General features: G+C 41.5%; 3 protein-coding genes and 13 long non-coding RNA genes across 21 annotated transcripts in view; 12 read left to right on the top strand and 4 right to left on the bottom strand.

The window, feature by feature from the left end:
• LOC148673323 (uncharacterized) overlaps window positions 1–2503 on the top strand; it is a 3096-nt gene extending 593 nt beyond the window's left edge. The window contains exon 2 of the long non-coding RNA XR_015936200.1: window positions 2408–2503. This is a non-coding gene — a long non-coding RNA (uncharacterized LOC148673323). The remainder of the gene's footprint in view (window positions 1–2407) is intronic.
• A 923-nt stretch (window positions 2504–3426) lies between these two features.
• LOC148673322 (uncharacterized) lies at window positions 3427–5094 on the top strand. The gene is made up of 3 exons (XR_015935999.1): window positions 3427–3520; window positions 3935–4035; window positions 4410–5094. It is a non-coding gene; the product is annotated as an uncharacterized LOC148673322 (long non-coding RNA).
• A 5-nt stretch (window positions 5095–5099) lies between these two features.
• On the top strand, window positions 5100–10965 carry LOC148673321 (TOG array regulator of axonemal microtubules protein 1-like). Its single transcript, XM_088627244.1, has 7 exons — window positions 5100–5850; window positions 6107–6204; window positions 6771–6871; window positions 7247–7345; window positions 7981–8069; window positions 10489–10633; window positions 10862–10965. The coding sequence occupies exons 1-7, from the start codon at window positions 5584–5586 to the stop codon at window positions 10963–10965; spliced, it is 903 nt and encodes a 300-aa protein (XP_088483370.1). The 5' UTR covers window positions 5100–5583.
• Window positions 10966–11473: 508 nt separating this feature from the next.
• Window positions 11474–14035, top strand: LOC148673320 (uncharacterized). Its single transcript, XR_015936199.1, has 4 exons — window positions 11474–11607; window positions 12204–12353; window positions 12462–12514; window positions 13774–14035. It is a non-coding gene; the product is annotated as an uncharacterized LOC148673320 (long non-coding RNA).
• A 14910-nt stretch (window positions 14036–28945) lies between these two features.
• Window positions 28946–31639, bottom strand: LOC148673319 (uncharacterized). The gene is made up of 2 exons (XR_015935997.1): window positions 30532–31639; window positions 28946–29207 (listed from the first exon to the last, which is right to left on the bottom strand). It is a non-coding gene; the product is annotated as an uncharacterized LOC148673319 (long non-coding RNA).
• A 3226-nt stretch (window positions 31640–34865) lies between these two features.
• LOC148673318 (uncharacterized) lies at window positions 34866–45078 on the bottom strand. Of its 2 annotated transcripts, XR_015936198.1 has the most exons (4): window positions 45034–45078; window positions 37105–37216; window positions 35441–35543; window positions 34866–35038 (listed from the first exon to the last, which is right to left on the bottom strand). It is a non-coding gene; the product is annotated as an uncharacterized LOC148673318 (long non-coding RNA). The 2 variants fall into 2 exon arrangements; XR_015936197.1 differs by lacking the exon at window positions 34866–35038 and having other exon boundaries at window positions 35369–35543.
• Window positions 45079–54634: 9556 nt separating this feature from the next.
• On the top strand, window positions 54635–57039 carry LOC148673317 (uncharacterized). Of its 2 annotated transcripts, XR_015935995.1 has the most exons (4): window positions 54635–55294; window positions 55443–55641; window positions 56185–56237; window positions 56884–57039. It is a non-coding gene; the product is annotated as an uncharacterized LOC148673317 (long non-coding RNA). The 2 variants fall into 2 exon arrangements; XR_015935996.1 differs by lacking the exons at window positions 54635–55294; window positions 55443–55641 and adding an exon at window positions 55679–56076.
• A 4734-nt stretch (window positions 57040–61773) lies between these two features.
• LOC148673316 (ribosome-releasing factor 2, mitochondrial-like) lies at window positions 61774–64475 on the top strand. Of its 2 annotated transcripts, none has more exons than XR_015936196.1 (4): window positions 61774–61923; window positions 62331–62516; window positions 63557–63681; window positions 64315–64475. XR_015936196.1 is itself a non-coding variant. In XM_088630842.1 (4 exons), the coding sequence occupies exons 1-4, from the start codon at window positions 61800–61802 to the stop codon at window positions 64441–64443; spliced, it is 555 nt and encodes a 184-aa protein (XP_088486968.1). In that variant the 5' UTR covers window positions 61774–61799; the 3' UTR covers window positions 64444–64475. The 2 variants fall into 2 exon arrangements, 1 of the variants encoding a protein (XP_088486968.1); XM_088630842.1 differs by having other exon boundaries at window positions 63566–63681.
• A 1135-nt stretch (window positions 64476–65610) lies between these two features.
• LOC148673315 (uncharacterized) lies at window positions 65611–69704 on the top strand. Its single transcript, XR_015936195.1, has 3 exons — window positions 65611–65736; window positions 68597–68708; window positions 69607–69704. It is a non-coding gene; the product is annotated as an uncharacterized LOC148673315 (long non-coding RNA).
• Window positions 69705–78689: 8985 nt separating this feature from the next.
• Window positions 78690–80227, top strand: LOC148673314 (uncharacterized). Of its 2 annotated transcripts, none has more exons than XR_015935993.1 (2): window positions 78690–78706; window positions 79966–80227. It is a non-coding gene; the product is annotated as an uncharacterized LOC148673314 (long non-coding RNA). The 2 variants fall into 2 exon arrangements; XR_015935994.1 differs by lacking the exon at window positions 78690–78706 and adding an exon at window positions 79378–79582.
• Window positions 80228–83046: 2819 nt separating this feature from the next.
• On the bottom strand, window positions 83047–86374 carry LOC148673313 (uncharacterized). The gene is made up of 2 exons (XR_015935992.1): window positions 83598–86374; window positions 83047–83545 (listed from the first exon to the last, which is right to left on the bottom strand). It is a non-coding gene; the product is annotated as an uncharacterized LOC148673313 (long non-coding RNA).
• A 1210-nt stretch (window positions 86375–87584) lies between these two features.
• Window positions 87585–97237, bottom strand: LOC148673312 (uncharacterized). Its single transcript, XR_015935991.1, has 3 exons — window positions 97100–97237; window positions 95218–95320; window positions 87585–94118 (listed from the first exon to the last, which is right to left on the bottom strand). It is a non-coding gene; the product is annotated as an uncharacterized LOC148673312 (long non-coding RNA).
• Window positions 97238–108955: 11718 nt separating this feature from the next.
• LOC148673311 (uncharacterized) lies at window positions 108956–111730 on the top strand. Its single transcript, XR_015936194.1, has 2 exons — window positions 108956–110039; window positions 111660–111730. It is a non-coding gene; the product is annotated as an uncharacterized LOC148673311 (long non-coding RNA).
• Window positions 111731–119276: 7546 nt separating this feature from the next.
• On the top strand, window positions 119277–122134 carry LOC148673310 (uncharacterized). 2 transcript variants are annotated; one of them, XR_015935989.1, is made up of 4 exons: window positions 119277–120390; window positions 120538–120736; window positions 121280–121332; window positions 121979–122134. It is a non-coding gene; the product is annotated as an uncharacterized LOC148673310 (long non-coding RNA). The 2 variants fall into 2 exon arrangements; XR_015935988.1 differs by having other exon boundaries at window positions 119277–120736.
• Window positions 122135–126601: 4467 nt separating this feature from the next.
• LOC148673309 (uncharacterized) lies at window positions 126602–128447 on the top strand. Its single transcript, XR_015935990.1, has 3 exons — window positions 126602–126779; window positions 127176–127361; window positions 128411–128447. It is a non-coding gene; the product is annotated as an uncharacterized LOC148673309 (long non-coding RNA).
• Window positions 128448–139253: 10806 nt separating this feature from the next.
• Window positions 139254–143855, top strand: part of LOC148673308 (TOG array regulator of axonemal microtubules protein 1-like) — a 6352-nt gene continuing 1750 nt past the window's right edge. Inside the window, exons 1-4 of the mRNA XM_088629694.1 lie at window positions 139254–139627; window positions 142059–142794; window positions 142942–143177; window positions 143774–143855. The exon at window positions 143774–143855 is cut by the window's right edge and continues 68 nt beyond it. Coding sequence (XP_088485820.1) covers window positions 142660–142794; window positions 142942–143177; window positions 143774–143855 — 453 coding nt within the window. The 5' untranslated portion in view covers window positions 139254–139627; window positions 142059–142659. The remainder of the gene's footprint in view (window positions 139628–142058; window positions 142795–142941; window positions 143178–143773) is intronic.

Raw genomic sequence — 143855 nt, 5'->3', positions numbered from 1 at the left:
AGGAAGAAGCATGAGAGCACCAGAATGAGCTCCCGTTTAACTATCCTGAAAGCAGCTAATTCGTTTGATAAAAATCGATGTGTATATCAATGAAGATGTAAATTTGTACAGTTCAAGATTTGTAAAAACTTGTGGGAGGGCATGGGGGTGTAGCGACGCTTTCCAGCACCTGGTGAACCGATGCGACCGCCTGTAAGAGATGGAAGTCGCAAACGCATCATTGTCCGAGGATCGGAGCAACAGAAACGTTTTTTTCAAGACATGCAGTATCTTCATTCATATTTTTATCAATAAGAAATACAAACATATCCAAAAACGATAAAAAAAAACAGTGGGGTGTGAATTCGAGCACTGGTCTTGTTACTTTTGAATGTGTGCTTACTTCATTCACCAACTGTAAGACGTTTTTTTTACACCAGAACCACACATCGTATTAAGAAAATAAATCTTTCCCGTTAAACATCTAGTAGCCAGTTCTGTCTAGTTCTTCTTGTGCCAGTTCTTCTACAAAACGTCACCCATGTCATGAAATACAGTACATACTCTGTATGCACAATCCGTATCTCTACTGAATTTCTTTCAGACTTCAAAGTACCTTTTTTTCTTATGTTTTATGGTCCCAATAAATTAATTCCCTGATCACACTGTCTTTTCTTCTGATATTGCCAAGTTTTTGTCCTTTCTACCAGATTATGAACAGTGCATGATAAGGCTTTCTAGTAGTCTCACCTTGTAGTCTGTTTTCAGATCTGACCTTAAGACCCTGGCAGTCACATAGATCTTATGATGTATTCTGCATGTTGTCTTCTGTATATTGATTTATTTGGTACAATGATCTCTCCTGAATGTGCACTTTCCTAAGAAACAATGTTTTCTGAAAACTGCTATGTAAAATAAAGATTAATAATCGGTATACATATCACATAGGTAATATCAATCGCCAGACAGGATTGTACTATAGGCATCAGGGTGTTTATGATGATTTTTTCATGTTAATTAGAACAATAAAATTACAAACAAAATGTTTGGGTATAAAACAAGAAGTGTGTAGCTTACTCCCTTCAGCATTGAAGCAATACATAAGGTTTGCAACAGTAGTAAAATCTCATTTATAATACTGCATTCATTTGTATTCACCATAGCTCTAAACTTACATTAGGTAATTAAATGTTCAGACTTTTATAGTTCAGTCGATTGGTGAATCCATAAAAATGAAAGATGTGAGAGATATTCTAGTTTTTAAAAATCCAAGGAGTGTAGATAGATAGGGTCAAGCAGTTTTTGTAGCAAAAGAGCCACAACTTGAAACTAAAAGAGAATTAATTCTTGAAACATGCTGTGGTATTGATGCTTCAATAAAATGGCTGGGCTGCTTGTTACTTTGGAGAGCTGTGGGTGCTTTTAACAGGATTCCTAGTTAGGTGTCTTAAGGCCCAATCTGGGCTCCTTGAAGTAGCAGCTAGAAATGGGATCTATATACAGTTAGGGGTGGCTTCTCTTTGTTCTTCAGATTACAATCTGTATGTCTAATATTTTTTTTAAATCATCAAGGAGCTGAGTTGCATTAACATTCATCTTTTATAAACATGCTGCTTATAAACTCTGCAAGTACAAATCAGCAAATAGATAATATTAGCAGTAAGTACAGCCCCCTATTACTGTTTCTCCAGTTGTAAATTATAGAATAGAACTGCCTGCTTAGAGTTTGCTGCATTTTGGTTTATGAAATCATTAAGAAGAGATTTAGGACAGTCTATACAGGTCTGAATGTTTGTAATCCCATATTTTTCGTGTTTGATTTATACATTCCATTACATCTGTCAATATGCGATGTTACTATTGTAATGCTTGAGTTGAGTACAGATAACACATCACAACTCTTTGAGGAGTTTTGCTTGAGTGTCAGTTTTAATACTTGTCATTTTTAAAGTAGCAAATCAGAATAGTTTGTAATGAAAACTGTGTTAAGTAAGTAGACTGGATCCAGTGATATCACTGTCCAAATTTGGACATTTTATTGAAGCAAACAGGATTTTACTGTTTGGACTCCTTGGAAGAGAAGGAGATTACATAAGCTACTACTGTTCTTGAGTCCTCAGGTTCATGTTCTCAAAAGAAATGAAAGTAGAGATGATGAGCTGAGAACTGTACTTAAATTGAATACAAATTGTCACTATATCAGCTGTCTGTCAACATGGTAGCTAAAACTGATCTACATGTTTTAAATGTCTCTTGCACTCTTTCTACATCAAATATTAAAGGATATTCAGATTCAATTACAGTACATGGAAATGATAAAATATGTAAATTAGTAAAACATGCATTTGCTACAAAAACTGCTGTTTTTCTGGAAATCAGACATTGAGGATTAACAAGCACTAAGAACTTCATTGTTCCTGCCTCTCAGATGGACAGAGATCCCTGGTCTCCCCACCTGAGTGGCTCCTCTGAGAAAGACCTGCAGTTCACTAGAACAATGAATATAAGTCAGAAAAATGCCAAACGTGCCAAACGCATTGGTAAGTACCTGATTTATACTTTCTAGACTATTAATTTCAGGCTGAGTAATGAGTTGAGAACTGTAGTTATCAGTGTGTATACAGTCTATTTTGAATTCTTTAGCTAATTCTGAATCCAGAGAAAAAGGAGTAATTTAGGCTTGCATTAACTCCACCAAAATCATTCCAAACATTTCTGTCCATGGTGTGGTAAAAGAAAGTGAAGTACATTTCCCTCCTTGTGTGAGGAAAAAGACATGTGCTCCTGGTAGGGAGTAGTCTGTGTCAGTAACATGCAGTATGTTGGCAGGGCTGGAGGAGGTGAAGTGGGTTGTGCGTGTGCAGTGCTATATGCATGAAACACCAGGCACATTGAGAGGTCTTGCATGATTAGCAGTTGCTGAACAAAAATATTTTCTGCTGTCCCTGTCAGAGCTGAGGATGTGATCAAGATAAATTGAAATTAAGACTAAATTAACAGAGCTTTGATGGGATTAACCTGCTTTGCCAATGTGCACTGATTCCCATTATTGGTGTTTGTGTGGTCACTTGTTTTGTTGATTCCTGGCTTTTCAATGCATCTGCCCTCTGCTGCCTCTATTTCTTCTCCCCTGTCCCAAACTCTGTCATGGCAAAATACAGTAGCAGCTTGTTCTGAACTTGGCAGCAAGCTAGGGAGTAAGATTATTCCTCTTCAGAGACTGATATTTGTAACTGATCAGTATTAAAGCAATGTTTCTCAACCCTGCTTCTGGAGTATCTTTTAGTTTTCCTTCCAGCTGGTGGTACAGTGGTGAGCACTGGCTCACTTCCTGGCGTGCTATCTGCAACACTAAATTAAATAAAGTGGTTAGAAAATAAATGTGATCTAGTTGCTTTTTTTATTTTTCATGAATGCCTTTCCTACTGTGTCCTTCAGGTGAAGCCCGTGAGAATTGCCCTGTGCTAACTAAAGCCACGCTTGTGCGTTCTCGCTGCTTCTCCAATGGAATCAAGCCTGTGCCGCCGAACGCCCAACCCAGGTCTGTCCATGACACATGGCCCTCAGAAATGTACACATTGCAGACACATTCAGAGCAATTAAAATGCTGCCTTTACAACTCAAGACGGTTGTGGCTTTCATAAACAGTGCACTGAAGCTCGTTTTCCAAACTTGTTACTCAGTTTTTGCTTACTGCCACACAGGTAGCCTACTACTTTTAGAAACATCTTTTCTGTTTTTTTGTGGGGGCTGGAGTGAAGAGTGTTGATAAAATTAGCTTGTTGTTGTCCAAGCTTGCATCTTTTGTGGTTTTATGTGCTTCAAAGCAGGACTGTGAACTTGGCAAGGGAGTGAACACAGTTGACAACACTGCTCGAACTCTGTAAAGATGACAGAGCAGTGTTTATCATTTTTTCACTTTTCTCCACTGTCTCCATTTGTGTCTTGCCTGCAGGTCCGATAACTCCCCTTCATCAGTAGCAAGGCCTCGCTTGGCTGGAGTCCCCTCCAGAAGGCTGATGGCTGCTTCGAGAGTGGAGTACAGCCCCAACCAAGGTGCTGACAGCTGGAGCTGCTGGCCTGTCATTTGTTTGAATGTGTTTGGTTGTGTGTATGAGTGTGTGCTGAGTAACCATCTGTGGGACTGGGCAAAATGGAAAGTAACCTAATCAGTACAGCTCTAGGTTTGAGCAATACAGGACAGTAGAGGTTGAAACTTCCTGTCTGCTGGGACTCATTTAGAGTTAAAGAGATAAAGAAATAAAGAACTTGCCTATTTTCCTTCTTGGTCGGTTCTTGCATTTGCCCTCCTTGTGTTGAGGGTGGTGCGAGTGTCAGTGTGTCTGCTACTGTGGGCTGTGGTGTTGTGAGATTGGTGAAAAGGGTGACATTTCTGAAGGGTGTTGAGAAATTTTGACCTTGTTTTGCAGGGGTGACCTCAGATGTGAGTGAAGTGGGACAGCAACTGATCTATTCTAACGGGCCTGCTGAGCCTGAGGAGGACAGGCAGATAGTGGTGTCCCCTCCTGCTGCCAGACCCCCGGGCCGAGTGCCCCGCAGAGTGTCCAGAATCCCCACATGTGAGTCGGCAGCACCATTGGTTAAGATGTCACTAATGATAACAGGGACTGGTACCAGAGTTACATACTGTACAAAAGCTCACTGGTAACAAAAACTCTCTCATGGCCTGTAAAGAGGGATTTATTACAGACTTGATACTATTTCTTTCTGACATCCGACCTTCGTAACTGTATATAAAAAAAACTTACCTTTTTATCCCTGATCCAGGATTCTCCAGCAGCATTGAAAAGAAATGTTATTATAACTAATAACAACTAATCTGTTTCAAAGACCTTTAGAACTCTCAAGGACTTGTGAACTGATCTGTAGACAATGGGCACAAATCAAGCCGCGCTAGAGATAACAGCACAACCCAGGATTTATTGAACTCTGAGGTGTGGCCATGCCAGTTCACATTACTGTACACATTACAGTTCCAGCTGTACCAACACACCAACAGATGGCGTGACAGAGTTTTGAGTATTGGGTGTGAAGTTTTGGTTCTGTAAGGCAGTAGATCATCAGGTGACAAAAGCTCACAAGGTGATGATATCTCCAGATTTACAGAGAAAACCCCAAGGAGCTCCTTCAGAGTAAGCAAACTCATTTGCAGTAGATTCTGGCCAGAATACAGGTGGGTTTTGTTTTTGTTAACCCCAGCAACTCTGCTTCCCCCACCCAGTTATCCCAGAGCCTTGCCAGCCCCAGGTTTCAGGGAAGAAAGGGCTCCTGAGGATGTCACAGAACAGTGGTGGAGAGGACTCGGACATGCAGTTCCTGAGCCCCACCAACCCTTCTGACAGAGAGAGAGGTGGAAGACTGGTAGTGGTTACAGTCAGGTTGATTTGCACAACTTGACTTCCATGTGGTGAAAGAGCAGGGGACTTGATGTAGTGTTTTAGCAACAATGGCAACTTGTTAGGAAGACTGCCATCCTGACTAACCACTACAGCCTTCACAGTAGACAAGCAGTCCTCACCCTTTATTCTTCTTAAAGGTGAAGTGGAAATATAGTTTCCTCTCAGAACGTTATGTTCAGACAGTATGTGTAAGCCCTGTCTGTGTTCTTCAGGTGAAGCCCAGGGAAGGACCTTCCCAGAGCTCCTCAGAGCCTCTCAGATGTGCTCCACAACCTGCCGCTGTGTATTCAGTGGGATTAAACCCGTGCCCCCGATCTCTAGAGGCACAAAGCCCTTGCCCGACAGGGACCAGGGCATGCCCAGGGACTCCGGAAAGGCCGGCCAGACAGGGCGCCCAACGGAAAATAACCTGCAGGTTTATGGAGAAGAGGAGGCAGTGGACTACGAGGAGGTCAGAACACACCAGGGCCTTTCTAACCCACATATCATCATTTAAATGTGCAGAAAAAGGAAGGGATAAGAGCTTGCTTGTGTAGTTTTATTTGGTTATGTTCTTCAGGAGGTTTCAAGGTTTCATTCCCAAGTCTTTTCTATTTTGCTTTGCACAAAAAGTACAATAAGCTGTGCGAATGCACTGGCAGTGAGAGCCCAGCTGGGTTAGGAACTGAGAAGGAATGTTAAAGGCTTGTGTCTTTTGTGTTCTTCAGAGGCCGAACTCCCTCAGGTTCCTGCAGTACACTGTGGCAGAGGAGCAAGACTTGCTCAGCTCACCCCCACACAACTTCCTCGATGGCATCAAAGCCGGGTCAGTCCACAACAGCTCATGGCCCACAGACACACGCCACCTTTACAAATAACAACGCCTACAAAAAAAGCTGAGACAAAAAAACCCAAAATATACTAAAAGCAACAGTTAACATAGTTCAGCTGCGTCAGCATGCGTAGGCTTCAAAGGAACAACTAATAGATTTATTCCATGCTGAAAAGAGAAGAAAGAAAACACAAAGTTTCGGCTGTGGAGCCTTCTTCAGGTTTGAGTTAGTTAACATATTCAGAATGATGAAGTTGTCTGCTTGTGGATCATGCTGGCATCTTTTTCTTTAGTGGCTTTTACATGCTCCATAGCAGGGCTGTGAACATGGTGATCTTTTAATGTCTCACTGACAGAGAGTGTCCTATATTTACAATGTTTTTTGTACAGATAAAACTTTGTGGAGGGCGCGGTGGACATCACAACATTCTTGCCTGTGGGGTTGGGGATCACAAAATTGACAGCTCTGTTCCAGCTCTGTAAAGATAACTGTCAGAGCAGTGCTGATCGTTATTATTTTTTTCACTTTTCTCCTCTATGTCTCTGTGTCTTCCCTGCAGGTCCGATAACTCCCCTCCTTTAGCAGCAAGGCCTCGCTTGGCTGGAATCCCCTCCAGAAAGCTGATGGCTGCTTCCAGAGTGGAGGACAGCCCCAACCAAGGTGCTGACAGCTGGAGCTGCTGGCCTGTCATTTGTTTGAATGTGTTTGCTTGTGTGTTTGATTGTGTGCTGAGAAACCAGCCGTGAGACTGGGCAAAACTGAACAGTAATTAAACATTACAGCTTAGGTTTTGAATGGGGCAGTCTGTTTCAGTTTTTTCTTTTCTAGACTAGATTACTGCATTTCCTACACAGTAGCTGTTCATTATTGCTGCCTACTGGGTCTTATTTAGAGATAAAGAAATAAAGAATAACACCTGCCCACATTTTTCTCAGTTGATTTTGGCATTTGTACTTCGGCATGAGTGTCAGTGTATCTGCTGATGTGGGTTTTGACAGGTGAAGGGTGTTGAGAAATGCGGACTTTGTTTTGCAGGGCCTGGTGAGCCTGAGGAGGACAGGCTGATAGTGGTGTCCCCTCCTGCTGCCAAACCCCCGGCCCGAGTGCCCTGCAGAGTGTCCAGAATCCCCAGACGTGAGTCGGCTGCACCATTGGTTAAGATGTCACTAATGATAACAAGGACTGGCTCCGAAGGATAATTTTCAAACACAGACATCCCATTCCAATTGGTCAAATTCCCATGCATGAACACAACCTACTGTACGTGATTTCTTCTCCTATTATTATTTTCTGAGGAAAACAGAGGAAAATTAACTATTAAGCTTTGATTCTTTGTTAAATTATGCGTTATGTGATGCATTATGTGATAGTTAGCCCACAGAGGAATGATAATATCAGATGGGAATGCAAGCTTTAACTAATCTAATGTAGTCAATGTGACTCTGGATCATGATGATAGACTGTGATAGACTCTGTGTCAACAAATGTGTAACTTTGGGAGAGATGTGATGTTTTTTAAGTCATAACAATTTGTTGGTATAATTTCTGAGCCTCAATTTGGTGTGTTGCTTTAAGTCTAATCTGGCTATTATCACATTATTACTTTAATATTGTTGTGTCCATTTCAGTGATGCCTATCAGACCATGTAATTAAATCATATATTCCAACTCACTAAAACATTGCTTTGGTCACTTTTCCTCTATAGGAGTGTTGGGGAGCTCCACTCGTGTTGCTTCTCATCAGAGCCTGATGTCGTGCCCTGGGCAAGGTATCAGCACTGGCAACACAAGTGTCGAGCCCCTGGCGCGAGTCTATGGGCAGGCAGTCCAACAGAACAGTTACCCCCAGGTCCAGGAGGTTAGTAAGAGGCCTTTATTTCTCTTTGCTTTTGTTTTGAGTTTTTTACAAACAAAACTTTTGAGTTTCAAAAAATGCTCTGTAGGTCTTTCATTTTTGTGTTTCACCAATGTCCTAGTTTTTTATAATACCTTCTACAGTATATTTATTTATAAACACTTCACATCAAGACATCAAAAACAATTTAGACATCAAAAACAATCAAGATTAGTAATAATGTCTCCATCAGCATATGTACTCTGTATACTGTAATGCCATAGCACACAAGTGTAACTACAATATATTTTGATCAAGTCCTGTCTACGTACTGACCTAATATTCACAACAACAGTATTTGAAGCCCTATATAGACAGTATTCTGGAATAGAATATTAGAGTATTTAGATATAAAAAATACAGCCTGGAAATGAATTGACCCAATAATAACAAACAGCAAAAATGTCTTCAGGGGTTCACTATATAGGAAATAATAATGATACAGGACTAATATGTTTCTTTTTCCATCTATAGTATATTTGGTATTTGAGGGATTTGATCATTTTGGGACCGGCCAGATTGCTTACAATGATCAGACGCAGTTATTTATCTCAGAAATTAAAACATTTTTACATTTTTGTAGACTCTGGTGGATAACTTGTGAAAGCCTTTAGCTTGCTTTTAGAAAACACCTATCAAATCCCTTGCATGGCACTTTCATCTATGTACTGTACTTAATTATATCAGCAGCATTATAGAGTTGCCGTCATATGGCTGTAAGTTATGTTACGGCAGCAAAATATAGAGGAAACTCAAAATAAAATGCAAAAAGGCTTGCCAGATATAATAATAAAAATAATAATAATAATAATAATAATAATTGCTTACACTTATATAGCGCTTTTCTGGACACTCCACTCAAAGCTCTTTACAGGTAATGGGGTCTCCCCTCCACCACCACCAATGTGCAGCATCCACCTGGATGATGCGACGGCAGCCATAGTGCGCCAGAACGCTCACCACACATCAGCTATCAGTGGGGAGAAGAGCAGAGAGTAATGAAGGCAATTCATAGATGGTGATTATTAGGAGGCCATGATTGGTATGGGCCAATGGGAAATTTGGCCAGGACGCCGGGGTTACACCCTTACTCTTTTCGAGAAACGCCCTGGGATTTTTAATGACCACAGAGAGTCAGGACCTCGGTTTTACGTCTCATCCGAGGGACGACGCCTGTTTACAGTATAGTGTCCCCATCACTATACTGGGGCATTAGGACCCACTTGGACCACAGGGTGAGTGCCCCCTGCTGGCCCCACTAACACCTCTTCCAGCAGCAACCTTAGTTTTAGCAAACTATGGAAGATATTAACAGACGTTCGGGAGGGATAACAATGACAAGTCAATCTCACACAGCTGTTCCTAATCACCAGCATTATAAAACTAGCTACATACAGTATACTGAACTCCAACACCTCCCTTCGCATTTATCTCAAACATTCCTCCTACACCCCATCTCCACCTTGCAGCTACCCCTCGGTTCACTCAAATGACTGGGGTTCGAGACTGCTTGTCTTATGGCCAGGAGGCTGCCTATTAACCAGATGGGTTAAACCAAATTTTTCTAGGTAGGTATTGCTAGCATTCACAAAACATTCAGTTCTTGGATGTTGTTGTCCCTAGTGAAATAAATGTTATGAACACAACTCTACTGGCATCCAATAATAATATTTATAAGACGCAGTAGAAAAATATATATAGAATTTATGGAAATGTCTTTAAATTGTGTTTGTGTCTTTAATGATTGGGATTAGACTCTGAATATACTGTATGCGTATGTATAATAATTTTTTTTTATAGTAGAATTTTTTTTTATACTGTACTCCCCCAAAAATACACACAACAGCAACCAAGTCCTGAGGGTGACAAGTAGTTACAAAAATGTTTTGTTCTTCTCTTTTTAGAAAACGTAAGTAAATTAAATCATATCTGTTCTGTCAATTTGTATGATTTTTTTTTTACAATCCAAGTTGTTTATGCTACAGATGATATATTCTTGTGCAATTTAGTTTTAGCTGAGATCTGAGCAGTTGATTACTCTAAACACTATCCTTTCCTTTCCTTTCACTATCCTGTTCCCAGGGTGATTTTATTGCTGGCTACACAATTGCAATTTCTTTTTCTAATTTGCTAATACTGGCACTGACACTGATACTGACAATACATCAGTACTGTTTTTTTAGGTGGAGCAAGTACAAGTAAATGTATATGAATACTATGAATCACAATTCAGTGCTGTGAAACAATTTATGTCATGGGGTCCAACAGTAAATATTTCAGAGGACTCAAAGTAAAAAAGTTTACCAGGATTAGTCCAGCTGGTCTCAAAACTGAGCCGGGCCAGGATTCCCCAGGGTTAACTTGTGCTTTTCTGTTATTACAGACACACAAGATGGGGCACGTCCAGGACCGGTGGAGGAGCGTGGGGAGTCTTAAAAAACGCCTGCGCATGATAGGGGGGGATGGATCTGCAGAGGAGAGGGATAACATCTCTTTTCCCCCTCTGAAGAGTACCCCCCATATCGCAGGTCAGATCAGCATCTCCCACACATCTGCACTGATTTTCTTTCTCACTTTCTTCCACCACTTTCTTTCAAGGTCAGGTTTTTTTCCTTCTTCTAGAGCTTTTTTACTGATGCCCCGAGGCAGAAGCCTTTCACGATCTGCTTTTGTCAAATCAGTGGTGACCAAACTGATCACAGAACGTTTCCCCACTCTGTTGTGACCTTTAGATGAGCTGTCCCCTGCCCTTAAAGGGAAGACTAGAGATGGTCCAGAGCACCCTGGGCTGCAATCCTTCTCTAGGCCCGAGCTGGCCCTCACCCAGAGCCTTCAGTTTCTGGCCTCTGACGACTGGTAGGCATAAAGCAGTACAATCAGCATCCACCTATTCCGTTTTCTATGAATACAGTTCTGACTAGTGAAAATACAGACCTTGTTGCCCATAGCTCTATACAGTTAGACCTCTTTCCTTGTCCTGGTTGATGTATTTCTTTCCGTTCACTGAATTCAGGGAGAGGAAGGTTGATGGACTGAGCTTTATAAGGCGTCTGTCCCAGCACCACCCTGCCATCCTGATCAGCAGACTGCACGATGTCTCCCTGGCGCTCGTGCAGGAGGTGTGTTCTCTCCAAAATATTAATTGTTCATTTTTATGATTGCTTTTCACTGTTTTTGTATCCATTCTGAACCATTCATATAGAATGGTTCAAGAGAGGGGCACAGACGAGGCTCTGCAGTGCTGACGGTGGTTTGCCTTTCCCCAGGTGAAGAACTTGCGATCAGCTGTGTCTAGGATGGCAGTGGTGTGTCTGGGAGACGTGTTCACCTTCCTGCAGAGAGGGATGGACCCGGAACTGGGGAACACAGTGAAGGTGCTGCTAGAGAAAGCCGGAGAATCAAACACATTCATCCGACAAAGTGTAGACAGCACACTGGACTGCATGGTGCAGAGCTGTACCCCTGCTCGTGCAGTCAACGCGCTGCTGAATGGAGGTCTGAGGTGAGGGCAGAAATATACAGAATAGAATAATACCCAGAATCTTAGGGTCTGACTTCAGGAGCTGTGAAGGGTCATTTACGTTTCATGGAGCTTGAAATCAAAGCATGTAATAAAGAATGTTTACTACAATGTTAATATCCATTCGTTTTCTAACCACTTTCTCCAATTTAGGGTCATAGGGTAGCTGGAGCCTATTTCTGCAAACAGCGGGTGTAAATCAGCCCAAACCTTGGACTTGTCACCAGTCCGTCACAGGACAGACACACAGACACAGACACGTGCACACTCACACCAGAAACACATGAGAACACACAAGCAGATAGCACCCCAGGTCCGAAATTGAACCCATTGGACACTGCGTGGCAGCAATGCTAACCACTGCGCCACCATGCTGCCATACAATGCTAACATACAGTACTTAAAAAAATATAAAAACAACATTAGACGGTTAAATATAATTTTTTATCATTTTAAAAGAAATCTGGTTAAGCATTGGAAAATGAGGTCCACATTGCCAATGGTTAGGTGACAGGTTGATATGGTTTCAATCAAAGTAACAGCTCAGTAATATACAATACAATGTTCTGTGTGCACAGTCACCTGAACTCCAGAGTGAGGGCGTGTATGGCTCATCACCTGGCAGACCTGGTGGAGAGGATGGGTGCACATAACCTCCCCAGGGATATCACCAACCGCATCCTGCCTGCTGCCACTCGGCTGGCACAAGACGCCTCCCAGGAAACCAGGTACAAGCTTGCTCTTTTCCTAGACGGGTAAGATGGTGATATGCTTCAAGGAGCCAGCTTTGCAACTCCGTGGTGCAATGAGTCTCATGCAAAGATTTGTCATTTCAGACACTTTGGACAGCGGTTGCTGTCTTCCCTGAAGCACCGACTTTGAGCAAAAGGTACTGTCTGTGTTCTGCGGTCCTGTATTTTACAGTACAGCTCTAATTTTAAAACAGAAACATTTCATTTCCTTTTAATTGAAAATGTAGGTCTAAAATGTATAAAATCACAATCTACATTCACAAACACTTAATAGGGGACAATATACATCATTAATAGTCAGACTGTTTATTTTATTAAAATGAATATTACATTTAGTATGTGCTTTAGAAAGTTATAGAGTATTAAATATTGTAATACATTTCTACCAATGCATTTTTTAGGTTATCCTTTTACATTCATAGTACTAATCTGGAATATGTTTAGCTTCCAATGTATTTAAAGGTATCGCTCACTAATTAAAAACTACTTTATTTTTTTAAATGTCTGTTATTCATAATCAGTGAATGAATTAAAGCAATAACTGAATTGTGTGAAAGATGAAAAATGAAAGTACTGTGGCAGGCCTGTTCTGGTACACCCTTAATTAAATGTAGATGGGCTGGAGCTTGAGGCTCCCAGTGATGTTGCTTGACTGATTGATGGACGTATTGTATTCCGTATGCTTCATGTACATGATCACCCAGCCATTGTCTATCCTGGTGCCAACTTCCACCTTTACCAACTCTCCCACTTTTGTGTCTATTAGACTTCCACAGAGAATAAAATCAGAAAGTTCACAAAAAGCTGGATGTGAGCTGTTGACTAAGTGCACTGGAAGCAAGCGCCCTTGATGGAAGGCTGATTTCTAGAAAGTAGTCCCCAAAATGAATAAACCGATATAAGAAAACATAAGAGAAATATATGTAGAAAGAAAAGTCATTGCTTATTTCAAGACAGAAGTTAAAGATGCAATTGTTAAATATTCTGAGCAGCACAGGGCACAATACATAGAGGTTAGAAGAAGTGTTGTGCTGTTTTTTACAATTGGCTTTGTTAAACCAATATGCTAACAACAAAATCAGTTTGGTTTCTTTCAATTTGATTTAAAAATACTACTCAAATATCAAATGCTATATTAAATGTTTATTGCTGTATTTAGTCTTAATCTATTCAAATTTATCGAAAAATAGATGGGGCAAAAGACAGGGTTTTTAGTGACAGAATAAATATTTTTTATAGAACATTTAAGCTTGTCTGTCCTTCAGGTTTCATTACAATATGGGCTTTGTTGTTTAAAAACATGTTTAACAAAATATTCATCAGGAAACAATGGAGTGTGATGGGAGTGAGCATTTCTTTACAAAAATGATTTTTCTTTTGTTCATCTTTCTCACAGGGTTACTCCACCATCCTTCGCTCTTTGCCATCTAGCACTGCCACCGTCACACTGGAACTGTCCAGCTACAAAGCCACGACTGCCCATGATCAGAACACCCTTCTCAGCCGAATGACAGGAGTGGCATGAAGCCTTCAGCCAAACTTGTTTGAACCAAGAAGTACAAGAAACTGTTTCACTCTTGAAAGCACCAGGCTCAAACAAAATACAAAATGGGCTTTGTCTTTTAAGAAGGTGTTGAATAAACCTGCATTTCCTTTCATGTGTTGTCATCCATTTTGCTGCAGGATATAACCTTGGAAGCACACTAAACAAAACCTATGTACAAAACCTCTGACTAAGAGTAGGATAGGTGATTGTTATGGATAAGTTAAGATGTACTGAACAAAGTAACATTTTACACACATCAATAAAAATTTAAAATTCAGAAGCATTAAAAATTACCCCAAGAAAGCTAGCGCCTTTTTCTTTCAGTCTTACTTCCACCGTGGAGTCTTAGATCATGGTTGAACTGAATTTAACGGGACATATTTTAACATGGAGTGTTGCTAGGGCTGCAAACATCAGTACCTCTTCCAACAGGAGACACTTTTATGTTCAAATGCGGAACTTTGTGGGTCACAAGGGTCAGCTTGCAACCGTTCTCACCTCAAAAGCTGAGGGGTCCTCACGCGTCATTCTGTTGTGGTGGGAGACATGAGTGAGCACAGTGTCGTGTGTTGATGAGAAGTTGCTCAAACCTAACATTTCCGAAGCGGGGGAATGGGCAGTACGGGAATAAATATGATGGTGGAGCGTTGATAGTGCTACGCCGAAATAACAGATTTGCAATTTTTTTTAGTCAAGAAGCAATACAAAAAAAAAAATCTCCCACTCCTCCTCACTGAAACATTCATCGCAGTGGCAGCTCCTCCACCTTCTTCTAAATTAAATAAAGTGAACTAGCGCTTCATCAGTAAATCCCCGTAAATGCCCAAACCCTACAGAACTGGTGCCTTCAGAGAGCACACTACATCTGTAAAGATGACAAAGCAGTGTTTATCATTTTTTTCACTTTTCTCCACTGTCTCCATTAGTACCTCTAGGTTTGAACAGTAAAGCACAGTAGAGATTGAAACTTTCTGTCTGCTGGGACTCATTTAGAGTTAAAAAGATAAAGAAGATAAAGACCTTGCCTATGTCACGATTATAGTCCCCCCTCCTTAAGGGTGCTCCAGCCCTTTCACTTGTGACTTTATTCTATGCACCTGCTCCCTATTCCCAGCCCACCTTAAAAGCCAGGCGCTGACGCTCATCCGGGCTCTGCATCTGATTTCCATATCGTGCGAGTCCGGGACCTGGAAGCGCCTGGTCCCGTTAAGGTTTTAATCTCGGGTCCCGTTCCTGTTCCCTGTCCGCCGGTTCCGACCCGGCCTTCGTGGTTTTAATTCCCTTCTTTTGATGGATCTCCTGGTTTTGGACTTACTCCTGTGTTTTTGGATACTCTAAGGATTACTCTCTGGGATTGTTCGCCTCGGCCACACCTCCCCCGTGCACCAGCGCACCTTGGACACGCCCCGCTGTCTTCAGCCCCGTTTTCCTGCATGACGTTTCCCCAGTGTTTCCCCACTCCGTCGGACTGTGTCGTCCGCATAGGGTCCGGAAAGAACTGTTCGTTACAGAATGCAGAGCCAACACCTGGACCCCGCAGACGGCACCCTGGCAGCCTGGACTCCATCGTTTTTTTTTTCTCCCCTTTTTTTTCTTAGGGCTTCTGAGCAGCCCTGAAAAGGAGGGGGGTACTGTCACGAAATTAGTTCCCCCTCCTTAAGGGTGCTCCAGCCCCTTTACTTAAGACTTTATTCTCTGCACCTGTTCCCTATTCCCAGCCCACCTTAAAAGCCAGGCGCTGACGCTCATCCGGACTCTGCATCTGATTTCCATATCGTGCGAGTCCGGGACCTGGAAGCGCCTGGTCCCGTTAAGGTTTTAATCTGTTCCCATTCCTGTTCCCCGTCCGCCGGTTCCGACCCGGCCTTCGTGGTTTTTATTCCTTGTTCTGATGGATCTCCTGGTTTTGGACTTTCTCGTGTGTTTTTGGATATTCCCTAAGGACTTCTCTTTTGGATTGTTCGCCTCGGCCACACCTCCCCCGTGCACCAGCGCACCTTGGACACGCCCCCCTGTCTTCAGCCCCATTTTCCTGCATGACGTTTCCCTAGTGTTTCCCCACTCCGTCGGACTGTCGTCCGCATAGGGTCCGGAAAGAACTGTTCGTTACAGCCTATTTTCCTTCTCAGTCAGTTCTTGCATTTGCCCTCATTGTGTTAAGGTTGGTGCGTGTGTCAGTGCGTATGCTGCTGTGGGTTTTGATAAGTGAAGGGTGTTGAGAAATGTTAACCTTGTTTTGCAGGGGTGACCTCAGATGTGAGTGTAGTGAGACAGCAACTGACCTATTGTAACGGGCCTGCTGAGCCTGAGGAGGACAGGCTGATAGTGGTGTCCCCTTCTGCTGCCAGACCCCCGCAGAGTGTCCAGAATCCCCACATGTGAGTCGGCTGCACCATTGGTTAAGATGTCACTACTGATAACAAGGACTGGCTCTGAAGAATAATTTAAAAACACAGACATCCCATACCAATTGGTCAAATTTCCATGCATCAACACAACCTTATGCATTATGTGATAGTTAGCCCACAGAGGAATGATAATATCAGATGGGAATGCAGGTTTTAACTAATCTAATGTAATCAGTGGGACTCTGGATCATGATGATAGAGTGTTTGTAGACTCTGTGTCAACAAATGTGTAACCTAGGCAGAGATGTGATGTTTTTAAAGTCATAACAATTTGTTGGTGTAATTTCTGAGCCTCAATTTGGTGAGTTGCTTTCAGTCTAATCTGGCTATTACCATATTATTATTTTAATTTTTGTTGCGTCCATTTCAGTGATGCCTGTCAGACCATGCTTTTAAATCATATTTTCCAACTCACTTACACTTTAAAAATAAAACAGGTGATGCAGTTATTAATATTGTTTTTGAAATGTTGAGCATTTCTTATGTTGGGTACATAGAGGGTATCTTCTAAGAAACAAATTTGTAGAGAATGTTTAAACCAAAACATTTACATTAGTTCTTGTTATTGCTTATGACATGACTTGCTTCTACTGTGTTGCTTTTTATTTACTCAAACATTCCACTTTCATTTCTTTAATTCAAGTATCTCCTTTGCCCACAGAGGTAGAGTGTTTTTCTTAAAAAGGCTCCTATGTATTTTCTCCATGAGATTTGTTTGAAATTGGGACAGAAAATCTGTATTTGTAAGGTTCAGTATGTAGCGATTAAGATTTAGAGTCTGTCAGTGTTGCAACTTGTAAATCAGTGTGATGGGCTGTGCTGCAGTTGTCTTTGAATAGGATGGAGTTCACCAACTGAACCAAAGGAGAGAAATGGCAGCTAGATGGAAGTGCATTTAAAACCAAGAACAGGAGGCCCATCTTTATGCAAAAGGTTGTAGGAGTCTGGATCAAGCTAACCAGCTATGTTGTCAGATCCAATCCAATACCCTGGTTTCAAATGAGCCACTAATTACCAAATAGGCTAAATTACCTGTGGGCAGGCAGTCCAACACAACAGTCAACCCTACATTGAGGACGTGAGTAAGAGGCTGTAGTGTCAAACAAATGACAAAGTTCAGGTGTCTGTGAAGCAGAAGTCTCTTTATTCATATGCATATGGAAGTCCGGCTTGCAACCACCAGACTTAAAAAATAAGTAGCTGAAGATGGTCCTTTATACCTTAAAACACAAAGAGTTACTATGACATATTCTAAACAAATGATGAAACAGCAACACCTGCCAATTAATTATATCTAAGTTGCGGACTAGACAACAGTTAGTTCTTTTCATATTCTGGGCGTACAGACAGCTTACCAAAATCTTACTGACCAAGGACAGGCAGCATCTTTATATACATTTGAGCACAAAGCCTACGTCAAGCCACTAGACTGCATAGTTTGCAAAAACATACAAAATCAAGAAAATGATATTATTATCTCACGTCCTGGGCATCTCTCATCTCTTCATTCTTCAGTCCTTTATAGCAATACAAACCCAACATGAGCTCTGATTATTATTTGTGGCTGATTGATAAAGTATTGATTCAATATCCCCATTTATCAAAGTAAAACTCCTTACACTTAACAGGCACACTGTCGGCCCCCCTCAGGAAGCCCATCAAACACAGAAACAGTAACAGCATAATAATTAATGTTCATTCAGTCTCTGGTGCAGTGGCTTGGTGGCAGTGCGAAGCGTAGATCCAGCGATCTCATCCTGTCACTCAGATGGCAGAGTCAGTTGTCAGTTGCACTTGATTTGGTCCCTCCCCAGCTGGGATGCAACATCTGGCAGGGTACATCTTCCTCACCCACAACCACTCGCGAGGTATCAGGTCGTGTCTTCCCTCTACTGGAGGTCTCCAAACGTCCAGCACCTGTTCACCAGCCTCATGCACTGCTTCAATTAACAATCTACAATACTACAATAGAGAATTAGCAAATTCAGTGATCCATTAGCCAGATTTGGCCCTCCAGGAAGGTTCGTTGGTTGGCCCGTGATGAATTCAAACAGGCTCTGTTACACAGTTCTGTTTGATCCAGCCCGCAGGCTACACAGAACCGCAGGCAGAACATCTACCCAAGGTGCTCCTTCAGTCTGATGTTTCGACGATCGTTCAGAGTTCTGTTCCTTTGTTCCTCTGTTCCAGCAGACTGAGGGTGATCTCAGTCCATCTCACCCCAAACAATGCAGCCACAGCCTGACACTTTCCCTGTGAAGTGCGTCCCTTCATCATAATACAAGCGGCAGGGCACTGCCCAACGGGAAAACAGATTATAAGAGCCCAGGTTTCCCTTTACAATTGTCAACTTGCCAGTGCATGAAAGGTTCCTCAGGAGCAGGCCTTTTGAGCTGTTGCACCCGCACCTGAACTGTAGTTGAGTTCCTTTGATAAGCATCACATCGAGATATCACAGAAGTGGCTACTGCTTCAAATCAGGTCCCCACCCAGTTTTGGGTAACCAGCACACCATTTGTCTCACACCCGGGTGTCCGACAGAGTGCCTTTGTCGGGCTACAAAGGGCATTAGGCTGTGAGGGCATGCAGGGCGTCCAGTGTGCTGGCAGCACCATACCCAATCATCCTGCAGCCCCACATTCTTTTCTAACCATGTCCATTTCTCTGCTTTAGAGGCCTCAGCCTGAATGTCCTGTAGCTGTCCCCTTTTCACCAGCAGAGGTTTCACAGAGGTCTCAGACTCCTGCTCTACCAGGACTGCTCACCTGACAGCTGCATCTGCAAAGTTGTTCCCTCGAGTTACTGGAAACATTTCTTTATGATGTGATTTACACTTTACCACAGCTACTTCAGTCAATAGCTGCAAAGCGTCTAACAGTTCAGAGACAAACCCAACATTCTTAACTGGAGTCCCTGCCGTGTTGAGGAAATCCCTATTCCTCCACCACCATCCAAAATTGTGGCATACACCAAATGTATATATAGAGTCTATATAAAGCGCTACAATTTTCCATTTAGCATATTTACAAGTTTCAATTTACAGTTTATACAGGCACAACACATAAACATGGCCCCTTGGCCACCGCATCGAGGGGTCCTGAATAATAACCCACCAGACGCTACCTCCATGCTCCTGCGCCAGCACAGCAGCTCACAACCCATTTCTTTCACTCACACACAGATTACATACAGATGATCCGTCTGAGGGAATCCAGTCCAGGGCCAGTGCCTGCAAGAAAGCTTGTTTCAAAACATTAAAAACAGTTTCTACTGCAGGGGTCAAGGCAATTTTGTCTTTAGACTGCACTACCCCACTTAAGCCAGTTCGTCACCAGGCGAGCTCGCTCAGAGAAGGCATTCACCCTGGCTTTATCATGTAGTTGGTTTTATACCCTTTTTTCCGTCCGAAGATCTAATACTTGGAGTAGCCCGGCCTTATGGATTCCCTCATTAGGTAAAACAATCACAATATCACATAACTCTTTTGAGGTAGTTCACATAAATGCTATTTCATACAGAAATTCCTTATAAATGCTGCAGGGCATCCTAGCCCAATAGGTCTGGGGTGTCCCCCACCCACATCAGTAGTTGAAACTGTACATCTTTTCCCAAGCATACTGTGACAGCTTGTATCTGCTTTAAACACAACCCGTGCCCCCCTACTCCTGTAGCCTCCTGTTACCAGTTAGAAAACTTTATATCACATCTTTATGCTGTTTTAGTCGAAGAACAGGACAAATGTGCTCCTGTGTCCCGCCGTTACTGCACACTGTAAGATTATTTCACTTTTATTTAAATCCTGAGATAAACTTAGGAAGGCTACAAAGGGGCTTATTAGTTTAAATCTATTATTTCACGCAAGGCTCTCGTTTCAGCTTCTGACATGTTCTTTAATTGAGATATCAGCCCCTTCTGACCCTCACTATCAGTAGGGTTATGAGGGGGACCCCTTCCCCCTCTGTCACTCTGTCTTTTTGCTTTTAACAATTGTCTACAGGCTTTATAAAAATGGCCCGGTCTATTACAATAGCGACACACTGGCTGTTCCTTTTTCTCCTCTTTGGGAGCTTCCATATCTCCCATTTGCAGTGCTCGCACTTTAGCATACATGCTTTGCTCTATCTTCCTAGCTTCGCGAGTTATTAAATCAAATCTGTCTTCGCTCTCCGCAATGTCAGGAGAACGTAGCTGCACATGCTTGGCAACATCAGGTTTTACTGTAGCAGTCTTGGAGTATAATAAATGTATCTAATGTGAATCTGTTTTAAATTTGCACTATTTCTTCTTTTTGTAACCTGCATCAGAAATAAAGTATACAATAGGCATATATTGTTCCATGTAAAGGTTCGTATTACAATTGCCACTAAATCTTACCGCAAGACATCATTTTATATAGACTGAAATGCAAAAATAAGTGAGATCATCATGCAGAAAGTGTATTTGCAAACTTTGGATTTTTGACCATTTTTGATTGTCAGGTACAGTAACCTACTCAAGCAAATTTGTTTTATTACTGTGGAAGTATCTTCATTCACTTCCTTTTCATCTGCTAACCCGGAGTATTCTATCCATAGAATTATAAACCTTTCTGTAAAATCTGAAACATCCTCACTTTCCTTCTGCTGACATGCTGTTACTTTTCTCCAATCAGTTTTCGGTGGGTAATGTTCTTTCAAAAATCTCCACACTAATTCCCACCCTTCTCCCAGGTTCTTTCTTTCACACACCTGTTTTAACTGCCCTGCCTTTCTTTCACCAACTCTTCTCAAAATCATTGCCGCTTCTATAGGTCTAATCCCATATGTATCCTTTCAGTCTTGAAGTGCACTCCAGGTTTGCTGCATGCCTGACTTAGGGTGAGGCACTTCTTTAGCCCATCGGTCTATATCCTCAGGTTTGGATTTGTACCCGTCTTTGTCTTCTGATCTTTCACTACTAGATCTCTCAGCCCTGCTTATACCCCTAACTGGGCTCGGAGACTCTTGTCTTTTCCCTGTAAAAACGTTATGACCTGGGGGTTGCCAGGACCCGTCTCTATCTCTATCATATGAAGTGTCTTCCCAATCCGACCCCCCTTCTGGATACGGCCAGTCGGGATATCTGTCCCAGTCCTCATTTTTGCCTTTTAAAGGTCTCAGATCTGGATATAATTTAGGTGTTACATTCACATTACTGCATTTCCCTAATTCGTTCTTGAGACGTTCTATTTCTTCTTTTGCTTTTGCTTTTTCACTGTATAGAACTTCATTTCGTTCTGCCAAAGCTTTTAGCTTCACATCAAGACATCAAAAACAATTTAGACATCAAGAACCATCAAACATAATTAGTAATTGTCTTCATCAGCATATGTACTCTGTATACAGTATATAACTGTATTTTATATTAATTTAACTTTTATTCCAAGCATCTTATTCTGTTCTAATGCTGTATTAGGCAGTTTTCACAGGCAGTGACTGTAAAATGTATTTAATTGTTCAAGGATTTTCCAAAGAACTTGTTAAAACCTCCACCTTGCAGCTACCCCTCAGTTCACTCAAATGACTGGGGTTCGAGACTGCTTGTCTTTTGGCCAGGAGGCTGGCTGCCTACTAACCAAATGGGTTAAACCAAATGTTTCTAGGTAGTGTTTTAACAGAAAGAATACGGTTCTGGATCCCGAGATGAAGTTAAACAGAAGAGTTTACTGCATGCAAGGAACAATAAAGCCGAAGTCTTGTTTCCCGCAAGAAACAACAAAACAGAAGTATTGTTCCAAGTGTCGGTACAAACTTTTAGTTTATATAGCCCTTCCTTGCCACTTCTGATGTCACTCGTTATTATAGTAAAGGGGGGAGGTCATGTGTTTGGCCAGTTTACAGCCTTTTGGCCAAATGTTCAGGGATTAAGTCCCCAGGGAGTTTCCTAGCTCGCATCTGGAATCCTTATCAGTTAACCCCCTTCCTGCCATAAACTCCAGCCTTAGAAGTCTAATCTTCATGCAGAAAGGACTTAAAATAAACCTCGTCTTCACATCTTGTTTTTTACTTCATTCCCCCCTTATAAAATATGGCATACGTCAGTACTGCCTATTTTTTACACATACAATGTCAGGGCAGATCTTTCCTTTCTAGATGTACGGGCATGCATTACCATGACATTGTGCGTTCCACGGTTACAACAAGATGTGATTGATGTTTTTGTACAAGTGATAGTTACAATTATACATTTAAAACAATCCTAATCCTACAAATAAATAAAGTCCTATCCCAGGACCCAAACGCAGACCTCAGCCATGTGGAGATCTATCGTCAGGATCTTGGAATAGCAATATTGACCCAACTCTGATTATCATTTTTGGCTGATAGATATGACAACACCAGGAATGTATTGATACATATTCCCCAGTAATGCTCCTCAGGCCTAACAAGCACACTGTTGGTTCACCTTACGAAGCATCAGACACAGAAACAGTAACAACATTATTCTTTCTGTTCACTCAGTCTCTGGTGCAGTGGCTCGGTGACAGTGCAATGCGTGGATCCAGCGATCTCATCCTGTCGCTCAGATGGCAGAGTCAGTAGTTAGTGGCACTTGTTATGGTCCCTCCCAGCAGGGTTGCAACGTCTGGCAGGGTATCTCTTCTTCACCCACACCCACTCGCCAGGTATCCGGTCATGTCTTCCCTGTACTGGAGGTCCCCAAGCGTCCGGCACCTGTTCACGAGCCCTGTGCAATGCTTCAATTAACAAACCTACAATACTGTAATAGAGAGTCAGTAAATTCAACAGTCCGTTAGCCAAACTTGGCCCTCCAGGGAGTTTCTTTGGCTGCCCGTGATGATCTCAAATGGGATCTCAGTCTCACAATTCCATTTGCTTCAGCCCTCAAACTGCACAGGACCACAGGTAGAGCATCTACTCACGGTGTTCCTTCGGTTGATATTTCCCTAGTTGGTCTTTCAGACTGTGGGTGATGGGGGCAATGTAACTTCCACCTCACCCCTAGTGATGCGATTACAACCTGGCACACCTTCCCAGTGTAGTATGCCCCTAGATCAGTATCCAAGGGGCAGGGCAGTCCGCACCACGGGATCATCTTTGTCATACACCTGGGTATCCGCCAGCATGAATTTCTGGCTACAAAATGGCATTAGGCTGTGAGGGCATGCAGGGCATCTGGTGTGCTGACGGCCCCACATCCCATCATCATGCAACCCCACATTCTTTTCACATTTTTTCTAACCACATCTATTAGAGGCCTCAACCTGAATTCTCCCTTTTCCCCAATAGAGGTTTCACAGGGGTCTCAGACTCAGACCCAGGATTATTTATTGTGTCATTTACACCTTACTACAGCTACTTCAGTTGGCAGCTGTAAAACTACAAATGAGATCAGAGACAAACCCAGTATTCTTAACTGGAGTCCCTGCCGTGGTGAGAGAATCCTATTTTTCCATAGCCATCCAGAATTGTGGCCTACATGCAACAAATACATAGATTATATACATATACAGTAACCCTTTAACATCTTTCTTTTTACAATCTTCCATCAGTGCTCTAAACTGGCTTGCTGCGCAGAGGCAGTGGAGGGGCATTTTCCGGTCGTTAGCACCTCGAATTCTGTTGCAACAGCTCAGCCTGTTCTCTGTTCTCCCTCATGCGCCAGACCCTTCAGTAAACAGTATTACATTTTCTTAAATTTTCACGGTCCCCCACCCTTTGGCTACAGCATCTAATGGTATAATAGTATCCCACCGGATGGTGCCTACCTCCATGCTCCTGCGTCAGCACAGCTGCCCAGAACCCATTTTCCACACTTACATACAAAGGAATGGTTGGTCCATCTGAGGAAACCCCAGTCTCAGCACCTGTAAGAGAGCTTGTTTCAAATTATTACAGGCGGCTTTTGCTGCTGGAACCAAGGCAATCCTGTCCTTGTACTGCACTTCCCCCTTAATTAGATCTGTTAAAAGTTGTGCTCACCCCGTAAAAACATTGCACCCAGGCCCTGTTAAAATTACACAATGCTAGACACAAAAGGGCCTTATCATAACTGCTTAATATTAGACACTCTAAACCTGAAGCAACTCAGACTTGTGGGTTTCCTCGTCAGGGGAAGCACTCAGAATACCATCAACATACTGAGTGATCACAGTCAGTTGAAGCCACGTGATACCCTGTTCTGGATAGTCATTACTTGTAATGCTGCATAACATCCCAACCCAACAGATCTGGGATAGAACCACCCACATTCGCATGATAAGTGCACGTAAATGGTAGAATCAATGTTAAAATCTGGTACTCAGGAAGTAAAACTCGCTGCCCCAATAGTCCTGTGGCCTCCTTCCGTCTCCCCATATACGTAACTCTATAGCACACTGTGAAGTGAGACAAGCATGACAGAAGTGCTCAAGTATCCCATAACAGAGAAACCAACACACCATTAACAGTTCACTTTAGGTTTAACCCCTTCTACGCACTGGACTGGGACAGACTTAGGGAGGCTATGAGGGATTTACAGGATCTAATCTTTAGGTAAACAGATCCCTCACAAGACTGTTTATTCTCCCCAGACAAAGCTCTTAGCTGGGTGATACATGTTTCACTGTTCTTCCCTGTCAGTTGAACCACAGGGTGTCACGATTATAGCTCCCCCTCCTTAAGGGTGCTCCAGCCCTTTCACTCAAGACTTTATTCTGCGCACCTGATTCCTACTCCTATTTGTGGGGGCTGGAGTGGAGAGTGTTGATAAAGATAGGTTGTTGTTCAAGCTGGCATCTTTTGTGGTTTTATGTGCTTCAAAGCAGGATTGTGAACTTGGCAAGGGAGTGAACAGAGTTGACAACACTGCTCGAACTCTATAAAGATGACAGAGCAGTGTTTATCATTTTTTCACTTTCCTCCACCGTGTCTCCTTTTGTGTCTTGTCTTCAGGTCCAATAACTCCCCTCCTTTAGTAGCAAGACCTCGCTTGGCTGGAATCCCCTCCAGTAAGCTGATGGCTGCTTCCAGAGTGGAGGACAGCCCCAACCAAGGTGCTGACAGCTGGAGCTGCTGGCCTGTCATTTGTTTGAATGAGTTTGCTTGTGTGTATGAGTGTGTGCTGAGAAACCAGCCGTGAGAGTAGGCAAAACTGAAAGTAACCTAGTAGCTCTAGGTTTGAACAGTACAGCACAGTAGAGATTGAAACTTCCTGTCTGCTGGGACTCAGTAAGAGTTATAGAGATAAAGAAGATAAAGACCTTGCCGATTATTCTTCTCAGTCAGTTCTTGCATTTGCCCTCCTTGTGTTGAGGTTGGTGTGTATGTCAGAGCGTCTGCTACTGTGGGCTGTGGTGTTGTGAGATTGGTGAAAAGGGTGACAGTTCTGAAGGGTGTTTTGAGAAACTTTGACCTTGTTTTCTAGGGGTGACCTCAGATGTGAGTGTAGCGGGACAACAACTGACCTATTGTAACGGGCCTGCTGAGCCTGAGGAGGACAGGCTGATAGTGGTGTCCCCACCTCCTGCCAGACCCCTTGGCAATGTGTCCCGCAGAGTGTCCAGAATCCCCACATGCGAGTCGGCTGCACCATTGGTTAAGATGTCACTAATGATAATAGGGACTGGTACCAGAGTTACATCCAAAACCTCACTTGTAACAAAAACTGTCTAATGGCCTGTGAAGAGGAATTTATTATAGACTTGACACTATTCCTTTCTAACAACCCACCTTCATAACTGTACAAAACGAAAATAAACTTACCTTTTTATCCATGATACAGGATTCTCCAGCATCAGGGAAAAAAAAAATGTATTACTGTATACTTGGTTCTGCTCTGTCTTTTTAAACTGCCTTGCATCAAGAAAAGGCTCTTCTGCTGCTGCTGATGTGGTAAAAACATTATGTTTCTAACATTCGTTTTCTTGAATGTTTTTAGGAGTCCTTTGGTAAAAGTTTAGAGGCTAGTAAGACTGGCCCCACTGTTCTTTCTCCTTTCTTTCATCTTGTTCAGTTTTTATTAAGTGATCATAAAAATTGAGGAACATTGATAATGGTAGTTTGGATGATTTTTGACAACTGCAGTTTTGATTCCAATTTTGGTGATAGTGATACTATTGATTACTGTTAAGTATCAGACTGAGGACTGATTGCCTATTATGAAGACTGGTAGAAGTTACAGTCAAGTTGGTTTGCACAATCTTGACCTCCATGTGGTGAAAGAGCAGGGGACTTGATGTAGTGTTTTAGCAACAATGGCAACTTGTTAGGAAGACTGCCATCCTGACTAACCACTAAAGCCTTCACAATAGACAAGCAGTCCTCACCCTTTATTCTTCTTAAAGGTCAAGTGGAAATATAGTTTCCTCTCAGAACGTTATGTTCAGACAGTATGTGTAAGCCCTGTCTGTGTTCTTCAGGGGAAGCCAGGGAAGGACCTTCCAAGAGCTCCTCAGAGCTTCTCAGATGTGCTCCACAACCTGCCGCTGTGTCTTCAATGGGATTGAACCCGTGCCCCCGATCTCTCAAGGAACCAAGCCCTTGCCTGACAGGGACTCAGGAAGGGCCGGCCAGACAGGGCGCCCCTTGGAGCGCCCAATGGAAAGTAACCTGCAGCTTTATGGAGAAGAGGAGGCAGTGGACTACGAGGAGGTCAGAACACACCAGTGGTGGACATCACAACATTCTTGCCTGTGGGGTTGGGGATCACAAAATTGGCAGCTCTGTAAAGATAACTGTCAGAGCAGTGCTGATTGTTATGATTTTTTTCATGTCTGCAGTTCCGATAACTCCCCTCCTTTAGTTGCAAGGCCTCGCTTGGCTGGAATCCCCTCCAGAAAGCTGATGGCTGCTTCCAGAGTGGAGGACAGCCCCAACCAAGGTGCTGACAGCTGGAGCTGCTGTCTTGTCATTTGTTTGAATGTGTTTGCTTGTGTGTATGAGTGTGTGCTGAGAAACCAGCCGTGAGACTGGGCAAAACTGAACAGTAATTAAACATTACAGCTTGGGTTTTGAATGGGGCACAGTCTGTTTCAGTTTTTTCTTTTCTAGACTAGATTATTGCATTTCCTAGTCATTTTCTTGAGTGAAAAAACTGTCTTTGTCCACAGAAAACACAGTTGCTGTTCATTATTGCTGCCTACTGGGTCTTATTTAGAGATAAAGAAATAAAGAATAACACCTGCCTACATTTTTCTCAGTTCATTTTGGCATTTGTACTTCGGCATGAGTGTCAGTGTGTCTGCTGCTGTGGGTTTTGACAGGTGAAGGTTGTCGAGAAATGCGGACTTTGTTTTGCAGGTGTGACCCCGGATGTGAGTGTAGTGGGGCAGTGGCTGACCTATTCTAATGGGCCTGGTGAGCCTGAGGAGGAAAGGCTGACAGTGGTGTCCCCTCCTGCTGCCACACCCGCGGGCCGATGGCCCCGCAGAGTGTCCAGAATCCCCAGACGTGAGTCGGCTGCACCATTGGTTAAGATGTTACTAATGATAACAAGGACTGGCTCTGAAGGATAATTAGTTTTTCTGAGGAAAAACAAAGGAAAATTGACTATTAAGCCTTGATTCTTTGTTAAATTATGTGTTATGTGATGCATTATGTGATAGGTAGTCCACAAAGGAATGATAATATCAGATGGGAATGCAGGCTTTAACTAATCTAATGTAGTCAATGGGACTCTGGATCATGATGATAGAGTTTTTGTAGTCAACAAATGTGTAACATAGGCAGAGATGTGATATTTTTAAAGTCATAACAATTTGTTGGTGTAATTTCTGAGCCTCAATTTGGTGAGTTGCTTTCAGTCGAATCTGGCTATTATCACATTATTATTTTAATATTGTTGCGTCCATTTCAGTGATGCCTGTCAGACCATGTAATTAAATCATATATTCCAACTCACTAACACTTTAAAAATAAAACAGGTGATGCAGTTATTAATATTGGTTCTGAAATATGTTCATATGTTCTCAAGAGCTCAGTGCAGGTCTAAGTCTCAGGGCCATTGCTTTGGTCACTTTGTCTCTATAGGAGTGTTGGGGAGCTCCACTCGAGTTGCTTCTCAGCAGAGCCTGATGTCGTGCCCTGGGCAAGGCACCAGCACTGGCAACACAAGTGTCGAGTCCCTGGCGCGAGTCTATGGGCAGGCAGTCCAACAGAACAGTCACCCCCAGGTCGAGGAGGTGAGTAAGAGGCCTTTATTTCTCTTTGCTTTTGTTTTGAGTTTTTTACAAACAAAACTTTTGAGTTTGAAAATGCTCTGTAGGTCTTTCATTTTTGTGTTTCATCAATGTCTTAGTTTTTTATAATACCTTCTACAGTATATTTATTTATAAACACTTCACATCAAGACATCAAAAACAATCAAGATTGGTAATAATGTCTCCATCAGCACACGTGTGTACTCTGCATACTGTAATGCCATAGCACACAAGTGTAACTACAGTATATTATGATCAAGTCCTGTCTACGTACTGACCTAATATTCACAACTATAGTATTTGAAGCCCTATACAGACAGTATTCTGGAATAGAATATTAAAGTATTTTAGATGTAAAAATACAGCCTGGAAAGGAATTGACCCAATAATAACAAACAGCAAAAATGTGTTCAAGGGTTCACTATAAAGGAAATAATAATGATACAGGACTAATATGTTTCTTTTCCAACTATAATATATTTGGTATTTGAAGGATTTGATCATTTTGGGACCAGCCAGATTGCTTACAATGATCAGGCACAGTTATTTATCTCAGAAAGCTCAGAAATTAAAACATTTTTAATGTTTTTGTAGACCTTGGGGTTCAGTATATAGGAAATAACAATGAAACAGGACTAATAAGTTCTATTTTCATCTACAGTGGTATTTGCATCTTCGGTATTTGAGGGATTTGATCATCTTGGGACCAGCCAGATTGCCTACAATGATCAGGCACAGTTATTTATCTAAACATTTTTACATTCTAGTGGATAACTTGTGAAAGCCTTTAGCATGCTTTTAGAAAACACCTATCAAATCCCTTGCATGGCACTTTCATCTATGTACTGTACTTAATTTTATAAGCAGCATTATAAAGTTGCTGTCATATGGCTGTAAGTTATGTTACAGCAGCAAAATATAGAGGAAACTCAAAATAAAATGCAAGAAGGCTTGCCAGATATAGCAAACTATGGAAGATATTAACTGACGTTCGGGAGGGATAACAATGACAAGTCAATCTCACACAGCTGTTCCTAATCACCAGCATTATAAAACTAGCTACATACAGTATACTGAACTCCAACACCTCCCTTCGCATTTATCTCAAACATTCCTCCTACACCCCATCTCCACCTTGCAGCTACCCCTCGGTTCACTCAAATGACTGGGGTTCGAGACTGCTTGTCTTATGGCCAGGAGGCTGCCTATTAACCAGATGGGTTAAACCAAATTTTTCTAGGTAGGTATTGCTAGCATTCACAAAACATTCAGTTCTTGGATGTTGTTGTCCCTAGTGAAGTAAATGTTATGAACAACTCTAATGGCATCCAATAATAATAATTGTAAGACGCAGTACCCAAAAATATATAGCATTTATGGAAGTGTTTTTAAATTGTGTTTGTTTCTTTAATGATTGTGATTAGACTCTGAATATACTGTATTTGTACGCGAAATTTGTTTTATACTGTACTCCCCTAAAAATACACACAACAGCAACCAAGTCCTGAGGGTGACAAGTAGTTACGAAAGTGTTTTGTTCTTCTCTTTTTAGAAAACGTAAGTGAATTAAATCAGATCTGTTCTGTCAATTTGTATGGATTCTTTTTTTACACTCCAAGTTGTTTATGCTACAGATGATATATTCTTGTGCAATTTAGTTTTAGCTGAGATCTGAGCAGCTGATTACTCTAAACACTATCCTATCACTATCCTGTTCCCAGGGTGATTTTTTGCTGGCTACGCAATTGCAATTTCAGTTTCTAATTTGCTAATACTGGCACTGACATTGATATTGACAATACATCAGTACTGTTTTTTTAGGTGGAGCAAGTACAAGTAAATGTATATGTATATGAATACTATGAATCACTATTCAATGCTGTGAAACAATTGATGTCTTGGGGTCCTACAGTAAATATATCAGAGGACTGAAAGTAAAAACTTTTACCAGGACTGGTCCAGCTGGTCCCAAAACTGTGCTGAGCCTAGATTCCCCAGGGTTGACTTGTGCTTGTCTGTTATTACAGCAGAAAGCAAACCTACCAGTAACAGCCCACAAGATGGGGCACGTCCAGGACCAGAAGAGGAGCGCGGGGAGTGTTAAGAAACGCCTGCGCATGATAGGAGGGATGGATCTGCAGAGGAGAGGGATAACGTCATTTTTCTGCCTCTGAACAGTACCCCCCATATTGCAGGTCAGATCAGCATCTCCCTCACATCTGCACTGATTTTCTCACCTTCTTCCACCACTTTCTTTCAAGGTCAGGTTTTTTCCTTCTTCTAGAGCTTTTTTACTGATACCCTGAGGCAGAAGCCTTTCACGATCTGGTTTAGTCAAATCAGTGGTGACCAAACTGATCACAGAATGTTTCCCCACTCTGTTGTGACCTTTAGATGAGCTGTCCCCTGCCCTTAAAGGGAAGAGGAGAAATGGTCCAGAGCACCCTGGGCTGCGATGCTTCTCTAGGCCTGAGCTGACGCTCACCCAGAGCCTTCAGTTTCTGGCCTCTGACGACTGGTAGGCATAAAAGAGTACAATCAGCATCCACCTATTCCGTTTTCTATGAATACAATTCTGACTAGGGAAAATACAGACCTTGTTGCCCATAGCTCTATACAGTTAGACCTCTTTCCTTGTCCTGGTTGATGTATTTCTTTCTGTTTACTGAATTCAGGGAGAGGAAGGTTGACGGACTGACCTTCATAAGGCGTCTGTCCCAACACCACCCCGCCATCCTGATCAGCAGACTGCATGATGTCTCCCTAGAGCTTCTGCAGGAGGTGTGATTTCTCCAAAATATTAATTGTTAATTTGGATGATTGCTTTTCACCGTTTTTGTATCCATTTGACCCATTTATAGAGAGGGGTACAGACGAGGCTCTGCAGTGCTAACAGTGGTTTGCCTTTCCCCAGGTGAAGAACTTGCGATCAGTTGTGTCTAGGATGGCAGTGATGTGTCTGGGAGACATGTTCACCTACCTGCAGAGAGGGATGGACCCGAAACTGAGCAACACAGTTAAGGTGCTGCTGCACAAAGCCGGAGAATCCAACACCTTCATCCGACAAGGCGTAGACAGCACACTAGACTGCATGGTGCAGAGCTGTACCCCTGCTCGTGCAATCAACACACTGCTGAATGGAGGTCTGAGGTGAGGGCAGAAATATACAGAATAGAATAATACCCAGAATCTTTGTGTCTGACTCCAGGAGCTATGAAGGGTCATTTACGTTTCATGGAGCTTGAAATCAAAGCATGTAACAAAGAATATTTACTACAATGCTAATATCCATTCATTTTCTAACCACTTTCTCCAGTTCAGGGTCACAGGGTAGCTGGAGCCTATTTCTGCAAACAGCGGATGTAAATCCGGCCAAACCTTGGACACAGACACGTGCACACTCACACCAGAAACACATGAGAACACACAAGCAGATAGCACCCTACGTCCAAAATTGAACCCATTGGACACTGCGTGGCAGCAATGCTAACCACTGCGCCACCATGCTGCCATACAATGCTAAAATACTTAACAAAAATGTAAAAACAACATTAGACGGTGAAATACAAACTTTTATCATTTTAAAAGAAATCTGGTTAAGCACTGGAAAATGAGGTCCTCATTGGCAATGGTTAGGTCACAAGCTGATATGGTTTCAGTCAAAGTAACAGCTCAGTAATATACAATACACCTAAACTCCAGAGTGAGGGCGTGTATGGCACATCACCTGGCAGACCTGGTGGAGAGGATGGGCGCACGTAACCTCCCCAGGGATATCACCAACCGCATCCTGCCTGCTGCCACTCGGCTGGCACAAGACGCCTCCCAGGAAACCAGGTACAACCTCGCGTTTTTCCAAGATGGGTAAGATGGTGATTTCCTTCAAGGAGCCAGCTTTGCAACTCCATAGTGCAATGAGTCTCATGCAAAGATTTGTCATTTCAGACACTTTGGACAGCGGTTGCTGTCTTCCCTGAAGCACCGACTTTGAGCAAAAGGTACTGTCTGTGGTCTGCGGTCCTGTATTTTACAGTACAGCTCTAATTTTAAAACGGAAACATTTCATTTCCTTTAAATTGAAAATGTAGGTCTAAAATGTCTAAAATCACAATCTACATTCACAAACACTTAATAGGGGACAATATACATCATTAATAGTCAGACTGTTTATTTTGTTAAAATGAATATTACATGTAGTATGTGCTCTAGAAACTTATAGATTATAGATATTAAATATTGTAATACTTTTCTACCAATGCATTATTTAGGTTATTCTTTTTACATTTATAGTACTAAGCACAAAAAAAACTAATTTGGAATATGTTTAGCTTCCAATGTATTTAAAGGTATCACTCACTAATTAAAAACTACTTTATTTTTGTCAATGTATGTTATTCATAATCAGTGAATGAATTAGTCATTACTGAATTGTGTGAAAGATGAAAAATGAAAGTACTGTGGCAGGCCTGTTCTGGTACACCCTTAATTAAATGCAGGTGGGCTGGAGCTTGAGGCTCCCAGTGATGTTGCTTGACTGATTGATGGATGTATTGTATTCTGTATGCTTCATGCACATGATCACCCAGCCCGTCTGTCTATCCTGGTGCCAACTTCCACCTTTACCAACTCTCCCACCTTTGTGTCTGTTAGACTTCCAAGGGGAAGAAGAGACTTAATGGTGAAGAATGAAACATCACAGTGAAGACATCAGAAAGAGACAGAACTTGCGTTATTTGTGTTTAAACTATTCTCTGCTGTTTCTTGGTGGTTTCAAGTGCTTAATAAAGTCGTTATTTTGAAATCATAATTGACCTTGCTTCTCCATTCTTTATGTATTGCCTGTGGCTCATATGCCTTAGAATGTTGGCTCAGTACTTGTTCAAGCACATCACGGAAACTAAATGCAAGTACAGCAATACCACTGCATTTATTTCTCCACTCTTTCTGTACTGTATGTATTGTAATGCTGTAGTTATTTCTAGACCTAATTTCTGCCTCTTAAGACAGTGTATGAAGTTAACTCGATGTTCTGTTATTTTTAAGTTAAAAAATTAAGAACATAAGGTCTCCCAATGTGAAGAGCTCATTTTGTAGATTGCACCTAAATGATACAAGGATCTAATCCAAATATTTGTTGCAGGCTATCAGCTTCAGCAACGCTGAAGTACTGTAGCTTGTTCTTTACTTCATGGTTTTAGATGCACTTCCTTTATCGTTTCTACTTTTACTCCCAAGTTTGATTTACTGTTTATTATGAAGATGTCTATGGAGTTAATATAGTCCTGATTCCAATTTATCTTGATCATGTCCTCAGCTCTGACAGGGACAGAAGAAAATCTTTTTGTATAGCAACTGCTAATCGTGCAGGAGCTCTCAATGTGCCTGGTGTTTCATACATATCCTGTAGCACTGCACACACACAGCCCACTTCATCTCCTCAAGCCCTGCCAACATACTGTTGCCCATTAATAACTCACCAAAATCAAAACGATCCTCAAAATAAATAAAACAATACAATGATCCCCAAGGCCAGTCTTACTATCCTCTAAACTTTTACCAAAGGACTCCTAAAAACATTCATGAAAACGAATGTTAGAAACATAATGTTTTTACCACATCAGCAGCAGCAGAAGAGCCTTTTCTTGATGAAAGGCAGTTTAAAAAGACAGAGCAGAACCAAGTACACAGTAATACAATTTTTTTTTCCCTGATGCTGGAGAATCCTGTATTACGAATAAAAAGGTAAGTTTATTTTCGTTTTGTACAGTTATGAAGGTGGGATGTTAGAAAGGAATAGTGTCAAGTCTGTAATAAATCCCTCTTCACAGGCCATTAGAGAGTTTTTGTTACCACTGAGGTTTTGCATGTAACTCTGGTACCAGTCCCTATTATCATTAGTGACATCTTAACCAATGGTGCAGCCAACTCACATGTGGGGATTCTGGAAACTCTGCGGGGCACACAGCCAGGGGGTCTGGCAGCAGGTGGGGACACCACTATCAGCCTGTCCTCCTCAGGCTCACCAGGCCCATTAGAATGGGTCAGTCGTTGTCCCGCTACACTCACATCTGAGGTCACCCCTACAAAACAAGGTCAAAATTTCTCAACACCCTTCAGAACTGTCACCCTTTTCACCAATCTCACAACACCAAAGCCCACAGTAGCAGACGCACTGACACACACAGCAACCTCAACACAAGGAGGGCAAATGCAAAAACAGACTGAGAAGAATAATCGGCAAGGTCTTTATCCTCTTTATCTCTATAACTCTAACTGAGTCCCAGCAGACAGGAAGTTTCAATCTCTACTGTGCTGTACTGTTCAAACCTAGAGCTACTAGGTTACTTTCAGTTTTGCCTAGTTTCACGGATGGTTTCTCAGCACACACTCATACACACAAGCAAACTCATTCAAACAAATGACAGGCCAGCAGCTCCAGCTGTCAGCACCTTGGTTGGGGCTGTCCTCCACTCTGGAAGCAGCCATCAGCCTTCTGGAGGGGACTCCAGCCAAGCGAGGTCTTGCTACTAAAGGAGGGGAGTTATTGGACCTGCAGACAAGACACAAATGGAGACACAGTGGAGAAAAGTGAAAAAATAATAAACACTGCTCTGTCATCTTTACAGAGTTCGAGCAGTGTTGTCAACTCTGTTCACTCCCTTGCCAAGTTCACAATCCTGCTTTGAAGCACATAAAACCACAAAAGATGCCAGCTTGAACAACAACCTATCTTTATCAACACTCTCCACTCCAGCCCCCACAAAAAAACAGAAAAGATGTTCATAAAAGTAGGAGGCTACCTGTGTGGCAGTAAGCAAAAACAAAGTTACAAGTTTGGAAAACAAGCTTCAGTGCACTGTTTATGAAAGCCACAACCGTCTTGAGCTGTAAGGGCAGCATTTTAATTGCTCTGAATGTGTACATTTCTGAGGGCCGTGTGTTATGGACAGACCTGGGTTGGGCATTCGGCGGCACAGGTTTGATTCCATTGGAGAAATAGCGAGAACGCACAAGCGTGGCTTTAGTTAGCACAGGGCAATTCTCACGGGCTTCACCTGAAGGACAAAGTAGGAAAGGCATTCCTAAAAAATTATAAAAGCAACTAGATCACATTTATTTTCTAACCACTTTATTTAATTTAGTGTTGCAGATAGCACACCAGGAAGTGAGACACCAAGACAGCAATGCTCATCACTGTACCACCATGCTGCCCATCAGATCTACACACTTATCTAGGATCCCCAGTGCAAGAGCAATCTACATATAGTTATTCCTAATAACTGTATATCCCAATGCAGACTTGATCAGTTATTTGGAACTAAACTATGGAAGAACCCAGGAAAATTCTACTGAAGTTTCTACAGATTTTAACTCAGTAAAAACTCATCCCCAGCACTGGAATACCACTGTGCCAGCTGAGCTCTTGATTAAGCTAATTCAAAAGTAGTTGGATACCATCAATGCTCAGTTTTTGAGTTTCACACCTGCCTTCTTTCAAGTAATGGACTGAATGAAGTGATTGGACCTTTTGAGATTAAATTCACATTGCAGTCTACAGTATGATACAATGATTGAAATCACCTGGTTTAAGTCTTTGACAAAGTGGCATCACCAAATACTAATTAACATCATACCATCATTTTGTCTCCTGTTAAGAGATGCTAAGAGACAAATAAGACAACTACCACTTAATAAGAAAACTGAGGGCAGAGTAGGTGGAATTTTATTTGTCAGGTTTTTTGTTGCATAACATGTCCATAGCAGAGTCTTTGAAACCAAAGTCTAAAAGTAGAAACAGGTTGAAGAGGTCAAATCACCAAATAAAAAGAATAATTCAGCCTCAATAATTTAGAGATCAGACAGAAGGAAAAGTAAAAGACACTCCAGAAGCAGGGTTGAGAAGCATTACTTTAATAGACCGATCAGTAAATATTAGTCTCTGAAGAGGAATATTCTTACTCTCTAGCTTGATGGCAAGATCAGAACTAGCTGCTGTTTTGCCATGAGAGGGTTTGGGACGGGGAAGAAGAAATAGAAGCAGAAGAGGACAGATGCATTGAAAAGCCAGGAATCAACACAATAGGTGACCACACAAACACCAATAATGGGAATCAGTGCACTTTGGCAAAGCAGGTTAATCCCATCAAAGCTCTGTTAATATAGTCCTGATTCCAATTTATCTTGATCATGTCCTCAGCTCTGACAGGGACAGCAGAAAATCTTTTTGTATAGCAACTGCTAATCGTGCAGGAGCTCTCAATGTGCCTGGTGTTTCATACATATACTGTAGCACTGCACACGCACAGCCCACTTCATCTCCTCAAGCCCTGCCAACATACAGCATGTTACTGACACAGACTACTCCCTACCAGGAGCACATGTCTTTTTCCTCACACAAGGAGGGAAATGTACTTCACTTTCCTTTACCACACCATGGTCAGAAATGTTTGGAATGATTTTGGTGGAGTAATTGTGAACCTAAATTACTCTTTTTTCTCTGGGTTCAGAATTAGCTAAAGAATTCAAAACAGACTGTACACACAGTGATAACTACAGATCTCAACTCATCACTCATCTTGAAATTAAAAGTCTAGGAAGCATAAATCAGGTACTTACCAAAGTGTTTGGCACGTTTTGCATTTTCCTGACTTATATTCATTGTTCTAGTGAACTGCAGGTCTTTCTCAGAGGAGCCACTCGGTTGGGGAGACCAGGGATCTCTGTCCATCTGAGAGGCAGGAACAATGAAGTTCTCAGTGCTTGTTAATGCTTAATGTTTGATTTCAAGAAAACTGGCATAGTTTTTGTAGTAAATGCACGTTTTGCTAATTTCCATATCTTATCTTTTCCATGTACTGTAATTGAACCTTAATAATATCCTTACATATTTTAAGTAGAAAGACTGCAAGAGACATTTAAATCTGTAGATCATTTTTAGTAAACATGTTGACAGTTAGCTGATATAGTGATCATTTCTATTTAATTTAAGTAGAGGTCTTGGGCTCATCAATCCCACTTTCTTTTCTTTGGAGAACATGAACCTAAGGACTGCATGCAGAACAGTAGAAACTTATGCAATATCCTTTTCTTCCACAGAGTCCAAACAGTAAACTTCTCTTTATTTCAATAAAATGTCAAAATTCGGACAGAGAGATCACTGGTTCCAGTCTACTTACTTAACACAGTTTTCATTACAAACTATTCTGATTTACTTCATTATAAATGACGAGTACTGAAACTGGCACTCAATCAAAACTCCTCAAAGTGTTGTGATGTGTTATCAGTACTCAACTCAAGCATTACAACGGTAACATCGCATATTGATAGATGTAATGGAATGTATAAATCAAACATGAAAAATATGGGATTACAAACAATCAGACCTTTATGGAATTTCCTGAATCTCTTCTTAATGATTTTATAAACCAAAATGCAGCACACTCTAAGGAGGCAGTTCTATTCTATAATTTACAACTGGAGACACAGTAATAGGGGGCTGTACTTACTGCTAACATTGTCTATTTGCTGATTGGTAATTGTAGAGTTTAAAGGCAGCATGTTTATAAAAGAGGAGTGTTAATTCAAGTCAACTCCTTGATGATTATAAAACAACATGAAACATACAGATTGTAATCTGAAGAACAAAGAGAAGCCACCCCTAACTGTATATAGATCCCATTTCTAGCTGCTACTTCAAGGAGCCCAGATTGGGCCTTAAGACACCTAACTAGGAATCCTGTTGAAAGCACCCACAGCTCTCCAAAGTAACAAGCAGCCCAGCCATTTTATTGAAGCATCAATACCACGGCATTTTTCAAGAATTAATTCTCTTTTAGTTTCAAGTTGCGGCTCTTTTGCTACAAAAAAATGGTTGACCCCATCTACACTCCTTGGTTTTTTATAAACTGGAATATCTCTCACTACTTTTGTTTTTGGTTGGTTTTTTCTTTTTTCATTTTTATGAATTCACCAATCCACTGAACTTTAAAAGTGTGAACATTTAATTACCTAATGTAATTTTAGAGGTATGGTGAATAAAAATGAATGCAGTATTATAAATGCGATTTTACTAGTGTTGTAAACCTTATGTATAGTCTCAATGCTGAAGGGAGTAAGCTACACACTTCATGTTGTACCCAAACATTCTGTTTGTAATTTTATTGTTCTAATTTGACCATTAAAGAATCAACATAAACACCCAGATGCCTATAGTACAATCCTGTCTGGCGATTGATATTGCCCATGTGATATGTATACCAAGGCATTAAAAATCTATCAGAAATAAGTATTGGAATCACTAGCATGATCAATTTGTATAGGATATAGGATATGTTTCTATTTCCTCCATGAACCGCTTTGGACTTGTCTAATAATGGCATCTTAATTTCAAGATTTTTGAGTATGTATTTGAGCTAGAAATGGTGGAAAAACAGTATATGTCGAAATATTTCAGAAATTCCAATAAAAACAAAAAGGCCGAATCAGTGTGATTAAATAATGACTATTTGAACGGAAGTGATGATAACTGTGAAGCTGCATTAACAGTATAATGTATATAGCATATAACTGAGAGAACATGTGGAACAAACATTAGAAGACTCAAGGCCCTCCAGAAATTGAGTCTGACACTCCTGATTTAAAGAACTGTGCAAGTTACAAATTTAGTCTGCAGTTTTATTTTTTTTAAAGAGATTCTCAATTATTAATCTTTATTTTACATAGCAGTTTTCAGAAGACATTGTTTTCTTAGGAAAGTGCACATTCACGAGAGATAATTTCACCAAATAAATCAATATACAGAAGACAATATACAGAATACATCATAAGATCTACTGTATGTGACTGCCAGGGTCTTAAGGTCAGATCTGAAAACAGACTACAAGGTGAGACTACTAGAAAGCCACTGCAAGTGAATGAAGTAAGCACACATCCAAAAGTAACAAGACCAGTGCTCGAATTCACACCCCACTCTTTACTCGTTATCGTTTTTGGATATGTTTGTATTTCAATTTATAAAAATATGAACGAAGATACTGCTTTGCTTGAAAAAAACGTTTCTGTTGCTTTGATCCTCGGACAATGATGCGCTTGCGACTTCCATCTCTTACAGGCGGTCGCATCGGTTCACCACGTGCTGGAAAGCGTCGCTACACCCCCATGCCCTCACACGAGTTTTTACAAATCTTGAACTGAACAAATTAACATCTTTATTGATATACTCATCGATTTTTATCAAACGAATTAGCTGCTTTCAGGATAGTAAAATGGGAGCACTTAAAAGGGCACCGTTTGCATGATGTTTTACTGAAGCTGGTCTTAATGGAAAATCGACAGAGATTTCTGCTGACACCCAATGTAAAAAACAGTATTTTTTACCACTTTGGTTACACAGTGTAGAAAACCGGAATCTAATTTAGAAAATAGACTTCGCCTGACCTTTACCAGGTTGCAAGGTTGCAGATGCGCAGTAACCACACAAAAATAAAACTCTGTCGCTGCCATGCATGTTTTTTTTAGCTAAAGTAATAACATTTGAGAAACTACGATCAATTTAACCCCTTGAGCAATGCGTCACTCTCTCAGTAATAATGCAATTGTGAGTTCAGAGATGAGACTTTGATTGCTGCGTGGCGCTTTACAGATTGAGAACGTGACCTACATAAGACGCGATCTAATACAAAATTAATACAAATTAAAATAAATTTGCAAGCTGGGAATTTGGAAAATGCAATTCCAATTACAAGATCCGACCTCGTTCATCTTTTTTGTGGAGTTAGAGTCGCGTTTTGAGATGAAGAAGGTGGAGGAGCTGCCACTGCGATGAATGTTTCAGTGAGGAGGAGTGGGAGATTTTTTCTTTTTTGTATTTCTTCTTGACTAAAAAAAGGTGCAAATCTGTTATTTTGGCGTAACACTATCGATGCTCCACCATCGTAATTATTCCCGTACTGCCCGTTCCACCCCTTAGTGTAATCAATGTAAGTTAATGCTTACGTGGCCTAAAAGAAACAACTAATACATTTTGGCTTTATTTGTTAACATGCCTGTGATTTTAAAGCCCATGGCAAGAGTTTGAAAGTTAAAACAGGTTAATTGAACTGCTGATTGTCGGGCAATTCAGACACCATTCCCTTTTGGGGCAAAGCACTGTATGCAGCCATATAGGTCAGGAAAAAAATGTTTAGAAAACATTGAAAGAACTGTATTCCTAAGTATGCTTTCAGCCCTAAAACACAGCCATGCCATCAAAAACTGTCTACATTGTATGGGAATAAAACCCTAACCCTAGTGTCACGCTGGGGCTGACTGCGGAGGATTGGGATCCAATGCGGTGCTCTAGGAAGGGATACCTAGCTTGGGGTTTTGTTAGTTAGGGTTAGGGTTCAAATATTTCTCAAAGGCTTTTCACAATATTACACTCAAAGAACTATATTCCTACAGATGCAGCCATTCAAAACGAGCGGATTATATTGCGGTAAAACGTGGTGGGAGTGTCCCAGAATAACACGGGTTATCGTATAATACCGCAAGTAAGATATTAGTGTCCGGAATTACCGCCAGGTGGAGCTAATAAAGCTCAACCTCTCATGTACAGCGTTTGAGCTTTCGCCATCAAAGTCTTTACAGAAGATATTACTCATAGTATTAATAATGAATGACCTTGGACAAGCTGTAAACTCAAAGTATTACCCTGGTCCACATTCTTTGTAAATCTAAAGACTATTGTTTTCTTTGACAAAAAATAACGCCACAGCATTTCATTGATCCAATCACACATTTGTTTCCAATCATACAAAGTAATTCTTGAGAATCTCCGATTCACCATGCCTTTCACATGCTCATTAAAGATATTAATTTAGGAACAAAAATATTACTGTATGTAAACTGTACTGTATATGGATGGTCTTGGTATTTGAAAGAAAAAATGCACACCAGTATTCCATTTCTCCCTAAACATTTTAAGAATCAAAGTTTTACATGTGGTTATTTTGGAAACGTTTTTACTTGCTCCTTGCTCCTTCTGACCATGTTACTGTACGTTTATACAGTATTCAGTACTTTGTGAGAAAAGTGATAGTTTTAAGCTTTTCTGTGAATACGCTCGATACCAGAGTAAACAGAAGCATACTTTTAGAATTTGATTAATAGGGAATATAATATGGAATCGCATATATAAAAAAATTATTAACAATATAATTATATTCATGTACTGTAGCACAGTAGTATATACACATATCTATTGATGTGTACGGCTGTTTCACCACTTGTTATGTGACTGTCTCAGTAGCGTGATGGTTTAAGTGCCTGACTTATAAGCAAAATAACCCAGCTATCGCAATGAGTTTTCTTTTATCAAACATTACCTTGAAAAACGAAAATAGCAATATTATGGACACTCTATTGACTTTTTTATATTTCTAAATATCACAACATGTTCGAATCTAAGTCATTTATTAACAACAATGGATAGTTTCAGACTGTTACCGATATCGTTATCATCAATATGTGAAAAAGTGAATCCTGTTTTTTTATGGTCTGTAGCTCAAATCCTGCTTAACTAAAAATTAGACACAAGAAGCGTATTATTGGACAATGCTGTGAGGCTAAAGAAATCAATAATAATATTAATTCAAAGATCTAAATATATTTAACACATACTGTACGCCTGACTAGAGAGTGTGTCTGCTCGCCTGCACGGTGACGTCACCATCTTTCACGTCACACCGTCTGTGTGGTGTGACGCAGTGGTGGCCGGGCGCGGTGAGGTGCGCTGGCAGCTGTGTGACGCAGTGGTGGCCGGGCGCGGCGAGGTGCAGGAGAAGGGGTGTGTGCGGGTGGGTTTGTGGGGGTGTGTGCAGATGGGGCTGTGGGGCCCGGCGGGTCCTGGCTGTGGTCTGACCAAAAACTCAAAATAAGATACAATCGACAGACATTCCTAACATAGACATATCATAAAACATTTACATGCTGTGAATGTCTGGCGATTGTACCTGTATCTTATTTTTAGTTTTTGTTTTGTTTCACGTTAATTTTATACGGGAGAGTGTCATAGAGAAGACTCCCTTACCCCCATCTTGATTAAAATCGCAAACGTGTGTTTCATAAAATACTTTTATTTTTCACAATCTGGCAATGCCAGACGGAATCCACATTCGCTGCGGAAAAAACTGCCTTGGAGATCAGAACATCAAGGAAGAAAACAATTATTACACCCGGCTTTTCAACGTAATTGCTTTAACTTGCTAATGTGTTACTGTAACAGTCCGGGTGTGGCAAGCCTCTAATGTCTCCCGATTTGGGCAAAAGGAATAAAGCTTTGTTTGATTTCTGAAACCCTTTCTTTATGTCCTCAGTTTTCTTTTGACGTTTCATTTAACATTTATTTGTTTGTTTTGTGGTCTGGGTAATTGGAGGCTACGGTGTTATGCTTCCTATAGTGATATACGGCCGTATTGAGCAGTATTTCTTGCGTTAAGAAAGTTAGGTGTTAGCATAAACTATTAGTAATCAATAATATTAAATTTAGCACTGTAATAAATTGTGCTAATAATAAATTCTATTCTACTCTGAGAACATAGGTGGGAGGAAAAATGCCCGTGGCCTTTTCACTGATAAACTTGTTAACAAAAACTACACTATGCTTAAGAGTTGTTCAATGGTTTTTTTTCAGCACAGCACAGACTGTGCCTGCTAGAGAACCACAATTCACACTCAACCACATCACAGATCACAGATCAGTCCCAGTGTGTGAGATCCTGCTGTTTGATCTGTGCTTGATCTTTGATCTGAACCAGTTCTAACCATTGACACATTTAGCCAATTTCTGCCTGGAATTTCCTCCCCCTTAAACATTTGTTATATCTCTGCAGCAGAACATAGCAAGAGCCTGGTTTCGGGTCTTAAATTGAAAACAACCCCCTTGGCTTTGAGTGTGAACAAATCTCTTATATTTCTTAATGTGTCCACTCTGCAGACAAACATATGAAAAAACAAAAACAAAAACAGTAGGCAAAAATGTTTTTTTTTGTTGGTATTCAGAGGTCAGAATTTTCAATTCTAGGCCTGTCAGCGCCCTGGGGATGATTTGAAAACCTTGTTCTGGGTGACTACTAGCTTGGATAAAAATCTGGGACAAATTGATCAATAAGAAAAAATTCGACATCATGTTTTGAGAAGACTGTACCTGGAATTAAATTTCAGGCCTATAATAAAAAAACATAAACATATTGAAAATAATAAGAATAAAAAACATTAGACACTGCTAAAGAGCCTTTATCTGCTGTTATGTAATGAAGAAAACCTCAGAGTTCACTTCCAGTTTGTAAAAAAGGAGCACTGAGAAGACAGTGATAAAAAACTGATTGATTAGCCCTTCTGAGTCAATGATTGACAGCTAATAGGCAGGCGGAATGAAGCCTGAGGCTTCTAGGGGAAGTCTTACCCCCTAAGGCCTCTGAATGGCTGAAAATACAATGACTGACAGCGCTTTTTACCAATCAGATCGCCTTATTTTTCGCGGTCCTTCTTCACACATTTACTACAAAGTCAATAACGTTCAATAGCCTCCAGGTTTGGAGATAAGATAGTCTGGGTTATTTTGGATATACATCATGCTTCAGAATAAGGTAAAAAAAATGGGATATATTTATATTTTTGCTGTTTTTTGCTTTTGCGGTTTTGTTGGTAAAAAGGTATGATATTAACATGTTGTGCTGGCCGGGTGTTTTTATTGGGGTTCTGCTAGTTCTTTAATTTATTGGTTTATTGCACAATAGTGTCATATCTGTGGAATAAACTTTATGGTTTTGTTGTGATGATATTGGAGAATACGTGCATATGAGAAAATGTGTGGAGCTATTTGAAAAAATCTTGCGTTTGTCTTTTAAAAAAAGAAACGACACGATCCGAAAGCTTACCTCTGTAAATATATTAATATCGAGTGGTATTAAATGCAACTTTTTTGTATAGACGTAGCCTGGCAAAGAATAATTAGCACAGGACACAAATATAATTTGGGGGTTCTTTTTTTCTATTTAAAAAATAAAAATAAAAGAAATGACATATAACGATATTTTTATATACACAAAATACGGCAGTGGTTCTTTCACGCAGAGGGGAAAACAAAGAAAACATGTTTAGTTTGACAGTTTTTTACATTCCATCTGCCCGTTACAGAAACGCATCTACACTGAACAACAAAAAAAGAAAGAAATGACATTACAGAAATAGGCAGGTCACCTCACCGAGAACTACATTACGACAATAATTAGTATAAGACTCACAATTGCGTACACTTAACAAACGGTGCTAAACATAAGTCTCTGTAAAGAATGAAGGAACAGAAAATACAAGGAGCATGTGAAACCCATTACTTACAAATCAATAAACAGATATCCCTAGCCCGAGAAGTTGTCTAAAAACTGGCTACCGCCTCAGTGTACTCCGTTAAAATCTAATACCCCTCTTGCTAATCTTGTCTCAATCCTATGAAATACCGATTAATACTCAATTAGGGTGCAAATAGGGAAACAACACCGTATTTACCGTTACAACTCTCTGGAGTCATTTCGGGTGCTTTTTAACGGTCGCTCACTGCCTCTTAGTCCCTACTGCCCATGCGCAGAACGCTGAACTCAACTGACAGGAACCGCGAGCTAAGAGGTAGCGCCATCTAGTGGATTTGGCAGAACAGGCCGCTCTTCACCACTGGGTCACATAGATGACACTTTTCTAAAATGTCTTTAAAAATAAAAGCGATTACAATTGGCACGACTGTTGACTTTTCACGATAACTCCTAAAGTTATGAAAACACTTGTGTGCGTACAAAATACATGTGGCTGTTTCCACAGCCTTCACTGTCGTCTTTAAGCCATTTGTTGACCACGCTAGAATATTCTTCTGTCCATATCTTTGGAAGGGAAACGCAGAACCAAATGCATTTTAAAGACCACGACATGTGAAAGTGTTCACAGCCTCCACATAAAACTATCACTGAGCTTATTCTCTTTTTTTAAACCTCTGTATTCTCGTCGATGCACTGTAAAAAACATCCTGTAAAATTTACGGTAAGAAATTGGCAGCTGTGGTTGCCAGAAATCTACCGTAAAAAAATGTTTTTAACATCATACCATCATTTTTTCTCCTGTTAAGAGATGCTTAGACACAAATAAGGCAACTACCACTTAATAAGAAAACTGAGGGCAGAGTAGGTGGAATTTTATTTGTCAGTTGTTTTTGTTTGCATAACATGGCCATAGCAGAGTCTTTGAAACCAAAGTTTAAAAGTAGAAACAGGTTGAAAAGGTCAAATCACCAAATAAAAAGAATCATTCAGCCTCAATCATTTAGAGATCAGCCAGAAGGAAAAGTAAGACACTCCAGAAGCAGGGTTGAGAAGCATTGCTTTAATAGACCGATCAGTAAGTATCAGTCTCTAAAGAGGAACAATCTTACTCTCTAGCTTGATGGCGAGATCAGAAGAAGCTGCTGTTTTACCATGAGAGGGTTTGGGACAGGGGAGAAGAAATAGAAGCAGCAGAGGACAGATGCATTGAAAAGCCAGGAATCAACACAATAGGTGACTGCACAAACACAAATAATGGGAATCAGTGCACTTTGGCAAAGCAGGTTAATCCCATCGATGCTCTGTTAATTAGTATTTGGTGATGCCACTTTGTCAAAGACTTAAACCAGGTGATTTCAATCATTGTATCATACTGTAGACTGCAATGTGAATTTAATCTCAAAAGGTCCAGTCACTTCATTCAGTCAATTACTTGAAAGAAGGCAGGTGTGAAACTCAAAAACTGAGCATTGATGGTATCCAACTACTTTTGAATTAGCTTAACCAAGAGCTCAGCTGGCATGGTCGTATTCCAGTACTGGGGATGAGTTTTTACTGAGTTAAAATCTGTAGAAACTTCAGGAGAATTTTCCAGGGTTCTTCCATAGTTTAGTTCCAAATAACTGATCAAGTCTGCATATGGATATACAGTAATTAGGAATAACTCTATGTAGATCGCTATTGCACTGGGGTTCCTAGATAAGTGTGTAGATCTGATGGGCAGCATGGTGGTACAGTGATGAGCATTGCTGTCTTGCAGCACTGGGGCTCTTGGCTCACTTCCTGGTGTGCTATCTGCAACACTAAATTAAATAAAGTGGTTAGAAAATAAATGTGATCTAGTTGCTTTTATAATTTTATAGGAATACCTCCTACTGTGTCCTTCAGGTGAAGCCTGTGAGAATTGCCCTGTGCTAACTAAAGCCACGCTTGTGCCTTCTCGCTGTTTCTCCAATGGAATTAAGCCTGTGCCGCCGAACACCCAACCCAGGCCTGTCCATGACACACGGCCCTCAGAAATGTACACATTCAGAGCAATTAAAATGCTGCCCTTACAGCTCAAGACGGTTGTGGCTTTCATAAACAGTGCACTGAAGCTCGTTTCCAAACTTGTAACTTTGTTTTTGCTTACTGCCACACAGGTAGCCTCCTACTTTTATGAACATCTTTTCTGTTTTTTTGTGGGGGCTGGAGTGGAGAGTGTTGATTAAGTTAGGTTGTTGTTCAAGCTGGCATCTTTTGTGGTTTTATGTGCTTCAAAGCAGGATTGTGAACTTGGCAAGGGAGTGAACAGAGTCGACAACACTGCTCAAACTCTGTAAAGATGACAGCAGTGCTTATCATTTTTTAACTTTTCTCCACTGTGTCTCCATTTGTGTCTTGTCTGCAGGTCTGATAACTCCCCTCCTTTAGTAGCAAGACCTCGCTTGGCTGGAGTCCCCTCCAGAAGGCTGATGGCTGCTTCCAGAGTGGAGTACAGCCCCAATCAAGGTGCTGACAGCTGGAGCTGCTGGACTGTCATTTGTTTGAATGAGTTTGCTTTTGTGTATGAGTGTGTGCTGAGAAACCAGCTTTGAGACTGGGCAAAACTGAAAGTAAGTTTCTGTGCTTTACAGTAGAGTACAGTAGAGATTGAAACTTCCTGTCTGCTGGGACTCAGAGTTAAAGAGATAAATAAGATAAAGACCTTGCCAATTATTCTTCTCAGTCAGTTCTTGCATTTGCCCTCCTTGTGTTGAGGTTGGTGTGTGTGTCAGTGTGTCTGCTACTGTGGGCTGTGGTGTTGTGAGATTGGTGAAAAGGGTGACAGTTCTGAAGGGTGTTGAGATATTTTGACCTTGTTTTGTAGGGGTGACCTCAGATGTGAGTGTAGTGGGGCAGTGGCTGACCTATTCTAATGGGCCTGGTGAGTCTGAGGAGGACAGGCTGATAGTGGTGTCCCCACCTGCTGCCAGACCCCCGGGCCGTGTGCCCCGCAGAGTTTCCAGAATCCCCACATGTGAGTCGGCTGCACCATTGGTTAAGATGTCATAATGATAATAGGGACTGGTACCAGAGTTACATGCAAAACCTCACTGGTAACAAAAACTCTCTAATGGCCTGTGAAGAGGGATTTATTACAGACTTGACACTATTCCTTTCTAACATCCCACCTTCATAACTGTACAAAACGAAAATAAACTTACCTTTTTATCCATGATACAGGATTCTCCAGGATCAGGGAAAAAAAATTGTATTACTGTATACTTGGTTCTGCTCTGTCTTTTTAAACTGCCTTACATCAAGAAAAGGCTCTTCTGCTGCTGCTGATGTGGTAAAAACATTATGTTTCTAACATTCGTTTTCTTGAATGTTTTTTGGAGTCCTTTTGTAAAAGTTTAGAGGATAGTAAGACTGGCCTTGGGGATCATTGTATTGTTTTATTGATTTTGAGGATCGTTCTGATTTTGGTGAGTTATTAATGGGCGGCATGTTGGCTCAGTGGTTGGCATTGCTGCCGTGCAGCACTAGTTTTTATGGGTTTCCAGGTATTCCAGTTTCCTCCCACAGTCCAAAGACATGGTGGTAGGTTAATTGGCTTCTGGAACAAGTGGCTTTGATGTGAGTATATGAGCATGTCTGTGTTTGTGTCTGTGTGCCCTGTGACTCCGGCTCCCTCCCTCATGACCTTGTATTGGATAAAGTGTTGGATGGATGAATGAATTGAGAATTGATCAAAATTGGTTCTTGAAAAAGAAAATTCCCTTAAGATAACTGCCCTATCAGAGAGGGTTGCAACAAATCAGTTTCAAAGACCTTCAGAACTGTAATGTGAACTCTTGCGGACATGTGAAGTGATCTGTAGACAATGGGCACAAATCAAGCCACGCTAGAGATAGCAGCACAACCCAGGATTTATTGAACTCTTAGGAGTGGATATGCCAGTACACATTACTGTTCACATTTCAACTCCAGCTTTAGCAACACAGCAACAGATAGCGTGCCAGAGTTTTAGAGTATTGGGTGCGACGTTTTGGTTCTGTGAGGCAGTAGATCATCAGGTGACAAAAGCTCACAAGGTGATGATATCTCCAGATTTACAGAGAAAACCCCAAGGAGCTCCTTCAGAGTAAGCAAACTCATTTGCAGTAGATTCTGGCCAGAATACAGGTGGTTTTAGTTTTTTGTTAACCCCAGCAACTCTCTTTCCCCACCCAGTTATCCCAGAGCCTTACCAACCCCAGGTTTCAGGGAAGAAAGGGCTCCTGAGGATGTCACAGAACAGTGGTGGAGAGGACTCGGACATGCAGTTCCTGAGCCCCACCAACCCTTCCGACAGAGAGAGAGGTGTGCTCACAGAGGAGGGTCAGGCCTGAAAGGGGATCTGCAGTCCCAATTTCTCAGGCCGGTTATTAAATCTTGCAAATTTTTTTTTTTTCACAAAGAAGTGAGAGGCTGTGAAATTTTCAAAGCAAAAAGCAAATCCTTGATGAGTAGCCCAAGAGTCACAGCAGAAACTGATTCGGGGAGTGCTGCTTCCTGCTATTGACATTTCTTCTCTTCCCACCAGATTGCCTGTGCTTTGGTTGTGTCTTTGGCTCATAGATGTAACTGGACTTTTAGATGAAAAAGGATTTGATATCTCACAAGCTGTTAAATGTTTTTTTTTTTATTTCTCAACAGAACTTTAGTCATAGCATTAAAACTCCCAATGGATTTTGGATACACAGTTCCACGCATATGCATTAGTTAACAGCTAAGGCTTGGGCTGTCTAATGGTATACTTGATACTTGATGTCTAATGATATACAAATGATGCTTGGGCTGGTAATGATAATGCTATGCTAGTTAATTATATTAATCCTTAACATCTTTCAATGTTTGGGAAAACCAAGGAATGAGCTATGTTTGGCTGGTTTTGACAGCTCCCGTCCATGGTGGGGACAATGTGCCTACAAAGACTTCCTGCCCTCTCTGCGGACATTCCAGCGTAGAGCGTAGATTTCTCACAGCCCCAGGAGCTGCTGGGGGTCTGGGCTCTCAGCCAGCTTGCAGGAATGTGGACCCTAATGTTGGCATGTCCAGCACCTGATCCAGCAGGAAGGAGAGCAGTCTTCTGTGCAGATCCCTCTGCCCCAGTTCCCAGAACACTGCAGGGAAGGATACACATCCATTCCTTTTCTTTCTCCTTTCTTTCATCTTGCTCAGTTTTTATTAAGTGATCATAAAAATTGAGGAACATTGATAATGGTAGTTTGGATGATTTTTGACAACTGCAGTTTTGATTCCAATTTTGGTGATAGTAGTACTATTGATTACTGTTAAGTATCAGACTGGGGACTGATTGCCTATTATGAAGACTGGTAGTGGTTACAGTCAAGTTGGTTTGCACAATCTTGACCTCCATGTGGTGAAAGAGCAGGGGACTTGATGTAGTGTTTTAGCAACAATGGCAACTTGTTAGGAAGACTGCCATCCTGACTAACCACTACAGCCTTCACAATAGACAAGCAGTCCTCACCCTTTATTCTTCTTAAAGGTCAAGTGGAAATATAGTTTCCTCTCAGAACGTTATGTACAGACAGTATGTGTAAGCCCTGTCTGTGTTCTTCAGGTGAAGCCCAGGGAAGGACCTTCCCAGAGCTCCTCAGAGCCTCTCAGATGTGCTCCACAACCTGCCGCTGTGTCTTCAATGGAATCAAACCCGTGCCCCCGATCTCTCGAGGCACCAAGCCCTTGCCCGACAGGGCCTAGGGTATGCCCAGGGACTCAGGAAAGGCAAGCCAGACAGGGCGCCCCTTGGAGCGCCCAATGGAAAGTAACCTTCAGCTTTATGGAGAAGAGGAGGCAGTGGACTATGAGGAAGTCAGAACACACCAGTGGTGGACATCACAACATTCTTGCCTGTGGGGTTAGGGATCTCAAAATTGACAGCTCTGTTCCAGCTCTGTAAAGATAACTGTCAGAGCAGTGCTGATTGTTATTATTTTTTCACTTTTCTCCTCTGTCTCTGTGTCTTCCCTGCAGGTCCGATTACTCCCCTCCTTTAGTAGCAAGGTCTCGCTTGGATGGAATCCCCTCCAGAAAGCTGATGGCTGCTTCCAGAGTGGAGGACAGCCCCACCGAAGGTGCTGACAGCTGGAGCTGCTGTCTTGTCATTTGTTTGAATGTGTTTGCTTGTGTGTATGAGTGTGTGCTGAGAAACCAGCTGTGAGACTGGGCAAAACTGAACAGTAATTAAACATTACAGCTTGGGTTTTGAATGGGGCACAGTCTGTTTCAGTTTTTTTCTTTTCTAGACTAGATTACTGCATTTCCTAGTCATTTTCATCAGTGAAAAAACTGTCTTTGTCCACAGAAAACACAGTAGCTGTTCATTATTGCTGCCTACTGGGTCTTATTTAGAGATAAAGAAATAAAGAATAACACCTGCCCACATTTTTCTCAGTTGATTTTGGCATTTGTACTTCGGCATGAGTGTCAGTGTGTCTGCTGCTGTGGGTTTTGAAAGGTGAAGGGTGTTGAGAAATGCGGACTTTGTTTTGCAGGGGTGACCTCGGATGTGAGTGTAGTGGAGTAGTGGCTGACCTATTCTAATGGGCCTGGTGAGCCTGAGGAGGACAGGTTGATAGTGGTGTCCCCTCCTGCTGCCACACCCCCGGGCCGAGTGCCCCGCAGAGTGTCCAGAATCCCCAGACGTGAGTCGGCTGCACCATTGGTTAAGATGTCACTAATGATAACAAGGACTGGCTCTGAAGGATAATTAGTTTTTCTGAGGAAAAACAAAGGAAAATTAACTATTAAGCCTTGATTCTTTGTTAAATTATGCATTATGTGATGCATTATGTGATAGTTAGCCCACAGAGGAATGATAATATCAGATGGGAATGCAGGCTTTAACTAATCTAATGTAGTCAATGGGACTCTGGATCATGATGATTGAGTTTTTGTAGTCAACACATTTGTAACATAGGCAGAGATGTGATATTTTTAAAGTCATACCAATTTGTTGGTGTAATTTCTGAGCCTCAATTTGGTGAGTTGCTTTCAGTCGAATCTGGCTATTATCACATTATTATTTTAATATTGTTGCGTCCATTTCAGTGATGCCTGTCAGGCATTGTAATTAAATCATACATTCCAACTCACTAACACTTTAAAAATAAAACAGGTGATGCAGTTATTAATGTCAGTTTTGAAATCTGTTCATAGGTTCTCAAGAGCTCAGTGCAGGTCTAAGTCTCAGGGCCAGTGCTTTGGTCACTTTGTCTCTATAGGAGTGTTGGGGAGCTCCCCTCGAGTTGCTTCTCAGCAGAGCCTGATGTCGTGCCCTGGGCAAGGCACCAGCACTGGCAATACAAGTGTCGAGCCCCTGGCGCGAGTCTATGGAAAGGCAGTCCAACACAACAGTCACCCCTACGTCGAGGAGGTGAGTAAGAGGCCTTTATTTCTCTTTGCTTTTGTTTTGAGTTTTTTACAAACAAAACTTTTGAGTTTGAAAATGCTCTGTAGGTCTTTCATTTTTGTGTTTCATCAATGTCCTAGTTTTTTATAATACCTTCTAAAGTATATTTATTTATAAACACTTCACATCAAGACATCAAAAACAATCAAGATTAGTAATAATGTCTCCATCAGCATACGTGTGTACTCTGTATACTGTAATGCCATAGCACACAAGTGTAACTACAGTATATTATGATCAAGTCCTGTCTACGTACTGACCTAATATTCACAACAACAGTATTTGAAGCCCTATACAGACAGTATTCTGGAATAGAATATTAGAGTATTTTAGATGTAAAAATACAGCCTGGAAAGGAATTGACCCAATAATAACAAACAGCAAAAATCTGTTCAGGGGTTCACTATATAGGAAATAACAATGATACAGGACTAATATGTTTCTTTTTCCATCTATAATATATTTGGTATTTGAGGGATTTGATCATTTTGGGACCAGCCAGATTGCTTACAATGATCAGGCACAGTTATTTATCTCAGAAATCTCAGAAATTAAAACATTTTTAATTTTTTTGTAGACCTTGGGGTTCAGTATATAGGAAATAACAATGAAACAGGACTAATATGTTCTATTTCCATCTACAGTGGTATTTGCATCAGTGGTATTTGAGGGATTTGATCATTTTGGGACCAGCCAGATTTCCTTCAATGATCAGGCACCGTTATTTATCTAAACATTTTTACATTTTTTGTAGACTCTGGTGGATAACTTGTGAAAGCCTTTAGCTTGCTTTTAGAAAACACCTATCAAATCCCTTGCATGGCACTTTCATCTATGTACTGTACTTAATTATATCAGCAGCATTATAGAGTTGCTGTCATATGGCTGTAAGTTATGTTACAGCAGCAAAATATAGAGGAAAATCAAAATAAAATGCAAGTATATGTATATGAATACTATGAATCACAATTCAGTGCTGTGAAACAATTTATGTCATGGGGTCCAACAGTAAATATTTCAGAGGACTCAAAGTAAAAACTTTTACCAGGACTGGTCCAGCTGGTCTCAAAACTGAGCCGGGCCAGGATTGCCCAGGGTTAACTTGTGCTTTTCTGTTATTACAGACACACAAGATGGGGCACGTCCAGGACCAGTGGAGGAGCGTGGGGAGTCTTAAGAAACGCCTGCGCATGACAGGGGGGGATGGATCTGCAGAGGAGAGGGATAACGTTGTAGATTAAACCGACCCAGGGACGCCAAATAATGTAGGGAAAACCGGTTCAGGGACGCCAAATATGTAATCATAGTGGCTCTCTGAAGGCACCAGTTCTGTAGGGTTTGGGCATTTACTGAGACAATTATTAATTGTAGCAGTAAATCACAAAGTTGATTCTTTTGATGGCTTTAGAATCCAACCATGCGACATAACTCAAACAACGCGCACACACAGGTACTAATACACGAGGATACATTTATTAATACATAGAATATGCATATAAACCTAACAGATCTTATCGAGAGGGTTATCAGAATACAAAAGGTATATTCGGTCAGTTACAAAGAGTTATACATATCAAGAGGACATACGTTCAGTATATCATTCATTAAGACCGTTTCATAAATGAACTTGGTTATAACTTCTACATTAGATACTCAAACAAGTACATAACTCTTAGGAATTAAATTGATATCAACTGGTTGGGATAACAATTGAATTCTCGAGCTGTAATGCATTGAAGTTGAATACTCATCCAATCTTTGGGGATTCAGATCTCCTGCGGGCACAAAGAAACAGTTGCAGGCTGTTGCTGTCCAATCCGCGCTCTCTGGCTCCGTGCTCATTGTTGGCATTAACTAGCAAAGTTTGTGCACAGGAGAAAAGATGACTGTGGGTCCCAGCAAGTCAGGAAGAGGACCGGTTTGTTCCTGATGAAGAGCTAGTTCTGAACAGTGATTCAGCTTTCCACAGTTCCGACCTGTTCACGAGGCCTGCTGCTGGCTACTCTCTGGCAACCTCCACTCTAGACTCTTAGAACAAAGGAAAGTTCTGGCACTCGGACACACTGGCCGTTCCGTGGTTGTCCGGGCTGAGTCTCAGGATGGTCAGGAGGCGCCCTGCGAGAATGTCCTGCCCTTGGGAGCCTTCTGCTCCTGGGCCGTCCTGCCCTGGAATTCTCCTTTGAATTCCCTTTAGAATCTGAATCTGAATCTTGTTGAATCTGAATCTGAATCTTGTTGAATCTCTCAGGCTCTCTGTGTTGCCTGTTTTTACCTGGAGGAACTTCAGCTCATTGATTGGCTGAAAGTTCCATGGGCATCAGAGTCCCACGTGGGTTACTCGGCCCTTCCAGTCCCTGATTGGTTGATCAAGGTGAGATATGAGTCACTTAGTCCTGACACTTAGTAATGCAGTCCAGATGTCCAACTGGCACTCCCTAGACAGATAGGCGCCAATGGATGACCATTGATCATGATAGCCAGGCTTAGCTAAGTGCATCCCCCTTTGGGAGCTGTCCTTATCAAAAGAAAACATGTTGCATGAATAGTTTCTCTGTGGCTGCACCACAGAGATGAACAGAGAAATGGGGCCTCATTTGGGAAGGCTCAGAACACTTAATTCTGCCTTATTATTAAGCCTCACCGCTACAACGTCTCTTTCTGCCTCTGAAGAGTACCCCCCATATCGCAGGTCAGATCAGCATCTCCGAGCTGGCCCTCACCCAGAGCCTTCAGTTTCTGGCCTCTGACGACTGGCATGCATAAAGCAGTACAATCAGCATCCAACTATTCCGCTTTCTTTGAATACAGTTCTGACTAGTGAAAATATAGACCTTGCTGCCCATAGCTCTATACAGTTAGACCTCTTTCTTTGTCCTGGTTGATATATTTCTTTCCTTTCACTGAATTAAGGGAGAGGAAGGTTGACGGACTGACCTTCATAAGGCGTCTGTTCCAGCATCACCCCGCCATCCTGAAGAGCAGACTGCACAATGTCTCCCAGGCGCTCGTGCAGGAGGTGTGATCTCTCCAAAATATTAATTGTTCATTTGTATGATTGCTTTTTACTGTTTTTGTATCCATTCTGAACCATTTATAGAGAATGGTTCAAGAGAGGGGTACAGACGAGGCTCTGCAGTGCTGGCGGTGGTTTGCCTTTCCACCAGGTGAAGAACTTGCGATCAGCTGTGTCTAGGATGGCAGTGGTGTGTCTGAAAGACATGTTCACCTTCCTGCAGAGAGGGATGGACCCGGAACTGGGCAACACAGTTAAGGTGCTGCTGCACAAAGCCGGAGAATCCAACACATTCATCCTTCATGTACCCCTGCTCGTGCAATCAACGCACTGCTGAATGGAGGTCTGAGGTGAGGGCAGAAATATACAGAATAGAATAATACCCAGAATCTTAGGGTCTGACTTCAGGAGCTGTGAAGGGTCATTTACGTTTCACGGAGCTTTAAATCAAAGCATGTACTAAAGAATGTTTACTACAATGCTAATATCCATTCATTTTCTAACCACTTTCTTCAGTTTATGGTCATGAGTTAGCTGGAGCCTATTTCTGCAAACAGTGGGTGTAAATCAGGCCAAACCTTGGACTTGTCACCAGTCCGTCACAGGACAGACACACAGACACGGACACGTGCACACTCACACCAGAAACACATGAGAACACACAAGCAGATAGCACCCCAGGTCCTGGTGGAGAGGATGGGCGCACGTAACCTCCCCAGGGAACTCACCAGCTGCATCCTGCCTGCTGCCACTCGGCTGGCACAAGACGCCTCCCAGGAAACCAGGTACAAGCTTGCTCTTTTCCTAGACGGGTAAGATGGTGATTTCCTTCAAGGAGCCAGCTTTGCAACTCCGTGGTGCAATGAGTCTCATGCAAAGATTTGTCATTTCAGACACTTTGGACAGCGGTTGCTGTCTTCCCTGAAGCACCGACTTTGAGCAAAAGGTACTGTCTGTGATCTGCGGTCCTGTATTTTACAGTACAGCTCTAATTTTAAAACAGAAACATTTCATTTCCTTTAAATTGAAAATGTAGGTCTAAAATTTATAAAATCACAATCTACATTCACAAACACTTAATAGGGGACAATATACATCATTAACAGCCGGACTGTTTAATTTATTAAAATGAATATTACATGTAGTATGTGCTCTAGAAACTTGCAGATGATTAAATATTGTAATACATTTCTACCAATGCATTTTTTAGGTTATTCTTTTTACATTTATAGTACTTAGCACAAAAAACTAATCTGGAATATTTTTAGCTTCCAATGTATTTAAAGGTATCGCTTACTAATTAAAAACTACTTTATTTTTGTCAATGTATGTTATTCATAATCAGTGAATGAATTAAAGTCATTACTGAATTGTGTGAAAGATGAAAAATGAAAGTACTGTGGCAGGCCTGTTCTGGTACACCCTTAATTAAATGCAGGTGGGCTGGAGCTTGAGGCTCCCAGTGATGTTGCTTGACTGATTGATGGACGTATTGTATTCTGTATGCTTCATGCACATGATCACCCAGCCCGTCTGTCTATCCTGGTGCCAACTTCCACCTTTACCAACTCTCCCACCTTTGTGTCTGTTAGACTTCCAAGTGGAAGAAGAGACGTAATGGTGGAGAATGAAACATCACAGTGAAGACATCAGAAAAGACAGAACTTGTGTTATTTGTGTTTATACTATTCTCTGCTGTTTCTTGGTGGTTTCAAGTGCTTAATAAAGTCGTTATTTTGAAATCATAATTGACCTTGCTTCTCCATTCTTTATGTATTGCCTGTGGCTCATATGCCTTAGAATGTTGGCTCAGTACTTGTTCAAGCACATCATGGAAACATAAATGCAGTGGTATTGCTGTACTTACATTTATTCCCCACCCTTTCTGTACTGTATGTATTGTTATGTTATAGTTATTTCTTGAACTAATTTCTGCCACTAACGACAGTCTAAGTTAAGTTGCTGAAGTTGAAGTTGCACTTCCTTTTTAGTTTCTACTTTTACTCCCAAGTTTGATTTACTGTTTATTATGAAGATGTCTATGGCGTTAACTCTGTCTATCAATGCCTTTGAAGATTTGGAATACTTGAATGGGTCCTTCTGAGAGTTCTTTTAACCTGACAGCATAGGAAATTCCTTTCAATCCCAGAAAGTATCTGGCTATTTTCTTTTGACTGATTCAATAGATCTCTTGTGTAAACACCATTCAACACAAACTTTCCAATCACAGTATACTTGTCCAAAAACAGAATCTTACCATTGTTGATACAGTATGTTCTCTTCAGTTTGGCTTGGATGTGTGGTCCCTTCAGGAGTATATTTTGATTGAGTGAAGGATATTTTGCATGTAAATGAGTGAAAGATTGTGGAAACTCTGAAGCAATCTGAACCCTAACCCTAACGCAGATCTATAGCTTGGGTTATATACACTGCATTGCCCTGAGGGAGAATGTTGTCAAAAATGCCCTCAAAGAAAATGTTTGCAAGAAATTGATAACACTTATCAAACCCTTGCATTTTGCATGGAATGTACATGTATTTTATGGAATAAAGCCCAGAGTTTTAAGGTATACCTGACTGTTACCATAGTGCGTAACTAACTGGAACACTGCGGGACCGCTGTGTGCATACATTCACACTGCGAGAAATACTGGTCAATATGGGTTCGTGCAAACAACCCGCATATGACCACAGGAAGTCAAAACATCATTGAAACAAACTCAAAGTAGTCTCCAGTTATCTAGCCTATAAGCAGGGAATAAAGCTTGGATTTCTGAAACCCTTTCTTTATGTCCTGTTTTCATTCAGGTAAGAGTCAACTATATACTGTACACAATACTGCTGACAGACAGACAAAGCCTTGTGGTGTGAATCTTTTTTCTTGGTTTTATTTAAAGTGGCACTATGCAGTGGGATGCTGCTCATAAGCCAATAGCATTTAAACGACAATACCTAGAATGCTGCAACTAAGTGTTTTACACACGAGGCAAGTCCTCTGACCTTTCCCAGCCGTGCTTTGGGTTGTGAAAGTTTTTCATTTTTTTAATGAATCGACACTTGACACATGCCTCCAATGTAATGAATCTTTATTACTTTTTCTTATCAAAAAATCAATTTAAACTCTCTAGTTATTTTTAAACTTCTTACTGAACTATGGAACAGTTGCAGGGTTGCTATTTCTCTTCCATATTGGCAAACATGGAAAAAACTAAAATATAACCCTATTTTAAATGTAAAGTTTTTTTTTCCTTTTAAAACAACAGAAGTCTTCACATCTGAGGAAAAAATGAAGACATCATAACTTAGGAGAAGTCCTCATTGGTTGCAAAAATGATAAATTTTAACGAAACATTTTGAAATATAATGAAACAAATTAAACATTGCTATTTCTCATGGCCATGAGAAACCCTACAGTTCGCCTACCAGCCCAGAGTTGGTGTGGAGGATGCGATCATCTACATGCTGCAAAGGGCCTACTCACACCTGGACAGGGCTGGCAACACTGTAAGGATCATGTTTTTCGACTTCTCCAGTGCCCTCAATACCATCCAGCCCTTACTTCTAAGGAGGAAGGTGGAGGAGATGCAAGTCGATCCCTCCATGACCTCGTGGATCACTGACTACCTGACAGGCAGACCACAGTCTGTGAGACTTCAGAACTGTGTGTCTGAACAGGTAGTGAGAAACACAGGGGCACCTCAAGGGACAGTTCTTTCTCCATTCCTCTTCACCCTTCTATACTTCGGACTTTAAGCACAACTCAAAGTCATGCCACCTGCAGAAGTTCTCAGATGACTCTACAATTGTGGGATGTATCAAGGGTGAGCAGGAGGAGGAGTACAGAGGACTGGTCAGCAGCTTTGTGGAGTGGTCTGGGGTGAACCACTTGGAACTGAATGTAACAAAGACAAAGGAACTGGTGGTAGATTTCAGGAGGAAAAAGGTCAAACCTACTCCTGTCTACATCCATGGGAGTGGCGTGGAGATGGTGGACTCATACAAGTACCTGGGAGTGCACATCGACGATAGACTGGAATGGTCTAAGAACATCGAGGCCATCTATAAGAAGGGACAGAGCCGACTTTACTTCTTGAGGAAGCTCAGGTCCTTCAATGTATGTAGTAAGATGCTACATATGTTCTATCAGTCAGTGGTAGCGAGCGCCATTTTCTACGCAGTGGTATGCTGGGGCCCTGGGATTAGAGCAGTGGATTCTAAAAGGCTGAACAAGCTCATCAGGAGAGCAAGCTCTGTCATACGGTCTGACTTGGACCCCTTGGAGGTAGTGGCTGAGAGGAGAATCATGTTGTCATGGACAACATCTCCCATCCCCTCTATGACAGGCTTGTAGAAATGAAGAGCACGTTCAGCAATAGACTGATTCATCCACGGTGCGACAGGGAGCGCTACAGGAGGTCATTCTTGCCTTCTGCTATAAGACTGTACAATGCATCCACCTTGTGTCTGAGCAGAGGCAACATTGACAGTGATCTGTTTCTGGACTGAACGCATCTACACATCTACTGCTACATCTGTTCTTTTTCTTTTCTTTTCCCGTTTACATCCGTTTTTTGTGCAATACATGCCAGGGACCCGTGCAATACATTTATATTTATATCTTTATCTATATTTACATCTATATTTACTGTATATTCATATGTGTGATACAATTTTTCTGCTTACTGTTCTGTTCTAGTTTGTTCTTTGTGTGTCCGGACTGTGAGTAGCTCTTTTAGTGCACCCTCACTGTACTGATTGTATTGTATGTATTGTACTATTATTATTATTGTATCATTTGTTACACTGTGGCTGTGTTGACTGTGTAAAGCTGCTGTTGCACTGCAATTTCCCTCACGGGATCAATAAAGTATCTATCATAAAAAGCCACACACACACAAAAACCTTTTCAAGCTACGCTGCGTGTAAGTTCAAAACATCTACCGGTAATACATGGAACTAATGAAAATATGTAGACCTATGTTTCTTTCACAGTCTGAGTAACAAGCAAAACAAAATCCAAAAAATGAAAATTTTTGGAATTTAATAAATCCCAGTCAGACCGATGTTTTAGGTCTCAAAAAGAGGACATGCTAAATGTCACACCCCACACTCTCCCTCACAAAGGCCATTACATTCCCAAACCCACTGTTTCACAATCTCATTCCTAATTGAACCCATCACATTCCCACATGCACCAGGTTCCATAAATTCTCACTCCCAGACCAATTATCCAACCACGTCCCTTTCCCTTTAGTATTTAAAGTTCCCTCACGCCAATTTATGCTCCCTATTGAGAAGCCTCCCAAAGTATCCTCTTGTGTGTTTCTAAATTTTTTGATTGATCTGCTGGTTCCTAATCTTTGCTCCTGCCTTTTTGACCATTCTCTTTGGATTTTGTTTTTTGGATTGTCTTTCTGGGATTTCCCTAGTTACTGGACTCAGTGCTTCTCCAATTGACTAAGTCCATGGATTATGTGTTTGGATTTGTCCCTGTGCTACTCCACATTATACAGGATTTGTGGTTCTGCATAAGGATCCTCTTATTCTGCTGATTGGTTCCCTGACACTAAATACTCAGCAATGACATTCATTAAATGCTCTCTTTTAATCAAATTTACACACATTTTTTTTGTGTTGCCCTCTACTAATAAAGTGAGCAGAGTTTGGGTTTAAGGTGCATTCAGACCCAGCTAAAAGGCTTTGTTTTGGCTGTTCTGGATGACTGACTGGCCTGAAAGTTAAGGCATTATTTTCCCATGTTTTCAGCTTGTAGAAAAAGAGTAAAGATAATGTGCACACCTTCCTTTGATATGTCTAGTGTGGAGTTGTCTGTCTTTCTATAGCTCAGATAAACCTGAATGATTAATTGATGCAGAATTCAATGATACAGTAAAAGATGGGCATCTAACAAACTCAGTTTTATGTTCCACTCAAGGAAACTCAGTTATGGTTGGCCATTTATAAGAAAAGATCACTTTATTGGCCATATTCAACTTCTTGTATAAGGGATTTGTCTTTTTGCATACTCCAACTTGCTCTCCATGAGACACGGACTGGGAGAGAAGCTTGAGGCTCAAGCGCAGTGTCAGCCATTTACAGTATAAAGCACCCCTGGAGCAGTGGGGGTTAAGGGGCCCTTACTCAGGGGTGTATGCTATCCTTGTATAATGTGTGATTGGATGTGCAGAAGAATTAATTTATTATCTATATGAGCCTAAGTGGGATTTAGATCCAGTTATGACCATAAGTGAGAAGAGATGGGAGTTCATGCCTAGTTATTTAGTAAACATAAACTAATTTTCGACCATAGTCTTTTGATGTTGTTAAGGAAGGGCTAAGGCATTAGAAAGCAAGGCATTAGCAGGACACAAGTGCCCTGCAGACTCCAAAGTTGTTACAACGCAAGTAATAGCACCTTGGTACAGCTAACTGTTGTAATTCAGCACCTAATTTCTACTGTTTCGTCAAATTAATTTGCCTTATTCTTTCAAAGACTGTACTGTGTGGAATGGGGGAGCTACACATTGAGATCATTCATGATCGAATAAGAAGAGAATATGGCATTGAGACTCACCTTGGACCACTACAGGTGGCCTACAGGGAAACCATCTTGCAGTCGGTTTCCACCACAGGTATCACATTCACACCTTGGCACAATATGCCAGTAATATCTTCACTTTGACAGGTAACAATTGCTTGTGCTGTACAGTATATCAGTGGACATCAGTTTCTTAGAGGGCTCATCATTGATAACATGTCACAATTCCTCTTCACAAGGATATAGGATGTGTGTTCTGCAAAATGACTGCAGGTTTTTTAGGTGTCTCAAATCACATGTCAGCATTTCTGCCTGGTGTGCATTCCAGCCAATATTTATGAAAGTATGGATTGTTTCTTTTTTCTGTGTCTGTTAGTAGAAAATGCTTTCGTTTTTTTCTTTCATTTCCCTACCCTCTACAGAAGCTTGACCCATTCTAATCTGCTGCAGAGCCTGCTGTTCTGAAACTATTCCTGAGTGTCGTCGTTCTCCCTTTGTCAGACACATTGGACAGAAGCATTGGAGACAAGAGACACCTGGTGACAGTTGAGCTGGGAGTGAGCCCCTGCGCAGAGGGTAGCTCCACTGCTGCCCCTGCCATCAGCTTTGAGGACAGTGTGGAAGAGCAGCTTCCTTTGGATGTGAAACAGGCAGTGGAGAATGGAATACAAAGTGCTTATCTCCAAGGTAACGGGGCTCTTAAATGGATTTGGGCTATCAGTGACAGGCAGTTTTCTTTGGTTATTGAAGCACCATTATTTGGGTCAGTTTCAGATTCTGATACCAAGAATGGTTTCCAATATAGAGGATGTGTACTATAGCTTGACAAAATGTCCAAAAAATGTTTATCCCATTTGATATTGCAATAATAAAGTCATGTATGTGAAGGCTCACCTTGAAGCATTGTTTTTAAGCACTACAGTTTGCATAAACTCTGGTTGTTTACATATCTTTTGTTTTGAACAACTTTTCATTTAACTTCTTAAGAGTCAGTAGTGGAGATCAAGTTCTGGTGCTAGGGTGTCAATTTTTACTGACGTGTTTGAAATAGTGATGTACATTCTGTAAATTGTATAAGTCCTCTAGAATTATACTTTCATATGTTATGCTGTCTAATTAACTAAGGTAAGGAGTATTTCATATTTATGGTGTATACACAGCTGAAGAGAGGTTCTGAACTACTCAGCTTGAATTAGGTAGTGTTAAATGATGATGTATGGGTGTGAAAGCTAGACCCTGAAAAAAGCTGACCGAAAGAGGATGGATGCTTTCAAGCTATTGGTGCTAGAGAAGACTGTTACGGATACCATGGACAGCAAGGGTCACCAATAAAGAGGTTCTGGAGCGCATCAAGCCAGAAATCTTGCTTAGGGAAAGATCACCAGACTCCGGCAATTGGAGAAAGCAAATATGCTTGGAATGGTCAGTGGAACAAGAAGACGAGGCCACCAAAGAACGCGGTGGCTCGACGCCAACAAAACGGACACTGGTTTAGCTATAGAACAGCTGAAAGGGAAAGTCCAAGACCGGAAAGCGTGGCGAGAGATGGCCTATAGAATCGCCGAGAGTCGGATCCGACTGACCGGATAACATCATCATCATCAAATGATGATGTGGATGTGTAGGTGCACTGTCAAAAAAGCTTCTAAAAAGCTGCAATTTTACATGTTTGTCCATGTGCTTTCTACATATGCAGCCATTTCCTGATTCTCCAATGCCATTCAAAGTAATTCCAGGTCCACTGCTGGGGTTCCCGGTGCAGGATGTGGTCACTACAGTTTACTCTGTCAGCATACAGCCTGGGACATCAATGGCCATGGTCTCAGCCTGTGTGTCTCGCTGTATGCACAAGGTAACATTTGCTCAAAAGGAAAAGATGAAGACTAGGATAATCATGCAGCACAATACAATTTCTTCAACCCGTTTGAAATCATGATGGAAGGCTCATTTCTAGAAAGTAGTCCCCTAAATGAATAAACCGATGAAAGAAAACATGAGAGAAATATATGTAGAAAGAAAAGTCATTGCTTATTGCAAGACAGAAGTTAAAGATGCAATTGTTAAATGTTCTGAGTAGCCCAGGGCACAATACATAGAGGTTAGAAGTGTTGTGCTGTTTTTTACAATTGGCTTTGTTAGACCAATATGCTAACAACAAAATCAGTTTGGTTTCTTTCAATTTGATTTAAAAATACAACTCAAATATCAAATGCTATATTAAATGTTTATTGCTGCAATTTAGTCTTAATCTATTCAAATTTATCGATGAATAGACGGGCCAGAAGACTGGGTTTTTAGTGACAGAATAAATGTTTATATTTTTTATAGAACATTTAAGCTTGTTTGTCCTTCAGGTTTCATTACAATATGGGCATTGTTGTTTAAAAACATATTTAACAAAGTATTCATCAGGAAACAATGGAGTGTGATGGGAGTGAGCATTTCTTTACAAAAACGACTTTTCTTTTGTTCATCTTTCTCACAGGGTTACTTCACAGTCCTTTGCGCTCTGACATCTGGCACTGCCACCTTCACACTGGAACTGTCCAGCTACGAAGCCATGACTGCCCATGATCAGAACACCCTTCTCAGCCGAATGACAGGAGTGGCATGAAGCCTTCAGCCAAACATGTTTGAAACAAGGAGTACAAGAAACTGTTTAACTCTTGAAAGCATCAGGCTCATACAAAATGTAAACTGGGCTTTGTCTTTTAAGAAGGGGTTGAAAAGACCTGCATTTCCTTTCATGTGTTGTCATCCATTTTGCTGCAGGATATAACTTTGGAAACACACTAAACTGACTTCAAAGTTTGGAATTACCAGCTACAATTCTCTTAATAAATTATGTACAAAAGCTCTAAGAGTAGGATAGGTGATTGTTATGGATAAATTAAGATGTACTGAACAAAGTAACATTTTACACACATCAATAAAAAATTAAAATGCAGAAGCATTAAAAACGACCCCAAGAAAGCTAGTGCCTTCTTCTTTCAGTCTTATTTCCACAGTGGAGTCTTAGGTCATGGTTGAACTGAGTTTAACGGGACATATTTTAACATGGAGTGTTGCTAGGGCTGCAAATATCAGTACCTCTTCCAACAGGAGACACTTTAATGTTCAAATGCGGGACTTTCTGGGTCACAAGGGTCGGCTGGCAACCGTACTCGCCTCAAAAGCAAAGGAGTCCTCACGCGTCATTCTGTTGCGGTGGGAGACATGAGTGAGCACAGTGTTGATGAGCAAGTTGCTCAAACCTAACGTTTCCGAAGGGGTGGAACTGAAGTACGGGAATAATCACGAGGGTGGAGCATCGATAGTGTTACACCGAGATAACAGATTTGCAACTTTTTTTTTAGTCAAGAAGCAATGCAAAGAAGAACAATCTCCCACTCCTCCTCACTGAAACATTCACCGCAGTGGCAGCTCCTCCACCTTCTTCATCTCAAAACGCGACTCTAGCTCCACAAAAAAGATGAACGAGGTCGGATTTTGTAATTGGAATTGCATTTTCCAAATTCCAAAGTTGCAAATTTATTTTTATTTCTATTAATAATGTTTAATCTTCGGGTAAAATATTTGTTTCACCGGAGCATTTGTTTTCAATTAACCTGAACGTCATTTTCGCAGATCGCGTCTTATATAGGTCACGTGCTCAATCTGTAAAGCGCCACGCAGCGATCAGCGCGTCATCTCTGAACTCACAATTGCATTATTACTGAGAGAGTGACGGATTGCTCAAGGGGTTAAAATGATCGTAGTTTCTCATAGATCATTGCTTTAGCTCATTCTCTTCGTCAGGGCATATATAAAAAAAACGTATTGTACGCCCGGTAGTAATGGTCAAGAGAGTGGCAAACTATTGCAGCAAAACCTTCCCGGATTAGGAATACCGCAGCAAAGCAGAAAGGTACCTATAGATTTTAGGAGTAGTTACAGTACCCTTTAAGAGAAGTTGCTTTCACTGAGACTTTATCTGGTATAACATTAGTGTTTCACTATTTTTCTATTAGTTAGAAATAGTCTGGTATAATATTTTAAAAGTAAATTAATATGACGTGCGTGTAACACAAGAACAGTAAACTATGGTGCAGAAAAAAAACTTGCATGGCAGCGACAGTCTTTTATTTTTGTGCGGTTACTGCGCATCTGCAACCCTGCAACTTGGTAAAGATCAAGCGAAGTGTATTTTCTGAATTGGACTGCTTGTTTCTACACTGTGTAACCAAAGTGGTAAAAAATACTGTTTTTTTACATTGGGTGTCCGCGGAAATCTGTCGATTTTCCGTTACGACCAGCTTCAGTAAAATGTCGTGCAAACGGTGCCCTTCTACACGCTACTTTGTGCAGAAGGTATGCAGAGGAAGAAGCATGAGAGCACCAGAATGAGCTCCCGTTTAACTATCCTGAAAGCAACGAATTCGTTTGATAAAAATCGATGTGTATATCAATGAAGATGTAAATTTGTACAGTTCAAGATTTGTAAAAACTTGTGGGAGGGCATGGGGGTGTAGCGACGCTTTCCAGCACGTGGTGAACCGATGCGACCGCCTGTAAGAGATGGGAGTCGCAAACACATCATTGTCCGAGGATCGCAGCAACAGAAACGTTTTTTTCAAGCGAAGCAGTATCTTCATTCATATTTTTATCAATAGAAATACAAACATACCCAAAAACGATATAGAAAAACAGTGGGGTGTGAATTCGAGCACTGGTCTTGTTACTTTTGAATGTGTGCTTACTTCATTCACCTACTGTAAGACGTTTTTTTTACACCAGAACCACACATCGTATTAAGAAAATAAATCTTTCCCGTTAAACATCTAGTAGCCAGTTCTGTCTAGTTCTTCTTGTGCCAGTTCTTCTACAAAACGTCACCCATGTCATGAAATACAGTACATACTCTGTATGCACAATCCGTATCTCTACTGAATTTCTTTCAGACTTCAAAGTACCTTTTTTTCTTCTTATGTTTTATGGTCCCAATAAATTAATTCCCTGATCACACTGTCTTTTCTTCTGATATTGCCAAGTTTTTGTCCTTTCTACCAGACTATGAACAGTGCATGATAAGGCTTTCTAGTAGTCTCACCTTGTAGTCTGTTTTCAGATCTGACCTTAAGACCCTGGCAGTCACATAGATCTTATGATGTATTCTGCATGTTGTCTTCTGTATATTGATTTATTTGGTACAATGATCTCTCCTGAATGTGCACTTTCCTAAGAAACAATGTTTTCTGAAAACTGCTATGTAAAATAAAGATTAATAATCGGTATACATATCACATAGGTAATATCAATCGCCAGACAGGATTGTACTATAGGCATCTGGGTGTTTATGATGATTTTTTCATGTTAATTAGAACAATAAAATTACAAACAAAATGTTTGGGTATAAAACAAGAAGTGTGTAGCTTACTCCCTTCAGCATTGAAGCAATACATAAGGTTTGCAACAGTAGTAAAATCTCATTTATAATACTGCATTCATTTGTATTCACCATACCTCTAAACTTACATTAGGTAATTAAATGTTCAGACTTTTATAGTTCAGTCGATTGGTGAATCCATAAAAATGAAAGATGTGAGAGATATTCTAGTTTTTAAAAATCCAAGGAGTGTAGATAGATAGGGTCAAGCAGTTTTTGTAGCAAAAGAGCCACAACTTGAAACTAAAAGAGAATTAATTCTTGAAACATGCTGTGGTATTGATGCTTCAATAAAATGGCTGGGCTGCTTGTTACTTTGGAGAGCTGTGGGTGCTTTTAACAGGATTCCTAGTTAGGTGTCTTAAGGCCCAATCTGGGCTCCTTGAAGTAGCAGCTAGAAATGGGATCTATATACAGTACAGTTAGGGGTGGCTTCTCTTTGTTCTTCAGATTACAATCTGTATGTCTAATATTTTTTTTAAATCATCAAGGAGCTGAGTTGCATTAACATTCATCTTTTATAAACATGCTGCTTATAAACTCTGCAAGTACAAATCAGCAAATAGATAATATTAGCAGTAAGTACAGCCCCCTATTACTGTTTCTCCAGTTGTAAATTATAGAATAGAACTGCCTGCTTAGAGTTTGCTGCATTTTGGTTTATGAAATCATTAAGAAGAGATTTAGGACAGTCTATACAGGTCTGAATGTTTGTAATCCCATATTTTTCGTGTTTGATTTATACATTCCATTACATCTGTCAATATGCGATGTTACTATTGTAATGCTTGAGTTGAGTACAGATAACACATCACAACTCTTTGAGGAGTTTTGCTTGAGTGTCAGTTTTAATACTTGTCATTTTTAAAGTAGCAAATCAGAATAGTTTGTAATGAAAACTGTGTTAAGTAAGTAGACTGGATCCAGTGATATCACTGTCCAAATTTGGACATTTTATTGAAGCAAACAGGATTTTACTGTTTGGACTCCTTGGAAGAGAAGGAGATTACATAAGCTACTACTGTTCTTGAGTCCTCAGGTTCATGTTCTCAAAAGAAATGAAAGTAGAGATGATGAGCTGAGAACTGTACTTGAATACAAATTATCACTATATCAGCTGTCTGTCAACATGGTAGCTAAAACTGATCTACATGTTTTAAATGTCTCTTGCACTCTTTCTACATCAAATATTTAAGGATATTCAGATTCAATTACAGTACATGGAAATGATAAAATATGTAAATTAGTAAAACATGCATTTGCTACAAAAACTGCTGTTTTTCTGGAAATCAGACATTGAGGATTAACAAGCACTAAGAACTTCATTGTTCCTGCCTCTCAGATGGACAGAGATCCCTGGTCTCCCCACCTGAGTGGCTCCTCTGAGAAAGACCTGCAGTTCACTAGAACAATGAATATAAGTCAGAAAAATGCCAAACGTGCCAAACGCATTGGTAAGTACCTGATTTATACTTTCTAGACTATTAATTTCAGGCTGAGTAATGAGTTGAGAACTGTAGTTATCAGTGTGTATACAGTCTATTTTGAATTCTTTAGCTAATTCTGAATCCAGAGAAAAAGGAGTAATTTAGGCTTGCATTAACTCCACCAAAATCATTCCAAACATTTCTGTCCATGGTGTGGTAAAAGAAAGTGAAGTACATTTCCCTCCTTGTGTGAGGAAAAAGACATGTGCTCCTGGTAGGGAGTAGTCTGTGTCAGTAACATGCAGTATGTTGGCAGGGCTGGAGGAGGTGAAGTGGGTTGTGCGTGTGCAGTGCTATATGCATGAAACACCAGGCACATTGAGAGGTCTTGCATGATTAGCAGTTGCTGAACAAAAAGATTTTCTGCTGTCCCTGTCAGAGCTGAGGATGTGATCAAGATAAATTGAAATTAAGACTAAATTAACAGAGCTTTGATGGGATTAACCTGCTTTGCCAATGTGCACTGATTCCCATTATTGGTGTTTGTGTGGTCACCTGTTTTGTTGATTCCTGGCTTTTCAATGCATCTGCCCTCTGCTGCCTCTATTTCTTCTCCCCTGTCCCAAACTCTGTCATGGCAAAATACAGTAGCAGCTTGTTCTGAACTTGGCAGCAAGCTAGGGAGTAAGATTATTCCTCTTCAGAGACTGATATTTGTAACTGATCAGTATTAAAGCAATGTTTCTCAACCCTGCTTCTGGAGTATCTTTTAGTTTTCCTTCCAGCTGGTGGTACAGTGGTGAGCACTGGCTCACTTCCTGGCGTGCTATCTGCAACACTAAATTAAATAAAGTGGTTAGAAAATAAATGTGATCTAGTTGCTTTTTTTCTTTTTCATGAATGCCTTTCCTACTGTGTCCTTCAGGTGAAGCCCTTGAGAATTGCCCTGTGCTAACTAAAGCCACGCTTGTGCGTTCTCGCTGTTTCTCCAATGGAATCAAGCCTGTGCCGCCAAACGCCCAACCCAGGTCTGTCCATGACACACGGCTCTCAGAAATGTACACATTGCAGACACATTCAGAGCAATTAAAATGCTGCCCTTACAGCTCAAGACGGTTGTGGCTTTTATAAACAGTGCACTGAAGCTCGTTTTCCAAACTTGTTACTCAGTTTTTTCTTACTGCCACACAGGTAGCCTACTACTTTTAGAAACATCTTTTCTGTTTTTTTGTGGGGGCTGGAGTGAAGAGTGTTGATAAAATTAGCTTGTTGTTGTCCAAGCTTGCATCTTTTGTGGTTTTATGTGCTTCAAAGCAGGACTGTGAACTTGGCAAGGGAGTGAACACAGTTGACAACACTGCTCCAACTCTGTAAAAATGACAGAGCAGTGTTTATCATTTTTTCACTTTTCTCCACTGTGTCTCCATTTGTGTCTTGTCTGCAGGTCCGATAACTCCCCTTCATCAGTAGCAAGGCCTCGCTTGGCTGGAGTCCCCTCCAGAAAGCTGATGGCTGCTTCGAGAGTGGAGTACAGCCCCAACCAAGGTGCTGACAGCTGGAGCTGCTGGCCTGTCATTTGTTTGAATGTGTTTGGTTGTGTGTATGAGTGTGTGCTGAGTAACCATCTGTGGGACTGGGCAAAATGGAAAGTAACCTAATCAGTACAGCTCTAGGTTTGAGCAGTACAGGACAGTAGAGGTTGAAACTTCCTGTCTGCTGGGACTCATTTAGAGTTAAAGAGATAAAGAAATAAAGAACTTGCCTATTTTTCTTCTTAGTCGGTTCTTGCATTTGCCCTCCTGGTGTTGAGGTTGGTGCGAGTGTCAGTGTGTCTGCTACTGTGGGCTGTGGTGTTGTGAGATTGGTGAAAAGGGTGACATTTCTGAAGGGTGTTGAGAAATTTTGACCTTGTTTTGCAGGGGTGACCTCAGATGTGAGTGAAGTGGGACAGCAACTGATCTATTCTAACGGGCCTGCTGAGCCTGAGGAGGACAGGCAGATAGTGGTGTCCCCTCCTGCTGCCAGACACCCGGGCCGAGTGCCCCGCAGAGTGTCCAGAATCCCCACATGTGAGTCGGCAGCACCATTGGTTAAGATGTCACTAATGATAACAGGGACTGGTACCAGAGTTACATACTGTACAAAAGCTCACTGGTAACAAAAACTCTCTCATGGCCTGTAAAGAGGGATTTATTACAGACTTGATACTATTTCTTTCTGACATCCGACCTTCGTAACTGTACAAAACAAAAATAAACTTACCTTTTTATCCATGATCCAGGATTCTCCAGCAGCATTGAAAAGAAATGTTATTATAACTAATAACAACTAATCTGTTTCAAAGACCTTTAGAACTCTCAAGGACTTGTGAACTGATCTGTAGACAATGGGCACAAATCAAGCCGCGCTAGAGATAACAGCACAACCCAGGATTTATTGAACTCTGAGGTGTGGCCATGCCAGTTCACATTACTGTACACATTACAGTTCCAGCTGTACCAACACACCAACAGATGGCGTGACAGAGTTTTGAGTATTGGGTGTGAAGTTTTGGTTCTGTAAGGCAGTAGATCATCAGGTGACAAAAGCTCACAAGGTGATGATATCTCCAGATTCACCGAGAAAATCCCAAGGAGCTCCTTCAGAGTAAGCAAACTCATTTGCAGTAGATTCTGGCCAGAATACAGGTGGGTTTTGTTTTTGTTAACCCCAGCAACTCTGCTTCCCCCACCCAGTTATCCCAGAGCCTTGCCAGCCCCAGGTTTCAGGGAAGAAAGGGCTCCTGAGGATGTCACAGAACAGTGGTGGAGAGGACTCGGACATGCAGTTCCTGAGCCCCACCAACCCTTCTGACAGAGAGAGAGGTGGAAGACTGGTAGTGGTTACAGTCAGGTTGATTTGCACAACTTGACTTCCATGTGGTGAAAGAGCAGGGGACTTGATGTAGTGTTTTAGCAACAATGGCAACTTGTTAGGAAGACTGCCATCCTGACTAACCACTACAGCCTTCACAGTAGACAAGCAGTCCTCACCCTTTATTCTTCTTAAAGGTGAAGTGGAAATATAGTTTCCTCTCAGAACGTTATGTTCAGACAGTATGTGTAAGCCCTGTCTGTGTTCTTCAGGTGAAGCCCAGGGAAGGACCTTCCCAGAGCTCCTCAGAGCCTCTCAGATGTGCTCCACAACCTGCCGCTGTGTATTCAGTGGGATTAAACCCGTGCCCCCGATCTCTAGAGGCACCAAGCCCTTGCCCGACAGGGCCCAGGGCTTGCCCAGGGACTCCGGAAAGGCCGGCCAGACAGGGCGCCCCTTGGAGCGCCCAACGGAAAATAACCTGCAGGTTTATGGAGAAGAGGAGGCAGTGGACTACGAGGAGGTCAGAACACACCAGGGCCTTTCTAACCCACATATCGTCATTTAAATGTGCAGAAAAAGGAAGGGATAAGAGCTTGCTTGTGTAGTTTTATTTGGTTATGTTCTTCAGGAGGTTTCAAGGTTTCATTCCCAAGTCTTTTCTATTTTGCTTTGCACAAAAAGTACAATAAGCTGTGCGAATGCACTGGCAGTGAGAGCCCAGCTGGGTTAGGAACTGAGAAGGAATGTTAAAGGCTTGTGTCTTTTGTGTTCTTCAGAGGCCGAACTCCCTCAGGTTCCTGCAGTACACTGTGGCAGAGGAGCAAGACTTGCTCAGCTCACCCCCACACAACTTCCTCGATGGCATCAAAGCCGGGTCAGTCCACAACAGCTCATGGCCCACAGACACACGCCACCTTTACAAATAACAACGCCTACAAAAAAAGCTGAGACAAAAAAACCCAAAATATACTAAAAGCAACAGTTAACATAGTTCAGCTGCGTCAGCATGCGTAGGCTTCAAAGGAACAACTAATAGATTTATTCCATGCTGAAAAGAGAAGAAAGAAAACACAAAGTTTCGGCTGTGGAGCCTTCTTCAGGTTTGAGTTAGTTAACATATTCAGAATGATGAAGTTGTCTGCTTGTGGATCATGCTGGCATCTTTTTCTTTAGTGGCTTTTACATGCTCCATAGCAGGGCTGTGAACATGGTGATCTTTTAATGTCTCACTGACAGAGAGTGTCCTATATTTACAATGTTTTTTGTACAGATAAAACTTTGTGGAGGGCGCGGTGGAGATCACAACATTCTTGCCTGTGGGGTTGGGGATCACAAAATTGACAGCTCTGTTCCAGCTCTGTAAAGATAACTGTCAGAGCAGTGCTGATCGTTATTATTTTTTTCACTTTTCTCCTCTATGTCTCTGTGTCTTCCCTGCAGGTCCGATAACTCCCCTCCTTTAGCAGCAAGGCCTCGCTTGGCTGGAATCCCCTCCAGAAAGCTGATGGCTGCTTCCAGAGTGGAGGACAGCCCCAACCAAGGTGCTGACAGCTGGAGCTGCTGGCCTGTCATTTGTTTGAATGTGTTTGATTGTGTGCTGAGAAACCAGCCGTGAGACTGGGCAAAACTGAACAGTAATTAAACATTACAGCTTGGGTTTTGAATGGGGCAGTCTGTTTCAGTTTTTTCTTTTCTAGACTAGATTACTGCATTTCCTACACAGTAGCTGTTCATTATTGCTGCCTACTGGGTCTTATTTAGAGATAAAGAAATAAAGAATAACACCTGCCCACATTTTTCTCAGTTGATTTTGGCATTTGTACTTCGGCATGAGTGTCAGTGTGTCTGCTGTTGTGGGTTTTGACAGGTGAAGGGTGTTGAGAAATGCGGACTTTGTTTTGCAGGGCCTGGTGAGCCTGAGGAGGACAGGCTGATAGTGGTGTCCCCTCCTGCTGCCAAACCCCCGGCCCGAGTGCCCCGCAGAGTGTCCAGAATCCCCAGACGTGAGTCGGCTGCACCATTGGTTAAGATGTCACTAATGATAACAAGGACTGGCTCTGAAGGATAATTTCAAAACACAGACATCCCATTCCAATTCCCATGCATGAACACAACCTACTGTACGTGATTTCTTCTCCTATTATTATTTTCTGAGGAAAAACAGAGGAAAATTAACTATTAAGCTTTGATTCTTTGTTAAATTATGCGTTATGTGATGCATTATGTGATAGTTAGCCCACAGAGGAATGATAATATCAGATGGGAATGCAAGCTTTAACTAATCTAATGTAGTCAATGTGACTCTGGATCATGATGATAGACTGTGATAGACTCTGTGTCAACAAATGTGTAACTTTGGGAGAGATGTGATGTTTTTTAAGTCATAACAATTTGTTGGTATAATTTCTGAGCCTCAATTTGGTGTGTTGCTTTAAGTCTAATCTGGCTATTATCACATTATTACTTTAATATTGTTGTGTCCATTTCAGTGATGCCTATCAGACCATGTAATTAAATCATATTTTCCAACTCACTAAAACATTGCTTTGGTCACTTTGCCTCTATAGGAGTGTTGGGGAGCTCCACTCGTGTTGCTTCTCATCAGAGCCTGATGTCGTGCCCTGGGCAAGGCATCAGCACTGGCAACACAAGTGTCGAGCCCCTGGCGCGAGTCTATGGGCAGGCAGTCCAACAGAACAGTTACCCCCAGGTCCAGGAGGTTAGTAAGAGGCCTTTATTTCTCTTTGCTTTTGTTTTGAGTTTTTTACAAACAAAACTTTTGAGTTTCAAAAAATGCTCTGTAGGTCTTTCATTTTTGTGTTTCACCAATGTCCTAGTTTTTTATAATACCTTCTACAGTATATTTATTTATAAACACTTCACATCAAGACATCAAAAACAATTTAGACATCAAAAACAATCAAGATTAGTAATAATGTCTCCATCAGCATATGTACTCTGTATACTGTAATGCCATAGCACACAAGTGTAACTACAGTATATTATGATCAAGTCCTGTCTACGTACTGACCTAATATTCACAACAACAGTATTTGAAGCCCTATACAGACAGTATTCTGGAATAGAATATTAGAGTATTTAGATATAAAAAATACAGCCTGGAAATGAATTGACCCAATAATAACAAACAGCAAAAATGTCTTCAGGGGTTCACTATATAGGAAATAATAATGATACAGGACTAATATGTTTCTTTTTCCATCTATAGTATATTTGGTATTTGAGGGATTTGATCATTTTGGGACCGGCCAGATTGCTTACAATGATCAGACGCAGTTATTTATCTCAGAAATTAAAACATTTTTACATTTTTGTAGACTCTGGTGGATAACTTGTGAAAGCCTTTAGCTTGCTTTTAGAAAACACCTATCAAATCCCTTGCATGGCACTTTCATCTATGTACTGTACTTAATTATAGCAGCAGCATTATAGAGTTGCCGTCATATGGCTGTAAGTTATGTTACGGCATCAAAATATAGAGGAAACTCAAAATAAAATGCAAAAAGGCTTGCCAGATATAATAATAATAATAATAATAATAATAATAATAATAATAATAATTGCTTACACTTATATAGCGCTTTTCTGGACACTCCACTCAAAGCTCTTTACAGGTAATGGGGTCTCCCCTCCACCACCACCAATGTGCAGCATCCACCTGGATGATGCGACGGCAGCCATAGTGCCCCAGAACGCTCACCACACATCAGCTATCAGTGGGGAGAAGAGCAGAGAGTAATGAAGGCAATTCATAGATGGGGATTATTAGGAGGCCATGATTGGTAAGGGCCAATGGGAAATTTGGCCAGGACGCCGGGGTTACACCCCTACTCTTTTCGAGAAACGCCCTGGGATTTTTAATGACCACAGAGAGTCAGGACCTCGGTTTTACGTCTCATCCGAGGGACGACGCCTGTTTACAGTATAGTGTCCCCATCACTATACTGGGGCATTAGGACCCACTTGGACCACAGGGTGAGTGCCCCCTGCTGGCCCCACTAACACCTCTTCCAGCAGCAACCTTAGTTTTAGCAAACTATGGAAGATATTAACAGACGTTCGGGAGGGATAACAATGACAAGTCAATCTCACACAGCTGTTCCTAATCACCAGCATTATAAAACTAGCTACATACAGTATACTGAACTCCAACACCTCCCTTCGCATTTATCTCAAACATTCCTCCTACGCCCCATCTCCACCTTGCAGCTACCCCTCGGTTCACTCAAATGACTGGGGTTCGAGACTGCTTGTCTTATGGCCAGGAGGTTGCCTATTAACCAGATGGGTTAAACCAAATTTTTCTAGGTAGGTATTGCTAGCATTCACAAAACATTCAGTTCTTGGATGTTGTTGTCCCTAGTGAAATAAATGTTATGAACACAACTCTACTGGCATCCAATAATAATATTTATAAGACGCAGTAGAAAAATATATATAGAATTTATGGAAATGTCTTTAAATTGTGTTTGTGTCTTTAATGATTGGGATTAGACTCTGAATATACTGTATGCGTATGTATAATATTTTTTTTTATAGTAGAATTTTTTTTTATACTGTACTCCCCCAAAAATACACACAACAGCAACCAAGTCCTGAGGGTGACAAGTAGTTACAAAAATGTTTTGTTCTTCTCTTTTTAGAAAACGTAAGTAAATTAAATCATATCTGTTCTGTCAATTTGTATGATTTTTTTTTTACAATCCAAGTTGTTTATGCTACAGATGATATATTCTTGTGCAATTTAGTTTTAGCTGAGATCTGAGCAGTTGATTACTCTAAACACTATCCTTTCCTTTCCTTTCACTATCCTGTTCCCAGGGTGATTTTATTGCTGGCTACACAATTGCAATTTCTTTTTCTAATTTGCTAATACTGGCACTGACACTGATACTGACAATACATCAGTACTGTTTTTTTAGGTGGAGCAAGTACAAGTAAATGTATATGAATACTATGAATCACAATTCAGTGCTGTGAAACAATTTATGTCATGGGGTCCAACAGTAAATATTTCAGAGGACTCAAAGTAAAAAAGTTTACCAGGACTAGTCCAGCTGGTCTCAAAACTGAGCCGGGCCAGGATTCCCCAGGGTTAACTTGTGCTTTTCTGTTATTACAGACACACAAGATGGGGCACGTCCAGGACCGGTGGAGGAGCGTGGGGAGTCTTAAAAAACGCCTGCGCATGATAGGGGGGGATGGATCTGCAGAGGAGAGGGATAACATCTCTTTTCCCCCTCTGAAGAGTACCCCCCATATCGCAGGTCAGATCAGCATCTCCCACACATCTGCACTGATTTTCTTTCTCACTTTCTTCCACCACTTTCTTTCAAGGTCAGGTTTTTTTCCTTCTTCTAGAGCTTTTTTACTGATGCCCCGAGGCAGAAGCCTTTCACGATCTGCTTTTGTCAAATCAGTGGTGACCAAACTGATCACAGAACGTTTCCCCACTCTGTTGTGACCTTTAGATGAGCTGTCCCCTGCCCTTAAAGGGAAGACTAGAGATGGTCCAGAGCAGCCTGGGCTGCAATCCTTCTCTAGGCCCGAGCTGGCCCTCACCCAGAGCCTTCAGTTTCTGGCCTCTGACGACTGGTAGGCATAAAGCAGTACAATCAGCATCCACCTATTCCGTTTTCTATGAATACAATTCTGACTAGTGAAAATACAGACCTTGTTGCCCATATCTCTATACAGTTAGACCTCTTTCCTTGTCCTGGTTGATGTATTTCTTTCCGTTCACTGAATTCAGGGAGAGGAAGGTTGATGGACTGAGCTTTATAAGGCGTCTGTCCCAGCATCACCCTGCCATCCTGATCAGCAGACTGCACGATGTCTCCCTGGCGCTCGTGCAGGAGGTGTGATCTCTCCAAAATATTAATTGTTCATTTGTATGATTGGTTTTCACTGTTTTTGTATCCATTCTGAACCATTCATATAGAATGGTTCAAGAGAGGGGCACAGACGAGGCTCTGCAGTGCTGACGGTGGTTTGCCTTTCCCCAGGTGAAGAACTTGCGATCAGCTGTGTCTAGGATGGCAGTGGTGTGTCTGGGAGACGTGTTCACCTTCCTGAAGAGAAGGATGGACCCGGAACTGGGGAACACAGTGAAGGTGCTGCTAGAGAAAGCCGGAGAATCGAACACATTCATCCGACAAAGTGTAGACAGCACACTGGACTGCATGGTGCAGAGCTGTACCCCTGCTCGTGCAGTCAACGCGCTGCTGAATGGAGGTCTGAGGTGAGGGCAGAAATATACAGAATAGAATAATACCCAGAATCTTAGGGTCTGACTTCAGGAGCTGTGAAGGGTCATTTACGTTTCATGGAGCTTGAAATCAAAGCATGTAATAAAGAATGTTTACTACAATGTTAATATCCATTCGTTTTCTAACCACTTTCTCCAATTTAGGGTCATAGGGTAGCTGGAGCCTATTTCTGCAAACAGCGGGTGTAAATCAGCCCAAACCTTGGACTTGTCACCAGTCCGTCACAGGACAGACACACAGACACAGACACGTGCACACTCACACCAGAAACACATGAGAACACACAAGCAGATAGCACCCCAGGTCCGAAATTGAACCCATTGGACACTGCGTGGCAGCAATGCTAACCACTGCGCCACCATGCTGCCATACAATGCTAACATACAGTACTTAAAAAAATATAAAAACAACATTAGACGGTTAAATATAATTTTTTATCATTTTAAAAGAAATCTGGTTAAGCATTGGAAAATGAGGTCCACATTGCCAATGGTTAGGTGACAGGTTGATATGGTTTCAATCAAAGTAACAGCTCAGTAATATACAATACAATGTTCTGTGTGCACAGTCACCTGAACTCCAGAGTGAGGGTGTGTATGGCTCATCACCTGGCAGACCTGGTGGAGAGGATGGGTGCACATAACCTCCCCAGGGATATCACCAACCGCATCCTGCCTGCTGCCACTCGGCTGGCACAAGATGCCTCCCAGGAAACCAGGTACAAGCTTGCTCTTTTCCTAGACGGGTAAGATGGTGATATGCTTCAAGGAGCCAGCTTTGCAACTCCGTGGTGCAATGAGTCTCATGCAAAGATTTGTCATTTCAGACACTTTGGACAGCGGTTGCTGTCTTCCCTGAATCACCGACTTTGAGCAAAAGGTACTGTCTGTGTTCTGCGGTCCTGTATTTTACAGTACAGCTCTAATTTTAAAACAGAAACATTTCATTTCCTTTTAATTGAAAATGTAGGTCTAAAATGTATAAAATCACAATCTACATTCACAAACACTTAATAGGGGACAATATACATCATTAATAGTCAGAGTGTTTATTTTATTAAAATGAATATTACATTTAGTATGTGCTTTAGAAAGTTATAGAGTATTAAATATTGTAATACATTTCTACCAATGCATTTTTTAGGTTATCCTTTTACATTCATAGTACTAATCTGGAATATGTTTAGCTTCCAATGTATTTAAAGGTATCGCTCACTAATTAAAAACTACTTTATTTTTTTAAATGTCTGTTATTCATAATCAGTGAATGAATTAAAGCAATAACTGAATTGTGTGAAAGATGAAAAATGAAAGTACTGTGGCAGGCCTGTTCTGGTACACCCTTAATTAAATGTAGATGGGCTGGAGCTTGAGGCTTCCAGTGATGTTGCTTGACTGATTGATGGACGTATTGTATTCTGTATGCTTCATGTACATGATCACCCAGCCATTGTCTATCCTGGTGCCAACTTCCACCTTTACCAACTCTCCCACTTTTGTGTCTGTTAGACTTCCACAGAGAATAAAATCAGAAAGTTCATAAAAAGCTGGATGTGAGCTGTTGACTAAGTGCACTGGAAGCAAGCGCCCTTGATGGAAGGCTGATTTCTAGAAAGTAGTCCCCAAAATGAATAAACCGATATAAGAAAACATAAGAGAAATATATGTAGAAAGAAAAGTCATTGCTTATTGCAAGACAGAAGTTAAAGATGCAATTGTTAAATATTCTGAGCAGCCCAGGGCACAATACATAGAGGTTAGAAGAAGTGTTGTGCTGTTTTTTACAATTGGCTTTGTTAAACCAATATGCTAACAACAAAATCAGTTTGGTTTCTTTCAATTTGATTTAAAAATACTACTCAAATATCAAATGCTTTATTAAATGTTTATTGCTGTATTTAGTCTTAATCTATTCAAATCTATCGAAAAATAGATGGGGCAAAAGACAGGGTTTTTAGTGACAGAATAAATATTTTTTATAGAACATTTAAGCTTGTCTGTCCTTCAGGTTTCATTACAATATGGGCTTTGTTGTTTAAAAACATGTTTAACAAAATATTCATCAGGAAACAATGGAGTGTGATGGGAGTGAGCATTTCTTTACAAAAATGATTTTTCTTTTGTTCATCTTTCTCACAGGGTTACTCCACCATCCTTCGCTCTTTGCCATCTAGCACTGCCACCGTCACACTGGAACTGTCCAGCTACAAAGCCACGACTGCCCATGATCAGAACACCCTTCTCAGCCGAATGACAGGAGTGGCATGAAGCCTTCAGCCAAACTTGTTTGAACCAAGAAGTACAAGAAACTGTTTCACTCTTGAAAGCACCAGGCTCAAACAAAATACAAAATGGGCTTTGTCTTTTAAGAAGGTGTTGAATAAACCTGCATTTCCTTTCATGTGTTGTCATCCATTTTGCTGCAGGATATAACCTTGGAAGCACACTAAACAAAACCTATGTACAAAACCTCTGACTAAGAGTAGGATAGGTGATTGTTATGGATAAGTTAAGATGTACTGAACAAAGTAACATTTTACACACATCAATAAAAATTTAAAATTCAGAAGCATTAAAAATTACCCCAAGAAAGCTAGCGCCTTTTTCTTTCAGTCTTACTTCCACCGTGGAGTCTTAGATCATGGTTGAACTGAATTTAACGGGACATATTTTAACATGGAGTGTTGCTAGGGCTGCAAACATCAGTACCTCTTCCAACAGGAGACACTTTTATGTTCAAATGCGGAACTTTGTGGGTCACAAGGGTCAGCTTGCAACCGTTCTCACCTCAAAAGCTGAGGAGTCCTCACGCGTCATTCTGTTGTGGTGGGAGACATGAGTGAGCACAGTGTCGTGTGTTGATGAGAAGTTGCTCAAACCTAACATTTCCGAAGCGGGGGAATGGGCAGTACGGGAATAAATATGATGGTGGAGCGTTGATAGTGCTACGCCGAAATAACAGATTTGCAATTTTTTTTAGTCAAGAAGCAATACAAAAAGAAAAAAATCTCCCACTCCTCCTCACTGAAACATTCATCGCAGTGGCAGCTCCTCCACCTTCTTCTAAATTAAATAAAGTGAACTAGCGCTTCATCAGTAAATCCCCGTAAATGCCCAAACCCTACAGAACTGGTGCCTTCAGAGAGCACACTACATCTGTAAAGATGACAAAGCAGTGTTTATCATTTTTTTCACTTTTCTCCACTGTCTCCATTAGTACCTCTAGGTTTGAACAGTAAAGCACAGTAGAGATTGAAACTTTCTGTCTGCTGGGACTCATTTAGAGTTAAAAAGATAAAGAAGATAAAGACCTTGCCTATGTCACGATTATAGTCCCCCCTCCTTAAGGGTGCTCCAGCCCTTTCACTTGTGACTTTATTCTATGCACCTGCTCCCTATTCCCAGCCCACCTTAAAAGCCAGGCGCTGACGCTCATCCGGACTCTGCATCTGATTTCCATATCGTGCGAGTCCGGGACCTGGAAGCGCCTGGTCCCGTTAAGGTTTTAATCTCGGGTCCCGTTCCTGTTCCCTGTCCGCCGGTTCCGACCCGGCCTTCGTGGTTTTAATTCCCTTCTTTTGATGGATCTCCTGGTTTTGGACTTACTCCTGTGTTTTTGGATACTCTAAGGATTACTCTCTGGGATTGTTCGCCTCGGCCACACCTCCCCCGTGCACCAGCGCACCTTGGACACGCCCCCCTGTCTTCAGCCCCGTTTTCCTGCATGACGTTTCCCCAGTGTTTCCCCACTCCGTAGGACTGTGTCGTCCGCATAGGGTCCGGAAAGAACTGTTCGTTACAGCCTATTTTCCTTCTCAGTCAGTTCTTGCATTTGCCCTCATTGTGTTAAGGTTGGTGCGTGTGTCAGTGCGTATGCTGCTGTGGGTTTTGATAAGTGAAGGGTGTTGAGAAATGTTAACCTTGTTTTGCAGGGGTGACCTCAGATGTGAGTGTAGTGAGACAGCAACTGACCTATTGTAACGGGCCTGCTGAACCTGAGGAGGACAGGCTGATAGTGGTGTCCCCTTCTGCTGCCAGACCCCCGCAGAGTGTCCAGAATCCCCACATGTGAGTCGGCTGCACCATTGGTTAAGATGTCACTACTGATAACAAGGACTGGCTCTGAAGAATAATTTAAAAACACAGACATCCCATACCAATTGGTCAAATTTCCATGCATCAACACAACCTTATGCATTATGTGATAGTTAGCCCACAGAGGAATGATAATATCAGATGGGAATGCAGGTTTTAACTAATCTAATGTAATCAGTGGGACTCTGGATCATGATGATAGAGTGTTTGTAGACTCTGTGTCAACAAATGTGTAACCTAGGCAGAGATGTGATGTTTTTAAAGTCATAACAATTTGTTGGTGTAATTTCTGAGCCTCAATTTGGTGAGTTGCTTTCAGTCTAATCTGGCTATTACCATATTATTATTTTAATTTTTGTTGCGTCCATTTCAGTGATGCCTGTCAGACCATGCTTTTAAATCATATTTTCCAACTCACTTACACTTTAAAAATAAAACAGGTGATGCAGTTATTAATATTGTTTTTGAAATGTTGAGCATTTCTTATGTTGGGTACATAGAGGGTATCTTCTAAGAAACAAATTTGTAGAGAATGTTTAAACCAAAACATTTACATTAGTTCTTGTTATTGCTTATGACATGACTTGCTTCTACTGTGTTGCTTTTTATTTACTCAAACATTCCACTTTAATTTCTTTAATTCAAGTATCTCCTTTGCCCACAGAGGTATGGTGTTTTTCTTAAAAAGGCTCCTATGTATTTTCTCCATGAGATTTGTTTGAAATTGGGACAGAAAATCTGTATTTGTAAGGTTCAGTATGTAGCGATTAAGATTTAGAGTCTGTCAGTGTTGCAACTTGTAAATCAGTGTGATGGGCTGTGCTGCAGTTGTCTTTGAATAGGATGGAGTTCACCAACTGAACCAAAGGAGAGAAATGGCAGCTAGATGGAAGTGCATTTAAAACCAAGAACAGGAGGCCCATCTTTATGCAAAAGGTTGTAGGAGTCTGGATCAAGCTAACCAGCTATGTTGTCAGATCCAATCCAATACCCTGGTTTCAAATGAGCCACTAATTACCAAATAGGCTAAATTACCTGTGGGCAGGCAGTCCAACACAACAGTCAACCCTACATTGAGGACGTGAGTAAGAGGCTGTAGTGTCAAACAAATGACAAAGTTCAGGTGTCTGTGAAGCAGAAGTCTCTTTATTCATATGCATATGGAAGTCCGGCTTGCAACCACCAGACTTAAAAAAATAAGTAGCTGAAGATGGTCCTTTATACCTTAAAACACAAAGAGTTACTATGACATATTCTAAACAAATGATGAAACAGCAACACCTGCCAATTAATTATATCTAAGTTGCGGACTAGACAACAGTTAGTTCTTTTCATATTCTGGGCGTACAGACAGCTTACCAAAATCTTACTGACCAAGGACAGGCAGCATCTTTATATACATTTGAGCACAAAGCCTACGTCAAGCCACTAGACTGCATAGTTTGCAAAAACATACAAAATCAAGAAAATGATATTATTATCTCACGTCCTGGGCATCTCTCATCTCTTCATTCTTCAGTCCTTTATAGCAATACAAACCCAACATGAGCTCTGATTATTATTTGTGGCTGATTGATAAAGTATTGATTCAATATCCCCATTTATCAAAGTAAAACTCCTTACACTTAACAGGCACACTGTCGGCCCCCCTCAGGAAGCCCATCAAACACAGAAACAGTAACAGCATAATAATTAATGTTCATTCAGTCTCTGGTGCAGTGGCTTGGTGGCAGTGCGAAGCGTAGATCCAGCGATCTCATCCTATCACTCAGATGGCAGAGTCAGTTGTCAGTTGCACTTGATTTGGTCCCTCCCCAGCGGGGATGCAACATCTGGCAGGGTACATCTTCCTCACCCACAACCACTCGCGAGGTATCAGGTCGTGTCTTCCCTCTACTGGAGGTCTCCAAACGTCCAGCACCTGTTCACCAGCCTCATGCACTGCTTCAATTAACAATCTACAATACTACAATAGAGAATTAGCAAATTCAGTGATCCATTAGCCAGATTTGGCCCTCCAGGAAGGTTCGTTGGTTGGCCCGTGATGAATTCAAACAGGCTCTGTTACACAGTTCTGTTTGATCCAGCCCGCAGGCTACACAGAACCGCAGGCAGAACATCTACCCAAGGTGCTCCTTCAGTCTGATGTTTCGACGATCGTTCAGAGTTCTGTTCCTTTGTTCCTCTGTTCCAGCAGACTGAGGGTGATCTCAGTCCATCTCACCCCAAACAATGCAGCCACAGCCTGACACTTTCCCTGTGAAGTGCGTCCCTTCATCATAATACAAGCGGCAGGGCAGTGCCCAACGGGAAAACAGATTATAAGAGCCCAGGTTTCCCTTTACAATTGTCAACTTGCCACTGCATGAAAGGTTCCTCAGGAGCAGGCCTTTTGAGCTGTTGCACCCGCACCTGAACTGTAGTTGAGTTCCTTTGATAAGCATCACATCGAGATATCACAGAAGTGGCTACTGCTTCAAATCAGGTCCCCACCCAGTTTTGGGTAACCAGCACACCATTTGTCTCACACCCGGGTGTCCGACAGAGTGCCTTTGTCGGGCTACAAAGGGCATTAGGCTGTGAGGGCATGCAGGGTGTCCAGTGTGCTGGCAGCACCATACCCAATCATCCTGCAGCCCCACATTCTTTTCTAACCATGTCCATTTCTCTGCTTTAGAGGCCTCAGCCTGAATGTCCTGTAGCTGTCCCCTTTTCACCAGCAGAGGTTTCACAGAGGTCTCAGACTCCTGCTCTACCAGGACTGCTCACCTGACAGCTGCATCTGCAAAGTTGTTCCCTCGAGTTACTGGAAACATTTCTTTATGATGTGATTTACACTTTACCACAGCTACTTCAGTCAGTAGCTGCAAAGCGTCTAACAGTTCAGAGACAAACCCAACATTCTTAACTGGAGTCCCTGCCGTGTTGAGGAAATCCCTATTCCTCCACCACCATCCAAAATTGTGGCATACACCAAATGTATATATAGAGTCTATATAAAGCGCTACAATTTTCCATTTAGCATATTTACAAGTTTCAATTTACAGTTTATACAGGCACAACACATAAACATGGCCCCTTGGCCACCGCATCGAGGGGTCCTGAATAATAACCCACCAGACGCTACCTCCATGCTCCTGCGCCAGCACAGCAGCTCACAACCCATTTCTTTCACTCACACACAGATTACATACAGATGATCCGTCTGAGGGAATCCAGTCCAGGGCCAGTGCCTGCAAGAAAGCTTGTTTCAAAACATTAAAAACAGTTTCTACTGCAGGGGTCAAGGCAATTTTGTCTTTAGACTGCACTACCCCACTTAAGCCAGTTCGTCACCAGGCGAGCTCGCTCAGAGAAGGCATTCACCCTGGCTTTATCATGTAGTTGGTTTTATACCCTTTTTTCCGTCCGAAGATCTAATACTTGGAGTAGCCCGGCCTTATGGATTCCCTCATTAGGTAAAACAATCACAATATCACATAACTCTTTTGAGGTAGTTCACATAAATGCTATTTCATACAGAAATTCCTTATAAATGCTGCAGGGCATCCTAGCCCAATAGGTCTGGGGTGTCCCCCACCCACATCAGTAGTTGAAACTGTACATCTTTTCCCAAGCATACTGTGACAGCTTGTATCTGCTTTAAACACAACCCGTGCCCCCCTACTCCTGTAGCCTCCTGTTACCCGTTAGAAAACTTTATATCACATCTTTATGCTGTTTTAGTCGAAGAACAGGACAAATGTGCTCCTGTGTCCCGCCGTTACTGCACACTGTAAGATTATTTCACTTTTATTTAAATCCTGAGATAAACTTAGGAAGGCTACAAAGGGGCTTATTAGTTTAAATCTATTATTTCACGCAAGGCTCTCGTTTCAGCTTCTGACATGTTCTTTAATTGAGATATCAGCCCCTTCTGACCCTCACTATCAGTAGGGTTATGAGGGGGACCCCTTCCCCCTCTGTCACTGTCTTTTTGCTTTTAACAATTGTCTACAGGCTTTATAAAAATGGCCCGGTCTATTACAATAGCGACACACTGGCTGTTCCTTTTTCTCCTCTTTGGGAGCTTCCATATCTCCCATTTGCAGTGCTCGCACTTTAGCATACATGCTTTGCTCTATCTTCCTAGCTTCGCGAGTTATTAAATCAAATCTGTCTCCGCTCTCCGCAATGTCAGGAGAACGTAGCTGCACATGCTTGGTAACATCAGGTTTTACTGTAGCAGTCTTGGAGTATAATAAATGTATCTAATGTGAATCTGTTTTAAATTTGCACTATTTCTTCTTTTTGTAACCTGCATCAGAAATAAAGTATACAATAAGCATATTTTGTTCCATGTAAAGGTTCGTATTACAATTGCCACTAAATCTTACCGCAAGACATCATTTTATATAGACTGAAATGCAAAAATAAGTGAGATCATCATGCAGAAAGTGTATTTGCAAACTTTGGATTTTTGACAATTTTTGATTGACAGGTACAGTAACCTACTCAAGCAAATTTGTTTTATTACTGTGGAAGTATCTTCATTCACTTCCTTTTCATCTGCTAACCCGGAGTATTCTATCCATAGAATTATAAACCTTTCTGTAAAATCTGAAACATCCTCACTTTCCTTCTGCTGACATGCTGTTACTTTTCTCCAATCAGTTTTCGGTGGGTAATGTTCTTTCAAAAATCTCCACACTAATTCCCACCCTTCTCCCAGGTTCTTTCTTTCACACACCTGTTTTAACTGCCCTGCCTTTCTTTCACCAACTCTTCTCAAAATCATTGCCGCTTCTATAGGTCTAATCCCATATGTATCCTTTCAGTCTTGAAGTGCACTCCAGGTTTGCTGCATGCCTGACTTAGGGTGAGGCACTTCTTTAGCCCATCGGTCTCTATCCTCAGGTTTGGATTTGTACCCGTCTTTGTCTTCTGATCTTTCACTACTAGATCTCTCAGCCCTGCTTATACCCCTAACTGGGCTCGGAGACTCTTGTCTTTTCCCTGTAAAAACGTTATGACCTGGGGGTTGCCAGGACCCGTCTCTATCTCTATCATATGAAGTGTCTTCCCAATCCGACCCCCCTTCTGGATACGGCCAGTCGGGATATCTGTCCCAGTCCTCATTTTTGCCTTTTAAAGGTCTCAGATCTGGATATAATTTAGGTGTTGCATTCACATTACTGCATTTCCCTAATTTGTTCTTGAGAAGTTCTATTTCTTCTTTTGCTTTTTCCTTTTCACTGTATAGAACTTCATTTGGTTCTGCCAAAGCTTTTAGCTTCACATCAAGACATCAAAAACAATTTAGACATCAAGAACCATCAAACATAATTAGTAATTGTCTTCATCAGCATATGTACTCTGTATACAGTATATAACTGTATTTTATATTGATTTTACTTTTATTCCAAGCATCTTCTTCTGTTCTAATGCTGTATTTGGCAGTTTTCACAGGCAGTGACTGTAAAATGTATTTAATTGTTCAAGGATTTTCCAAAGAACTTGTTAAAACCTCCACCTTGCAGCTACCCCTCAGTTCACTCAAATGACTGGGGTTCGAGACTGCTTGTCTTTTGGCCAGGAGGCTGGCTGCCTACTAACCAAATGGGTTAAACCAAATTTTTCTAGGTAGTGTTTTAACAGAAAGAATACGGTTCTGGATCCCGAGATGAAGTTAAACAGAAGAGTTTACTGCATGCAAGGAACAATAAAGCCGAAGTCTTGTTTCCCGCAAGAAACAACAAAACCGAAGTATTGTTCCAAGTGTCGGTACAAACTTTTAGTTTATATAGCCCTTCCTTGCCACTTCTGATGTCACTCGTTATTATAGTAAAGGGGGGAGGTCATGTGTTTGGCCAGTTTACAGCCTTTTGGCCAAATGTTCAGGGATTAAGTCCCCAGGGAGTTTCCTAGCTCCCATCTGGAATCCTTATCAGTTAACCCCCTTCCTGCCATAAACTCCAGCCTTAGAAGTCTAATCTTCATGCAGAAAGGACTTAAAATAAACCTTGTCTTCACATCTTGTTTCTTACTTCATTCCCCCCTTATAAAATATGGCATACGTCAGTACTGCCTATTTTTTACACATACAATGTCAGGGCAGATCTTTCCTTTCTAGATGTACGGGCATGCATTACCATGACATTGTGCGTTCCACGGTTACAACAAGATGTGATTGATGTTTTTGTACAAGTGATAGTTACAATTATACATATAAAACAATCCTAATCCTACAAATAAATAAAGTCCTATCCCAGGACCCAAACGCAGACATCAGCCATGTGGAGATCTATCGTCAGGATCTTGGAATAGCAATATTGACCCAACTCTGATTATCATTTTTGGCTGGTAGATATGACAACACCAGGAATGTATTGATACATATTCCCCAGTAATGCTCCTCAGGCCTAACAAGCACACTGTTGGTTCACCTTACGAAGCATCAGACACAGAAACAGTAACAACATTATTCTTTCTGTTCACTCAGTCTCTGGTGCAGTGGCTCGGTGACAGTGCAATGCGTGGATCCAGCGATCTCATCCTGTCGCTCAGATGGCAGAGTCAGTAGTTAGTGGCACTTGTTATGGTCCCTCCCAGCAGGGTTGCAACGTCTGGCAGGGTATCTCTTTTTCACCCACACCCACTCGCCAGGTATCCGGTCATGTCTTCCCTCTACTGGAGGTCCCCAAGCGTCCGGCACCTGTTCACGAGCCCTGTGCACTGCTTCAATTAACAAACCTACAATACTGTAATAGAGAGTTAGTACATTCAACAGTCCGTTAGCCAAACTTGGCCCTCCAGGGAGTTTCTTTGGCTGCCCATGATGATCTCAAATGGGATCTCAGTCTCACAATTCCATTTGCTCCAGCCCTCAAACTGCACAGGACCACAGGTAGAGCATCTACCCACGGTGTTCCTTCGGTTGATATTTCCCTAGTTGGTCTTTCAGACTGTGGGTGATGGGGGCAATGTAACTTCCACCTCACCCCTAGTGAGGCGATTACAACCTGGCACACCTTCCCAGTGTAGTATGCCCCTAGATCAGTATCCAAGGGGCAGGGCAGTCCGCACCACGGGATCATCTTTGTCATACACCTGGGTATCCGCCAGCATGAATTTCTGGCTACAAAATGGCATTAGGCTGTGAGGGCATGCAGGGGATCTGGTGTGCTGACGGCCCCACATGCCATTATCATGCAACCCCACATTCTTTTCACATTTTTTCTAACCACATCTATTAGAGGCCTCAACCTGAATTCTCCCTTTTCCCCAATAGAGGTTTCACAGGGGTCTCAGACTCAGACCCAGGATTATTTATTGTGTCATTTACACCTTACTCAACTACTTCAGTTGGCAGCTGTAAAACTACAAATGAGATCAGAGACAAACCCAGTATTGTTAACTGGAGTCCCTGCCGTGGTGAGAGAATCCTATTTTTCCATAGCCATCCAGAATTGTGGCCTACATGCAACAAATACATAGATTATATACATATACAGTAACCCTTTAACATCTTTCTTTTTACAATCTTCCATCAGTGCTCTAAACTGGCTTGCTGCACTGAGGCAGTGGAGGGGCATTTTCCGGTCGTTAGCACCTCTAATTCTGTTGCAACAGCTCAGCCTGTTCTCTGTTCTCCCTCATGCGCCAGACCCATCAGTAAACAGTATTACATTTTCTTAAATTTTCACGCTCCCCCACCCTTTGGCTACAGCATCTAATGGTATAATAGTATCCCACCGGATGGTGCCTACCTCCATGCTCCTGTGTCAGCACAGCTGCCCAGAACCCATTTTCCACACTTACATACAAAGGAATGGTTGGGCCATCCGAGGAAACCCCAGTCTCAGTGTCACACCCCACACTCTCCCTCGCAAACAACGTCACATTCCCGGAACCTCTGCTTCCCAATCTCATCCCTGATTGAACCCAGCACATTCTCACATTCACCAGATTCCTCAAATTCTCACTCCCTAACCAATCATCCAATCACACCCCTTTCCTTTCAGTATTTAAACCCCCTTCGCACACCTTCCCATGCTCACTATTGAGAAGCCTTCATAGTATTCTCCAGTGCGCGTTTCCAAACTTTTTGACTGATCTCCCGTTACGAATCTTCTGCTTCTGCCTCTTGACCTCGCCTTCTGGATTTTGACTTTTGGATTGTTTTTGGATATCTCTCGTTACCGGACCCTCTGCCTCCCTTTGGATTTTGTCTTTTGGATTGTCCCTTTGCTGCTCTGCGTCCTGTGGAATTCCGGTCATGCACAAGGATCCTCCTATTCCACGTATAGGTTCCGTGACAGAATAGTGAGCCATATTAAAATGGATCCAGCGGACCAGAGTCAACTTTCTATTCTCCATGAACACTCCCGGAACCTGGACCTGCTAACTATGGCAGTCCAGCAACTAGCTGACCACTTTGCACTTCCACCGTCTCCCCCATCTGCAGCTCATGCCCCTTCACCCCCACTTCAAACACAAATTAATCTTCTACCCCCTCCCCCCCCGGAAAAATTTGATGGTGACTCCTCCAGCTGTCAGGGCTTTCTGACTCAATGTCAGATGGCTTTCCACATCCGCCCAGACTGCTTCCCCGCCGATGGAGAAAGAATTGCTTTTATGGTATCTTGCCTCTCTGGACGAGCTCTGGAATGGGCTGGACATCTCCTCTCTCGAAATGCTCCTGAGACTGCCAACTTCCACCTTTTTCAGACAGCTCTACAATCTGCCTTTGGGCAGTTGCACTCTCGCCACCTCATTGTTGCACGCCTCACTTCCCTGACTCAAGGATCTCGCTCTTCAGGACTACTCTTCCAAATTCCGTTTTCTGGCTGCTCAACTCGCTTGGGATCACAATGCCCTGATTCACTACTTCCGCCTCGGATTATCTGATGAACTCAAGGATCACGTTGTGCACCTGCCCCTGGACTTCCCATCAATTGACTCCTTCATTTCTCGAGTTTTTGAACTAGAGGTCAGGCTTCAACAGCGAAGGTCGGACAATCGAACCCCTCCTACACCCTTCCAACTGCCTTCCTTCCATAGACTGACTTCTGAGGAGAGAGATTGCCGACTTCGTGAGGGGCTATGCCTTTACTGCGGTTCCCCTGATCACCTCCGAGCCACCTGCCCAGGTCGCCCTCCTCGCTCCTATCCACCCGCTGTTATGGCCAGTGTCACTTCTTCCTCTCCCAGATCCGGACTCTTTCTCCCAGCCACGCTGTCATGGACTACTGGACAGACCTCTCTCTTCCTAGACTCTGAGAACTTCCTAGACTCTGGACTCGCTTCGTCCTGGAATATTCCCCGTTTGCCAGTCACCCAGCCCATTCGGCTCCTCACTCTTGATGGTTCCCCCCTCTCCCCTGGTCTGGTGAAGTGGCAGACCCCTCCCCTCACTCTTCGCATCGGCGCCACCCACCAGGAAGCCATTCAGTTCTTTTTCATTCAATCCCCTTCTCACCCATTGGTTCTTGGTTTCCCTTGGTTACAGATTCACAACCCAAACATCTCCTGGTCACAAAGGGAACTCACAGCCTGGGGTTCCCATTGCCTTTCGCATTGTTGTCAGCTTCCTCAGAAAGTTTCCGTCTCCTGTATATCTCAAGATAACCTCCCCAATATTCCTTCCCAGTACTCAGATCTACACCTTGCCTTCAGTAAACAGAAGGCCCTATCCCTCCCCCCCATCGCCCATCTGACTGTCCTATAGACCTAATTCCAGGGGTTCTACCCCCTAAGGGCCATGTCTATTCACTCTCCAACCAGGAGACTCAGGCTATGGAAGATTATACCCAGGAGTCCTTGGAATCTGGTTTCATCCACCCCTTTTCCTCACCTGCCTGCGCCGGTTTCTTCTTTGTTAAAAAGAAAGATGGCTCTCTCAGACCCTGCATTGATTATCGCGGTCTGAACAACATAACTATCAAGAACAGTTATCCCCTTCCTCTGATTTCATCGGCTTTGGAATCACTCCGGGGCGCCACTATTTTTTCTAAATTGGATCTCCGCGGTGCTTATAATTTGATCTGCATGCGGGAGGGTGACGAATGGAAGACGGCATTCATTACTACCCACGGTCATTATGAATACCAAGTAATGCCGTTTGGACTGGTTAATGCTCCTGCTGTCTTTCAGGGGTTCATGAACGACATCTTTAGGGATATCTTGCACAAATATGCCCTGGTATACCTGAATGATATTCTAATCTTGTCCCGTAGTCCCCAGGAGCATTACTCTCATGTGCGCGAGGTTCTTCATCGTTTGATTCAGAACAAACTCTACGCCAAATTGGAAAAGTGTACTTTCCATGTTACCAGAATCCACTTCCTTGGCTACATCCTCTCACCCCTGGGCATTGAAATTGACCCTGCCAAGACTGAATCCATACAGAACTGGCCAACCCTCCAGAATTTAAAACAAATTCAACGCTTCCTGGGATTTCCCAATTTTTACCGCCGTTTTATTAGGAATTTCAACTCTGTTGTCTCCCCCATTATAGCTCTGACCCGAAAAGGTCCTCATCAAGGGAAATGGACTCCCGAGGCAGACCAAGCTTTCCTTCATCTCAAGAGACTGTTCACCACAGCACCCCTCCTCCGCCAGACCCCAACCTTCCATTCATTCTCGAGGTGGATGCCTCAGCCAACGGAGTCGGTGCCATATTATCTCAACGTCATGGAGAGAAGGGTATCCTCCACCCCTGCGCCTTTTTCTCCAAAAAATTGTCCCAGGCCAAGACTAATTATGATGTTGGAGACCGAAAACTACTGGCTATCAAACTCGCCCTGGAGGAATGGAGACACTGGTTGGAGGGGGTCCTACACCCTTTTACTATTCTTACGGATCATAAAAATCTCTCTTACCTACAAACTGCCAAACGTTTGAATCCACAGCAGGCCCGCTGGTCACTTTTCTTTTCTAGGTTCCATTTTTTCATTACTTATACACCAGGATCCAAGAACATAAAGGCTGACGTCCTGTCTCGCCTCCATGATCCTCCTGGGTTTTTGGACCCTCCTGAACCTATTATACCCCCTTGAGAGAATCGTGGCTGCTATTAGATGGGACCTGGAGAACCAAATCAAACGTGCACTTCATAACCAAACCGTTCCCCCCCAATGTCCTCCAGACAGACTCTTTGTTCCTGATACCATACGCTCCACTGCTCTTCGCTGGGGTCATGACTCACTATTTGCAGGTCAGCCCGGTGTCAAACGTACCTTGGAATTTATCTCTAGACATTTCTGGTGGCCTTCAATTAGGACTGATGTTACTGGGTACGTGCAGGCCTGTCCCATCTGTGCCATGTCCAAATCCTCCCGTCTTAAGAAGCCCGGTTTACTCCAACCACTCCCAACCCCTAGAAGACCTTGGTCCCACATCTCAGTGGACTTTCTTACGGATCTTCCTGAGAGTCAAGGCAAAACTACCATTATGGTCGTGGTAGATAGATTCTCGAAGTCGGCTCATTTCATTCCTCTTCCTGCCCTTCCATCTGCTCAAGACATGGCTGACCTCTTCATTCTTCACGTCTTCAGACTTCACTTGGATGCCCGCTGGCTCCGAGGCCGCTGACAATTTCTAGTCGACTGGGAGGGCTATGGTCCTGAGGAACGTTCCTGGGTCTGTGAGAAAGATATTTTGGATCGCAGCCTCATCGATGACTTCATTCGTACTCGCTCTCTGGGGTCGTCAGGAGCCGACCCTAAAGGGGGGGGTACTGTCACGCCCCACACTCTCCCTCGCAAACGACTTCACATTCCCGGAACCTCCGCTTCCCAATCTCATCCCTGATTGAACCCAGCACATTCTCACATGCACTAGATTCCTCAAATTCTCACTCCCTAACCAATCATCCAATCACACCCCTTTCCTTTCAGTATTTAAACCCCCTTCGCACACCTTCCCACGCTCACTATTGAGAAGCCTTCATAGTATTCTCCAGTGCGCGTTTCCAAACTTTTTGACTGATCTCCCGTTACGAATCTTCTGCTTCCGACTCTTGACCTCGCCTTCTGAATTTTGACTTTTGGATTGTTTTTGGAAATCTCTCGTTACCGGACCCTCTGCCTCCCTTATCGACCCAGCCTTTGGATTTTGTCTTTTGGATTGTCCCTTTGCTACTCTGCGTCCTGTGGAATTCTGGTCACGTACAAGGATCCTCCTATTCCACGTATAGGTTCCGTGACACTCAGCACCTGTAAGAGAGCTTGTTTCAAATTATTACAGGCGGGTTTTGCTGCTGGAACCAAGGCAATCCTGTCCTTGTACTGCACTCCCCCCTTAAGCAGATCTGTTAAAAGTTGTGCTCACCCCGTAAAAACATTGCACCCAGGCCCTGTTAAAATTACACAATGCTAGACACAAAAGGGCCTTATCATAACTGCTTAATATTAGACACTCTAAACCTGAAGCAACTCAGACTTGTGGGTTTCCTCGTCAGGGGAAGCACTCAGAATACCATCAACATACTGAGTGATCACAGTCAGTTGAAGCCACATGATACCCTGCTCTGGATAGTCATTCCTTGTAATGCTGCATAATATCCAACACACCATTAACAGTTCACTTTAGGTTTAACCCCTTCAAGCACTGGACTGGGACAGACTTAGGGAGGCTATGAGGGATTTACAAGATCTAATCTTTAGGTAAACAGATCCCTCACAAGACTGTTTATTCTCCCCAGACAAAGCTCTTAGCTGGGTGATACATGTTTCACTGTTCGTCCCTGTCAGTTGAACCACAGGGCAGGTCCTTGCTTCTTTTATCCTACTGTACATGCACTTTCTGCACTATCTGATTTCAAGCCATTCAAATAAAGTCAACTGCTGTTTCAACTCTTACAACTAATTGTATATAAATACAAAAACTGATTATCTAACTCCTTTAAGTCCACCTATATGCACTGCATAGTTGGAGAAAAGTGAAAACATGATTAACACTGCTCTGTCATCTTTACAGAGTTGGAGCAGTGTTGGCAACTCTGTTCACTCCCTTGCCAAGTTCACAATCCTGCTTTGAAGCACATAAAACCACAAAAGATGCCAGCTTGAACAACAACCTAACTTATCAACACTCTTACCTCCAGCCGCCACAAAAAAACAGAAAAGATGTTCATAAAAGTAGGAGGCTACCTGTGTGGCAGTAAGCAAAAACAAAGTTACAAGTTTGGAAAACGAGCTTCAGTGCACTGTTTATAAAAGCCACAACCGTCTTGAGCTGTAAGGGCAGCATTTTAATTGCTCTGAATGTGTCTGAAATGTGTACATTTCTGAGGGCCGTGTGTCATGGACAGACCTGGGTTGGGCGTTCGGCGGCACAGGCTTGATTCCATTGGAGAAACAGCGAGAACGCACAAGCGTGGCTTTAGTTAGCACCGGGCAATTCTCACGGGCTTCACCTGAAGGACACAGTAGGAAAGGCATTCCTAAAAAATTATAAAAGCAACTAGATCACATTTATTTTCTAACCACTTTATTTAATTTAGTGTTGCAGATAGCACACCAGGAAGTGAGCCAAGAGCCCCAGTGCTTGCACGACAGAAATGCTCATTACTGTACCACCATGCTGCCCATCAGATCTACACACTTATCTAGGAACCTCAGTGCAATAGCGATCTACATATAGTTATTCCTAATTACTGTATATCCCAATGCAGACTTGATCAGTTATTTTTGAACTAAACTATGGAAGAACCCTGGAAAATTCTAATGACGTTTCTACAGATTTTAACTCTGTAAAAACTCATCCCCAGTACTGGAATACCACCATGCCAGCTGAGCTCTTGATTAAGCTAATTCAAAAGTAGTTGGATACCATCAATGCTCAGTTTTTGAGTTTCACACCTGCCTTCTTTCAAGTAATGGACTGAATGAAGTGATTGGACCTTTTGAGATTAAATTCACATTGCAGTCTACAGTATGATACAATGATTGAAATCACCTGGTTTAAGTCTTTGAAAAAGTGGCATCACCAAATACTAATTAACATCATACCATCATTTTGTCTCCTGTTAAGAGATGCTAAGACACAAATAAGACAACTACCACTTAATAAGAAAACTGAGGGCAGAGTAGGTGGAATTTTATTTGTCAGTTTTTATTTTTGCATAACATGTCCTTAGCAGAGTCTTTGAAACCAAAGTCTAAAAGTAGAAACAGGTTGAAAAGGTCAAATCACCAAATAAAAAGAATCATTCAGCCTCAATCATTTAGAGATCAGCCAGAAGGAAAAGTAAAAGACACTCCAGAAGCAGGGTTGAGGAGCATTGCTTTAATAGATCGATCAGTAAATATTAGTCTCTGAAGAGGAACAATCTTACTCTCTAGCTTGATGGCAAGATCAGAACAAGCTTCTGTTTTGCCATGAGAAGGTTTGGGACAGGGGAGAAGAAATAGAAGCAACAGAGGACAGATGCATTGAAAAGCCAGGAATCAACACAATAGGTGACCACACAAACACCAATAATGGGAATCAGTGAACTTTGGCAAAGCAGGTTAATCCCATCAAAGCTCTGTTAATATAGTCCTGATTCCAATTTATCTTGATCATGTCCTCAGCTCTGACAGGGACAGCAGAAAATCTTTTTGTATACTGTAGCAACTGCTAATCATGCAGGAGCTCTCAATGTGCCTGGTGTTTCATACATATCCTGAAGCACTGCACACACACAGCCTACTTCATCTCCTCATGCCCTGCCAACATACTGTTGCCCATTAATAACTCACCAAAATCAAAACGATCCTCAAAATCAATAAAACAATACAATGATCCCCAAGGCCAGTCTTACTATCCTCTAAACTTTTACCAAAGGACTCATTAAAACATTCAAGAAAACTAATGTTAGAAACATAATGTTTTTACCACATCAGCAGCAGCAGAAGAGCCTTTTCTTGATGAAAGGCAGTTTAAAAGGACAGAGCAGAACCAAGTATACAGTAATAAAAAAAATGTTCCCTGATGCTGGAGAATCCTAGATCATGGATAAAAAGGTAAGTTTATTTTCGTTTTGTACAGTTATGAAAGTGGGATGTTAGAAAGGAATAGAGTCAAGTCTGTAATAAATCCCTCTTCATAGGCCATTAGAGAGTTTTTGTTACCAGTGAGGTTTTGCATGTAACTCTGGTACCAGTCCCTATTATCATTAGTGACATCTTAACCAATGGTGCAGCCGACTCACATGTGGGGATTCTGGAAACTCTGCGGGGCACACGGCCCGGGGGTCTGGCAGCAGGTGGGGACACCACTATCAGCCTGTCCTCCTCAGGCTCAGCAGGCCCGTTACAATAGGTCAGTTGTTGTCCCGCTATACTCACATCTGAGGTCACCCCTACAAAACAAGGTCAAACTTTCTCAACACCCTTCAAAACTGTCACCCTTTTCACCAATCTCACTACACCACTGCCCACAGTAGCAGACGCGCTGACACACACACCAACCTCAACACCAGGAGGGCAAATGGAAGAACTGACTGAGAAGAATAATCGGCAAGGTCTTTATCTTCTTTATCTCTTTAACTCTAAATGAGTCCCAGCAGACAGGAAGTTTCAATCTCTACTGTGCTGTACTGTTCAAACCTAGAGCTACTAGGTTACTTTCAGTTCTGCCCAGTCTAACGGCTGGTTTCTCAGCACACACTCATACACACAAGCAAACTCATTCAAACAAATGACAGGCCAGCAGCTCCAGCTGTCAGCACCTTGGTTGGGGCTGCCCTCCACTCTGGAAGCAGCCATCAGCTTTCTGGAGGGGACTCCAGCCAAGCGAGGTTTTGCCACTAAAAGATGGGAGTTATCGGACCTGTAGACAAGACACAAATGGAGACACAGTGGAGAAAAGTGAAAAAATGATAAAAACTGCTGTGTCATCTTTACAGAGTTCGAGCAGTGTTGTCAACTCTGTTCACTCCCTTGCCAAGTTCACAATCCTGCTTTGAAGCACATAAAACCACAAAAGATGCCAGCTTGAACAACAACCTAACTTTATCAACACTCTTCACTCCAGCCGCCACAAAAAACAGAAAAGATGTTCATAAAAGTAGGAGGCTACCTGTGTGGCAGTAAGCAAAAACAAAGTTACAAGTTTGGAAAACGAGCTTCAGTGCACTGTTTATAAAAGCCACAACCGTCTTGAGCTGTAAGGGCAGCATTTTAATTGCTCTGAATGTGTCTGAAATGTGTACATTTCTGAGGGCCGTGTGTCATGGACAGACCTGGGTTGGGCGTTCGGCGGCACAGGCTTGATTCCATTGGAGAAACAGCGAGAACGCACAAGCGTGGCTTTAGTTAGCACAGGGCAATTCTCACGGGCTTCACCTGAAGGACACAGTAGGAAAGGCATTCCTAAAATATTATAAAAGCAACTAGATCACATTTATTTTCTAACCACTTTATTTAATTTAGTGTTGCAGATAGCACACCAGGAAATGAGCCAAGAGCCCCAGTGCTTGCAAGACAGAAATGCTCATTACTGTACCACCATGCTGCCCATCAGATCTACACACTTATCTAGGAACCCCAGTGCAATAGCGATCTACATATAGTTATTCCTAATTACTGTATATCCCAATGCAGACTTGATCAGTTATTTTTGAACTAAACTATGGAAGAACCCTGGAAAATTCTACTGAAGTTTCTACAGATTTTAACTCAGAAAAAACTCATCCCCAGTACTGGAATACCACCATGCCAGCTGAGCTCTTGATTAAGCTAATTCAAAAGTAGTTGGATACCATCAATGCTCAGTTTTTGAGCTTCACACCTGCCTTCTTTCAAGTAATGGACTGAATGAAGTGATTGGACCTTTTGAGATTAAATTCACATTGCAGTCTACAGTATGATACAATGATTGAAATCACCTGGTTTAAGTCTTTGAAAAAGTGGCATCACCAAATACTAATTAACATCATACCATCATTTTGTCTCCTGTTAAGAGATGCTAAGACACAAATAAGACAACTACCACTTAATAAGAAAACTGAGGGCAGAGTAGGTGGAATTTTATTTGTCAGTTTTTATTTTTGCATAACATGTCCTTAGCAGAGTCTTTGAAACCAAAGACTAAAAGTAGAAACAGGTTGAAAAGGTCAAATCACCAAATAAAAAGAATCATTCAGCCTCAATCATTTAGAGATCAGCCAGAAGGAAAAGTAAAAGACACTCCAGAAGCAGGGTTGCGGAGCATTGCTTTAATAGATCGATCAGTAAATATTAGTCTCTGAAGAGGAACAATCTTACTCTCTAGCTTGATGGCAAGATCAGAACAAGCTGCTGTTTTGCCATGAGAAGGTTTGGGACAGGGGAGAAGAAATAGAAGCAACAGAGGACAGATGTATTGAAAAGCCAGGAATCAACACAATAGGTGACCACACAAACACCAATGGGAATCAGTGCACTTTGGCAAAGCAGGTTAATCCCATCAAAGCTCTGTTAATATAGTCCTGAGTCCAATTTATCTTGATCATGTCCTCAGCTCTGACAGGGACAGCAGAAAATCTTTTTGTATAGCAACTGCTAATCATGCAGGAGCTCTCAATGTGCCTGGTGTTTCATACATATCCTGTAGCACTGCACACACACAGCCTACTTCATCTCCTCAAGCCCTGCCAACATACTGTTGCCCATTAATAACTCACCAAAATCAAAACGATCCTCAAAATCAATAAAACAATACAATGATCCCCAAGGCCAGTCTTACTATCCTCTAAACTTTTACCAAAGGACTCCTTAAAACATTCAAGAAAACGAATGTTAGAAACATAATGTTTTTACCACATCAGCAGCAGCAGAAGAGCCTTTTCTTGATGCAAGGCAGTTTAAAAAGACAGAGCAGAACCAAGTATACAGTAATAAAAAAAATGTTCCCTGATGCTGGAGAATCCTGTATCATGGATAAAAAGGAAAGTATATTTTCGTTTTCTACAGTTATGAAGGTGGGATGTTAGAAAGGAATAGTGTCAAGTCTGTAATAAATCCCTCTTCACAGGCCATTAGAGAGTTTTTGTTACCAGTGAGGTTTTGCATGTAACTCTGGTACCAGTCACTATTATCATTAGTGACATCTTAACCAATGGTGCAGCCGACTCACATGTGGGGATTCTGGAAACTCTGCGGGGCACACGGCCCGGGGGTCTGGCAGCAGGTGGGGACACCACTATCAGCCTGTCCTCCTCAGGCTCACCAGGCCCGTTACAATAGGTCAGTTGTTGTCCCGCTACACTCACATCTGAGGTCACCCCTACAAAACAAGGTCAAAATTTCTCAACACCCTTCAGAACTGTCACCCTTTTCACCAATCTCATAACACCACAGCCCACAGTAGCAGACGCTCTGACACACACACCAACCTCAACACAAGGAGGGCAAATGCAAAAACTGACTGAGAAGAATAATCGGCTTTATCCTCTTTATCTCTTTAACTCTAACTGAGTCCCAGCAGACAGGAAGTTTCAATCTCTACTGTGCTCTACTGTTCAAACCTAGAGCTACTAGGTTACTTTCAGTTCTGCCCAGTCTAACGGCTGGTTTCTCAGCACACACTCATACACACAAGCAAACTCATTCAAACAAATGACAGGCCAGCAGCTCCAGCTGTCAGCACCTTGGTTGGGGCTGTCCTCCACTCTGGAAGCAGCCATCAGCTTTCTGGAGGGGACTCCAGCCAAGCGAGGTCTTGCCACTAAAAGAGGGGAGTTATCGGACCTGCAGGCAAGACACAAATGGAGACACAGTGGAGAAAAGTGAAAAAATGATAAACACTGCTGTGTCATCTTTACAGAGTTGGAGCAGTGTTGGCAACTCTGTTCACTCCCTTGCCAAGTTCACAATCCTGCTTTGAAGCACATAAAACCACAAAAGATGCCAGCTTGAACAACAACCTAACTTATCAACACTCTTACCTCCAGCCGCCACAAAAAAACAGAAAAGATGTTCATAAAAGTAGGAGGCTACCTGTGTGGCAGTAAGCAAAAACAAAGTTACAAGTTTGGAAAACGAGCTTCAGTGCACTGTTTATAAAAGCCACAACCGTCTTGAGCTGTAAGGGCAGCATTTTAATTGCTCTGAATGTGTCTGAAATGTGTACATTTCTGAGGGCCGTGTGTCATGGACAGACCTGGGTTGGGCGTTCGGCGGCACAGGCTTGATTCCATTGGAGAAACAGCGAGAACGCACAAGCGTGGCTTTAGTTAGCACCGGGCAATTCTCACGGGCTTCACCTGAAGGACACAGTAGGAAAGGCATTCCTAAAAAATTATAAAAGCAACTAGATCACATTTATTTTCTAACCACTTTATTTAATTTAGTGTTGCAGATAGCATACCAGGAAGTGAGCCAAGAGCCCCAGTGCTTGCAAGACAGCAATGCTCATTACTGTACCACCATGCTGCCCATCAGATCTACACACTTATCTAGGAACCCCAGTGCAATAGCGATCTACATATAGTTATTCCTAATTACTGTATATCCCAATGCAGACTTGATCAGTTATTTGGAACTAAACTATGGAAGAACCCTGGAAAATTCTACTGAAGTTTCTACAGATTTTAACTCAGAAAAAACTCATCCCCAGTACTGGAATACCACCATGCCAGCTGAGCTCTTGATTAAGCTAATTCAAAAGTAGTTGGATACCATCAATGCTCAGTTTTTGAGTTTCACACCTGCCTTCTTTCAAGTAATGGACTGAATGAAGTGATTGGACCTTTTGAGATTAAATTCACATTGCAGTCTACAGTATGATACAATGATTGAAATCACCTGGTTTAAGTCTTTGAAAAAGTGGCATCACCAAATACTAATTAACATCATACCATCATTTTGTATCCTGTTCAGAGATGCTAAGACACAAATAAGACAACTACCACTTAATAAGAAAACTGAGGGCAGAGTAGGTGGAATTTTATTTGTCAGTTTTTATTTTTGCATAACATGTCCGTAGCAGAGTCTTTGAAACCAAAGTCTAAAAGTAGAAACAGGTTGAAAAGGTCAAATCACCAAATAAAAAGAATCATTCAGCCTCAATCATTTAGAGATCAGCCAGAAGGAAAAGTAAAAGACACTCCAGAAGCAGGGTTGCGGAGCATTGCTTTAATAGATCCATCAGTAAATATTAGTCTCTGAAGAGGAACAATCTTACTCTCTAGTTTGATGGCAAGATCAGAACAAGCTGCTGTTTTGCCATGAGAAGGTTTGGGACAGGGGAGAAGAAATAGAAGCAACAGAGGACAGATGTATTGAAAAGCCAGGAATCAACACAATAGGTGACCACACAAACACCAATGGGAATCAGTGCACTTTGGCAAAGCAGGTTAATCCCATCAAAGCTCTGTTAATAAAGTCCTGATTCCAATTTATCTTGATCATGTCCTCAGCTCTGACAGGGACAGCAGAAAATCTTTTTTTATAGCAACTGCTAATCGTGCAGGAGCTCTCAATGTGCCTGGTGTTTCATACATATCCTGAAGCACTGCACACGCACAGCCCACTTCATCTCCTCAAGTCCTGCCAACATACTGCATGTTACTGACACAGACTACTCCCTACCAGGAGCACATGTCTTTTTTCTCACACAAGGAGGGAAATGTACTTCACTTTCCTTTACCACACCATGGTCAGAAATGTTTGGAATGATTTTGGTGGAGTAATTGTGAACCTAAATTACTCTTTTTTCTCTGGGTTCAGAATTAGCTAAAGAATTCAAAATAGACTGTACACACAGTGATAACTACAGATCTCAACTCATCACTCATCTTGAAATTCATAGTCTGTTTGGCACGTTTTGCATTTTCCTGACTTATATTCATTGTTCTAGTGAACTGCAGGTCTTTCTCAGAGGAGCCACTCGGTTGGGGAGACCAGGGATCTCTGTCCATCTGAGAGGCAGGAACAATGAAGTTCTCAGTGCCTGTTAATGCTTAATGTTTGATTTCCAGAAAACCTGCATAGTTTTTGTAGCAAACGCATGTTTTACTCATTTCCATATCTTATCTTTTCCATGTACTGTAATTGAACCTTTATAATATCCTTACATATTTTATGTAGAAAGACTGCAAGAGACATTTAAATCTGTAGATCATTTTTAGTAAACATGTTGACAGTTAGCTGATATAGTGATCATTTCAGTTTAATTTAAGAACAGTTCTTGGACTCATCAATCCCTCTTTTAGTTCATTGGAGAACATTAACCTAAGGACTGAATGCAGAACATTAGAAGCTTATGCAATATTCTTTTCTTCCACCGAGTGGAAGCTCCTGTTTATTTCAATAAAATGTCAAAATTAAGACAGAGAGATCACTGGTTCCAGTCTACTTACTTAACACAGTTTTCATTACAAACTATTCTGATTTACTACATTAAAAATGACGAGTACTAAAACTGGCACTCAATCAAAACTCCTTGAAGTGTTGTGATGTGTTATCAGTACTCAACTCAAGCATTACAACAGTAACATCGCATATTGACAGATGTAATGAAATGTACTGTATAAATCAAACATGAAAAATATGGGATTACAAACAATCAGACCTGTATGAACTGTTCTAAATCTCTTCTTAATGATTGTATAAACCAAAATGCAGCAAACTCTAAGGAGGCAGTTCTATTCCATAATTTACAACTGGAGACACAGAAATAGGGGGCTGTACTTACTGCTAACGTTGTCTATTTGCTGATTTGTAATTGCAGAGTTTATAGGCAGCATGCTTATAAAAGATGAGTGCTAATTCAAGTCAACTCCTTGATGATTATAAAACAATATGAAACATACAGATTGTAATCTGAAGAACAAGAGAAGCCACCCCTAACTGTATATAGATCCAATTTCTAGCTGCTACTTCAAGGAGCCCAGATTGGGCCTTAAGACACCTACTGTAACTAGGAATCCTGTTGAAAGCACCCACAGCTCTCCAAAGTAACAAGCAGCCCAGCCATTTTATTGAAGCATCAATACCACGGCATCTTTCAAGAATTAATTCTCTTTTAGTTTCAAGTTGCGGCTCTTTTGCTACAAAAAAATGGTTGACCCCATCTACACTCCTTGGTTTTTTATAAACTGGAATATCTCTCACTACTTTTGTTTTTGTTTTGTTTTTTCTTTTTTCATTTTTATGAATTCACCAATCCACTGAACTTTAAAAGTGTGAACATTTAATTACCTAATGTAATTTTAGGGGTATGGTGAATAAAAATGAATGCAGTATTATAAATGCGATTTTACTAGTGTTGTAAACCTTATGTATAGTCTCAATGCTGAAGGGAGTAAGCTACACACTTCATGTTATACGGTGTACCCAAACATTCTGTTTGTAATTTTATTGTTCTAATTTGACCATTAAAGAATCAACATAAACACCCAGATGCCTATAGTACAATCCTGTCTGGCGATTGATATTGCCCATGTGATATGTATATAAGGCATTAAAAATGTATCAAAAATAAGTATTGGAATCACTAGCATGATCAATTTGTATAGGATATAGGATATGTTTCTATTTCCTCCATGAACCACTTTGGACTTGTCTAATACTGGCAGCTTAATTTCAAGATTTTTGAGTATGTATTTGAGCTAGAGATGGTGGAAAAACAGTATATGTCGAAATATTTCAGAAATTCTAATAAAAACAAAAAGGCCTAATCAGTGTGATTAAATAATGACTATTTGAATGGAAGTGATGATAACTGTGAAGCTGCATTAACAGTATAATCTATATAGCATATAACTGAGAGAACATGTGGAACATTAGAAGACTCAAGGCCCTGAAGAAATTGATTTATATCACTCCTGATATAAAGAACTGTGCCAGTTACAAATTTAGTCTACAGTTTAATTTTTTTAAAGAGATGATCAATAATTGATCTTTATTTTACATAGCAGTTTTCAGAAGACACTGTTTCTTAGGAAAGTGCACATTCAGGAGAGATAATTTTACCAAATAAATCAATATACAGAAGACAATATATAGAATACATCATAAGATCTATGTGACTGCCAGGGTCTTAAGGTAAGATCTGAAAACAGACTACAAGGTGAGACTACTAGAAAGCCTTATCATGCACTGTTCATAATCTGGTAGAGAGGACAAAAACTTGGCAATATCAGAAGAAAAGACAGTGTGATTAGACAATTAATTCATTGGGACCATAAAACATAAGAAGGAAAAAAGGTATTTTGAAGTCATGAAGAAATTCAGTAGAGATATGGATTGTGCATACAGAGTATATATTTCATGACATGTTTTCTAGAAGAGGCCCTAGACAGAACTGGCTGCTGTTTTGAACTACTAGATATTCAGTATAGTGTTCTGTGTCAGTCTTGTGGGAAATACTTATTTTCTTAATATGATGTGTGGTTCTGGTGTAAAACAACCGGCTCCTGGAAATGTACTCAGCAGTGCAGAAACAGACTTACAGTAGGTGAATGAAGTAAGCACACATACAAAAGTAACAAGACCAGTGCTCGAATTCACACCCCACTCTTACTCGTTATCGTTTTTGGATATGTTTGTATTTCCATTTATAAAATGTCACCTTTAAAAAAAACGTTTCTGTTGCTCCTTTCCCCGGCCAACGATGCTTTTGCGACTCCCATCTCTTACTGGCTGTCGCTTCGGTTCACCACGTGCTGGAAAGCGTCGCTACACCCCCATGCCCTCCCACAAGTTTTTACAAATCTTGAACTGAACAAATTAACATCTTTATTGATATACACATCGATTTTTATCAAATGAATTAGCTGCTTTCAGGATAGTAAAATGGGAGCTCTTAAAAGGGCTCCGTTTGCATGATGTTTTACTGAACCTGGTCTTAACGGAAAATCGACAGAGATTTCTGCTGACACCCAATGTAAAAAACAGTATTTTTTACCACTTTGGTTACACAGTGCAGAAAACCTGTCTATTTAGACCTGTCTGAGTCTAATTTAGAAAATAGGCTTCGCCTGACCTTTACCAGGTTGCAGGGTTGCAGATGCGCAGTAACCGCACAAAAATAAAACTCTGTCGCTGCCACGCATGTTTTTTTCAGCACCCTACATTAGCTAAAGTAATAACATATGAGAAACTATGATCAATTTAACCCCTTGAGCAATGCGTCCCTCTCTCAGTAATAATGCAATTGTGAGTTCAGAGATGACACGCTGATTGCTGTGTGGCATTTTACAGATTGAGCACGTGACCTATATAAGACACAATCTGTGAAAATGACATTCAGGTTAATTGAAAACAAATGCTTGGGTGAAAAAAATATTTTACTCGGAGAGTATAGATTATTAATACAAATTAAAATAAATTTGCAACCTGGGAATTTGGAAAATGCAATTTCAATTACAAGATCCGACCTTGTTCATCTTTTTTGTGGAGTTAGAGTCGCGTTTTGAGATGAAGAAGGTGGAGGAGCTGCCACTGCGATGAACCTTTCAGTTAGGAGGAGTGGGAGATTTTTTTTTTTTGTACTGCTTCTTGACTAAATAAAAGTTGCAAATCTGTTATTTTGGCATAACACTATCGATGCTCCACCATCGTAATCGTTCCTGTACTGCCCATTCCACCCCTTAACGTAATGAATGTAAGTTGAGGCTTACGTGGCCTAAAAGAAACAACTAATACATTTTGGCTTAATTTGTTAATATGCCTGTGACTTTAAAGCCCATGGCAAGAGTTTGAAAGTTAAATCAGGTTCTTTCGAACTGCTGCATGTTGGGCGATAAAACCCTAACCCTAGCTTCGGATTTTGCTAGTTAGGGTTAGGGTTCAAATATTTCTCAAATACATTTTTCTCAATATTCCACTCATTTGACTGGAAAATTTGCTTCATTGAATCAAACTATTGGTCTGAAAAGAAAATACAGCACTGCCAAAATCAAATGAGTCAGTCAGGAATGGTGAAATTAATTTTTGAAAGGAATTCTTTCTTTGGAAATGTCATATTGAATGGAGTGCTGAACGAACGTACGTTTAGGTTTAGTGGCCAAAAAGTCCAAAACAACTAATACATTATAGCTTTATTTGTTAATATGCCTGTGATTTTTAAACCCATGTCCCGGAATAACACGGGTTATCGTATAATACCGCAAGTAAGATATTAGTGTCCGGAATTACCGCCAGGTGGAGCTAATAAAGCTCAACCTCTCATGTACAGCGTTTGAGCTTTCGCCATCAAAGTCGTTACAGAAGATATTACTCATAGTATTAATAATGAATGACCTTGGACAAGCTGCTCCACATTCTTTGTAAATCTAAAAACTAGTTTTTTCTTTGACAAAAAATAACGCCACAGCATTTCATTGATCCAATCACACATTTGTTTCCAATCATACAAAGTAATTCTTGAGAATCTCCGATTCACCATGCCTTTCACATGCTTATTAAAGATATTAATTTAGGAACAAAAATATTACTGTATGTAAACTGTACTGTATATGGATGGTCTTGGTATTTGAAAGAAAAAATGCACACCAGTATTCCATTTCTCCCTAAACATTTTAAGAATCAAAGTCTTACATGAGGTTATTTTGGAAACGTTTTTATTTGCTCCTTGCTCCTTCTGACCATGTTACTGTACGTTTATACAGTATTCAGTACTTTGTGAGAAAAGTGATAGTTTTAAGCTTTTCTGTGAATACGCTCGATACCAGAGTAAACAGAAGCATACTTTTAGAATTTGATTAATAGGGAATATAATATGGAATCGCATATATAAAGAAATTAATAATATAATTATATTCATGTACTGTAGCACAGTAGTATATACACATATCTATTGATGTGTACGGCTGTTTCACCACTTGTGACTGTCTCAGTAGCGTGATGGTTTAAGTGCCTGACTTATAAGCAAAATAACCCAGCTATCTCAATGAGTTTTCTTTTATCAAACATTACCTTGAAAAACGAAAATAGCAATATTATGGACACTCTATGGACTTTTTTATATTTCTAAATATCACAACATGTTCGAATCTAAGTCATTTATTAACAACAATGGATAGTTTCAGACTGTTACCGATATCGTTATCATCAATATGTGAAAAAAGTGAATCCTGTTTTTTTATGGTCTGTAGCTCAAATCCTGCTTAACTAAAAATTAGACATAAGAAGCGTATTATTGGACAATGCTGTGAGGCTAAAGAAATCAATAATAATATTAATTCAAAGATCTAAATATATTTAACACATACTGTACGCCTGACTAGAGAGTGTGTCTGCTCCCCTGCACGGTGACGTCACCATCTTTCACGTCACACCGTCTGTGTAGTGTGACGCAGTGGTGGCCGGGCGCGGTGAGGTGCGCTGGCAGCTGTGTGACGCAGTGGTGGCCGGGCGCGGCGAGGTGCAGGAGAAGGGGTGTGTGCGGGTGGGTTTGTGGGGGTGTGTGCAGATGGGGCTGTGGGGCCCGGCGGGTCCTGGCTGTGGTCTGACCAAAAACTCAAAATAAGATACACTCGACAGACATTCCTAACATAGACATATCATAAAACATTTACATGCTGTGAATGTCTGTCGATTGTACCTGTATCTTATTTTTAGTTTTTGTTTTGTTTCACGTTAATTTTATACGGGAGAGTGTCATAGAGAAGACTCCCTTACCCCCATCTTGATTAAAATCGCAAACGTGTGTTTCATAAAATACTTTTATTTTTCACAATCTGGCAATACCAGACGGAATCCACATTCGCTGCGGAAAAAACTGCCTTGGAGATCAGAAGATCAAGGAAGAAAACAATTATTACACCCAGCTTTTCAACGTAATTGCTTTAACTTGCTAATGTGTTACTGTAACAGTCCGGGTGTGGCAAGCCTCTAATGTCTCCCGATTTGGGCAAAAGGAATAAAGCTTAGTTTGATTTCTGAAACCCTTTCTTTATGTCCTCAGTTTTCTTTTGACATTTCATTTAACATTTATTTGTTTGTTTTGTGGTCTGGGTAATTGGAGGCTACGGTGTAATGCTTCCTATAGTGATATACGGCCGTATTGAGCAGTATTTCTTGCGTTAAGAAAGTTAGGTGTTAGCATAAACTATTAGTAATCAATAATATTAAATTTAGCACTGTAATAAATTGTGCTAATAATAAATTCTATTCTACTCTGAGAACATAGGTGGGAGGAAAAATGCCCGTGGCCTTTTCACTGATAAACTTGTTAACAAAAACTACACTATGCTTAAGAGTTTTTTTTCAGCACAGCACAGACTGTGCCTGCTAGAGAACCACAATTCACACTCAACCACATCACAGATCACAGATCAGTCCCAGTGTGTGAGATCCTGCTGTTTGATCTGTGCTTGATCTTTGATCTGAACCAGTTCTAACCATTGACACATTTAGCCAATTTCTGCCTGGAATTTCCTCATCCTTAAACATTTGTTATATCTCTGCAGCAGAACATAGCAAGAGCCTGGTTCGGGTCTTAAATTGAAACTAACCCCCTTGGCTTTGAGTGTGAACAAATCTCTTATATTTCTTAATGTGTCCACTCTGCAGACAAACATATGAAAAAAAAACAAAAACAGCAGGCAAAAATGTTTTTTTTGTTGGTATTCAGAGGTCAGAATTTTCAATTCTAGGCCTGTCAGGGCCCTGGGAATGATTTGAAAACCTTGTTCTGGATGACTACTAGCTTGGATAAAAATCTGGGACAAATTGATCAATAAGAAAAAATTCGACATCATGTTTTGAGAAGACTGGACCTGGAATTAAATTTCAGGCCTATAATAAAAAATCATAAAAATATTGAAAATAATAAGAATAAAAAACATTAGACACTGCTAAAGAGCCTTTATCTGCTGTTATGTAATGAAGAAAACCTCAGAGTTCACTTCCAGTTAGAAAAAAAGGAGCACTGAGAAGAAACTGATAAAAAACTGATTGATTAGCCCTTCTGAGTCAATGATTGACAGCGAATAGGCAGGCGGAATGAAGCCTGAGGCTTCTAGGGGAAGTCTTACCCCCTAAGGCCTCTGAATGGCTGAAAATACAATGACTGACAGCGCTTTTTACCAATCAGATCGCCTTATTTCTCGCGGTCCTTCTTCACACATTTACTACAAAGTCAATAACGTTCAATAGCCTCCAGGTTTGGAGATAAGCTAGTCTGGGTTATTTTGGATATACATCATGCTTCAGAATAAGGTAAAAAAAATGGGATATATATATATATTTTTGCTGTTTTTTGCTTTTGCGGTTTTGTTGGTAAAAAGGTATGATATCGACATGTTGTGCTGGCCGGGTGTTTTTATTGGGGTTCTGCTAGTTCTTTAATTTATTGGTTTACTGCACAAAAGTGTCATATCTGTGGAATAAACTTTATGGTTTTGTTGTGATGATATTGGAGAATACGTGCATATGAGAAAATGTGTGGAGCTATTTGAAAAAATCTTGCGTTTGTCTTTTAAAAAAAGAAACGACACGATCCGAAAGCTTACCTCTGTAAATATATTAATATCGAGTGGTATTAAATGCAACTTTTTTGTATAGACGTAGCCTGGCAAAGAATAATTAGCACAGGACACAAATATAATTTGGGGGTTCTTTTTTTCTAGTATGTGGTCTGATCTGTTCTTAGTTTTAAAAAATAAAAATAAAAGAATCTGTAAGTCTCTGTAAAGAATGAAGGAACAGAAAATACAAGGAGCATGTGAAACCCATTACTTACAAATCAATAAACAGATATCCCTAGCCCGAGAAGTTGACTAAAAACTGGCTACCGCCTCAGTGTACTCCGTTAAAATCTAATACCCCTCTTGCCAATCTTGTCTCAATCCTATGAAATACCGATTAATACTCAATTAGGGTGCAAATAGGGAAACAACACCGTATTTACCGTTACAACTCTCTGGAGTCATTTCGGGTTCTTTTTAACGGTCGCTCACTGCCTCTTAGTCCCTACTGCCCATGCGCAGAACGCTGAACTCAACTGACAGGAACCGCGAGCTAAGAGGTAGCGCCATCTAGTGGATTTGGCAGAACAGGCCGCTCTTCACCACTGGGTCACATAGATGACACTTTTCTAAAATGTCTTTAAAAATAAAAGCGATTACAATTGGCACGACTGTAGCCTTTTCACGATAACTCCTAAAGTTACGAAAACACTTGTGTGCGTACAAAATACATGTGGCTGTTTTCACACCCTTCACTATGTCGTTTTTAAGCCATTTTTTGACCACGCTAGAATATTCTTCTGTCCATATCTTTGGAAGGGAAACGCAGAAAGCCTTCAAACCAAATGCATTTTAAAGACCACGACATGTGAAAATGTTCACAGCCTCCACATGAAACTATCAGTGAGCTAATTCTCTTTTTTAAAAACTCCGTTTTTTCATCGATGCACTGTAAAAAACATCCTGTAAAATTTACGGTAAAAAACTGGCAGCTGTGGTTGCCAGAAATCTACCGTAAAAAAATGTTTTTAACATCATACCATCATTTTTTCTCCTGTTAAGAGATGCTTAGACACAAATAAGGCAACTACCACTTAATAAGAAAACTGAGGGCAGAGTAGGTGGAATTTTATTTGTCAGTTGTTTTTGTTTGCATAACATGGCCATAGCAGAGTCTTTGAAACCAAAGTTTAAAAGTAGAAACAGGTTGAAAAGGTCAAATCACCAAATAAAAAGAATCATTCAGCCTCAATCATTTAGAGATCAGCCAGAAGGAAAAGTAAGACACTCCAGAAGCAGGGTTGAGAAGCATTGCTTTAATAGACCGATCAGTAAGTATCAGTCTCTAAAGAGGAACAATCTTACTCTCTAGCTTGATGGCGAGATCAGAAGAAGCTGCTGTTTTACCATGAGAGGGTTTGGGACAGGGGAGAAGAAATAGAAGCAGCAGAGGACAGATGCATTGAAAAGCCAGGAATCAACATAATAGGTGACTGCACAAACACCAATAATGGGAATCAGTGCACTTTGGCAAAGCAGGTTAATCCCATCGATGCTCTGTTAATTAGTATTTGGTGATGCCACTTTGTCAAAGACTTAAACCAGGTGATTTCAATCATTGTATCATACTGTAGACTGCAATGTGAATTTAATCTCAAAAGGTCCAGTCACTTCATTCAGTCAATTACTTGAAAGAAGGCAGGTGTGAAACTCAAAAACTGAGCATTGATGGTATCCAACTACTTTTGAATTACCTTAACGAAGAGCTCAGCTGGCATAGTCCTATTCCAGTACTGGGGATGAGTTTTTACTGAGTTAAAATCTGTAGAAACTTCAGTAGAATTTTCCAGGGTTCTTCCATAGTTTAGTTCCAAATAACTGATCAAGTCTGCATATGGATATACAGTAATTAGGAATAACTCTATGTAGATCGCTATTGCACTGGGGTTCCTAGATAAGTGTGTAGATCTGATGGGCAGCATGGTGGTACAGTGATGAGCATTGCTGTCTTGCAGCACTGGGGCTCTTGGCTCACTTCCTGGTGTGCTATCTGCAACACTAAATTAAATAAAGTGGTTAGAAAATAAATGTGATCTAGTTGCTTTTATAATTTTATAGGAATACCTCCTACTGTGTCCTTCAGGTGAAGCCTGTGAGAATTGCCCTGTGCTAACTAAAGCCACGCTTGTGCGTTCTCGCTGTTTCTCCAATGGAATCAAGCCTGTGCCGCCGAACACCCAACCCAGGCCTGTCCATGACACACGGCCCTCAGAAATGTACACATTCAGAGCAATTAAAATGCTGCCCTTACAGCTCAAGACGGTTGTGGCTTTCATAAACAGTGCACTGAAGCTCGTTTTCCAAACTTGTAGCTTTGTTTTTGCTTACTGCCACACAGGTAGCCTCCTACTTTTATGAACATCTTTTCTGTTTTTTTGTGGGGGCTGGAGTGGAGAGTGTTGATAAAGTTAGGTTGTTGTTCAAGCTGGCATCTTTTGTGGTTTGATGTGCTTCAAAGCAGGATTGTGAACTTGGCAAGGGAGTGAACAGAGTCGACAACACTGCTCCAACTCTGTAAAGATGACAGCAGTGCTTATCATTTTTTCACTTTTCTCCACTGTGTCTCCATTTGTGTCTTGTCTGCAGGTCCGATAACTCCCCTCCTTTAGTAGCAAGACCTCGCTTGGCTGTAATCCCCTCCAGAAGGCTGATGGCTGCTTTCAGAGTGGAGGACAGCCCCAACCAAGGTGCTGACAGCTGGAGCTGCTGGTCTGTCATTTGTTTGAATGAGTTTGCTTGTGTGTATGAGTGTGTGCTGAGAAACCAGCTGTGAGACTGGGCAAAACTGAAAGTAAGTTTCTGTGCTTTACAGTAGAGCACAGTAGAGATTGAAACCTCCTGTCTGCTGGGACTCAGAGTTAAAGAGATAAATAAGATAAAGACCTTGCCAATTATTCTTCTCAGTCAGTTCTTGCATTTGCCCTCCTTGTGTTGAGGTTGGTGTGTGTGTCAGTGTGTCTGCTACTGTGGGCTGTGGTGTTGTGAGATTGGTGAAAAAGGTGATAGTTCTGAAGGGTGTTGAGATATTTTGACCTTGTTTTGTAGGGGTGACCTCACATGTGAGTGTAGTGGGGCAGTGGCTGACCTATTGTAACGGGCCTGCTGAGCCTGAGGAGGACAGGCTGATAGTGGTGTCCCCACCTGCTGCCAGACCCCCGGGCCGTGTGCCCCGCAGAGTTTCCAGAATCCTCACATGTGAGTCGGCTACACCATTGGTTAAGATGTCGCTAATGATAATAGGGACTGGTACCAGAGTTGCATGCAAAACCTCAGTGGTAACAAAAACTCTCTAATGGCCTGTGAAGAGGGATTTATTACAGACTTGACACTATTCCTTTCTAACATCCCACCTTCATAACTGTACAAAACGAAAATAAACTTACCTTTTTATCCATGATACAGGATTCTCCAGGATCAGGGGAAAAAAATTGTATTACTGTATACTTGGTTCTGCTCTGTCTTTTTAAACTGCCTTACATCAAGAAAAGGCTCTTCTGCTGCTGCTGATGTGGTAAAAACATTATGTTTCTAACATTCGTTTTCTTGAATGTTTTTTGGAGTCCTTTGGTAAAAGTTTAGAGGATAGTAAGACTGGCCTTGGGGATCATTGTATTGTTTTATTGATTTTGAGGATCGTTCTGATTTTGGTGAGTTATTAATGGGTGGCATGTTGGCTCAGTGGTTGGCATTGCTGCCGTGCAGCACTAGTTTTTATGGGTTTCCAGGTATTCCAGTTTCCTCCCACAGTCCAAAGACATGGTGGTAGGTTAATTGGCTTCTGGAACAAGTGGCTTTGATGTGAGTATATGAGCATGTCTGTGTTTGTGTATTTGTGCCCTGTGACTCCGGCTCCCTCCCTCATGACCTTGTATTGGATAAAGTGTTTAGAAAGTGGATGGATGGATGAATGAATTGAGAATTGATCAAAATTGGTTCTTGAAAAAGAAAATTCCCTTAAGATAACTGCCCTATCAGAGAGGGTTGCAACAAATCAGTTTCAAAGACCTTCAGAACTGTAATGTGAACTCTTGCGGACATGTGAAGTGATCTGTAGACAATGGGCACAAATCAAGCCACGCTAGAGATAGCAGCACAACCCAGGATTTATTGAACTCTTAGGAGTGGATATGCCAGTACACATTACTGTTCACATTTCAACTCCAGCTTTAGCAACACAGCAACAGATAGCGTGCCAGAGTTTTAGAGTATTGGGTGCGACGTTTTGGTTCTGTGAGGCAGTAGATCATCAGGTGACAAAAGCTCACAAGGTGATGATATCTCCAGATTTACAGAGAAAACCCCAAGGAGCTCCTTCAGAGTAAGCAAACTCATTTGCAGTAGATTCTGGCCAGAATACAGGTGGTTTTAGTTTTTTGTTAACCCCAGCAACTCTCTTTCCCCACCCAGTTATCCCAGAGCCTTACCAACCCCAGGTTTCAGGGAAGAAAGGGCTCCTGAGGATGTCACAGAACAGTGGTGGAGAGGACTCGGACATGCAGTTCCTGAGCCCCACCAACCCTTCCGACAGAGAGAGAGGTGTGCTCACAGAGGAGGGTCAGGCCTGAAAGGGGATCTGCAGTCCCAATTTCTCAGGCCGGTTATTAAATCTTGCAAATTTTTTTTTTTCACAAAGAAGTGAGAGGCTGTGAAATTTTCAAAGCAAAAAGCAAATCCTTGATGAGTAGCCCAAGAGTCACAGCTGAAACTGATTCGAGGAGTGCTGCTTCCTGCTATTGACATTTCTTCTCTTCCCACCAGATTGCCTGTGCTTTGGTTGTGTCTTTGGCTCATAGATGTAACTGGACTTTTAGATGAAAAAGGATTTGATATCTCACAAGCTGTTAAATGTTTTTTTTTTATTTCTCAACAGAACTTTAGTCATAGCATTAAAACTCCCAATGGATTTTGGATACACAGTTCCACGCATATGCATTAGTTAACAGCTAAGGCTTGGGCTGTCTAATGGTATACTTGATACTTGATGTCTAATGATATACAAATTATGCTTGGGCTGGTAATGATAATGCTATGCTAGTTAATTATATTAATCCTTAACATCTTTCAATGTTTGGGAAAACCAAGGAATGAGCTATGTTTGGCTGGTTTTGACAGCTCCCGTCCATGGTGGGGACAATGTGCCTACAAAGACTTCCTGCCCTCTCTGCGGACATTCCAGCGTAGAGCGTACATTTCTCACAGCCCCAGGAGCTGCTGGGGGTCTGGGCTCTCAGCCAGCTTGCAGGAATGTGGACCCTAATGTTGGCATGTCCAGCACCTGATCCAGCAGGAAGGAGAGCAGTCTTCTGTGCAGATCCCTCTGCCCCAGTTCCCAGAACACTGGGAAAGGCAAGCCAGACAGGGCACCCCTTGGAGCGCCCAATGGAAAGTAACCTTCAGCTTTATGGAGAAGAGGAGGCAGTGGACTATGAGGAAGTCAGAACACACCAGTGGTGGACATCACAACATTCTTGCCTGTGGGGTTGGGGATCTCAAAATTGACAGCTCTGTTCCAGCTCTGTAAAGATAACTGTCAGAGCAGTGCTGATTGTTATTATTTTTTCACTTTTCTCCTCTGTCTCTGTGTCTTCCCTGCAGGTCCGATTACTCCCCTCCTTTAGTAGCAAGGTCTCGCTTGGATGGAATCCCCTCCAGAAAGCTGATGGCTGCTTCCAGAGTGGAGGACAGCCCCACCGAAGGTGCTGACAGCTGGAGCTGCTGTCTTGTCATTTGTTTGAATGTGTTTGCTTGTGTGTATGAGTGTGTGCTGAGAAACCAGCTGTGAGACTGGGCAAAACTGAACAGTAATTAAACATTACAGCTTGGGTTTTGAATGGGGCACAGTCTGTTTCAGTTTTTTCTTTTCTAGACTAGATTACTGCATTTCCTAGTCATTTTCATCAGTGAAAAAACTGTCTTTGTCCACAGAAAACACAGTAGCTGTTCATTATTGCTGCCTACTGGGTCTTATTTAGAGATAAAGAAATAAAGAATAACACCTGCCCACATTTTTCTCAGTTGATTTTGGCATTTGTACTTCGGCATGAGTGTCAGTGTGTCTGCTGGGTTTTGAAAGGTGAAGGGTGTTGAGAAATGCGGACTTTGTTTTGCAGGGGTGACCTCGGATGTGAGTGTAGTGGAGTAGTGGCTGACATATTCTAATGGGCCTGGTGAGCCTGAGGAGGACAGGTTGATAGTGGTGTCCCCTCCTGCTGCCACACCCCCGGGCCGAGTGCCCCGCAGAGTGTCCAGAATCCCCAGACGTGAGTCGGCTGCACCATTGGTTAAGATGTCACTAATGATAACAAGGACTGGCTCTGAAGGATAATTAGTTTTTCTGAGGAAAAACAAAGGAAAATTAACTATTAAGCCTTGATTCTTTGTTAAATTATGCATTATGTGATGCATTATGTGATAGTTAGCCCACAGAGGAATGATAATATCAGATGGGAATGCAGGCTTTAACTAATCTAATGTAGTCAATGGGACTCTGGATCATGATGATAGAGTTTTTGTAGTCAACACATTTGTAACATAGGCAGAGTTGTGATATTTTTAAAGTCATACCAATTTGTTGGTGTAATTTCTGAGCCTCAATTTGGTGAGTTGCTTTCAGTCGAATCTGGCTATTATCACATTATTATTTTAATATTGTTGCGTCCATTTCAGTGATGCCTGTCAGGCATTGTAATTAAATCATACATTCCAACTCACTAACACTTTAAAAATAAAACAGGTGATGCAGTTATTAATGTCAGTTTTGAAATCTGTTCATAGGTTCTCAAGAGCTCAGTGCAGGTCTAAGTCTCAGGGCCAGTGCTTTGGTCACTTTGTCTCTATAGGAGTGTTGGGGAGCTCCACTCGAGTTGCTTCTCAGCAGAGCCTGATGTCGTGCCCTGGGCAAGGCACCAGCACTGGCAACACAAGTGTCGAGCCCCTGGCGCGAGTCTATGGAAAGGCAGTCCAACACAACAGTCACCCCTACGTCGAGGAGGTGAGTAAGAGGCCTTTATTTCTCTTTGCTTTTGTTTTGAGTTTTTTACAAACAAAACTTTTGAGTTTGAAAATGCTCTGTAGGTCTTTCATTTTTGTGTTTCATCAATGTCCTAGTTTTTTATAATACCTTCTAAAGTATATTTATTTATAAACACTTCACATCAAGACATCAAAAACAATCAAGATTAGTAATAATGTCTCCATCAGCATACGTGTGTACTCTGCATACTGTAATGCCATAGCACACAAGTGTAACTACAGTATATTATGATCAAGTCCTGTCTACGTACTGACCTAATATTCACAACAACAGTATTTGAAGCCCTATACAGACAGTATTCTGGAATAGAATATTAGAGTATTTTAGATGTAAAAATACAGCCTGGAAAGGAATTGACCCAATAATAACAAACAGCAAAAATCTGTTCAGGGGTTCACTATATAGGAAATAACAATGATACAGGACTAATATGTTTCTTTTTCCATCTATAATATATTTGGTATTTGAGGGATTTGATCATTTTGGGACCAGCCAGATTGCTTACAATGATCAGGCACAGTTATTTATCTCAGAAATCTCAGAAATTAAAACATTTTTAATTTTTTTGTAGACCTTGGGGTTCAGTATATAGGAAATAACAATGAAACAGGACTAATATATTCTATTTCCATCTACAGTGGTATTTGCATCAGTGGTATTTGAGGGATTTGATCATTTTGGGACCAGCCAGATTTCCTTCAATGATCAGGCACCGTTATTTATCTAAACATTTTTACATTTTTTGTAGACTCTGGTGGATAACTTGTGAAAGCCTTTAGCTTGCTTTTAGAAAACACCTATCAAATCCCTTGCATGGCACTTTCATCTATGTACTGTACTTAATTATATCAGCAGCATTATAGAGTTGCTGTCATATGGCTGTAAGTTATGTTACAGCAGCAAAATATAGAGGAAAATCAAAATAAAATGCAAGTATATGTATATGAATACTATGAATCACAATTCAGTGCTGTGAAACAATTTATGTCATGGGGTCCAACAGTAAATATTTCAGAGGACTCAAAGTAAAAAAGTTTACCAGGACTAGTCCAGCTGGTCTCAAAACTGAGCCGGGCCAGGATTCCCCAGGGTTAACTTGTGCTTTTCTGTTATTACAGACACACAAGATGGGGCACGTCCAGGACCAGTGGAGGAGCGTGGGGAGTCTTAAGAAACGCCTGCGCATGACAGGGGGGGATGGATCTGCAGAGGAGAGGGATAACGTTGTAGATTAAACCGACCCAGGGACGCCAAATAATGTAGGGAAAACCGGTTCAGGGACGCCAAATATGTAATCATAGTGGCTCTCTGAAGGCACCAGTTCTGTAGGGTTTGGGCATTTACTGAGACAATTATTAATTGTAGCAGTAAATCACAAAGTTGATTCTTTTGATGGCTTTAGAATCCAACCATGCGACATAACTCAAACAACGCGCACACACAGGTACTAATACACGACGATACATTTATTAATACATAGAATATGCATATAAACCTAACAGATCTTATCGAGAGGGTTATCAGAATACAAAAGGTATATTTGGTCAGTTACAAAGAGTTATACATATCAAGAGGACATACGTTCAGTATATCATTCATTAAGACCGTTTCATAAATGAACTTGGTTATAACTTCTACATTAGATACTCAAACAAGTACATAACTCTTAGGAATTAAATTGATATCAACTGGTTGGGATAACAATTGAATTCTCGAGCTGTAATGCATTGAAGTTGAATACTCATCCAATCTTTGGGGATTCAGATCTCCTGCGGGCACAAAGAAACAGTTGCAGGCTGTTGCTGTCCAATCCGCGCTCTCTGGCTCCGTGCTCATTGTTGGCATTAACTAGCAAAGTTTGTGCACAGGAGAAAAGATGACTGTGAGTCCCAGCAAGTCAGGAAGAGGACCGGTTCGTTCCTGATGAAGAGCTAGTTCTGAACAGTGATTCAGCTTTCCACAGTTCCGACCTGTTCACGAGGCCTGCTGCTGGCTACTCTCTGGCAACCTCCACTCTAGACTCTTAGAACAAAGGAAAGTTCTGGCACTCGGACACACTGGCCGTTCCGTGGTTGTCCGGGCTGAGTCTCAGGATGGTCAGGAGGCGCCCTGCGAGAATGTCCTGCCCTTGGGAGCCTTCTGCTCCTGGGCCGTCCTGCCCTGGAATTCTCCTTTGAATTCCCTTTAGAATCTGAATCTGAATCTTGTTGAATCTGAATCTGAATCTTGTTGAATCTCTCAGGCTCTCTGTGTTGCCTGTTTTTACCTGGAGGAACTTCAGCTCATTGATTGGCTGAAAGTTCCATGGGCATCAGAGTCCCACGTGGGTTACTCGGCCCTACCAGTCCCTGATTGGTTGATCAAGGTGAGATATGAGTCACTTAGTCCTGACACTTAGTAATGCAGTCCAGATGTCCAACTGGCACTCCCTAGACAGATAGGCGCCAATGGATGACCATTGATCATGATAGCCAGGCTTAGCTAAGTGCATCCCCCTTTGGGAGCTGTCCTTATCAAAAGAAAACATGTTGCATGAATAGTTTCTCTGTGGCTGCACCACAGAGATGAACAGAGAAATGGGGCCTCATTTGGGAAGGCTCAGAACACTTAATTCTGCCTTATTATTAAGCCTCACCGCTACAACGTCTCTTTCTGCCTCTGAAGAGTACCCCCCATATCGCAGGTCAGATCAGCATCTCCGAGCTGGCCCTCACCCAGAGCCTTCAGTTTCTGGCCTCTGACGACTGGTATGCATAAAGCAGTACAATCAGCATCCAACTATTCCGCTTTCTTTGAATACAGTTCTGACTAGTGAAAATATAGACCTTGCTGCCCATAGCTCTATACAGTTAGACCTCTTTCTTTGTCCTGGTTGATATATTTCTTTCCTTTCACTGAATTAAGGGAGAGGAAGGTTGACGGACTGACCTTCATAAGGCGTCTGTTCCAGCATCACCCCGCCATCCTGAAGAGCAGACTGCACAATGTCTCCCAGGCGCTCGTGCAGGAGGTGTGATCTCTCCAAAATATTAATTGTTCATTTGTATGATTGCTTTTTACTGTTTTTGTATCCATTCTGAACCATTTATAGAGAATGGTTCAAGAGAGGGGTACAGACGAGGCTCTGCAGTGCTGGCGGTGGTTTGCCTTTCCCCAGGTGAAGAACTTGCGATCAGCTGTGTCTAGGATGGCAGTGGTGTGTCTGAAAGACATGTTCACCTTCCTGCAGAGAGGGATGGACCCGGAACTGGGCAACACAGTTAAGGTGCTGCTGCACAAAGCCGGAGAATCCAACACATTCATCCTTCATGTACCCCTGCTCGTGCAATCAACGCACTGCTGAATGGAGGTCTGAGGTGAGGGCAGAAATATACAGAATAGAATAATACCCAGAATCTTAGGGTCTGACTTCAGGAGCTGTGAAGGGTCATTTACGTTTCACGGAGCTTTAAATCAAAGCATGTACTAAAGAATGTTTACTACAATGCTAATATCCATTCATTTTCTAACCACTTTCTTCAGTTTATGGTCATGAGTTAGCTGGAGCCTATTTCTGCAAACAGTGGGTGTAAATCAGGCCAAACCTTGGACTTGTCACCAGTCCGTCACAGGACAGACACACAGACACGGACACGTGCACACTCACACCAGAAACACATGAGAACACACAAGCAGATAGCACCCCAGGTCCTGGTGGAGAGGATGGGCGCACGTAACCTCCCCAGGGAACTCACCAGCTGCATCCTGCCTGCTGCCACTCGGCTGGCACAAGACGCCTCCCAGGAAACCAGGTACAAGCTTGCTCTTTTCCTAGACGGGTAAGATGGTGATTTCCTTCAAGGAGCCAGCTTTGCAACTCCGTGGTGCAATGAGTCTCATGCAAAGATTTGTCATTTCAGACACTTTGGACAGCGGTTGCTGTCTTCCCTGAAGCACCGACTTTGAGCAAAAGGTACTGTCTGTGATCTGCGGTCCTGTATTTTACAGTACAGCTCTAATTTTAAAACAGAAACATTTCATTTCCTTTAAATTGAAAATGTAGGTCTAAAATTTATAAAATCACAATCTACATTCACAAACACTTAATAGGGGACAATATACATCATTAACAGCCGGACTGTTTAATTTATTAAAATGAATATTACATGTAGTATGTGCTCTAGAAACTTGCAGATGATTAAATATTGTAATACATTTCTACCAATGCATTTTTTAGGTTATTCTTTTTACATTTATAGTACTTAGCACAAAAAACTAATCTGGAATATTTTTAGCTTCCAATGTATTTAAAGGTATCGCTTACTAATTAAAAACTACTTTATTTTTGTCAATGTATGTTATTCATAATCAGTGAATGAATTAAAGTCATTACTGAATTGTGTGAAAGATGAAAAATGAAAGTACTGTGGCAGGCCTGTTCTGGTACACCCTTAATTAAATGCAGGTGGGCTGGAGCTTGAGGCTCCCAGTGATGTTGCTTGACTGATTGATGGACGTATTGTATTCTGTATGCTTCATGCACATGATCACCCAGCCCGTCTGTCTATCCTGGTGCCAACTTCCACCTTTACCAACTCTCCCACCTTTGTGTCTGTTAGACTTCCAAGTGGAAGAAGAGACGTAATGGTGGAGAATGAAACATCACAGTGAAGACATCAGAAAAGACAGAACTTGTGTTATTTGTGTTTATACTATTCTCTGCTGTTTCTTGGTGGTTTCAAGTGCTTAATAAAGTCGTTATTTTGAAATCATAATTGACCTTGCTTCTCCATTCTTTATGTATTGCCTGTGGCTCATATGCCTTAGAATGTTGGCTCAGTACTTGTTCAAGCACATCATGGAAACATAAATGCAGTGGTATTGCTGTACTTACATTTATTCCCCACCCTTTCTGTACTGTATGTATTGTAATGTTATAGTTATTTCTTGAACTAATTTCTGCCACTAACGACAGTCTAAATTAAGTTGCTGAAGTTGAAGTTGCACTTCCTTTTTAGTTTCTACTTTTACTCCCAAGTTTGATTTACTGTTTATTATGAAGATGTCTATGGCGTTAACTCTGTCTATCAATGCCTTTGAAGATTTGGAATACTTGAATGGGTCCTTCCGAGAGTTCTTTTAACCTGACAGCATAGGAAATTCCTTTCAATCCCAGAAAGTATCTGGCTATTTTCTTTTGACTGATTCAATAGATCTCTTGTGTAAACACCATTCAACACAAACTTTCCAATCACAGTATACTTGTCCAAAAACAGAATCTTACCATTGTTGATACAGTATGTTCTCTTCAGTTTGGCTTGGATGTGTGGTCCCTTCAGGAGTATATTTTGATTGAGTGAAGGATATTTTGCATGTAAATGAGTGAAAGATTGTGGAAACTCTGAAGCAATCTGAACCCTAACCCTAACCCTAACGCAGATCTATAGCTTGGGTTATATACACTGCATTGCCCTGAGGGAGAATGTTGTCAAAAATGCCCTCAAAGAAAATGTTTGCAAGAAATTGATAACACTTATCAAACCCTTGCATTTTGCATGGAATGTACATGTATTTTATGGAATAAAGCCCAGAGTTTTAAGGTATACCTGACTGTTACCATAGTGCGTAACTAACTGGAACACTGCGGGACCGCTGTGTGCATACATTCACACTGCGAGAAATACTGGTCAATATGGGTTCGTGCAAACAACCCGCATATGACCACAGGAAGTCAAAACATAATTGAAACAAACTCAAAGTAGTCTCCAGTTTTCTAGCCTATAAGCAGGGAATAAAGCTTGGATTTCTGAAACCCTTTCTTTATGTCCTGTTTTCATTCAGGTAAGAGTCAACTATATACTGTACACAATACTGCTGACAGACAGACAAAGCCTTGTGGTGTGAATCTTTTTTCTTGGTTTTATTTAAAGTGGCACTATGCAGTGGGATGCTGCTCATAAGCCAATAGCATTTAAACGACAATACCTAGAATGCTGCAACTAAGTGTTTTACACACGAGGCAAGTCCTCTGACCTTTCCCAGCCTTGCTTTGGGTTGTGAAAGTTTTTCATTTTTTTAATGAATCGACACTTGACACATGCCTCCAATGTAATGAATCTTTATTACTTTTTCTTATCAAAAAATCAATTTAAACTCTCTAGTTATTTTTAAACTTCTTACTGAACTATGGAACAGTTGCAGGGTTGCTATTTCTCTTCCATATTGGCAAACATGGAAAAAACTAAAATATAACCCTATTTTAAATGTAAAGTTTTTTTTTCCTTTTAAAACAACAGAAGTCTTCACATCTGAGGAAAAAATGAAGACATCATAACTTAGGAGAAGTCCTCATTGGTTGCAAAAATGATAAATTTTAACGAAACATTTTGAAATATAATGAAACAAATTAAACATTGCTATTTCTCATGGCCATGAGAAACCCTACAGTTCGCCTACCAGCCCAGAGTTGGTGTGGAGGATGCGATCATCTACATGCTGCAAAGGGCCTACTCACACCTGGACAGGGCTGGCAACACTGTAAGGATCATGTTTTTCGACTTCTCCAGTGCCCTCAATACCATCCAGCCCTTACTTCTAAGGAGGAAGGTGGAGGAGATGCAAGTCGATCCCTCCATGACCTCGTGGATCACTGACTACCTGACAGGCAGACCACAGTCTGTGAGACTTCAGAACTGTGTGTCTGAACAGGTAGTGAGTAACACAGGGGCACCTCAAGGGACAGTTCTTTCTCCATTCCTCTTCACCCTCCTATACTTCGGACTTTAAGCACAACTCAAAGTCATGCCACCTGCAGAAGTTCTCAGATGACTCTACAATTGTGGGATGTATCAAGGGTGAGCAGGAGGAGGAGTACAGAGGACTGGTCAGCAGCTTTGTGGAGTGGTCTGGGGTGAACCACTTGGAACTGAATGTAACAAAGACAAAGGAACTGGTGGTAGATTTCAGGAGGAAAAAGGTCAAACCTACTCCTGTCTACATCCATGGGAGTGGCGTGGAGATGGTGGACTCATACAAGTACCTGGGAGTGCACATCGACGATAGACTGGAATGGTCTAAGAACATCGAGGCCATCTATAAGAAGGGACAGAGCCGACTTTACTTCTTGAGGAAGCTCAGGTCCTTCAATGTATGTAGTAAGATGCTACATATGTTCTATCAGTCAGTGGTAGCGAGCGCCATTTTCTACGCAGTGGTATGCTGGGGCCCTGGGATTAGAGCAGTGGATTCTAAAAGGCTGAACAAGCTCATCAGGAGAGCAAGCTCTGTAATACGGTCTGACTTGGACCCCTTGGAGGTAGTGGCTGAGAGGAGAATCATGTTGTCATGGACAACATCTCCCATCCCCTCTATGACAGGCTTGTAGAAATGAAGAGCACGTTCAGCAATAGACTGATTCATCCACGGTGCGACAGGGAGCGCTACAGGAGGTCATTCTTGCCTTCTGCTATAAGACTGTACAATGCATCCACCTTGTGTCTGAGCAGAGGCAACATTGACAGTGACCTGTTTCTGGACTGAACGCATCTACACATCTACTGCTACATCTGTTCTCTTTCTTTTCTTTTCCCGTTTACATCCGTTTTTTGTGCAATACATGCCAGGGACCCGTGCAATACATTTATATTTATATCTATATCTATATTTACATCTATATTTACTGTATATTCATATGTGTGATACAATTTTTCTGCTTACTGTTCTGTTCTAGTTTGTTCTTTGTGTGTCCGGACTGTGAGTAGCTCTTTTAGTGCACCCTCACTGTACTGATTGTATTGTATGTATTGTACTATTATTATTATTGTATCATTTGTTACACTGTGGCTGTGTTGACTGTGTAAAGCTGCTGTTGCACTGCAATTTCCCTCACGGGATCAATAAAGTATCTATCTATCATAAAAACAGCCACACACACACAAAAACCTTTTCAAGCTACGCTGCGTGTAAGTTCAAAACATCTACCGGTAATCCATGGAACTAATGAAAATATGTAGAGTTATGTATCTTTCACAGTCTGAGTAACAAGCAAAACAAAATCCAAAAAATGAAAATTTTTTGAATTTAATAAATCCCAGTCAGACCGATGTTTTAGGTCTCAAAAAGAGGACATGCTAAATGTCACACCCCACACTCTCCCTCACAAAGGCCATTACATTCCCAAACCCACTGTTTCACAATCTCATTCCTAATTGAACCCATCACACTCCCACATGCACCAGGTTCCATAAATTCTCACTCCCAGACCAATTATCCAACCACGTCCCTTTCCCTTTAGTATTTAAAGTTCCCTCACGCCAATTTATGCTCCCTATTGAGAAGCCTCCCAAAGTATCCTCTTGTGTGTTTCTAAATTTTTTGATTGATCTGCTGGTTCCTAATCTTTGCTCCTGCCTTTTTGATCATTCTCTTTGGATTTTGTTTTTTGGATTGTCTTTCTGGGATTTCCCTAGTTACTGGACTCAGTGCTTCTCCAATTGACTAAGTCCCTGGATTATGTGTTTGGATTTGTCCCTGTGCTACTCATATTATTTTCCCATGTTTTCAGCTTGTAGAAAAAGAGTAAAGATAATGTGCACACCTTCCTTTGATATGTCTAGTGTGGAGTTGTCTGTCTTTCTATAGCTCAGATAAACCTGAATGATTAATTGATGCAGAATTCAATGATACAGTAAAAGATGGGCATCTAACAAACTCAGTTTTATGTTCCACTCAAGGAAACTCAGTTATGGTTGGCCATTTACTGTATAAGAAAAGATCACTTTATTGGCCATATTCAACTTCTTGTATAAGGGATTTGTCTTTTTGCATACTCCAACTTGCTCTCCATGAGACACGGACTGGGAGAGAAGCTTGAGGCTCGAGCGCAGTGTCAGCCATTTACAGTATAAAGCACCGCTGGAGCAGTGGGGGTTAAGGGGCCCTTACTCAGGGGTGTATGCTATCCTTGTATAATGTGTGATTGGATGTGCAGAAGGATTCATTTATTATCTATATGAGCCTAAGTGGGATTAAGATCCAGTTATGACCATAAGTGAGAACAGATGGGAGTTCATGCCTAGTTATTTAGTAAACATAAACTAATTTTCGACCATAGTCTTTTGATGTTGTTAAGGAAGGGCTAAGGCATTAGCAGGACACAAGTGCCCTGCAGACTCCAAAGTTGTTACAACGCAAGCAATAGCACCTTGGTACAGCTAACTGTTGTAATTCAGCACCTTAATTTCTACTGTTTTGTCAAATTAATTTGCCTTATTCTTTCAAAGACTGTACTGTGTGGAATGGGGGAGCTACACATTGAGATCATTCATGATCGAATAAGAAGAGAATATGGCATTGAGACTCACCTTGGACCACTACAGGTGGCCTACAGGGAAACCATCTTGCAGTCGGTTTCCACCACAGGTATCACATTCACACCTCGGCACAATATGCCAGTAATATCTTCACTTTGACAGGTAACAATTGCTTGTGCTGTATATCAGTGGTCATCAGTTTCTTAGAGGGCTCATCATTGATAACATGTCACAATTCCTCTTCACAAGGATATAGGATGTGTGTTCTGCAAAATGACTGCAGTTTTTTTAGGTGTCCCAAATCATGTGTCAGCATTTCTGCCTGGTGTGCATTCCAGCCAATATTTATGAAAGTATGGATTGTTTCTTTTTTCTGTCTGTTAGTAGAAAATGCTTTCGTTTTTTTTTTTCATTTCCCTACCCTCTGCAGCAGACCCATTCTAATCTGCTGCAGAGCCTGCTGTTCTGAAACTATTCCTGAGTGTCGTCGTTCTCCCTTTGTCAGACACATTGGACAGAAGCATTGGAGACAAGAGACACCTGGTGACAGTTGAGCTGGGAGTGAGCCCCTGCGCAGAGGGTAGCTCCACTGCTGCCCCTGCCATCAGCTTTGAGGACAGTGTGGAAGAGCAGCTTCCTTTGGATGTGAAACAGGCAGTGGAGAATGGAATACAAAGTGCTTATCTCCAAGGTAACGGGGCTCTTAAATGGATTTGGGCTATCAGTGACAGGCAGTTTTCTCTGGTTATTGAAGCACCATTATTTGGGTCAGTTTCAGATTCTGATACCAAGAATGGTTTCCAATATAGAGGATGTGTACTATAGCTTGACAAAATGTCCAAAAAATGTTTATCCCATTTGATATTGCAATAATAAAGTCATGTATGTGAAGGCTCACCTTGAAGCATTGTTTTTAAGCACTACAGTTTGCATAAACTCTGGTTGTTTACATATCTTTTGTTTTGAACAACTTTTCATTTAACTTCTTAAGAGTCAGTAGTGGAGATCAAGTTCTGGTGCTAGGGTGTCAATTTTTACTGACGTGTTTGAAATAGTGATGTACATTCTGTAAATTGTATAAGTCCTCTAGAATTATACTTTCATATGTTATGCTGTCTAATTAACTAAGGTAAGGAGTATTTCATATTTATGGTGTATACACAGCTGAAGAGAGGTTCTGAACTACTCAGCTTGAATTAGGTAGTGTTAAATGATGATGTATGGGTGTGAAAGCTAGACCCTGAAAAAAGCTGACCGAAAGAGGATGGATGCTTTCAAGCTATTGGTGCTAGAGAAGACTGTTACGGATACCATGGACAGCAAGGGTCACCAATAAAGAGGTTCTGGAGCGCATCAAGCCAGAAATCTTGCTTAGGGAAAGATCACCAGACTCCGGCAATTGGAGAAAGCAAATATGCTTGGAATGGTCAGTGGAACAAGAAGACGAGGCCACCAAAGAACGCGGTGGCTCGACGCCAACAAAACGGACACTGGTTTAGCTATAGAACAGCTGAAAGGGAAAGTCCAAGACCGGAAAGCGTGGCGAGAGATGGCCTATAGAATCGCCGAGAGTCGGATCCGACTGACCGGATAACATCATCATCATCAAATGATGATGTGGATGTGTAGGTGCACTGTCAAAAAAGCTTCTAAAAAGCTGCAATTTTACATGTTTGTCCATGTGCTTTCTACATATGCAGCCATTTCCTGATTCTCCAATGCCATTCAAAGTAATTCCAGGTCCACTGCTGGGGTTCCCGGTGCAGGATGTGGTCACTACAGTTAACTCTGTCAGCATACAGCCTGGGACATCAATGGCCATGGTCTCAGCCTGTGTGTCTCGCTGTATGCACAAGGTAACATTTGCTCAAAAGGAAAAGATGAAGACTAGAATAATCATGTAGCACAATACAATTTCTTCAACCCGTTTGAAATCATGATGGAAGGCTCATTTCTAGAAAGTAGTCCCCAAAATGAATAAACCGATGAAAGAAAACATGAGAGAAATATATGTAGAAAGAAAAGTCATTGCTTATTGCAAGACAGAAGTTAAAGATGCAATTGTTAAATGTTCTGAGTAGCCCAGGGCACAATACATAGAGGTTAGAAGTGTTGTGCTGTTTTTTACAATTGGCTTTGTTAGACCAATATGCTAACAACAAAATCAGTTTGGTTTCTTTCAATTTGATTTAAAAATACAACTCAAATATCAAATGCTATATTAAATGTTTATTGCTGCAATTTAGTCTTAATCTATTCAAATTTATCGATGAATAGACGGGCCAGAAGACGGGGTTTTTAGTGACAGAATAAATGTTTATATTTTTTATAGAACATTTAAGCTTGTCTGTCTTTCAGGTTTCATTACAATATGGGCTTTGTTGTTTAAAAACATGTTTAACAAAGTATTCATCAGGAAACAATGGAGTGTGATGGGAGTGAGCATTTCTTTACAAAAATGACTTTTCTTTTGTTCATCTTTCTCACAGGGTTACTTCACAGTCCTTTGCGCTCTGACATCTGGCACTGCCACCTTCACACTGGAACTGTCCAGCTACGAAGCCATGACTGCCCATGATCAGAACACCCTTCTCAGCCGAATGACAGGAGTGGCATGAAGCCTTCAGCCAAACATGTTTGAAACAAGGAGTACAAGAAACTGTTTAACTCTTGAAAGCACCAGGCTCATACAAAATGTAGACTGGGCTTTGTCTTTTAAGAAGGGGTTGAAAAGACCTGCATTTCCTTTCATGTGTTGTCATCCATTTTGCTGCAGGATATAACTTGGGAAACACACTAAACTGACTTCAAAGTTTGGAATTACCAGCTAAAATTATCTTAATAAATTATGTACAAAAGCTCTAAGAGTAGGATAGGTGATTGTTATGGATAAATTAAGATGTACTGAACAAAGTAACATTTTACATACATCAATAAAAAATTAAAATGCAGAAGCATTAAAAACTACCCCAAGAAAGCTAGTGCCTTCTTCTTTCAGTCTTATTTCCACAGTGGAGTCTTAGGTCATGGTTGAACTGAGTTTAACGGGACATATTTTAACATGCAATATTGCCAGGGCTGCAAATATCAGTACCTCTTCCAACAGGAGACACTTTAATGTTCAAATGCGGGACTTTCTGGGTCACAAGGGTCGGCTGGCAACCGTACTCGCCTCAAAAGCAAAGGAGTCCTCTCGCGTCATTCTGTTGCGGTGGGAGACATGAGTGAGCACAGTGTTGATGAGCAAGTTGCTCAAACCTAACGTTTCCGAAGGGGTGGAACTGCAGTACGGGAATAATCACGAGGGTGGAGCATCGATAGTGTTACACCGAGATAACAGATTTGCAACTTTTTTTTTAGTCAAGAAGCAATACAAAGAAGAACAATCTCCCACTCCTCCTCACTGAAACATTCACCGCAGTGGCAGCTCCTCCACCTTCTTCATCTCAAAACGCGACTCTAGCTCCACAAAAAAGATGAACGAGGTCGGATTTTGTAATTGGAATTGCATTTTCCAAATTCCAAAGTTGCAAAATATTTTTTTCACCCGAGCATTTGTTTTCAATTAACCTGAACGTCATTTTCGCAGATCGCGTGTTATAGAGGTCACGTGCTCAATCTGTAAAGCGCCACGCAGCGATCAGCGCGTCATCTCTGAACTCACAATTGCATTATTACTGAGAGAGTGACGGATTGCTCAAGGGGTTAAAATGTTCGTAGTTTCTCATAGGTTATTGCTTTAGCTCATTCTCTTCGTCAGGGCATATATAAAAAAAACGTATTGTACGCCCGGTAGTAATGGTCAAGAGAGTGGCAAACTATTGCAGCAAAACCTTCCCGGATTAGGAATACCGCAGCAAAGCAGAAAGGTACCTATAGATTTTAGGAGTAGTTACAGTACCCTTTAAGAGAAGTTGCTTTCACTGAGACTTTATCTGGTATAACATTAGTGTTTCACTATTTTTCTATTAGTTAGAAATAGTCTGGTGTAATATTTTAAAAGTAAATTAATATGACGTGCGTGTAACACAAGAACAGTAAACTATGGTGCAGAAAAAAAAAACTTGCATGGCAGCGACAGTCTTATTTTTGTGCGGTTACTGCGCATCTGCAACCCTGCAACTTGGTAAAGATCAGGCGAAGTCTATTTTCTGAATTGGACTGCTTGTTTCTACACTGTGTAACCAAAGTGGTAAAAAATACTGTTTTTTTACATTGGGTGTCCGCGGAAATCTGTCGATTTTCCGTTACGACCAGCTTCAGTAAAATGTCGTGCAAACGGTGCCCTTCTACACGCTACTTTGTGCAGAAGGTATGCAGAGGAAGAAGCATGAGAGCACCAGAATGAGCTCCCGTTTAACTATCCTGAAAGCAACGAATTCGTTTGATTAAAATCGATGTGTATATCAATGAAGATGTAAATTTGTACAGTTCAAGATTTGTAAAAACTCGTGTGAGGGCATGGGGGTGTAGCGACGCTTTCCAGCACGTGGTGAACCGATGCGACCGCCTGTAAGAGATGGGAGTCGCAAACACATCATTGTCCGAGGATCGGAGCAACAGAAACGTTTTTTTCAAGACAAGCAGTATCTTCATTCATATTTTTATCAATAAGAAATACAAACATATCCAAAAACGATATAAAAAAACAGTGGGGTGTGAAGTCGAGCACTGGTCTTGTTACTTTTGAATGTGTGCTTACTTCATTCACCAACTGTAAGACGTTTTTTTTACACCAGAACCACACATCGTATTAAGAAAATAAATCTTTCCCGTTAAACATCTAGTAGCCAGTTCTGTCTAGTTCTTCTAGAAAACGTCACCCATGTCATGAAATACAGTACATACTCTATGCACAATCCGTATCTCTACTGAATTTCTTTCAGACTTCAAAAAGTACCTTTTTTTCTTCTTATGTTTTATGGTCCCAATAAATTAATTCCCTGATCACACTGTCTTTTCTTCTGATATTGCCAAGTTTTTGTCCTCTCTACCAGATTATGAACAGTGCATGATAAGGCTTTCTAGTAGTCTCACCTTGTAGTCTGTTTTCAGATCTGACCTTAAGACCCTGGCAGTCACATAGATCTTATGATGTATTCTGCATGTTGTCTTCTGTATATTGATTTATTTGGTACAATGATCTCTCCTGAATGTGCACTTTCCTAAGAAACAATGTTTTCTGAAAACTGCTATGTAAAATAAAGATTAATAATCGGTATACATATCACATAGGTAATATCAATCGCCAGACAGGATTGTACTATAGGCATCTGGGTGTTTATGATGATTTTTTCATGTTAATTAGAACAATAAAATTACAAACAAAATGTTTGGGTATAAAACAAGAAGTGTGTAGCTTACTCCCTTCAGCATTGAAGCAATACATAAGGTTTGCAACAGTAGTAAAATCTCATTTATAATACTGCATTAATTTGTATTCACCATACCTCTAAACTTACATTAGGTAATTAAATGTTCAGACTTTTATAGTTCAGTCGATTGGTGAATCCATACAAATGAAAGATGTGAGAGATATTCTAGTTTTTAAAAATCCAAGGAGTGTAGATAGATAGGGTCAAGCAGTTTTTGTAGCAAAAGAGCCACAACCTGAAACTAAAAGAGAATTAATTATTGAAACATGCCGTGGTATTGATGCTTCAATAAAATGGCTGGGCTGCTTGTTACTTTGGAGAGCTGTGGGTGCTTTCAACAGGATTCCTAGTTAGGTGTCTTAAGGCCCAATCTGGGCTCCTTGAAGTAGCAGCTAGAAATGGGATCTATATACAGTTAGGGGTGGCTTCTCTTTGTTCTTCAGATTACAATCTGTATGTCTAATATTTTTTTTAAATCATCAAGGAGCTGAGTTGCATTAACATTCATCTTTTATAAACATGCTGCTTATAAACTCTGCAAGTACAAATCAGCAAATAGATAATGTTAGCAGTAAGTACAGCCCCCTATTACTGTTTCTCCAGTTGTAAATTATAGAATAGAACTGCCTGCTTAGAGTTTGCTGCATTTTGGACAGTTGGACATTTTGGACAGTCTATACAGGTCTGAATGTTTGTAATCCCATATTTTTCGTGTTTGATTTATACATTCCATTACATCTGTCAATATGCGATGTTACTATTGTAATGCTTGAGTTGAGTACAGATAACACATCACAACTCTTTGAGGAGTTTTGCTTGAGTGTCAGTTTTAATACTTGTCATTTTTAAAGTAGCAAATCAGAATAGTTTGTAATGAAAACTGTGTTAAGTAAGTAGACTGGATCCAGTGATATCACTGTCCAAATTTGGACATTTTATTGAAGCAAACAGGATTTTACTGTTTGGACTCCTTGGAAGAGAAGGAGATCACATAAGCTTCTACTGTTCTTGAGTCCTCAGGTTCATGTTCTCCAAAGAAATGAAAGTGGAGATGATGAGCTGAGAACTGTACTGAAATTGAATACAAATTATCACTATATCAGCTGTCTGTCAACATGGTAGCTAAAACTGATCTACATGTTTTAAATGTCTCTTGCACTCTTTCTACATAAAATATTTAAGGATATTCAGATTCAATTACAGTACATGGAAATGATAAAATATGTAAATTAGTAAAACATGCATTTGCTACAAAAACTGCTGTTTTTCTGGAAATCATACATTAAGCATTAACAAGCACTAAGAACTTCATTGTTCCTGCCTCTCAGATGGACAGAGATCCCCGGTCTCCCCAACTGAGTGGCTCCTCTGAGAAAGACCTGCAGTTCACTAGAACAATGAATATAAGTCAGAAAAATGCCAAACGTGCCAAACGCATTGGTAAGTACCTGATTTATACTTTCTAGACTATTAATTTCAGGCTGAGTAATGAGTTATGAACTGTAGTTATCAGTGTGTATACAGTCTATTTTGAATTCTTTAGCTAATTCTGAATCCAGAGAAAAAGGAGTCATTTAGGCTTGCATTAACTCCACCAAAATCATTCCAAACATTTCTGTCCATGGTGTGGTAAAGGAAAGTGAAGTACATTTCCCTCCTTGTGTGAGGAAAAAGACATGTGCTCCTGGTAGGGAGTAGTCTGTGTCAGTAACATGCAGTATGTTGGCAGGGCTGGAGGAGGTGAAGTGGGTTGTGCGTGTGCAGTGCTATATGTATGAAACACCAGGCACATTGAGAGGTCTTGCATGATTAGCAGTTGCTGAACAAAAAGATTTTCTGCTGTCCCTGTCAGAGCTGAGGATGTGATCAAGATAAATTGAAATTAAGACTAAATTAACAGAGCTTTGATGGGATTAACCTGCTTTGCCAATGTGCACTGATTCCCATTATTGGTGTTTGTGTGGTCACCTGTTTTGTTGATTCCTGGCTTTTCAATGCATCTGCCCTCTGCTGCCTCTATTTCTTCTCCCCTGTCCCAAACTCTGTCATGGCAAAATACAGTAGCAGCTTGTTCTGAACTTGGCAGCAAGCTAGGGAGTAAGATTATTCCTCTTCAGAGACTGATATTTGTAACTGATCAGTATTAAAGCAATGTTTCTCAACCCTGCTTCTGGAGTATCTTTTAGTTTTCCTTCCAGCTGGTGGTACAGTGGTGAGCACTGGCTCACTTCCTGGCGTGCTATCTGCAACACTAAATTAAATAAAGTGGTTAGAAAATAAATGTGATCTAGTTGCTTTTTTTATTTTTCATGAATGCCTTTCCTACTGTGTCCTTCAGGTGAAGCCCTTGAGAATTGCCCTGTGCTAACTAAAGCCACGCTTGTGCGTTCTCGCTGCTTCTCCAATGGAATCAAGCCTGTGCCGCCGAACGCCCAACCCAGGTCTGTCCATGACACACGGCCCTCAGAAATGTACACATTGCAGACACATTCAGAGCAATTAAAATGCTGCCTTTACAACTCAAGACGGTTGTGGCTTTCATAAACAGTGCACTGAAGCTCGTTTTCCAAACTTGTTACTCAGTTTTTGCTTACTGCCACACAGGTAGCCTACTACTTTTAGAAACATCTTTTCTGTTTTTTTGTGGGGGCTGGAGTGAAGAGTGTTGATAAAATTAGCTTGTTGTTTTCCAAGCTTGCATCTTTTGTGGTTTTATGTGCTTCAAAGCAGGACTGTGAACTTGGCAAGGGAGTGAACACAGTTGACAACACTGCTCGAACTCTGTAAAGATGACAGAGCAGTGTTTATCATTTTTTCACTTTTCTCCACTGTCTCCATTTGTGTCTTGCCTGCAGGTCCGATAACTCCCCTTCATCAGTAGCAAGGCCTCGCTTGGCTGGAGTCCCCTCCAGAAGGCTGATGGCTGCTTCGAGAGTGGAGTACAGCCCCAACCAAGGTGCTGACAGCTGGAGCTGCTGGCCTGTCATTTGTTTGAATGTGTTTGGTTGTGTGTATGAGTGTGTGCTGAGTAACCATCTGTGGGACTGGGCAAAATGGAAAGTAACCTAATCAGTACAGCTCTAGGTTTGAGCAATACAGGACAGTAGAGGTTGAAACTTCCTGTCTGCTGGGACTCATTTAGAGTTAAAGAGATAAAGAAATAAAGAACTTGCCTATTTTCCTTCTTGGTCGGTTCTTGCATTTGCCCTCCTTGTGTTGAGGTTGGTGCGAGTGTCAGTGTGTCTGGTACTGTGGGCTGTGGTGTTGTGAGATTGGTGAAAAGGGTGACATTTCTGAAGGGTGTTGAGAAATTTTGACCTTGTTTTGCAGGGGTGACCTCAGATGTGAGTGAAGTGGGACAGCAACTGATCTATTCTAACGGGCCTGCTGAGCCTGAGGAGGACAGGCAGATAGTGGTGTCCCCTCCTGCTGCCAGACCCCCGGGCCGAGTGCCCCGCAGAGTGTCCAGAATCCCCACATGTGAGTCGGCAGCACCATTGGTTAAGATGTCACTAATGATAACAGGGACTGGTACCAGAGTTACATACTGTACAAAAGCTCACTGGTAACAAAAACTCTCTCATGGCCTGTAAAGAGGGATTTATTACAGACTTGATACTATTTCTTTCTGACATCCGACCTTCGTAACTGTATATAAAAAAAACTTACCTTTTTATCCATGATCCAGGATTCTCCAGCAGCATTGAAAAGAAATGTTATTATAACTAATAACAACTAATCTGTTTCAAAGACCTTTAGAACTCTCAAGGACTTGTGAACTGATCTGTAGACAATGGGCACAAATCAAGCCGCGCTAGAGATAACAGCACAACCCAGGATTTATTGAACTCTGAGGTGTGGCCATGCCAGTTCACATTACTGTACACATTACAGTTCCAGCTGTACCAACACACCAACAGATGGCGTGACAGAGTTTTGAGTATTGGGTGTGAAGTTTTGGTTCTGTAAGGCAGTAGATCATCAGGTGACAAAAGCTCACAAGGTGATGATATCTCCAGATTCACCGAGAAAATCCCAAGGAGCTCCTTCAGAGTAAGCAAACTCATTTGCAGTAGATTCTGGCCAGAATACAGGTGGGTTTTGTTTTTGTTAACCCCAGCAACTCTGCTTCCCCCACCCAGTTATCCCAGAGCCTTGCCAGCCCCAGGTTTCAGGGAAGAAAGGGCTCCTGAGGATGTCACAGAACAGTGGTGGAGAGGACTCGGACATGCAGTTCCTGAGCCCCACCAACCCTTCTGACAGAGAGAGAGGTGGAAGACTGGTAGTGGTTACAGTCAGGTTGATTTGCACAACTTGACTTCCATGTGGTGAAAGAGCAGGGGACTTGATGTAGTGTTTTAGCAACAATGGCAACTTGTTAGGAAGACTGCCATCCTGACTAACCACTACAGCCTTCACAGTAGACAAGCAGTCCTCACCCTTTATTCTTCTTAAAGGTGAAGTGGAAATATAGTTTCCTCTCAGAACGTTATGTTCAGACAGTATGTGTAAGCCCTGTCTGTGTTCTTCAGGTGAAGCCCAGGGAAGGACCTTCCCAGAGCTCCTCAGAGCCTCTCAGATGTGCTCCACAACCTGCCGCTGTGTATTCAGTGGGATTAAACCCGTGCCCCCGATCTCTAGAGGCACCAAGCCCTTGCCCGACAGGGCCCAGGGCTTGCCCAGGGACTCCGGAAAGGCCGGCCAGACAGGGCGCCCCTTGGAGCGCCCAACGGAAAATAACCTGCAGGTTTATGGAGAAGAGGAGGCAGTGGACTACGAGGAGGTCAGAACACACCAGGGCATTTCTAACCCACATATCGTCATTTAAATGTGCAGAAAAAGGAAGGGATAAGAGCTTGCTTGTGTAGTTTTATTTGGTTATGTTCTTCAGGAGGTTTCAAGGTTTCATTCCCAAGTCTTTTCTATTTTGCTTTGCACAAAAAGTAATAATAATAATAATAATAATAATAATTGCTTACACTTATATAGCGCTTTTCTGGACACTCCACTCAAAGCGCTTTACAGGTAATGGGGACTCCCCTCCACCACCACCAATGTGCAGCATCCACCTGGATGATGCGACGGCAGCCATAGTGCGCCAGAACGCTCACCACACATCAGCTATCAGTGGGGAGGAGAGCAGAGTAATGTAGCCAATTCATAGAGGGGGATTATTAGGAGGCCATGATTAGTAAGGGCCAATTGGAAATTTGGCCAGGACACCGGGGTACACCCCTACTCTTTTCGAGAGGCGCCCTGGGATTTTTAATGACCACAGAGAGTCAGGACCTCGGTTTTACGTCTCATCCGAAGGACGGCGCCTGTTTACAGTATAGTGTCCCCATCACTATACTGGGGCATTAGGACCCACATGGACCACAGGGTGAGCGCCCCCTGCTGGCCCCACTAACACCTCTTCCAGCAGCAACCTTAGTCTTTCCCAGGAGGTCTCCCATCCAGGTACTGACCAGGCTCACACCTGCTTAGCTTCAGTGGGTTGCCAGTTGTGAGTTGCAGGGTGATATGGCTGCTGGCTACAATAAGCTGTGCGAATGCACTGGCAGTGAGAGCCCAGCTGGGTTAGGAACTGAGAAGGAATGTTAAAGGCTTGTGTCTTTTGTGTTCTTCAGAGGCCGAACTCCCTCAGGTTCCTGCAGTACACTGTGGCAGAGGAGCAAGACTTGCTCAGCTCACCCCCACACAACTTCCTCGATGGCATCAAAGCCGGGTCAGTCCACAACAGCTCATGGCCCACAGACACACGCCACCTTTACAAATAACAACGCCTACAAAAAAAGCTGAGACAAAAAAACCCAAAATATACTAAAAGCAACAGTTAACATAGTTCAGCTGCGTCAGCATGCGTAGGCTTCAAAGGAACAACTAATAGATTTATTCCATGCTGAAAAGAGAAGAAAGAAAACACAAAGTTTCGGCTGTGGAGCCTTCTTCAGGTTTGAGTTAGTTAACATATTCAGAATGATGAAGTTGTCTGCTTGTGGATCATGCTGGCATCTTTTTCTTTAGTGGCTTTTACATGCTCCATAGCAGGGCTGTGAACATGGTGATTTTTTAATGTCTCACTGACAGAAAGTGTCCTATATTTACAATGTTTTTTGTACAGATAAAACTTTGTGGAGGGCGCGGTGGACATCACAACATTCTTGCCTGTGGGGTTGGGGATCACAAAATTGACAGCTCTGTTCCAGCTCTGTAAAGATAACTGTCAGAGCAGTGCTGATCGTTATTATTTTTTTCACTTTTCTCCTCTATGTCTCTGTGTCTTCCCTGCAGGTCCGATAACTCCCCTCCTTTAGCAGCAAGGCCTCGCTTGGCTGGAATCCCCTCCAGAAAGCTGATGGCTGCTTCCAGAGTGGAGGACAGCCCCAACCAAGGTGCTGACAGCTGGAGCTGCTGGCCTGTCATTTGTTTGAATGTGTTTGATTGTGTGCTGAGAAACCAGCCGTGAGACTGGGCAAAACTGAACAGTAATTAAACATTACAGCTTGGGTTTTGAATGGGGCAGTCTGTTTCAGTTTTTTCTTTTCTAGACTAGATTACTGCATTTCCTACACAGTAGCTGTTCATTATTGCTGCCTACTGGGTCTTATTTAGAGATAAAGAAATAAAGAATAACACCTGCCCACATTTTTCTCAGTTGATTTTGGCATTTGTACTTCGGCATGAGTGTCAGTGTGTCTGCTGTTGTGGGTTTTGACAGGTGAAGGGTGTTGAGAAATGCGGACTTTGTTTTGCAGGGCCTGGTGAGCCTGAGGAGGACAGGCTGATAGTGGTGTCCCCTCCTGCTGCCAAACCCCCGGCCCGAGTGCCCCGCAGAGTGTCCAGAATCCCCAGACGTGAGTCGGCTGCACCATTGGTTAAGATGTCACTAATGATAACAAGGACTGGCTCTGAAGGATAATTTCAAAACACAGACATCCCATTCCAATTGGTCAAATTCCCATGCATGAACACAACCTACTGTACGTGATTTCTTCTCCTATTATTATTTTCTGAGGAAAAACAGAGGAAAATTAACTATTAAGCTTTGATTCTTTGTTAAATTATGCGTTATGTGATGCATTATGTGATAGTTAGCCCACAGAGGAATGATAATATCAGATGGGAATGCAAGCTTTAACTAATCTAATGTAGTCAATGTGACTCTGGATCATGATGATAGACTGTGATAGACTCTGTGTCAACAAATGTGTAACTTTGGGAGAGATGTGATGTTTTTTAAGTCATAACAATTTGTTGGTATAATTTCTGAGCCTCAATTTGGTGTGTTGCTTTAAGTCTAATCTGGCTATTATCACATTATTACTTTAATATTGTTGTGTCCATTTCAGTGATGCCTATCAGACCATGTAATTAAATCATATATTCCAACTCACTAAAACATTGCTTTGGTCACTTTGCCTCTATAGGAGTGTTGGGGAGCTCCACTCGTGTTGCTTCTCATCAGAGCCTGATGTCGTGCCCTGGGCAAGGCATCAGCACTGGCAACACAAGTGTCGAGCCCCTGGCGCGAGTCTATGGGCAGGCAGTCCAACAGAACAGTTACCCCCAGGTCCAGGAGGTTAGTAAGAGGCCTTTATTTCTCTTTGCTTTTGTTTTGAGTTTTTTACAAACAAAACTTTTGAGTTTCAAAAAATGCTCTGTAGGTCTTTCATTTTTGTGTTTCACCAATGTCCTAGTTTTTTATAATACCTTCTACAGTATATTTATTTATAAACACTTCACATCAAGACATCAAAAACAATTTAGACATCAAAAACAATCAAGATTAGTAATAATGTCTCCATCAGCATATGTACTCTGTATACTGTAATGCCATAGCACACAAGTGTAACTACAGTATATTATGATCAAGTCCTGTCTACGTACTGACCTAATATTCACAACAACAGTATTTGAAGCCCTATACAGACAGTATTCTGGAATAGAATATTAGAGTATTTAGATATAAAAAATACAGCCTGGAAATGAATTGACCCAATAATAACAAACAGCAAAAATGTCTTCAGGGGTTCACTATATAGGAAATAATAATGATACAGGACTAATATGTTTCTTTTTCCATCTATAGTATATTTGGTATTTGAGGGATTTGATCATTTTTGGACCGGCCAGATTGCTTACAATGATCAGACGCAGTTATTTATCTCAGAAATTAAAACATTTTTACATTTTTGTAGACTCTGGTGGATAACTTGTGAAAGCCTTTAGCTTGCTTTTAGAAAACACCTATCAAATCCCTTGCATGGCACTTTCATCTATGTACTGTACTTAATTATATCAGCAGCATTATAGAGTTGCCGTCATATGGCTGTAAGTTATGTTACGGCAGCAAAATATAGAGGAAACTCAAAATAAAATGCAAAAAGGCTTGCCAGATATAATAATAATAATAATAATAATAATAATAATAATAATAATAATAATAATTGCTTACACTTATATAGCGCTTTTCTGGACACTCCACTCAAAGCTCTTTACAGGTAATGGGGTCTCCCCTCCACCACCACCAATGTGCAGCATCCACCTGGATGATGCGACGGCAGCCATAGTGCCCCAGAACGCTCACCACACATCAGCTATCAGTGGGGAGAAGAGCAGAGAGTAATGAAGGCAATTCATAGATGGGGATTATTAGGAGGCCATGATTGGTAAGGGCCAATGGGAAATTTGGCCAGGACGCCGGGGTTACACCCCTACTCTTTTCGAGAAACGCCCTGGGATTTTTAATGACCACAGAGAGTCAGGACCTCGGTTTTACGTCTCATCCGAGGGACGACGCCTGTTTACAGTATAGTGTCCCCATCACTATACTGGGGCATTAGGACCCACTTGGACCACAGGGTGAGTGCCCCCTGCTGGCCCCACTAACACCTCTTCCAGCAGCAACCTTAGTTTTAGCAAACTATGGAAGATATTAACAGACGTTCGGGAGGGATAACAATGACAAGTCAATCTCACACAGCTGTTCCTAATCACCAGCATTATAAAACTAGCTACATACAGTATACTGAACTCCAACACCTCCCTTCGCATTTATCTCAAACATTCCTCCTACGCCCCATCTCCACCTTGCAGCTACCCCTCGGTTCACTCAAATGACTGGGGTTCGAGACTGCTTGTCTTATGGCCAGGAGGCTGCCTATTAACCAGATGGGTTAAACCAAATTTTTCTAGGTAGGTATTGCTAGCATTCACAAAACATTCAGTTCTTGGATGTTGTTGTCCCTAGTGAAATAAATGTTATGAACACAACTCTACTGGCATCCAATAATAATATTTATAAGACGCAGTAGAAAAATATATATAGAATTTATGGAAATGTCTTTAAATTGTGTTTGTGTCTTTAATGATTGGGATTAGACTCTGAATATACTGTATGCGTATGTATAATATTTTTTTTTTATAGTAGAATTTTTTTTTATACTGTACTCCCCCAAAAATACACACAACAGCAACCAAGTCCTGAGGGTGACAAGTAGTTAAAAAAATGTTTTGTTCTTCTCTTTTTAGAAAACGTAAGTAAATTAAATCATATCTGTTCTGTCAATTTGTATGATTTTTTTTTTACAATCCAAGTTGTTTATGCTACAGATGATATATTCTTGTGCAATTTAGTTTTAGCTGAGATCTGAGCAGTTGATTACTCTAAACACTATCCTTTCCTTTCCTTTCACTATCCTGTTCCCAGGGTGATTTTATTGCTGGCTACACAATTGCAATTTCTTTTTCTAATTTGCTAATACTGGCACTGACACTGATACTGACAATACATCAGTACTGTTTTTTTAGGTGGAGCAAGTACAAGTAAATGTATATGAATACTATGAATCACAATTCAGTGCTGTGAAACAATTTATGTCATGGGGTCCAACAGTAAATATTTCAGAGGACTCAAAGTAAAAAAGTTTACCAGGACTAGTCCAGCTGGTCTCAAAACTGAACCAGGCCAGGATTCCCCAGGGTTAACTTGTGCTTTTCTGTTATTATAGACACACAAGATGGGGCACGTCCAGGACCGGTGGAGGAGCGTGGGGAGTCTTAAAAAACGCCTGCGCATGATAGGGGGGGATGGATCTGCAGAGGAGAGGGATAACATCTCTTTTCCCCCTCTGAAGAGTACCCCCCATATCGCAGGTCAGATCAGCATCTCCCACACATCTGCACTGATTTTCTTTCTCACTTTCTTCCACCACTTTCTTTCAAGGTCAGGTTTTTTTCCTTCTTCTAGAGCTTTTTTACTGATGCCCCGAGGCAGAAGCCTTTCACGATCTGCTTTTGTCAAATCAGTGGTGACCAAACTGATCACAGAACGTTTCCCCACTCTGTTGTGACCTTTAGATGAGCTGTCCCCTGCCCTTAAAGGGAAGACTAGAGATGGTCCAGAGCACCCTGGGCTGCAATCCTTCTCTAGGCCCGAGCTGGCCCTCACCCAGAGCCTTCAGTTTCTGGCCTCTGACGACTGGTAGGCATAAAGCAGTACAATCAGCATCCACCTATTCCGTTTTCTATGAATACAATTCTGACTAGTGAAAATACAGACCTTGTTGCCCATATCTCTATACAGTTAGACCTCTTTCCTTGTCCTGGTTGATGTATTTCTTTCCGTTCACTGAATTCAGGGAGAGGAAGGTTGATGGACTGAGCTTTATAAGGCGTCTGTCCCAGCATCACCCTGCCATCCTGATCAGCAGACTGCACGATGTCTCCCTGGCGCTCGTGCAGGAGGTGTGATCTCTCCAAAATATTAATTGTTCATTTGTATGATTGCTTTTCACTGTTTTTGTATCCATTCTGAACCATTCATATAGAATGGTTCAAGAGAGGGGCACAGACGAGGCTCTGCAGTGCTGACGGTGGTTTGCCTTTCCCCAGGTGAAGAACTTGCGATCAGCTGTGTCTAGGATGGCAGTGGTGTGTCTGGGAGACGTGTTCACCTTCCTGAAGAGAAGGATGGACCCGGAACTGGGGAACACAGTGAAGGTGCTGCTAGAGAAAGCCGGAGAATCGAACACATTCATCCGACAAAGTGTAGACAGCACACTGGACTGCATGGTGCAGAGCTGTACCCCTGCTCGTGCAGTCAACGCGCTGCTGAATGGAGGTCTGAGGTGAGGGCAGAAATATACAGAATAGAATAATACCCAGAATCTTAGGGTCTGACTTCAGGAGCTGTGAAGGGTCATTTACGTTTCATGGAGCTTGAAATCAAAGCATGTAATAAAGAATGTTTACTACAATGTTAATATCCATTCGTTTTCTAACCACTTTCTCCAATTTAGGGTCATAGGGTAGCTGGAGCCTATTTCTGCAAACAGCGGGTGTAAATCAGCCCAAACCTTGGACTTGTCACCAGTCCGTCACAGGACAGACACACAGACACAGACACATGCACACTCACACCAGAAACACATGAGAACACACAAGCAGATAGCACCCCAGGTCCGAAATTGAACCCATTCGACACTGCGTGGCAGCAATGCTAACCACTGCGCCACCATGCTGCCATACAATGCTAACATACAGTACTTAAAAAAATATAAAAACAACATTAGACGGTTAAATATAATTTTTTATCATTTTAAAAGAAATCTGGTTAAGCATTGGAAAATGAGGTCCACATTGCCAATGGTTAGGTGACAGGTTGATATGGTTTCAATCAAAGTAACAGCTCAGTAATATACAATACAATGTTCTGTGTGCACAGTCACCTGAACTCCAGAGTGAGGGCGTGTATGGCTCATCACCTGGCAGACCTGGTGGAGAGGATGGGTGCACATAACCTCCCC

The sequence above is a fragment of the Lepisosteus platostomus genome, chromosome 4, assembly GCF_059453375.1.
Source record: "Lepisosteus platostomus isolate fLepPlt1 chromosome 4, fLepPlt1.hap1, whole genome shotgun sequence".
NCBI classification, from domain to species: Eukaryota; Metazoa; Chordata; class Actinopteri; order Semionotiformes; family Lepisosteidae; genus Lepisosteus; species Lepisosteus platostomus.
This window is presented reverse-complemented; position numbering and strand designations above follow the sequence as displayed.

Excerpts from the sequence above, each read along its gene's own strand:
- LOC148673321 (XM_088627244.1), top strand. The coding sequence starts at position 5,584 with ATGTGTAAGCCCTGTCTGTGTTCTTCAGGTGAAGCCCAGGGAAGGACC. Across the intron at positions 6,205-6,770 it reads CTCGATGGCATCAAAGCCGG|GTCCGATAACTCCCCTCCTT; the intron begins GTCAGTCCACAA and ends TCTTCCCTGCAG. Across the intron at positions 10,634-10,861 it reads GAGTACCCCCCATATCGCAG|GGAAGACTAGAGATGGTCCA; the intron begins GTCAGATCAGCA and ends CTGCCCTTAAAG.
- LOC148673316 (XM_088630842.1), top strand. The coding sequence starts at position 61,800 with ATGGGGGAGCTACACATTGAGATCATTCATGATCGAATAAGAAGAGAA. Across the intron at positions 61,924-62,330 it reads GCAGTCGGTTTCCACCACAG|ACACATTGGACAGAAGCATT; the intron begins GTATCACATTCA and ends TCCCTTTGTCAG. Across the intron at positions 62,517-63,565 it reads ACAAAGTGCTTATCTCCAAG|GTCCACTGCTGGGGTTCCCG; the intron begins GTAACGGGGCTC and ends AAGTAATTCCAG.